Genomic DNA, 143,089 nt, shown 5'->3' on the forward strand with positions numbered 1-143,089 from the left:
TTGTTACTAATGTGGGGTTTTTGCCCTGTTTCAGAATCGGAACGACAAGGGCTTCTTTCCATGCGCTAGGGAGGTACCCCGCAGCCCATGCAGCGTTAAAAAGTGCTAGCAGGGTAACTAGAGTATCACTGGGGAGGTGTTTATTCATATCGTACATGATCCTATCCGGTCCGTGTGCAGAGCTCTGACATGCAGTCAGGGAGGCTCAACTCGGCAATGTTAAAAGGCGCGTTAAAGGGTTCCGATCGGTCTATAATTTCAAGTCTTTCGAGTCCCTTTTCTTATGGATTAAGGTGATGTTGGCGTTCTGTCTGCATTTGCGGTCGATAGCCTTGCGTTCTACTACTTGTTTTTGTTTCAGGAAAGCCTCGGAATAGTGATCAGAACTGGAAACGTGCTGGAAGTGTTCGCCAAGGGCGTCAACTTGGTCTTCGAAGTGGTTCGCTTCGCCGTTTACTAGGGGCCACAGATGAATTTCTTGTCCCTTTAGCCTTTTGAGCCCATCCGAAACTTTAGCTTCTTGAGTATGCGAATTGATACCTGAGAGAAAGCTCTGCCAGCTTGCCCGCTTTGCCTGTCGTCGCGTCCTTCTTCCCTGTGATTTAACCTGTTTAAATTCTATTAGATTTTCGGCTGTAGGACTTTCACGGAGTTTGCTCGAAGCTTTATTTTGTTTCTTCCGTGCCTCACTACAACCGTCATTCAACAGGGGGGACCCGTCTTTTGGATGAAGTGATGAAGTGTAGGATGTTTACAAGGTATTTTGTAGTTGTTTTAAAAACGGCTGTAAGAAATCTTGAGAGATGTTTTGTAGCCATCTTCAAAATTGATTGTAACAGATTAAACAGATTATTGAAGAGCGAGGTAGGACGACTTCGAGTCAGTATTTACGTAACGCAGCCCTATAATTTGTTGAGTGACAGTTCCTTTAGGGCAACAATGTGAGATACGTGCAAGCCACCTCTAATCTCTTTCAAAATTAGAGCACACTGTCTCGTGAAGACTGTCTAACATTCATTGCAACCATCAGCACCTTAAAATTGAATCAAAAAGCAGCATTTGTTCATTGGGCGAGGGAGTACCTGAAAAAATTACAGCCATGTCGCCAATATCTGTCAATTTACAGCGATAACTCTATTGTCAATGGAAGAACTGGCATAAAGGTGAGATTTGAAATAGTCTCTAGACGCTAAAATTCAGTCAGACCGTCGCAATTCAAATGGGATACTTCCTTCCACTATCAGGTGTCCAATAAATTGTTACATAGCATTCGTTATTTGGTAAGAAACGGCATACAATGCAATATGCGATGGTCTTGGAAGACCCAAGATCATTTACTTACATTGTGAAAGCCCATAGAGATTTGCAAATGTTATAATAGCAAGGACTCCAGCAACACTATAACGCAAGTATTTATTGAATGGAGGGTTAGCATACACACGAATTTAGGAACACGAAATCTCCTTCCACTATAGCAGTTTTATAATGGAATGGAGTGTCTCCTGTTCCCTGCTAATGAACAAATCGATGGGAATGCTCCTAATCATCGCAACATTAAAAAAAAAGCTTGGCTATACCATACCGCACCAATGCCTATCGCCTATTTTTTACAACCCACCATAGCATCAGTGAAATATTGGCAAGGTCACAAAAGTGATAACACCTGTTAGAGCCGCGCTTAACATTGAGCATGAATAATCGTCATAATTAAACGCTCAAGTGATCAATGATCTCAACTAATTGTTTTTAAGTAATTCAACCAATGAAACCCCAGTACAAAAGAAACTTGTTGCCAGAGTCCCTATTAGCGTTTTGCTTTGTGGGTGTGTGTTATCACACATTGGCCACTTCACGATTCACTGAGCTGGCTTAGAGAGTTACACAGGCTGATGCAATCGTAGACAACCCAGCCTGTTCCTAATGAAGGTTGCGCTGATATTTGGCCCCTGTAGTTATAAAGTAAGAGAAACCATATTAATAAATATAGGTTACAGGGAAACTTCGTTATAACGAAACGGTAGTGAAGGATTGTATATAACAAAGGGCAATCCCCTTTCAATACTCCGTAGATGTCCACGTTTTTAAATCCTTGTTTCAACAAGCTAAAATTATTCTGCCAATAGCCTTGCGAAACTTGATTAGTATCCGAAATACAAACTTGATTTGTCTGCGAAACAAGAAATGGGCGTCCCTTGAAGGCTCGATACATCACTTCCCGTGCGATTGATAACACATACGGTGCCGATGTGCAATACGTGTGGGTAATTGCGTTGAATGCGTACTTCTATCCACTGCACGCAGCTGTCCATAAGGAGAGGCTCATTATCGTCATCGCAATTTTTCTCACTGTGTTACTGCGCAGGTTGCTGCAGCTAGGCGTGTCCTCGGAGACTGCATGGTGCAATCTCAGAGGCAACGCCTTCCGTGTGTACCAGGTGCTGATGGAACATGACCAACATTCTTGGCGTCTCAGTGTGCAACCTATTCATCTACGTCACCGTTTCATCAGTTTCGCGATGCTAGAGACCAGCCAAATGAAAGCGGAAACGAAAGATCATCACATTGAAACAGAAGGCAGCTATCGTAAACACAATCTTGTCAGATGCTAATACGCCGTGTGCTGAGGATGCCGAAGTTTATTTTGCTCTTTGATTAAAATTTAGCGATCACGTGGCCCCGTGGCGGTTCTGCAGGCCACAAGGTTGTTTTATTTATGCAAGTTCTAATTTGTGCGCGATTTTGCGCACAATAAGCAATGAAGAGAGGTAATGGACATTGTAAAGTTATTTCGGCTCCCCCTTTAACTTTGTTATAAATAGATTTATTTACATATCACTGATGAGAGCTGGTATTCATTTCCCCGGAAGCTTTGTTCGCAAACAGTAACTGTTAGAAATCCGGCCGTTATCTTGCGCATGTAGACGAAATAATGCGATCGCTGTGATTTGTTCTTTTCTGTAGTCTCGTTAGCAAGCACCCGAGATATTGCCTGAAATTCTCTGCTATAAAATTGTGGAATGGTTTATTCAACACTATTAATTTTCATTCTTTCGGGCATTTCGTCATGCCCTTAAATTTTATTATATGTATAACTAAGTTTACGTCATTCATTACACTACATTTGATAAGAAGCCAACAGACACTGACACCGACGACAACGTAGAGGAAATTCATCGTCATCAACATCATCATCAGCCTGGTTACACCCACTGCAGGGCAAAGGACTCTCCCATACTTCTACAACTACCCCGGTCGTGTGCTAAGTGTGGTCATGTTGTCCCTGCAAACTTCTTAATCTCATCCGCCCACCAAACTTTCTGCCGCCCCCTGCTACGCTTGCCTTCTCTTGGAATCAAGTCCGTAACCCTTAATGAACATAGGTTATCTTCCCTCCTTATTACATGTCCTGCCCATGCCCATTTCTTTTTCTTGATTTCAACTAAGATGTCATTAACTCGCGTTTGTTCCCTCACCCAATCTGCTCTTTTCTTATGTAAAGTTACACACATCATTCTTCTTTCCATAGCTTGTTGCGTCGTCCTCAATTTAAGTAGAACCCCTTTCGTAAGCCTCCAGGTTTCCGGCGCGTATGCGAGTACTGGTAAGACACAGCTGTAATACACTTTTCTTTTGAGGGATAACGACAACCTGCTGTTCATGAACTGAGAATGCCTGCCAAACGCACCGCACGCCATTCTTATTCTTCTGATTATTTCATTCTCATGATCCGGATCCGCACTCACTATCTGCGCTAAGTAGATGTATTCCCTTACCACTTCTTGTGCCTCACTACCTATCGTAAACTGCTGTTTTCTTCCGAAACTGTTAAAAATTACTTTAGTTATCTGCAGGTTAATCTTTAGGCCCACCCTCCTGCTTTGCCTGTCCAGGTCAGTGAGCCTGCATTGCAATTCGTCCCCTGAGTTACTAAGCAAAACAATATCATCAGCGAATCGCAAGTTTCTAAGGTATTCGCCATGAACTCTTATCCCCGTTTCTTCCCAATGCAAGTCTCAGAATACCTCCTGTAAACACACTGTGAATAGTATTGGAGAAATCGTATCTCCCTGCCTGATGCCCTTCTTTATTGTGATTTTGTTGCTTTCTTTATGGAGGACTACGCTGGCTGTAGAGCCGCTATAGATATCTTTCAATATTTTTACATACGGCTCGTCTACACCCTGATTCCGTAATGCCTGCATGACTGCCGAGCTTTCGACTGAATTAAACGCTTTCTCGTAATCAATAAAAGCTGTATATAGGGGTTGGTTATATTTCGCACATTACTCTACCACCTGATTGATAGTGCGAATATTGTCTATTGTTGAGTAGCCTTTCCGAAATCCTGCCTGGTCCTTTGGTTGACAGAAGTCTCAGGTGTTCCTCATTCTATTGGCGATTACCTTAGTAACTACTTTGTAGGCAACGAACAGCACGCTGATCGGTCTATATTTTTCAAGTCTTTGGCGTCCCCTTTCTGATGGATTAAGATTATCTTGGCGTTCTTTCAAGACATCGGTACGCTCGAGGTCATGAGGCATTGCGTATACAGGGTGGCCAGTTTTCCAAGAACAATCTGCCCACCATCCTTCAATAAATCTGCAGTTACCTGATCCTCCCCAGCTGTCCTCCCCCTTCGCATAGCTTCCAAGGCTTTACTTACATCTTCCGGCGTTATTTGTGGGATGTCCAATTCTTCTAGACTACTCTCTCTTCCATTAGCGTCGTGGGTGCCACTGGTGTTGTATAAGTCTCTATAGAACTCCTCAGCCACTTACGGTACCTCCTCCATATTATTAATGATATTGCCGGCTTTGTCTCTTAACCCATACATCTCAATCTTGCCTATGCCTAATTTATTCTTCACTGCTTTTAGGCTGCCTTCGTTCCTGAGAGCATGTTCAATTGTATCCATATTATACTTCCTTACGTCAGTTGTCTTACGCTTGTTGATTAACCTGGAAAGATCTGCCAATTCTATTCTAGCTGTAGGGTTAGAGGCTTTCATACATTGGCGTTTCCTAATCAAATCTTTCGTCTCCTCTGATAGCTTACTGGTATCCTGTCTAATAGAGTTACCACCGACTTCTATTGCACACTCACTCCTTAATGATGCCCATAAGATTGTCGTTCATTAGTGTCCAACACTATGGTCCTCTTCCTGAGTTAAAGCCGAATACCTGTTCTCCAGCTTGATCCGGAATTCCTCTACTTTCCCTCTTACCGCTAACTCATTGATCGGCGTTTTATGAGTCTGTTTATTCCGTTCCCTCCTTCAGTCTAGACTAATTCAAGTTGTCGCCATCCTGTCGTCACTGCAGCGCACCTTGCTGAGCACGTCCACATTTTGTATGATGCCAGCGTTAGCGCAGTGTATGAAGTCTATTTGATTTTTAGCCTCACTATTCGGGCTCCTCCCTGTCCACTTTCGGCTATCCCGCTAGCGGGAGAAGGTATTCATTATCCGCATATTATTCCGTTCTCCAAACTCTACTAATAACTCTCCCCTGCTATTCCTACAACCTATGCCATATTCCCTCACTAACCTGCCTACCCTGACATTGAAGTCGCCCATCAGTATAGTGTATTTTGTTTTGACATTACCCATCGCCGATTCCAGGTCTTCATAGAAGCTTCCGACTTCCTGGTCATCATGACGGGATGTAGGGGCGTAGACCTGTACGACCTTCAATTTTTACCTCTTATTAAGTTTCAGAACAAAAGCTGCCACCCTCTCGTTAATGCTATAGAATTCCTGTATGTTACCAGCTATATCCTTATTATTCATGAACTCGGGAAATAAAGAAACGATAAATTGTTGGAAATGAAAGTGGATAAAAAAACAGGTTGCCGCAGGTGGGGAACGATCCCACTAGCTTCGCACGGTCGTGGGATCGTTCTTCAACTGCGGCAAGTTGTGTTTTCATCCACTTTCACTTCCATTAAATTATCGTTTCGTTATTTCATTTATTAGGCACATGTAATTTCCCCTACGGTATCCTTGATGTCAATGTTTGGAGGCTTCTTACGATATGACTAATAAAAATCGGGTCGCTCGGTTAGCCCCCTTTCTTCTCGTTTTTTTAGGCTACATTTGCCGTTTGTATGTATTGAAAATTTTCTTTATGCACTATAGGCTTGTATACAGACAATTTGTTTTAAATTATTTAATTTTTCTTTGCTGTCTTTTTCACGATTGTGTTTGTTTCTGTTACTTAAGTTGCTCGTTTTTATTACATTCTCCATTATTATTGTTAACCGAGGTTCCCGTAGCAGTCTCTGACTTTGAGACGCTCGCATTTATATTTTCTCTTATCCATTCATTGTATGTAAAGAATAATAAAACGAATGATAAACTGGAAAAAGCCAGATTCTTTCTTGACCATAACCAAAGCTTTTTCCAAAAAAAGGTCAATGTCATGGGGAGACTGCCACATCCGACGCAAGTGCGTGGCAAGTGACATTTTTGTTTTGGCATCACACACATGCTGCTTCAAGCACTTTTCGAGAATGCATCTTTCACTGATGTAAACGTAGTCGCAGTTCGCGTAGGGAAAACCTATACGACGCCGAAAAACCATTCTACAGGGTATCCTTCAGATGTACACATTCATATGCAACGTGTAGGCAAGGATATGTATGACACCGCGTTAACTTCATGGGTTCTGAGATCACCTGCCAAGGCGTAATTTTCGGGAAATATTGAATGACCGCGTTAACGCAAGGACGCGCGGACAAGCGAGGTCACTGGCCTGCCTGAACGATGTTCTACGCAACAACCGAAACATTCAGGGTAACTGCACTCAAAATGTTCGCCGCATGCTCTAATTGTCCTGATTAAGTCCAATTTCCGGGCTGATTGTAAGATTTTTGTTTTAATTCTGACGACCACATCTCTGTCATTGAAATGCACAATTACGTCCGCGTGAGCATAACCTGAAATTTTTATTCATTGCATGGAATACCGTTCAGGCCAGCCGCATCGCAGGATTTGCGCCCTTGAGCTTGCGCCATTTCCCTACGTCGCTTGAGTCAGCGAGGCAATGGCACATGTTCTGACACCCAATGAAGTTGACGTAGCCCACGTTTCGGCCCAGTAGTTTTGCCCACGTTGTGGACCAGAACTGGTAGACGTGAAGATACGAAAGAAGTTATGTTTCCAAGCGTTGTACACAGAATGCCCTGCGCGAACCGTGACAAACTTTACATTGGCGAAAGCAGTAATTTTGAAAGCGCTTGAAGCAACAAATGGATGCTGTCAACGAGCAGAATTAGAAATGAATCATCAGTGAAAAAGAACACAGTTTCCAATGCATTTTCGGAGCATGTGGCAGTCTGAATATGCCATTGACCAAGACAAGGCTTCCATAATTGCAAAGTAAACCGTATTTGAAGACAGTATCTCAACCTTTTGCTATCCAGACTACAGGAAAAACGCTGAATCGCGACGATTGCATTTTTCCGCCTGCACGCAGAATGCCATGATTTCGAGCTATTCGTGTTGTGAGCAAGACTTCCGCATGGAAGCCCAGACATCTAAACACCTTTTGTTTAGCGTCGTATCTTTTTTCTTGCAACATGAACTCCATAATCAGGACAAATATAAGCCAGATGTAGCATTGAATTTCAATTGAAAATTGAAAACGACAAAATAGAATTAATAATTATTCTTGTCATTTAGTTAGTAAGATAGGTAGATTTGCCTCAAACGTAGCTCAGCAGGAAAAAAACAATTCTGCCTCAACAAGTAGTTGTCGTACTAGTTTTCAACAGCTTCGCTGGACATTCACTTTAGCAGACTCGGAGTGGCAAGTCATTTTTTTTAATGTAAATGTTCCACTACGACTATTTGCGGAAGTCTGCGCTTTGTTTAATGACATTCCCTGTACTAGCAACTAAAAACACCGAGAGAGAGAGAAAGAGAGAGAGAGAAAAGAAAGCAGGGCCATAAACCTGTCAAGACGCCGGCTAGATAACCTCCGTGAGGGAAGGGAAATTGGGGAATAGAATGAAGGAAGAGAGAGAGGAATCTGGCGAACGTGAGCGCTTGCATGGACAGCACTGTGCAGTCAAATGAGCTCGCACAAGACAGTAGTTCTCAGAAAGCACGACAGTGCATTCCCTGCCTTTTGAGCTGACGATCGGCGGGGACGATGTTTCATTGTACTTTCACTCAGTGGAAGGTCATCTAGTCTCCTCAATTGCGCGGGGGTCTTTTTCGAGTAATTACATACGTGGGTGTGTGCGTGTATGTAAGTATGTTTTTGCGCTCCAGATTGCTATACCGTAGCGTTGGATATAGATTGTCTGCGTGCTTCAAATTGAGGAGAGTGGCACAATAGGTGATCAATGTTTGCCTATATTTGTTAATATATGTCAGTGTGTGCGTATGCCGTAGGTAGCCGCAGATATCACATGCAGGACTGCCAGCCATTCACATTAGGGGTGAATAACCATTCGTCAAGGTAACTCTCAACCATAACCGACGCAGAAAAGACGCCTCGAGTTGGTGCAGTTCAGTCGGATGTCCGAGTTGCAGCGAAGGCTTGTGCAGTCTGGTGTGCGGTATTGATTTTGAACTAATGATAGTGTGCGTGCCAGAATGCTAAGCTGTCCCACAGCATCTGTCCTTGACCGACCAAAATGACCTGAATGACAGCCTGAATAAGATTTTGCATTGGTGGAAACAATGTGGGATGACACCAAAAGTATAAAAAAGTGTTTTTCTTCGCATATCTCGTAAAGAAACATCGCACTCCCTTTCGTTTCATAGACCCCCCCGCCTCCCGCCCTCGCTAAAAAAACTTACGAACTACAAGTATTTAGGTGTCACCTGCCTAGCAGCCCATCTATGACATTCTTGCTAAGAATATAATGCTTCTGTGCTTCGTTAACGGTGTTCTGTAAAATACAAATTTAAGAAACTTCAACATCTGGAAAACTCCAAGCTTATAATTGTTTAAATCGACTAAGTTCGAATACGAATTCATTGCCTTGGAAATCTACACTCAATGCAACATAAACAGCCTTGAATGAATTCAAAAGTGCGGTTTGTGTACAAATTTTCGGTCTTCCGCTCTTCAACTCAGTTAAATCTAATGATATGATGTTAATAAATTACACAGAAAAACAGCAATTCCAGTTTGTCGAGGTGGATGACCAGTGCAGCTGTTTAGCACACAGCACGGGTAACAAAAAAAATGTGAAGAAAAGTACGAATTGATTCACCGTGATTTTTGTGTACATTCGCGTGGACGACGGTACCGCCGCCTTGAGGAGCCGGAGGAAACTAGAGACGCGCGATGTTTTGACGGGCCTGCCACCACGGGAGAGCGGAACAAAAGGAAAGTAGATACGCTGGCGCTTGGAACGCCGACAATGAGAGGGCGGTGCGAACGTAGACATAGCCGACGCGGGTCCAAGTGCACATCTGTTCGTATCAGCTTAATATGTGATGCGGGTGCTATTTGGACCAAGATAATAAACCCATGTTTGCAAGTTGGTGGAGCGCTCCTCGCCTTTTTTGTTGAGCATTTGTGGCCTCTACCTTACGGGGGTATACGGCATTGCGTTTTTTTTCTTGCTTACGGGGGTATGTGGCATTGAAGTTTTGCTTGCTTACGGGTGTTTGAGCCATTGCCGATGAAGATAGATCCTGGTTTTTGAGCTTGTTATTTATTGAAATCTACGCCGTTCTGTACAATGCATGCATGATTCCAATGAATGTTTGCACTCTTCGTTTCATTTTGATGTGTGCTTGTAGCCTCCGAATTACGAGGGGGATGAACCACTGCATTTTTAGTTGCTTAGGGAGGTATGAACCGTTGCTGCTGATAATTTTTTTGACGTACGCGAAAAATACATGCAACCCTAGCCATTACAGCGCCGCTGTAATACGGCTGGAATTTCTTTCCCACCTACTGAATAACAAACTGGTACTCAACGACTCCAAGTATATAAGTCCACTTGGAAGTGACGCTTTGGCTCACTGTGTTTAGGAACCAGGTAGGGGCTAACGATTTCATGAGGAAACAGTACAAGAAGTCTGGTGACCGTGGGCGTATGTGCTTACTTTATTTACAGCTAAGCGATGACTATTTCAATTACAGTGGACTCCGCATGAACGGAACTCCCTTAAATGGAAATGTCAGGTAAACGGGATAATGGTACGAACTTTTGTTTAGTATAGCTATAGGGACAATGGTAATTTAAACGGAACGCTTTGCAAACCTAAGGTAAACTGAATAGCAACCGAAAGTGCACGCACTTCAACGGCCGTCACATTTCATACGCGACACATGTAGGTCGAGGAACATGTCAATTGGTGATGCCAAAGAGTGAATACAATCGAATGTCTCGGCCATCTGCGGTGTCGTGGCAATAGCGGCTGCTCTGCGGAGTTCATGTCGGCGACTTTTCGCGTTCCTTCGTACATTGTGATGGCGACAGTCAAAAAGCCAGAGCGCGGGAAGAAATGCTTTGTGCGAACGAAGCTGAGCTATTACAAGCAGAGAAAAATAACGTATGGTATCCCCCCCCCCCCCTCATAGTGCAAAGAAACACTCAATATTTGTGAAATAAAACAATTTTTCGTGATTTTTGCGTCCTTCGCATTAGCGCAACTTTAGATAAACGAAACAATGTTTTCTGTCTTTGTGTTTTTCTGTGGAGTCTAGTGTACTCTGTGTCTGTGTTTCATAGTTTTTAATGTCGTTTGTGATTAAGCGAAATTTCGGCTGTTACGTATTATCAATCGTTTTATTCTTTCATTGCACGGATCGTTCCGCGTCGAGAGTGATTGCGTTTATTTCATGTGAAGACACTAAAGCCAGTAAAGGTAACGTCGTTCTTATTTATTTTTTTTACTTTGACTTTTATTCTGAGGACACAGTGACCCTATTCAATTTTTCTTTTGTTCTCGCTACCCGTGGGTTGCCAGAGCCAGCCAGAGCGCATGCGCTTTTCTCGTGTTCCTCGACCACGGCGTGGCGCACTTCGGTCCGCGTTCCTTTTTTTCTGACCGAGTAGATTTTCGCCTCGCACAGTTTTGGACGCTTCCTGGCTAGCAGACGAGAAAAGGAAACAATACATGGTCGCTCGCCGCCATTACTGCGGGGACTCGACGGATTGCAGCGCGTTCGCTTGAGCGGGACCTCTGCGGAAAATTTTGTCTCGCCGGTGTGGGATACCCAGCAGTATCCTTCTCGCTCTCTGTGGACTAAGCGTCTCACGATTTCTTCGATATTCCTTCGGTAGCCACATTAGGTGCCCAAAGTAGGCATTCCATTGTGGCCAAGATGCTTTAATTCGCTTTTTTTTTCATTTCCGTGCCTCCGCCCCACAAAACAACGAAAGAGGTTGCTGCGGTGCAGTAAACTGTCGCATGGTGAAAGTTCGACTTTGTTACTTTTGTTAACCCTTTGAGACGCCGTCTACACAATTCTGCACACCGGGATAGTGCATCAATAGCAAAAGCACTGATGACAGTAAAGATATTTAAGATGTGTTTCATACATCTTGAAACATTTGTTATTGCAACTGTGCTGCAATTTTAAATAACCTGCAGAATATTTTAGAAAATGAGTGGGAAGCTAGACGGCTGGGTGTTCTTGCTCTGTGTCAGTATTTTGCATGTAGGGGGATCACTTCTTTCATTGTTTTCCCCAATGTCATACACCAGGCATAATTTTCAGGTGGCTGGATAAGTACCTTCAAAACACGAAATAGTATATGTTCCCATATTTGATGTTCCTGTAGTGAGTTTTCGCATGGAGCCGAAATTTCGCAAACTTGACGAAACGGGCTAAACAATTGAAAATTCTTATTCTTTTCTGCAACTGTACACTTTCTATGATTCTGAAGATGCAAAAGATGTCGTGAAAGGAGGTCTTCAATCAACGGAATAAAATGGCGTCTTAAAGGGTTAAAGTAATGGGCCACGGGAGGCTTCAGTTGGCGGACGCTCTCACATTATTGCAATAGCAATTATATGGACACTCCAGGCGCATTGCTGCCGTCGCTATCATGTTCCGTATAAAATACAACGGTGATAAAATCGTCACCGCGCGCCACATTCTGAATGTGCCAGTGAAGGGGGAAGGGGGGTGATGGGTGAGCAGACGATGGTGGCTCAGTCTTGTGTGCACAAAGAGAAAAGCGGAGAAGAAGCGCGCCGCCTCCTGTCGCGCGCAATACATCAGGGGGAGTGGAGGAAGGGGGGGGGGGGCGCTGTGGTCTGTGGTTGCGCAAGACGTTTATATACCTTGTTTGACGCACTATATACAGTGACTTTTTTTAGATACGTAGAGTTATTGGAGGCATATGTATATTTAAATATCTGGCGAGGTTATGTGTATACGTGCAATGAACTTTGTTTCCAGTTACACGTTTTTGCCCTTTATCAAGCTGTATCTTCGAATTAGTATATTTCATTCCATCTTCGCATTTATTATGTACGAAGGCGAGTCAAATGAAAGTGAGCCAACCAACCCCGCGCAATAAAGCTTCGGTTCATAATGTGTGAGCCATGCGCGGAGCACAGAGGTATCTCTCATTTACAAAAGTAATACGCAGGTGTGAGGATAATCATGCACTGGGTCGAAAATTGTTGCGTGACATGATGGAGACTCTGAAAATTGAATAGCGTGGTGTCGTGAGGCTTTTCAGAGCTCAAGGTGTCTCCTAAAAACAAATTAGTGGCTTTTGAGCCACCTTGTACTTTGAACATTACATTTCACTGGCCACCGTGAAATGTTGGAGCAAATGGTTCAAAGAATGACGCGAAAGAGTTAACGACGATCCAAGGCCTGGCCAAAGCCACCATGCAATCACCCCAACAGAACTGCAAAGGCTGTTGAGCTGATTAGACAAGAACGGAAGATAAGCATCGATGAACTGGCAGAGTTTGTGAACATCAGCCACGCTGTGGTTCAAACTATAATTCATGAACTTCTCGGTTATCGGATCTTGTGTGCGCAATCGTTGCCCAAGATTAAGTATCATCGCCAGAAGACGGAGAGTTACGGCGCTGCCTTGACTCATGTGATCCGGTACCACGATGAGGGTGACGACTTCCTGTGTGCAGTTGTGACCGGGGACGAATCATGGTGCCACTACTACGAGCTTGATACGCGGCGGCAAAGCTTACAGTGGAAATATTCGAATTCACAACCCCCAAAGACAGCAAAGGCCGTCATTTCTGCCGGAAAGGTGCTGTCTTGCTTTAGATCATAAGCGGCCATTACTGAATGAATTTGCTTTACCTGGAGAGATTATCAATCGTTTCCGATATTGTGAAACGTCGGATCGGCTGCGTGTCGAAATCGAGAACAAACGAGGTGGAAAATCGAAAATGAAAATGCCCATGTCTACGTCGCTTATACGCCTAACGCAAAACTAGCAAACTTCAAATGGGAAACCCTGCAGCATCCGCCGTAAAGCCCAGACCTGTCACCTTGCTATTTCCACATCTTGCAGCATGTGAAAAAACAGCTCAAAGGAAGCAGATTTGTGTCGGGCGATGACGTGAAACAGTCAGTTAGACTTTTTGAAGCAGCAACCTTGGGAGTTTTGTGAGACCAGAATCACGCGACTGATTAGTCAGTGGGACGAATGCCTAAATGCTCATGGAGTCTACTTTTAAATAAAGTACCCCGTTTGTCATATATTTGTATTGCCTCACTTTCATTTGACTCGCCCTCGAATATATTGCAGAAATCCTGCTTTCTATATCTGCTGTCTGTTGCGACTACAATTTCAGTGCAATTACTCACAATACATGACCGGTGACAGCTGCTCCTGCGCAGCACGTTGTAACAAAGTATAGCGTTATTGAGATTTTTCCCTGTTAGTTACATATGCAGAAAAAAGAAAACAAGGTTCGTGAATGAAAGTTTCATTAAATTATTTGTCCTAAACTTGTTCATTTGATGGCCGTTACATTTTTCATATCAGCGGCATGCACTGCTTTGCTGGTTTCAAACTCATATAGTTCTATAGTTCGTGCGATATTTTCTTTACTTCTTAAGTAGACAGACAACATGGAAGCATTTATATCACTTATTTCGGACACAATTTTTGAAACATACCAGTATATTATGTTATGGAAAAATACATATTTTACTTGTCTTGACATTGCATAGCGTTCAACAATTCGTTTGCAGTATCTTTGACAATGGGAATGCAGTTATTATTATTGTATTTGATCTCTCGACAAATTCTATAAGGAGGCCGGGCTGCAACGAGAGCCCCCCCTCCGCCACTCCCGGAACGATATTTTCGGCTACGCGAGTGATCACCACTGTTGAAGTTCCCCAAGCAGATCATCTCCTTCATATAGGCAATACAAAAGAACTCCAGTTTTAATGCATATGACTTATTTTGCAATTTCACTAAAAAAATACCGCATTCTGCGAAAGACCCACTATGTGGATTTACATTTGAAATCGTTTCGGCGCAACGAATCTCCACGATCATGGAAGCCGAAATGTCACTTATTATTTAGAGCGGACCTCGATTCGTACTGCTAATTTACAGGGGCCTTCCACAACTTATGAATATGCTTTGTTGCTGCTGGAACTTCTCGGCAGATGCCGCTGATGCAAGCCTGTACGGAAGAAAAAAAGAAAATGGACATTAGTTGTTATGCAAGTACTCTGGTATAATTAAATCACGACAGCAGAGGTTGCACATATAGCTCTAATGCACATGAGCAGTGTGGCCCCGGTTGCTGACTGCTAATATTGGTGGGATACTATTGCCCCTGAGTTAACGTTCGCTGCGTTCCATATTTACCAACTGTGAATCATGAAGCCAAATCAAGCCAAATCATGGGGTGCAACGCTCTGAAGCAGCACATGGCGTTCGAGGCAGGCAACAGTGGGAGGGTGCGGAATAATTGCGGTCCGGCTTAAAGCGCAGAAGATTTCCATACGATGCACTTATAATTCACAAGTACACAAGGCTGTGTTTCTGCAACTCGGTTGGCAGGTGGGAGTCTGGGATCTACATGATGAGCTCGACGACGAGGTTGCAAAGGTCGCAAAGTAGGAATAATCGAACACCCCTCTGAAAGCTGGCGCTGAAGCCTGGTTTTCCGCTTCATTTTACGATCCCGCTTCCCTCACAGGACAATTATTGTCCTGTGAATGGCCACCCTGAGCACGAAAAAAATATTCTCGACTTACTTTGCAATAATATTCAATGTGTCACTCATTAAAACAAGCGCAAAAAATGAATGACTCGCGTAGCTACTTTCTAAATAAACAGAAATGTGTTGTCAATGCACTGACGATAATTAGCGAGAGTTTAGGAATAGGTGGAAATGAAACGGCGACTGAGTTTTTCTGCAATCGTTGTTTCTCATTGAAAACAAGCGTATTTTTTATGAACAAGGAAAACTTGTGGTCACGCTGAGATTTCAAAGGGCTGCAATGACTAAAGAGCAGAAATGTCAGCTCTTCTAATCGGGCTACAGAAAGTCCACCTGAAATCAAGTGAATACAAAAGGGTTTTTGACGTTGCTTTGCAAATTCTACCGTTAGACGTTGTATGAGTGGGACCAATTCGAAGAACATGGCCATTGCATGTGAATTACTAGCTAAGCAAATTCGACATACAGTGATACAAAAGTGTGCAACACGCCAGTTCTATTTCGACAACAACTATATGAACACTCCAGGCGCGTGCGCACCGGGGGCGCCGCCATGTTGTCGCGTAGTCGACGGTCCTAGAGCGTCTCACGCGTCGAGTGTTTGACCCCGTTCGAGCGTCTCCGGAAAGCGCGTTTGCGTGCGAAAACGAGGAGACCCAGTGGTCGCATCCTCAAGCTACGCGGAACCGATTCTGCTGTGGAGCCACAGGACGGCATTCTGTTCGCAACGGTGGCACGCATGTGCATTCTACGCGCAAACCCTACGCCATTCCTGTTGTGCAGCTGCGTGCATACTACACCGTGGTGGTACAGAGGGGCCTGAGCCGAACGGACACTAGACTTGAAGCTGCAAACGCTGAAGGTTTTCCTTGTTCCTCATCTCGTACAGAGTTCAGGTGCCATGCCTGCATCGCCGTGGTGTGAGATGTCTAGTAGCTTGAAGTGCGTTGTTTCTGCTGAGCAGCAGAGGTTGCGTCTCGTACTGTGCCGCACCAGCGTGCCGTCGACGCCAAGTCTTCGACGTTGCCGGCATACGTGACTCTTGAGGCTAATACGACAAGAAGCCTCTACCTCGAATTGCAGCGCACTCGAATGACAACAGTATTAGGTCACTCGCAATGCTGTCCAGTGCATACACCTTAGGTCTTCACGAGAACACCGGAGTAGCTTGCAGATGCCAAAAGCACGATGCGAATGCCGATCGAAAGTGGTCACCTTTGAAGGAGATGAGGCCGACATTTCCCACTTGGTTGAAGCTTTTTTTTTCACTCATCCAGTAAGATTCGTGAAAATGTAGACCTTGCAGCCATATTTTATTAGGCTATAGTAGCTACAGATATACAAACTGGACCGATCTATCAACAGATGTCTACTTGTTGAGAAGGAAATCTACCTTGTTAGTAGTAAGTGGTCATTGAATGAAGATCTCAACATGGGCAAAATGTGGTGGACTGATTTAGAGGCACGCCGATCAAGAGCCGAGAGAGAGAGAGAGAGAGAAAATGATAAGTGAAAAGTAGGGAAGGTAATCAGGACTGAGCCCTGTTGGCTGCCCTACACTGATGGACTGATGGACTGATGGTGCACGGAGCCAAACATTTCATTAAGGTAATATGATAGATACATTGTGTTATGGTATATGAATTGCGAAGTCGATATATACAGATCAACTTTAATCTAAGCGGACAGATTTGTATATGAGCCCGGAACCATAAGAAAATGAACAATTTGTGATTCTTGCCGCCGTTACGTGTTTCCTTCATTAGGAAAAAGATCGGTAGTGTATCGATCCTTTGGAGATGATTGATGACGTTTATTCGATTACCACTCTTCCTTACGATAGATGTGTAATTATTGATGATATGTTATGATAACCCTTATGAAGGTAGAGACCGAATTGTGTGCTATGTTCATGTGGAGAGCGCTTATTACGTACTCGAGTTGAGAGGGGGAAGGGGGCTTGCGTCACCTGGTTGCTACACAAAGTTTGCCATATGCAATGATGCACATAATATGGATGCCTTATGCATATATACATTTTAGGACGAAATTTCCATCGGTTTGGCAGCACTGGTACACGGCAATGCATTGACTTCTCGTCCAACGTAGGCAGCGGCGAGTAGAGCGTAAAGGATAGAAAAGAACGATGCATATATGAGGAACCTATATTGTCGGATTTCATGGACAAAAATGTGATCCGGTGCTCGGCCGGACCTAAGCGAAGGCACAATGTCCAGGGAGCCCAGCTTGACGTGAAATGCCTTTGTTATAGCGTTTATCGCCTTACGTACGTTAACCGCAGACACATTGCGGAACGTTACGTTGCGCGTCCTTTCAAGACCCTTACTTTACCGCACGGGAACGCAAACGTAAGGATGGCGTTGTAAAACAGAATTCCGTCTGGTGCCTCGTCCCAAGTGTATGCAAGCCAAGACAATCCATTAGAAACCATCCTGTTGCTATGCGGACGTGTCTCGCTGGCCTACGGGTGCAGGGAACGCTAAGCGATCTCGGTAATTTGACGCGCTGCAGGCGCGCACACAACGTGAGTTTCGAGAAAGCGAAAGCGCAATTCAACGGGAGTGACAGCGTAGCCATCACGAGAATTCACGCTGAAGAGCGGTTCATGGATGCCGCCATGTTCCACAACGCTATTTCTTTACGTCTGTAAACATTACGAACGTCAAATTCGCCAAATAACATACGCTGTCATAGCGTACGGAAACCGGAGAAACCCAATAAAATTCCGAGCATGCGAGTGAGGACGACGCTGTTTCTTTACCTACGTAATACATTAACGTTTGGTTGCAAACGCTATTTTAAAGCTGTCTAATAACGCGCTTGGAAGTGCCCGCTGAATGACATCGGCATGTCCAGCTCCCGAGAGTTGCAGCAGCCAACTCTTGGTCTAATTTATCAATTACATGGGCACGAATTACTGCACAGTTTCCTTAGTGGTCACATGGTTGATGCAAACGGTGGTCATGGCAACGTCTTCGCCGTTACATGGTACGTGGTTCATGCATATGTCTTCGACATTCCTGTGCGTAAGCTTATCGTCGGCTTGGATCTGTCGGCATAGCGTGACGCCTCCGATCGCAAAATGTCGCCTCAGAGAGTTCGTGAACGGATAAGCACCAGCGCACATTGACTTGAGCACACCATGATCGTGTGCAGCGTGTGTTTCGAGTGTCGATTGGTTTCGTCAACGAGGTGGTGGTAGGCGCACATTTCCCCTGTCGCCAATCTATACTTGGCACAGCTCTGGGTCGGCAGTACCGACAAGATTGAAGTGGATGAAAGATAAATTTTGTACCAAGAAACTGCTGCTGGTTTTCTTGGGGCAATTTATATGAAACGTTGAATTTTATGCTGTTTTCCTTGAAAACTTTAAAAATTATTCATTTTAAAATGCTTACATTAAAAAATGCATACACATGTTATAAGACGCATTTGAAAATGCATATTATTTTGAATGCTTTATTGTAGAGTACTTATTTGTTCTGCCTTTCAATAAAAAATTAAGCTGTGAGTAAGCGCTTCGTCTTGTTATTCCTTCGTGTACAGACTATCGTTGCGCTTAAAACGTTTTCGACATCTCTGTGACTCACGCGACCGTGGGTAAACTGGCTTCAGAGTCGGAAATGTTTACTGTTCCACTGTGTCAGAGATCGGCCCAATTTAACGGTCGAGAAATCTACCGAACGATGCACAGAACACGGGACAGAGGACATAGAACGCAGTGATAATATATGCTACGCGGATGTGGAAAACATGAACATATGAAGGCAGCACGCCGTGCGGTTGCGAAGAGGACACCGACTCTTGGCAAATACTCGTGAGTGGGTATGCGCGAAAGGGCCCTCATCATCATCATCGACACCGATTTGTGAGCGTCGACAGTGGCGAGCGTGGCCCGTGGCGTGAGCAGTACGCAAGGTTGGGCGTTCGAAGGCAAAGAGCTTCCTTGTTGGGCGTCGGGTCCATAGGAGCTATCGCCGCCCGCGTCACTAAGGCTGCACCCGAAGAAACGCTGTCACCAGCTGAGAGGCTACCTCGCCCAGTTATTCCGCTGGGCAACTGGTCCAGGAGGGCTGGCGGTCCAGATCCTGGCTGAACGAGCGTTCGGGTGAGCGGCCACAGGGCTACCCCACCAGCTGTGGACGTCACCCGGTGGCTGCTGCTGTGTGCTCCCGTGCGCAAATCCCACCGGCGGGAAACCGGGCACGTGGAGGCTTCGGCACATAGACTATGGCGCAGGGCCAACTGAGCTCTACGAGGCGGTCCGACCCTGAAGTCCGACACTGCTGTCCGACACCGGTTGCACGACGTCTCCGACATGGCGACATGTGCTTCCGCATGAACTGTAGGCAGATTACGGTTGCCTGATCCACATATATAGCTGCATGTCTTCTAGAATGTATTTTGGGGAACTATCGCGCGTGTGTGCCGTTTCAATGTGTTAAGTACGTCCAATACAAGTCTGATGTGTGTTTGTGCTTCTGCGTGCTGCTTCTGTCTCTTTCTGGAGTGATCCTGCACCCAATAACATCACAAACGTTTGGAGCTAATAGATGATTTACGCTCTTGAAGGCATATATTTCTCATAGTGAGGAGTGCTTCAAGTAAGACTTGGTGCTTCATTGCAAATTTGCTCAATAGATGTAGTCCTTAAGGGTTAGTACGGGAGCCTATACATGAGTGGAACGGTTACTGGAGGGGCTATTCGACAAGCCAGTTGCAGCAGCACCCACCCGCAGTCAGTAGCAGCAGCCGGGGCCAATGTCCGGAAGGATTCGCAAAGAAAGATCCACTTTCAATAGCGCCGTGCTTATGGTTGCGTGGCGACGCCATTCTGAGGCTGAGCAAAGGACTATGAGTACAGTCATCGGGTGCGGCGACTGCATTCCAGTGGTCTTGTGATGACGTACGAAGTAGGGTACTACGGAACGGTTCTGGGGTGCACGTTAGAAAAGCCCACGTAGCAAAGATTATTGGTAGCGCCTAAAGCGACTCTGTTGCTTTAAACCGTTAGAATTCACAATTTAAATCTTATTAAAAACCGTAAATGAAAAACTGACCATTTTTTAGGCCGATATTGGTAGCATGAGAGCGATAGCAAGCGTGAGCGCTGCGCTTGGTATCATCAGACGGCGTTGTAGCTAGATGTGGAAGCCACATGTTGGCGGGATACAGCACAAAAGGCTGCTGGGTTGAAGAAACAGCGCCCTTGAAGCTAATACGGGTCTGGGAATTCTAGTGCCATGAGTACCAGCAGTGGCATTGAGGTGTCGCATCTCGAAGCTACACGAGATGAGAACAAAGACCAAACGCGCAATGTAATATCACAGCAGTAAGGTGCACTGGCGCCAGTACCGGATAGATTTCCTCACTTCCAGTTCTAGCCACGTTTCTCGAAATCGAAAAATTGAGCGATTTAATAAGAAATACATTTTAGGCGAATTAAATATTGTATTTGCAGTTTAGGCGCGATGCAATTGCCAACATTCCCGATAGACCATGGTACCTAGTCATAGCACCTTTAGCGCTTGGATAATGTGGCATTTATCCAGCCTACCGAAGCATCCGTAAGGACCACCACACCATCGGCGAAGAAGACGCCGACGGCAAACACTCCCCTTGAGCATCGATATATTTGCTGCCGCAATAATGTGCAAACACGTTCTAGAGCTTCCATAACTTTACCGTTGGAAAATCTCCGTGCAAGTTTATGAAAACCAAGGTGAGAACATCCGAAAAAGAATTCGCAAATTACAAACTCACCTGCGGTATTTCTGCAGCCATCCCGCAAAAGATGTAATCTGGAGCAGGAAATATATTATAGGACTTGACGTCATCGCTGTCTGTGGTCGCACACACTAATATACATTTCTCTATATTGAAGTCTTCGCTATAATTCTGGAAATAACATGATGCACAACATATGTATAGAAGCAGAAGCTTGATTCTGTGCAATAGAAAAATATTTTTGCATTGTATTTTCGGAGTTTGTGTTTGAATTGGGGAAACAGCACATGCAGAACAAAGTAATGTTCCACCACTGAAATAATAAGGAAATCGTGCGTTATCTAAGTATTAGTGATTGCACGTGTACCTGTTTGTCGGGTGACCGTGTTTCACAAATGTTATTGCACAGCGCAGGACGCACGTGCATGTATCGGAAGTGCCTCGAACGTTATCGATCGTTCTATCCACTGTCTGTTGTCAGCGTACCTTTGTAGTCCGATTTCATCGCGCGACGCGAATAGTGTAGCACTTAGAGGAAGACAGGCGGGCACAGGGGTGAATCTCCGCATGGCTGCCATTGGCTGTTTTCCAGCAGACGCTCTTTTGACGCTAGCGCTAAGGTCCCCTTCAGTTACGGCCCTAACAGCAGGGCAACGCAGAAACAAAATGGCGGCGCACACGATTGTTTACGTTGTCATGGCCACAGGAACAACAGCCGCGCGGCGCCTCCTCTCCCAAACGCTTTCCTTTTTGTTTTTATTATACCGACCGGCTCCGCTCCCTGTGCCCCATGGCGCGCGCACCGCTTACTTTTTAACGCGACAGTGTTAAGGAGTTCGTATCGCCGAAAAGCTGGCGTCGTCGGCGGCGTTGACCGTGAGCGAAAAACCCCGGAAGGCAATTCATAACTAAAAACAAGTTGCAAGATGGGCTGGGTGGGAATCGAACCAGAGTCTCCGGAGTGTGAGACGGAGACGCTACCACTCAGCTATGAGTTCGTTTCTTCAAAGCGGGACAAAAGCGTCTCTAGTGAATGCGGTGCTGCCTTAGAAACGTGCCGTAGAAAGTTATACTGCGGTGTATATCGGTAATTGTGAGCACGTAAATTACAGAAGTAGCACTTAAGAGGAAGCTTTAGCTCAGGCCCAACTCCGACGCGGCCTATACAAATACATGTAAAACGCAAAAACGTTTTTTGTGAGATAACCCCTGGACCAATTTTAATGAAATTTGTTGAATTTGAGAGAGAAAGATAAATTTGTGAAGAAGAAGACGCGCCTCGCGGCACAGCCGCATCGCCAACGCGCGGCTCGTCTCGGCTCGCGCTGTTGATTGCTGGCGTCCGTTTGGACAGTGCTTCGGGCTGCCTCGCCGTTCCCGGTTGCGGTGCCTTTGCATTAGGAGCCGCCAATAAACCTTTTCTCAATAGGTGGAGGTGCTGGGGCTCAAACCCCGTCGCTTGAAACCCTGGAGCTGAGATCAAGAACACTACCGCCCGCCATGACCGACAGCTCATCCCAAACGGCACCGACGCCACAGTCCGTCACCTGCACCGGCGTCCCACCACAACGGGACCCCAAGATCTTCAGCGGTGCAGACGACGAAGACGTAGAAGACCGGTTGGCGTCATATGAACGGGTGAGCGCACACAAGTGGGATGATCCAGCCAAGTTAACCCACGTCATCTTTTATCTGGCTGGTGTTGCCCAACTGTGGTTTCACAACCACGAAAGTGACGTACCCACATGGTCAGTCTTCAAGACAACCGGTACGGAAGTGTTCGGCCGACCCGTTGTTCGCAAGATGTGTGCCGAACAACGCTTGCGCGCCCGACCACAGCAGACGGCAAAAACGTTTACAAGCTACGTAGACGACGTCGTGGACCTTTGTAAACGAGTCAACGCCGCAATGCCCGAGCTGAGCGAAAAAAAAAGCGAAAAAAAATACTGAAAGGCATCGATGCCTAGCCAGGAATCCTAGCCTAGCCAGGAATCCTAGCCAGGAATCCGCGCACTGTGTCTGAAGTTGTCAGCCTATGCCAAAGTTACGATGAGTTAAGGAAGCAACGCGCTTCGACTCGGCGTCCTCTGGGAAGCGATGACTTGTTGGCGATAGTGACTGTTGGAGGCGGAATTTCGATTTAGGGCTTGAATTTTGTTAGAAAGATTCTCAAAAATTCGAAGGATACGAAAAAATAGAAGCACGAAGTTTACAAATTCATAGCTCTGCATCAAGAACACACTTCGCGATTCTGTAAACGGCAACCATTAGATCATTCAAAGCGGACAAGTTCAATATGTAATTTTGCACCTTACGTAAATTTTTTACGTTGGGTACAATGGTTCTGCAAAAGCTCTATTTCCATATCACTAATTTTTTTTTTATTTTCATGTGTAACATTGAAATTTTGTCCGCTTTAGATGTACTATCAGATGCAATTCACAGAATCGTATTACCCTTTTTCGTTGTTGAGCTACAAAGTTGTAAACTTGATAGTTTCGTTTACTGAAAATTTTCCGTTTTTGCCAATTTTTAATAAAAAATTGACGACCTAACTCAAAAATTCGAAACCAAGAATCACTAGATTTTAAGTTTTTCTTTGAAATGCAACTAGCCTCGTCAAATTTGGTGCAGTGGTTGGCGAGCAAAACGTATCCTACTTTTACATGTATTTGGATAGGAGCGCCCGAGCTAAAGCTTCCTCTTAAACGAGTCGCGAAGTATGTTTCCGCAACATTTCATCTGCGCTTGGCGCACACGCAGAGCCATCTTGCGGCAAACACAGAAAACCCCCTCCTCACAATGTACGGCGCTGCCCCGACAGGTGGCGCGCCACTCGCCTGCTTCTTCCTTTCGTCTCGATTGGGCGCATTGGGGCCGTGCGGGGACCCGTGCGAGGATGCCCCAAAGTTGTGCTGTGGACTTAGAAGTGTTGTATATGAAAACTATGTCTTCGTGAGACTCGAGAGCATGCCGAGCGAATGAGTGTGCGGTGTGAACGGGGTGCGATAAAGCTATCGCGTTCCACTCTTGAAGGCGAAGCTTAAGCGTCCTCCAATTTTTTTTACCTGTACGCGGTGCGTTTTGTCCTATTGCGCGCGCGCGTGCTACGGCGCACGACGCGCCAGCTCGCAAGCAATGCGCGCGCTATGCCACGCGTTGCCATTCCTTGCGAGCTGGCACGTGGTTCACCATAGGCTATGCGTTGGCATGCACGCAGTCTTGCCCATACTTATACTAGCATGCACCGGGACATAAAAAAATTCCATCCAACACAACAGATCTTTGGTCTCGCTTTGCTGCCTTCTTTCCGACAACAAAGATTTTCCTTATAACGTGGTGGTGATACACGCTCAAAAAATGGGCAAAAGTAAAAGGTGCATGACATATACAAGAGTACTAAACACGAAGGCTCACCAGACGGTGAAATAACAAAAAAGCGCGAGAAAACGCGAAGGCCGTTTCATCTACACACACATATATAAAAAGAGAGTTTTATACAACGCCCTCAAGACCAAAATATAGACGAGCTTCTGATATATGCACTAAGATATTGTACAAAACTGGATGACATATATGACATACTCATGATAGCTATAGAAAGGGGAAACTGACTGGTAATGCCAAAACAATGACAAGCAAAATACCTAAAAGATAGAATAAAATGCTAACATTCTTTGGTTGACAGCCACACCAAAAAAGAAGGAGCTTACTTATAAACCTGCACGAAAGTATATGAAATGCGTGACATGTTCATTACTACTGAACAAACTGAAAAAGACATGCCAGAACAAAAATAACACTGTACTAAAAACAGAAATACACATAACCACATTATTTTGCACTTGGCCACAACTTGAGTAACGGTGGCAAGGGTAACAGAAGATAGTCGGCTTTTGCAGCAGCACATAGAAAACATTCGCAAAAGGCCTATTCCTCAAGCAAAGACCAGGTAAAATAGGCCAGCAACACGACTTTTCTTTCGCCCCGAATGCAATGCTTAGCAGCAAAATTACGTCACTAAAAGCAATAAGTCGTACCTACTGGACACTGCTTTGTATAATAAACACGAACTGCAAAAATCTGCATGTAGGACACTTGCAATGGTTTCCGGAAGACAAAAGAAGCGTGTCATGCCTACACATGAAGGTTATTCGCGCGGTTTTCCAATCAGCGATTACTGAGATAATACACAAACACGAACAGTTATTTTTCAGCCGTTGGTACGTTTGTAAAACGTGACACACAAAAAAAGTACTGAGGGCAGTATGGAAAGCTGGGCAAATTGCGGAGTGAGACTTGGCACAGAAAAACACAAGTCGTACACCAGGTGGCAATGAGGAGGCACATCTATTTGTCAGCTTTCTCTACCGGCAAGAGGGCAGTGTAGCACAATCAAGGCGCAACGACGTTCGGACGCTCATGGAGCACACACATGGACAGGGCTGTGTTCGTGTACATGCGCCTTCTGATGTCCTTGGGTCTGCGCCCTCACCTGTTTTCTTTAGGCACCCAGAAGAATCTTGCAGGGACTGTTTGTGGGGTATTCGTGCACCACAGCACGAAGCACGAGCGGTAGGACTCGTGAAACGGATGAAACATCGCGGAGCACAAGCACATAGCTACCGAGTATCGCGAAACTGACGAAACTATCCACCCCGGTCAACGCACAGCAGCGCACGCTTCCCGATAACAGCAGATAACGAAACATGAAGCGTCATGCAGCGGGCTAAGCTGGCGCCGGGCCGACGGGACCGCACGGTGCGCGCGCGCGGTAACAGTAGAAAGTTGCGAGGGAGCTACAGGGAGGGCGAGGGGAGAGGAGTTGGGGGGAAAGGCACGGCAGCCTGGATCGGCACGCGTGCGCGCGATGATCGACGAGGCCATGCAAGGGAAACGGATTTTTGGCTTCGCCCTCTTCATAGATGGCGCCAATTACTTCTGCCACCGAAGCCGGGCAGTTTCCCACTGCGGACGCGGGTCCCAGTGATTTCTCTGGAACATTCGACGACTGATGTATAAAAGCCGACGTGCTTGACCTGCTGATCAGATTTTCGATGGTCGCCGACTGTGTTCGCCGCTTACGTTGAGCACTGAGTGAAGCCTGTTTTTTTCTGGGCACAGGTTCGCACAATAAAGTTAGTTTCGTCATTGACAGTTTTGTTGCTGTGTCCTGAACCGTCACTACCACGTGACATCTGGTGGAAGTGCTTAGCGTTCATGTACCGGATACCCCCACAAAGCTGTGACCCAAGCACGAACGCGGAAGACAACACCAGCGTCAACAAGAACCAGCGCGGTAGCCGCAGGCTGTAAGGATTGCCCCCGGAGCACGAGCTTTTGCCTGAGACGAGCAGGAAGATTCTCACCAAGTCAACCCCAATGGTAGCCCCAGCGTCCCCCATCATGCTGCAGCAGCCCAGGGAGCCTCCGACGTTACGCAGAACAACGTTCGTACGCCGAGATCAAGCGTCAAGCCGAGAACAAGCCCTAGCGCTATTAGAAACCAGGGTGCAGCTGGCTAATGCGATTCTTGCGATCTTCACGGAGGAAATGAGCCGTCTACTAAGCTACGCCGACCGGGAAATATCTAAAGAGAAGAAAGTCCGCTCACTCATACGTGGTGTGAAGAAGGAGCTTTTCGCCGGAATGGTACGAAACCCACCGAAGACCATCGACGAGTTTCTTCGCGAGGCCACCAGCATCGAGAAGACGCTCGAGATGCGCAACCGGCCATTCAACCGCCGCACGAACTCTACAAACTACGCCGGAGTTCAATCACTGGCCACCGCCGATCTGCGTGAGGCTATCAGAGCGGTCGTACGGGAGCAGCTGCAGAAGTTCTACCCAACTTCGCAGTCTCAAGGGGATTCAATCGCCGAAATCGCCAAAGAAGAGGTTCAGCGATTGCTTGGCGTCCCTGAGGTGCAACCACAATCATCGCAATCCGAGCAGGAAGCGATGACCTACGTCGCCGTCGCCCGCCGTCAAGGCCTCCCTCCGCGACAGCGACAGGGCCCTGTAACGCCGCCATTCCGTCGTTCACCGTCGCCGCCGCCAGCACAACCACCCGTCGCCCAGCACAGCTACCCGAGGAAGACAGACGTCTGGCGCGCTCCTGCTATCACTGCGCAGAAGCCGGCCATGTGTACCGCCGATGCCCATACCGCGACTTGCGACTGCGAGGGTTCGCCGTTAACGCGCCGCGACCATAGCTTGTCGAACGACCTGGCGATATCGCCGACTACTTCGCCGCCACTCAGTGGAGCCCGTGACGACCATCCCGTTCGCCGTCACCAGGCCCCTACCTGTCGCCACAGCGCCGACCATACACTGGCCCAGTCCGGGGTCAGTCTGCGAACCCATATCCGGAAAACTAAAAGCAGCAACCGGTCTAGGCGCGGTTGCTGTTCTTCGAACCGATGAAGATCCTCCGCCGCGGACGAAGACGCCGAAGAGACCGGAAAACTAAAAGCAGCAACCGGTCTAGGCGCGGTTGCTGTTCTTCGAACCGATGAAGATCCTCCGCCGCGGACGAAGACGCCGAAGAGACGATCTCGACGACATAAGGAAGTCGACCACAGCCACCCGAAGTGAACGGACGTGCCGTCGGCGCTCTCCGGACCCCGAAATCTGCCCGGAGAGAACGTACGTGCCGTCGGCGCGTACTCCGAACCGATCCGACGTGAGCTTTGCCCGTCGCCCCTTGCCCGGGCCTCCCGAGGCGCGAGCTTTGCCCGTCGCCCCCCGCCCAGGCCTCCCGAGGTGCCGTGCGCTGTGTGTGCCAGTCACCACGGAATACGCACGAATCCCCTCCGTTTGCGCCCGACAACTCCGCCTCCCCAGCTCCGGAGAGACGCTCAGCCGTGGAGCTAAGCCTCACTCGGACTCCGCCATTCCGCCAGCGACGCCAGCCGTTAACATGGAAGTAACGGTTGAAGGACACACCGTAACCGCACAAGAGCTCCAGTCAGACGATTGGACACCAGTTATATATAAAGCCTATGCCTCCCGACCGGCCAATTCACCGAAACCACCTCAACGCTCAGACAACGCTACCTCCGAGGCAGCAAACCCGAACGCCAGGAACGCGGCGCCCGACGCAGCAGCCGCAACTAGCAGCGGCAAGACGCCGGTCCGCCTACCACCTGCAACCAAGGAGGCTCGCCTCACAGTGCAACGCAGCAAGCAACTGCCGCCACTTCCACCCAACGCTATTAGAGTGGTCGTTCGCCCACGAGGTGAAGTGCGACTGCTAGACATCCCAACACCTCGACTCAGTAAGGCAGTGCAGACCCAGCTCCAAATCACTCTACCGGACGACTTTTGCCTTCGCATCCACCCGACCAACAATACTTTCACCATGGCAACAACACATTTCCCAACAGCCGAGACTCTGAAGACGCTGACCTCCCTCACCATTGGAGACCGAACCTACCCATGCGCAGCTTACGTGGCACCCCCACCGGGGGCTACCAGAGGAGTCATCACAAACGCCTATGACGACGAGACCCCAATGCAACTCTACCAAGACCTGGTCAGAAGAAATCCAGAGCACACCATATTAGCAGCCCGACGCATGGGAAAGACGCACTCCATCCTAATCACCTTCGACGCAAGCGCAGTCCCGAACTCCATCAAATACATGGGAGCCATCCACCGCTGCACCCAATACCGCGGCAGTCCGGAAGCCTGCACAAATTGCAGACAACCGGGTCACCGTCATGACGTATGCCCAAGCCCCAAGACCAATATTTGCCCCCGCTGTGGGATACAACATCCGCAACAAGAACCTCCTTGCACGCCTAATTGCATTCTGTGCGGGGGCCCTCACCTTACCGGCACGGGATCCTGCAAGGGACGAAACCTTCACCAGACACGGAAACAGCCGAGCCACCCACAAACGCGGCATCAAGAATTGATCACATCCGGGGACAATTTTCCCCAGTTGTCGCCCAGTCAACACCAGCAAGCCTGGACAGCGCCGTTGAAGCAAGCCTGGGACACTCCCCTCTCTTCTCACAAGCACATGCCATTCATGACAGCGACTCCCAATCTACAACACGCCCTAGCAAAATCCCAGGAGGAGGCGGCGGCGGCCAAAGCAGAAGCTACAGCAGCCCGGAAAGAAGCCGCCGCCCTTCATCAACATATCGCCAAACTGGAAACCCAGATAAGTGCTCTTGCCTCTGGATCTCCCATTCCACCTGCCCCCGCTCCTGCCGCAACCCAGCCTCCCACCCCCAACCCACCCACCGCCCATACCTTACCCAGTCACTCCAACCCTACTTCCTCTCCTGATTTGCTAGCAATGGAAGCTGACACCGAACCCTCCGCAAATTCAACTCCATGCACAGCACCCACTCCCTCCACCGCTACCTCACGAGACGACATTCCAGCCCTGCTTGAGTCCTTCGCTGCTCGCTTTGAGGCAAAATTGCAGGCCGCTATTACTCACATCAACCAGGAATGTGCAACCCTCAAAAACGCGGTAATCCACATAACACAAGACAATACTGCTTTTAACCAACGATTAGACGTGCTAACCCAAGGCTTCTCTGACCGATGTAGCGATCTTGAGTCCCAGCTCAATTCTTACTCAACCGCCCTTCCGAAGCGGGACCCCACCCCAAATAGACGCAAGAAGGCTAAAGCAACGGAGGGAAACGACAACCCTATGCCTGTCATAGCTCACGACTCCCACCCCCCCGTTATTCCTTCCCCTGCTATCGATTCTCATGATGGCAGCTCCAAACCATAATCTTACACTCTGGCAGTGGAACTGCCGGGGCTTTCGCCAGAAGCGTCATGTGGTCCACCAACTGCTGTCCTGCGCAACGGGGCCCGACATCCTTGCCCTGCAGGAACCCTCCAACCCACTTACCCTCCCTGGCTATACTCCTATTTTGCCCACATCCCCCCTACCCTCCCGGGTAGCGTTTCTAGTTAGTCGCTCAATCACCACCATCTCCCATACCCTACTGATTCAAGACGTTGATCACCTTCTAATTGAGCTTGTGCCGCAACACGCTCGAGCGAACAGTCTCTTCATCCTAAATGTATATAGCCACCCAAAGTGCCTACAAAGCAACTTCGAACGCCTCTTTATACTTGCGAAGCGCATAGCAAACAAGTGCCCCTTACTCGTTGTAGGAGACTTTAATGCCCCGCATACGGCTTGGGGTTACCCACATGACACACCGAAAGGCCGTCGTGTCTGGTTAGCAGCGCAACAAGCCGGTCTCTCTCTACTCACCGACCCTACCTCTCCTACACGCACGGGAACCAGCGTCTGTAGAGACACTACACCAGACCTTACGTTCGCACATCGCCTCCCTCACGCCACATGGTGCAACACGCAAGAGAATTTGGGTAGTGACCATTGCATCATCGAAATTCTCTTAAACATTCAACTACCCCGCAGACCTCCCAGAGGCTCCACTTTCACGAAGTGGGACTCTTTCCGATCATGTAGAGCAGCCCGCACCTCCGCCCCCATCAAGGACATCACCGAATGGTGCAAACAACTACAAAATGATGTCTGACTCGTAACTCGTCCCCTATGGGAGGACTACCCCAGCGACACAGTTGACTCCCACCTCCTACATTTATGGGAAGCTAAAGCAAGCCTAGAACGACGCTGGCAAAGGCAGCGTTGGAACCGGACACTTAGACGCCGCCTCGCCCGTCTCAATAAAGAGATAGAGACACACGCAGCGACTCTTTCACGACAAAACTGGGAGTCACTGTGCAACAAGCTAGATGGCAATATGAGTTTACCTCAGACCTGGAACCTCTTTAGACACCTAATAGACCCCACCCAGTCTAAGACTACACAAAGACACAACCTCACCAAACTCATACATACTTCCGATACACCTCCATTGGAACTCCTTCAAGAACTTCGAAATCTGTACTTCCCCACACACCCTCCTTTAACACACCCTGACTATGCAGGCCCCCCTAACGACTTCCTCGACCAACCCATTACAGAAGCAGAAGTTCAGGCTGAACTCCAGAGACTTAACACGTGCTCAACCCCCGGTCCGGACGGGGTACATAACAAGGCACTCCGGAATCTCGACGCCGAATCCATTACGGCCCTTACCGAATACTTTAACGGGTGCTGGCAAAAGGGCACCCTCCCATCGCAATGGAAAGAGGCCAAAGTCGTCTTCATACCTAAACCCGGGAAACCTCTGCTCACCTCTAACCTCAGACCCATCTCTCTGACATCTTCGGTGGGCAAACTGATGGAACACGTACTCCAGACCAGGCTCTGCCGTTACCTAGAAAGCAATGATCTGATGCCCACCTGCATGTTTGGATTTCGTCCTGGACTTTCCACACAGGACGTCTTCCTACAGCTAAAACATCACATTCTAGATTCTCAAACCAACGACACCAAAGCTATTCTAGGTGTGGATCTTACTAAGGCATTTGACAACGTTACACACTCAGCTATCCTACAAAACCTTACAACCTTGGGAGTCGGAGCCAGGATGTACAACTACATCCGAGACTTCCTCAGCCACCGCACAGCCACACTTACTTTCGGTGACCACAGCCTCCCAGGTATCACACTCGGGGCACGAGGTACGCCCCAGGGAGCCGTCCTTTCCCCTATATTATTCAATATAGCACTCCTTCACCTACCCCAACAACTAGCTGAAATCCCCGACATCCATTTTAGCCTCTACGCCGACGACATCACTGTCTGGACAAACCGAGGCAGTAACGCCGAAATAGAACAACACCTACAATTGGCACTAACCACCATCGACACATATGTACGAGAGCGTGGCCTGACCTGCTCTCCCTCAAAATCGGAGCTCTTTCTATACCGCCACAAGCAACACGATTCAGTCGTTCCTCCCATCACGCTTACGCTAGGTACTCACCCCATCCCACTAGTATCAAAAATCCGAGTGCTAGGTCTAGTTATCCACTCTCATGGCGCGCACGGAGAAGTCATAAAAACTCTCCAAACACACGCTCAACAGACCACCCGACTGATTCGCCGCATAGCGAACCGCCGGGCTGGCTTACGTGAGGAAAACACGCTTCGCCTCACCCAGGCTTACATAATAAGCCGCACCGCATATGCCCTTCCTTACCTACCCCTTCGACAGAAGGAGAGAGATCGAGTAAACGCGCTCCTACGGAGTTGCACGAAAGCAGCTCTACGCCTTCCTCCCAGCACATCCAATGACCGACTCCTCAAACTCGGTGTCCACAACAGCTTTGAGGAACTCAGAGAAGCCACCTTTACGGCACAAATATCCCGTCTGTCTAACTCAGAGCCTGGCCGCACTCTGTTATCCCAATTAAGCCTAACCCCAATTACACACCCTACAGAGAGGGTCCCCCTTTCTCCTATCCTCCACTCTAACCTCAACATACCCCCTGTCCCCAAGAACATGAACCCTGAGCGAGACGGGAACCGCCGAACAGCAAGGGCTCGGGCCCTCCACAAACAGTATGGCGAGGACCATGAGGTGGTCTACGTGGACGCAGCGGAATACACGTCAGGCTCCCGTATGGCCCTGGCGGTAGCCGACAATCGAGCAAAGCTTCTAGCCTCCAGTTCAATCATCACCAATTCCACCACAGAGGCAGAAGAGGCAGCCATCGCGCTTGCTCTCATCTCTTCATCTGCCACCAAAATTATCACTGATTCCAAATCCGCCATTCTCAACTATGCCAATGGCTACATATCCCGCACCGCTGCGCGCTTACTACGCTTCTGGCAGCCCCGGCGCCGCATAACCCTAATCTGGACGCCAGCACATGCTGGCCTCCCCGGCAACGAGGAGGCTCACTCCTTCGCCCGAGGTCTCACATTCCGGGCAGTGGGAGCCGGGCCCCCTCTACAGGCCGGGGAGTGCCTGCTCTCCTTCCGTGATATTCTCTCGTACTACCGGGACAAACGAAGGGAATACACACCCCCAGCCCCATCCCTCACCATAGAGCAGGCCGCACACTGGCGTCGACTACAAACTCGGACTGCTCCATACCCTATACTACTACATGCCAGATACCCAGACCAATTCCCCTCAACATGCAAACTTTGCGGCAAACCAGGAGACTTCCTGCACACCCTCCTCACATGCCCCACCTTCCCTCATCCCCCATCGCCTGCCGTGGCGGTGTCTTACTGGGAGACTCTTCTGACCTGCACTTCCGCTCAAGACCAGTGCCGGATCATCTCCAGTGCAATAAGAAGGATTGCGCTTCAAGAACTCTCCTTCGCTTTGTAAGGGTGCCCCCTTATAGTAAGGGAGCACTCAAGTGCCATGTAGGGGGCTTCGCCCCCACCATTCATATCATTGGCAATAAATGTTTCTACCACCACCACCACCGACGACATAACAACGACATGCCGCCGTCCCGAGGAAGTCTGGAAGCGAAGAATACGCCGGCGAAAGACGAGCTGACGACGCCACGTGCCAGCCACAGTTCAACGCGACGCAGCCGTGATCCGACGCCAAGACCTAACAGTAACGCAAGACGAAAAACCACCGACCTCGGCGTGCTTCTCGACGGCTACGCAGTCACAGCCTTAGTGGACACAGGAGCCGATTACTCCGTCATGAGTGGACACATCACCGCCCAGTTGAACGAAGTTAAGATTGCATGGGAAGGCCCTCAAATTTGCAGCGCTGGAGGACACCTCATTACGCCGACTGGAATCTGCACGGCAAGAGTTACCGTTCATGACTGGACTTACCCTGCCACCTTCGTTATCTTCCGACAGAATTCAGGAGACGTCATTCTCAGCATGGACTTGCTGAACCAAGACGGCGCAGTCATCGACATGAAGTCGAAAGCAATAACCCTGTCGGAAGATAAAGCGTTACCGCCGGAGAGCTCTCGTAGTCACCACAACTTGAGTGTGCGCGAAGATTAAGTGAGCATCCCACCGCGCTATAGCACTCTTTCTGTCGGCACCGAAACACCGCTGACGTAGAAGGCGTCATCGAGGGTGGCCAACGTCTGCTACTCGAACGTGAAATTTGTGTTGCAAGAGGTATCGCTAGACTAGACGGAGGAAAAACGAAGGTGTTGCTGACAAACTTGAGCCAGGAGTTCAAGCACGTCAACAAAGGCACGTCAATCGCGTACATCGAGGAGATTAAGGAAACCAGCAATACGTTTGTCCTCTTGGATTCTGCTGCATCTACCTTGACGACCATAGTTCCCGAACCAGACTTCGACATAGATCCAAGTCGCCCTATGAGTAAGCAACAACAGCTCAGAAGCCTTCTCCGACGATGCAAAGAGTGTTTTTCGACGTCATCGAGGATACAACAAACACAACTAGCAAAGCATCGCATAATAACTGACGAGTGCGCTCGACCACTCCGCCAGAGCTCTTACCGAGTTTCGACGCGAGAACGTGATGCTATTAGGCAACAAGTCGACGAAATGCTGCGCGACGACATCATCCAGCCGTCGAAAAACCCGTAGACATCTGCTGTAGTCTTGGTGGAGAAAAAGGACGGAACCTTACGTTTCTGCGTTGATTATCGTCGTTTGAACGAAATCAAGAAGGACGTATACCCCCTCCGACGGATGGACGACGCATTGGATAGGCTTTGCAACGCTAAATACTTCTCGTCGATGCACCTCAAGTCTGGCTATTGGCAAATAGAAGTCGACGAAAGAGATCGCCAACAGACCGCCTTCACCATGCCAGACGGCCTCTACGAGTTCAAGGTTATGCCATTTGGACTGTGCTCAGCACCTGCTACGTTCCAGCGTGTGATGGGCACGATTTTGGCAGGATTGACGTGGCAGACCCTTCTCGTTTACTTGGATGACGTCGTTGTCTTCGCCGGAAATTTCGACGATCACCGTAGGTGACTTGCGACAGTATTAGAGAACATCAAGGCAACAGGGCTCATTCTGAAGCCGGAAAAGTGCCGCTACGCTTGCCATGAGCTTCTGTACCTAGGCCACGTAATCAGCAAATTTGGTGTCTGCCCCGACCCACAAAAGACAGCTGCCATCGCAAAGTTCCCGCAGCCCATTGACAAGAAGGCAGTGCGCAGATCCCTTGGCATGTGCGCCTACTACAGGTGCTTTGTCACGGACTTTTTACGCATCGCTGAGCCGCTGACACATGTAACCAAATGTGATGTCGAGTTCAAGTGCGAAACACCGAAGGACAACGCATTTCAAGTACTCAAAAGACGCATGCAGTCGCCGGAAGTACTTGCGCACTTCGACGAGGACGCCGATACCGAAATCCACACTGACGCCAGTAGCCTAGGCCTCGGTGCCATCCTAGTCCAGAGCAAAAAACGGACATGAACTGGTGATAGCTTACGCTAGCTGGTCGCTGTCGAAAGCAGAAGGCAATAATTCTGCCACTGAGAAGGAATGCCTCGCCAGCATTTGGGCTACAGAAAAATTCCGCCCTTACCTATATGGCAGGCCATTCAAAGTCGTCAGTGACTATCAGGCCTTGTGTTGGCTAGCTAATTTAAAGGACCCTTCAGGACGGCTGGCGCGGTGGAGCCTCAGACTGCAAGACTATGGCATCACTGTAATCTACAAGTCCGTACGAAAACCCTCTGATGCCGATTGCCTATCACGCGACCCCATTGACCCGCCACCACAAGACGACCAGGATGACGACGCCTTCCTTGGAATAGTAAGCGCGGCAGACTTCGTTGAACAGCAACGAACAGACGCGGAGCTAAAAAGCCTCATCGAGTATTTAGACTGTAATATCGACGTTGTCCCTAGGTAGTTTAAGCACGGATTGTCTGCGTTCACGCTTCAAAACAACCTACGCGTGAAGAACTTCTCGCCAGTCCGCGTCTAGTAGATTCTTGTTGTTCCGTCGGCGCTGCGTCCAGTATTACTGCCCACCCTACATGACGATTCGACCGCTGGGCACCTCGGTTTCTCCCGGACGCTATCGAGGATACAAGAAAGGTATTACTGGCCGCGCCTAACCACCGGCATCACCCGTTACGTCAAGACATGCCTAGACTGTCAGCGACGCGAGACACCACCGACAAGGCCAGCGGGACTCCTGCAGCCGATCAAGCCTCCTTACCGACCTTTTCAGCACATTGGCGTGGACTTGTTTGGACCATTTCCGACGTCAACATCCGGAAATAAGTCCATAGTCGTGGGGACAGACTACCTCATCGGCTTCGCTGAAATTAAAGCTCTGCTGAAAGGTAGTGCAGCCGAAGTGGCAAAATCTTCCGTCGAGAGCATCCTGCTGCGACATGGTGCCGCAGAAATCCTTATTATCGACAGGGGAACGGACTTTACTGCAGAGCTAACCCAAGCTATTCTGCAATACAGCCAGACAAGCCACAGGTGGACAACTGCCTACCACCCGCAGACGAATGGTCTCACGGAGCGCCTGAACAAGAGTCTCGTCCACTTGCTAGTATTGTACGTCGATGTCGAGCTCAACACGTGGGACGCGGTCCTGACGTGCGTAACCTTTGCTTACTACACGGTGGTGCAAGAAACTACACAGATCACGCCGTTGAAGCCGGTTTATGGCAGGAATCCAACGACTGCTCTCGATGCCATGCTGCCACGCGTTACCGACGAAGAGAATCTTGACGTCGCCACCTACCTCCAGCGCCGAAGAAGCCCGACAGCTCGCCCGCCTGCGGATCAAGAACCAGCAGAAGACCGACAGCCGACAGTAAAACCTTCGACGACGCTACGTCGACTACCAGCCCGGCGACTGTGTTTGGGTTTGGACCCCTATACGGCGACGAGGACTTAGTGAGAAACTATTGCGTCGCTATTTCGTACCGTGGAAGATCATCCGACGTATTGGCGCACTGGACTGTGAGGTCGTGCCAGACGACATTTCGCTATCACAGCGGCGCAGCTCACGACCTGAAATAGTCCACGTTGTGCGAATCAAGCCGTACTAACAGCGCTAATGAACTTTGGGACTTCGCGTAACTGACCTTTGGACTTCGTTTCTTTTTGTTGTTTTGTTACTTTTGTTTAATAAGTATTCCTCTGTGTTTCGCTCTCTTAAGTCCGTAGTATCGCTACGATGCTTTTTAAGAGGGGGGGAGGGGGTAATGAAACGTGTACCTGTTTATCTTTATCGGGTGACAATATTTCACAAATGTTATCGCACAGCACAGGGCGCGCCTGCATGTGTCGGAAGTTTCTCGAAAGTTATCGATGGTTCTATCCGCTGGCTGTTGTCACCGTACTTTGTGCAATCTGATTTCATCGCGCGACGCGAATGGTATAGAACTTTGTGGAAGACACGCGGGTCCCAGCGATTACTCTGGAACATTCGGCGACTGATGTATAAAAGCCGATGCTCTTGACCTGCTGATCAGATTTTCCACAATCGCCGACTGCGTTCACCGATTTCGTTGAGCATTGAGCGTAGCCTGTTTTTTTTTTCTGGAAAAAGGTTCGCCCAATAAAGTTTGTTTCGCCATTCACAGTTTTGTTGCTGTGTCCTCAACCGTCACTACCACGTGACACTATTTTTTTGTTGACTATGCAAGTCGGGATGTCATTAGGCTTTTACATAAAAACTAAATTCTTACCGCTACAAATTCTATGGCTTTGGCTTCCATATATTTCTTCCTGCAGTACTTTTCAGGATCATCCAATGGTTTTCGTAAACGTGTTTCCGTAAGAGGAAGCATTGCCCGTGAATCAGAGTCCAATAAACACTGGCCCCGTTCACTCCTGCAACAACAGTTATTTATTTCAAATAACCATTATTGAAGCATTAAACAGTGAGTATTCCTAACGTGAAAACCAAATATAACTATTAGATTTGTAAATAAGTAGGTTTCGGTTCACGAGAGCTGCCCGAACAGTGAAAGCAATCCCCCAATCTGTACGACATTTACTGCGTAAAGCCGATAGGGAAGGGTGAGAAGCCAAGTAAAATGTAGGTAAGCGATTCGAAACTTACATGATCTATAGTAAACAGAAACAAAAAACTTTGAGTCGCCTCGATAAGCTAGCTGCCCCTAGCAAACAAGAACCGAAAGAGTTAGCATTGTTATTGTGTTGCTTGCCTATGTCATTGCGCGCTTTCCAATAGTGTTGGCGCTTCGACTAGTTAGTACTTACATATAACACTATAAAGAGGGACACGTCTCTCCAAGTCCTCGTTTATTTTAGACAACGGCGTCTAGCAAAATTGTTTCGAAGCGCTCGTGGGTTTGTGCACGCCATTGAGCGCTTCAGTCATTTCGGAGCATCACCTACAACGCAAAAACCTATTTCGTACAAATTGTTAAGCAGAGAAAATGAAGGGAAATCGATTACATACAGGTGCCTTCACAGGCGTACGCACCGCATCGCTCCAAAGCCAACAGTCCGTGGACGATACCACTGCGATCTTCACGAACATGGCAGGCACACTCTCAGTCCATAACTTAAGTATTCAGTAGCACTACCCTCCTGGCGAGAGGCACCACTTTGGAGCGTCTCAGGTGCAGGCTGGCGAGGTTTTAACCCTGATATAAATGTTGCCTTTTTGTTAGAAGACACACATTTTTATAAAAAGGCTCTGAGTGTGGCGAACGCGGCGTTGTTGCATAGAAGATTTAGGTAAGACGCTACACTCTGCCGCATACTGAAGTCAGTTTGATAACGCTAAATAAAACGAAGTTTGTCAACAACCTTTTTATTAGAGAATTGCAAGAAGTTGTTTGTATGTTAAATCTGGAGGCCATCGCATTTTATTGCACTCGTTTTATTGCACCCGTTTTATTTATTGCATCCGTTTTATTGACCCAACCAAAACTTGTCCGTTTTACGTACGTCACGCAATCATCATCACACAAACTCGAGAAATGGCAATACTATGACTACCCAATTCACCTTAGCTGATTCCTTTGAAAAGACCTCAATTAAGGCATGCTGAAATTCGGCGTCATCTTTGCCTTTATGTACTTTCAACTCGCTTGGAACAGGAAAGGGGTAATTGGAGATCGCCGGGACAGGCCTTCGTCCTGCAGTGGACATGAAGTAGGTTGATGATGATGCTTAATATAGTATGAAATTATTCGTCAGAGGAGGCATCGCACATTAGTTGTAAAGCTCCACATTACACTGCAATGTCGCATTGCTTGAAGCGCGTCTACGAAGACTACGAATGATTAAAAAATGAAAGTCAAGTAAATGACGCGCACCGCTTTCTCGTTTTGTAAGTGCTGTATACATATAGTAGCAGCGCTGCAAGAAAATGTAGTGAATATGGATCAACTAGTCGTAATCACAATCTGGCTGAAGTATACTGTTTTGTGTTGTTTGTACTGCAGTGTTCTGCGTTCAAACGAACCGAAAGTTGGTCGAGTTGTTGCGTATTGATGGCTGGAATGTTGAAATATCCAAGAAAGAAGGCTGACAGAGCGGCAGAGAAACGAGCAAGACAGGCGCTGCATAGCGGTGCTGTGATTACGAAGTTATAGAAAGCTCAGATAAAGCGCCATGAAATGATGCGACAAACGTGTTATAATGGGTAATATGTTGATCTTAGCTTTCCTTAATAGGTGTTTAAAAAGTCTGGTCATAGTGCGCACAATAATAGGCACAATAACTGGCGCAAGAACTGCCGCATCTCCTTTTGTTGCTCTGATTGGCACTTTCAGAGCAAGGAAGACACATTACATCCGGTGCATGCCGACGTGATATTATGACAACGTGTGGGTTTCGCAAATAGACAAATGATACAATTGCGCCCCGCATCCTATAAATTTAAGTTATTATTGAAAATGCACCCGTTTTGAAGAATTTCGCAATTACGAAGATGTATAAGTCGAGTCTACGATCCACGAATCAACAGAAACGTTAACTAACCGAAGCATAAGAGAGCGATTCTTCTCTGAACACTTAGTTTCGTTGATTGCTCTTCAAGTCGGCCTCGCCTTTCGTTTGCGAACAGGCACCAGTGACCCCCGGCGCCGACACTGCTTGCATCTCTGTGGACTTCTGTGCTAGCTTGGTGTTAAAAACGATACAGAATCAGTTGAGCTTGAAGGCGTCATTTTAGCTCGCAAAAGATGTGCTGATTTCGTTCCCACACAAAGGAAACGTTGTCGCTTGTGAGACGATTGAATGGTTCAGCGATTTTTTAACCGTAGTATAGAAAAAGATGGTAGTACGCACAAAATTCCAGAAATCTTTGGACATCACGCTTGTTCGTTGTAGTTAGGAAGGCAGCAATACCTTGCTTTTTTAAAAGCTCCAAGCAAACTTCATTGTGGCTTACGACATGACCAAGAAATATCAGCCCTTCGTAGCCGAAGTTGCATTTATGAGCCTTGAAGGGCAGGCCAGTCTTTTGGAGGGTGTGAACCACTGCACGAAGGCAGTGGAAATGCTGCTAAAATCTTACCGAGAAAACACGAGCGTCATCTAAATAAACAAGACATAACTGGCTATTAGGGCCTGAAGAAACCATGTGCGTCATTCTTTGAAAAGGCGCTGAAGCAGAGCATGTCCAAAAGGATGAATTGTACGAAAAGGAAGGAATTTACGATTGAAAGAGCGTCAGGAGTAATAAACGCTGTTTTTTTTCCAGATCATGCCTGTTGGCTTAGATTCGCCGATAAGCGCTGCGCTGATCCACGGAGGAAAAGTATCTGGACTGTCGAAAACGGTCACACGAGTTGCCGGTCAGAGGAAGAAGAGATATACATCTTTATTTTGTGATGTTAAGCTTGCCATGATCGTCGAAAAATGCAGTATGCCATTCTTGTGTTACACTGACACCACGGATAAGGCTAATGGGCTTGTTATCAGTTGAATCATGTCCTCAGCAAGCATTTGTTGAACGTTTTCGCGAATGGCGTGTTCTCCGCGAGACACACGGTAGGCGTGCTTTCGTATGGGTGTGGGTTCGGTTATAATTGTGAGCTGCACGACGGGTGTCTACTTGATCTTGGACGTCGTGGCAAAGTCTTCACTAAACGAAAACAGAAAAATAGTGAAGGATTTCTTGCTGCGGAGTCAAAAGCTTGGGATTCACATCGGCATGAATTGTAGACGGCTGGTCGTGGTGCAGGGCCGTGGAAAATTCCGTGAGTGAGAAGCTGACACGGGCGGCACAAATTTCTTTCACGTAAGCGAAAAAGCCTTTCTCGTAAAGTGCTGGTACCCGTGACTAAAACTTGTCACCAGAATTTGAGCGAGCCATTTGATCAGTTGTAGGAGGCTGCGGGTGACGCAGACTTAACAAGACAGAAGGGCCGACACATTGCTCTAACACTTCCAATAACCATTCGTCGCCGTCGCTCGCCCGGGTAACCAGCACGCTAGAGCTGGGTGGTGTTGGCAAGGAATCATTGCACATACGAACACCCTCCTTAGGGTGGGGGGGCATTTTGAACTCATGTGAATTTAAGCTGCATGAATCAGTAGCTAGCGATGATTCACAATGGCGATACGTTGCCTAAGAAAGTTCATTCCTAAGTTGCCTGGAACAGTCCCTCAGCATGAGAAAATATCCAGTGAAAGTGAAGCCACAGATCTTAGCACACCTGCCAAGCGACGGCTCAAGATGACCATCTCAAGTACCGCATTAGTGAACATTCCGCAGCCACGTCAGCTTTTGAAGTGTAGCCATTACTGCAGCTCTAATAGCGTAGTAGGCGCCGATATCAACGATATCAACAGTTGTCGACGGATTCAATGATACCGCCGGAAATAACTGCGTCATTATCAGAAGATGGCGCTGCGGGTAAATTGTCGTCGCTAGCATGTGGTATCGGAGGATGTAGTCGAGAAACTCAACAGCGGCATCACTCCTGGAAGTTGCTGTTCTCAGTTTCTTGATAAGGGCTTGGAGATTTGTTGCGAACCGCATCATATAACGTAAGGTATGACCTGTCGACGTGATAGGCGTCATTGTGCATGAGGAGGCAACTGTTGGGCTGTCAGGTACTGCTCAATCTCGCGTGGGCCGATGCGTTTCCCAAGCTTAATGCGTGGGCGACGCACCTCTGATATAGTATACACTGGCGGTACAGATGATCAGCATCACCACATTAGTAAAATGTGGCTTCTCGAGAGCCCTCTTACTCACAAAGTGCCATTCCCACTGTTGTCAAATAAGTGTTCTTTCACAAAAATATGTTTCACATGTTCAAGACGTTCCTTTTTTTATTCAGTTGAAAGCACATGCAGGCCACATCCCCATTACAAAAAAGCTGCCGGATGACACTTAAGCAGGAGGCACACGGTATGTTTCGGCGTCCGATCCAACGTGCGGCATACGACAATTCTGGGCACGGGGTACGTGCATTCGTATGAGCAAGTGGCACATAAGCTCCGCCCAGATCCAGCAGCGCTTGTCCACTCGGAAGACTTGATATCCTCGTCGGAAAATACAAACTAAAGAATTTTGCACAATGATGTTTCGCTTTACGCGAACAATGTCTATAAAATTGTGCCTTTGCGAACGACAAAAATTGGAGGACGCTTCAGCTTCGCCTTCAAAAGTGGAACGCGATAACGTTATCGCACCCCGTTCGCACCGCCCACTCAAACGATCTACGCGAGCCAAACGTCGCGATCGGCACGGACAGCCGGGGCGCGACGCGCCATGAAGGCGGACGCGATCATGGGGCGAGTGGTGCGCCATGTGTCGGGGCAGCACCGTACGTTGCGAGGAGGGGGTCTTCTGTGTTTGCCACAAGATGGCTCTGCGTGTGCGCAGAGCGCAGAAAAAATCTAGCGGAAACGTACTTCGCTACTTGTTTAATTGCGACTTTTGTAATTTACATGTTCATAATTAACAATATACAAAGGAGTATAAGTTACTACGGCACGTTTCTAAAGCAACACCGCAACCACTAGAGGCGCTTTTGTGCCGCTTTGAACCATCGAACTCATGGCTGAGTGGTAGCGTCTCCGTCTCACACTCCGGAGACCCTGGTTCGATTCTCACCCGGCCGATCTTGCAAGTTGCTTTTTACTAATGAATTACCTTCCGGCCTTTTTCGCTCACGGCCAACGCCACCGACGACACCGGCTTTTCTGCGTCACGAGCTCCTTAACGCTGTCGCGTTGAAACACTTCAGCACGGCGCACCGTTCACTGCCGACTCCGTTGACAGAGAGCGAAAGGGACGATAGGCCTATCTCGGTGCACGCCGTGGCCGGCGGCGCCGGCAATCCGGCCCGAGCTCGTCGAAGAGCGCCTATTTTGCCGACAGGATTAATGCTGTACACCTATGTCGTCGGTGCTTAAATACGATTGCTTTAATCGACACCGTCAATGCGAAGGGCAAATCTGCAAGCCAGCAAGCGTCTCGTTCAGACAGTCGACGTGTGCTGTCTATACGAGAAATGACCTCCTGTCGAGGCTCCCGATCTTGCCAGTAGCTATAATAGTGTATTAGGCGCTGCCTTGCAGAATAGGAACAGGTTCAAGAGAATTTTACTGAATTGGTAACTATTTCGCGTCAGAAACGAATTGTAGTCGACAAGAAAGACAAAAAATTGGAGGATGTTTAAGCTTCTCCTTTAAGAGTTAAGCGCGATAGCAATCAAAGGTGCCTGAAGGTTCTCACGCTGCCCGGCAATGCAAATTATGTGACCTTAATGTTAATCGGGAAACGACGGCGGCGAGAGATATGCACAAAGGCGAGCTTTGTGGTAGAAATGCAGCCTCTTGCGTGGGCCGATCTCCGAGGTAGTGCACAACTGCGCCATCAAATTACATCATTTTCAGGTTTCTGTTATTGTTTCGCGGTCTGAGAAGATTTAACAAAAAAGGCGTACACTGTTGGTGTTTTGATTTATGAAACTTGTTTGTGCGTCATCATCATCACCATCATCATCATCAGCCAGTTTACGCCCGCTGCAGGGCAAAGGCCTCTCCTATACTTCTCCAACTACACCGCTCATGTACTGATTGTGGCCATGTTGTCCCTGCAAACTTCTTAACCTCATCCACCCATCTAACTTTCTGCCGCCCCCTGCTACGCTTCCCTTCGCTTGGGAACCAGTCCGTAATCCTTAATGACCATCAGTTATCTTCCCTCCTCATTACAGGTCCTGCCCATGCCCCCCCCCCCATTTCTTTCTCTTGATTTCAACTAAGATGTCATTAACTCGCGTTTGTTCCCTCACCCAATCTGCTCTGTTCATATCCCTAAACGTTACACCCATCATTCTGCTTTCCATAGCTCGCTGCGTCGTCCTCAATTTAAGTAGAACCCTTTTCGTAAGCCTCCAGGTTTGGTTGTTTGTGGGTAGTCAGTCTCAAAATTCCGAGAAATCACGTTTTCAAGGGTATCAGACAAAGTATGTGCAGCTTTAGTGACAGAATGGTGTGGCAATCTAACTCGTATATACCGCATGTCATGTAGGAAAGCGTGGCAAGTATATATACCTAAATATATATGGGAATTATTGCTGACGGGGTCGCCGTCGCCGGATGCCGTCGCCGGATTTTCTGCGACACTCAGACATTTAGAGAAATCGGCGAGAACCCGGCCCGGCGGCGCCGCTTCTGTGGTGCGAACGTCAGAGAAGGCCACGTGTCAACCGCGCTATCATTGTCTCCGGCCAAACGACGGTGCGGTTGTCGGATGCGTCGAATAGTGAAAACCTCCCCGCTATATCGCACGCCAGGCATCCGATCCGACGATTCGGCACTGCAAAACGCCTCCCTTCAGGCTACGGTTCCGGCGCGTCGGGTGCCGTATCGTAGGCCGAATCGGACCGTGTGTCTGAAGCTTTCACATCGTTACCGTGGCTGGTGATGGATCGGTAGGCGTCAGCGACAAGAATGGCGAATAGGCTGTTTCGAGCTTCCGGCGAACGATGCGACCAACGTTGTCGCAGGTGTTAAGTGGATGGGAATTTTCCTCAGGTTTCTTCGTCGCTGCGGTATTTGGCAGATGGCGATGCGGTGCGTGACGTGGCAAAGGTTAGCGTGTTTTAAATGCTAGCATTCTTTTACGCTGGCGTCAACAGTAGAGACGTAAATAGTAGAACGGAAGTTTGAAGGCCTATACATACTCTATATAGTGTTGATTTACAGAGACGAGGCCGAAAACTAGAACGTTGAAGGGTTCCTGCGCGATCCCTATCAGTGTGTGAGCCCTTTCTGGTTTAGGCATAATGTCGTAAGCCGTGCGGCAGAGTCATGACTCCTTGTGTGTATGAAACGTAGAGCTCTGTAGGTGTTTGAACGTTGGTCGCAAAGGGGGGGGGGGGGGGGCGGGGCTTTTCTTGCTGCCACCTTGCGGCGAAAGAGTTCGTCAATAAATTCAGGCAGCTTTTTTTTCGTTAGGGAAGTTCTACCTCGCTAATTCATTTTTCCGTTTATAAATGTACACGCATGAGGAGCTGCGCAGGCAAAATCTGCCGTTGGCGACCATATTCATTGGACCTCTCCTGTTGGTAATGTTGACGTTTTCACAAATATTGACCCACCGGACTGCCTCAGTGGCTGTGGTATTGTGGTGTTAAGCCCGAGTTCGCGGCTGCCTCATTTCGAGGGGCAGGAAATGGAAAAACAGCCTTGCCCCGTTCATTGTGGGCGCGCCAAAGATCCCGTGGTGGTTAAAATTATTCCCAAGTCCGCATTTACTGCGTGCCCCATAATCAAATCGTTCTTTTGGCACGTAAAACCCCAGTATTCATTTGAAATCATGAAAGTTGAAGCATTCGTCGACGTCAGCATAGGGATCGTCACAATGGGTAATTGGAATGATTGGAGCAATCTCATAAGTCGTAGCGATTTACGAAGACGTCCCCTGTTTGAGAGCCAGCGCCGCGTCATGAGCCCAGATGCACCTCTTCGTCTTCCTTGCTGTCGATCTCTTGCTGTGCCGGTCCTCCTTGCAGGGGCCATGGCACCAAATTTGCGGTCATCAATTAGAGATTACATATTATGCCTTTAGCATTTCCCGAGAAGCGTCCCGCGTAGGAAGGGGACGAGGGACGTCGAGGTGTAGGCGAACGGAATTGACGGTGTTGCGGCGAGGGCGAGCGGCTAGTGGTGTTTGCCCGAGACTGAAGGCCGGCATGGCATGGTTCAGAGAGGTGCGACAGCGGTCTCGGGTCTCGGTGGAAGCGGGGATCAGCATATGGTCGAGCCGAGGAGTACCAGCGGCTACTACAGCAGTGGCGGGAGATGTGACCGACCCGGGAGCAAGTAAAGCAAATTGGCCTGTGATCCGGTGTTCGCCACTCAGAGGGGTTCCGATATTGATTCGGGAACGACAGTCGAGGGGCAGCAGAGGCATTGACAGGAGCGGTAGGGGTGGGACGTGGGCGGACGGCAGACTGGATGCCCATGTTTGCAATTTCTTGGCAAACAACAGCTTTAATATGCGAAATGGTCATGTTGTCATGCGTATGAGGGCAGTGAGAACTTGGAGCCATAGCCTCAAATTCGCAAAGGATGACCTGCATCAAGCTTGGCGTTGTAGGCAGATGTGACGCCTCAGGGTCGTTGTGTGACGCCGCAGCGTGTTGCAGGAAGAAGTAGCAGCCGTATTTGGAAGTCGGTCGAAGCGTTGTACGATGCGTTTGCTCTTCGCTTGCTCAAAATTCCGGCATACCTTAATGATAGACTCTACGGCTGAGCAGTTCCTGCCCAGCAGGAGGTTAAACGCATCGTCCGCAATGCCCTTCAAGATATGTCCGACCTTATCGCCCTCCAGCATGTCTGCGTCCGCTTTACGGCAGAGAGCCAGAACGTCTTGAATATACGCGACGTACGATTCAGTTGATGTCTGGGCTTAAACGCTAGCTCGTGCTTGGCCTCCATTTGACGTCCCACAGGTCCTCCAAAAAGACTGCGTAGCTTTTCCTTGCAGAAGTCCCAGCTTCCAATGTCGGCTTCATGTGTCTCGAACCGTACCTTCGCGGTTCCTCCTAAGTAAAATATCACGTTGGCCAGCAAAAGTGTGGCATCCCACTTGTGGTGCTTACCGACGCGCTCATAGGACGTCATCCAGTCTTCGACGTCGATCTTGCCAGTGCCGATGAAGATTCCCGGGTTACGTAGCTGGGTTAGCACTACTTCCGCTGGTGTCTGAGCGGCGGAGGAAGCGTCAGTAGCCATACCAGCGGAACCGATGTGACGCCGGCTGCGAAGATCCGGGGCCGGCTTGTGGCGAGAGTACTCCGCACGTCCACCAAAATGTCACTGGGAGAACGTATATCAATTTACAATATATACAGTTACAAGGGTGCAGCTCGTGACCAGGGTAACACCATCAACTGATCTTCGATACACTTCAATTTCCTCTTCATCTGCCAACATCATTGTGTCCACAGCGGCACAAACTCGTACGTAACAATATAAAGAAATGTCGCTTTGGAGCCAATCAATCAACGATGCTCGCACATGTGGTTTTACCCGACGCTCCGAAGCTTCGCGCTGTGACCGATTTCCCGAAACCCACGTCCCTGAAGGAACTTTTAAGCTTCATTGGACTCTGCTCATACTTTCGTCGTTTCATCAAGAATCTTGCCAGTATTACTGCTGCGTTGACCCAACTCCAGCGAGACGACACTGGCCTTTCTACCTGGTCCCCAGCTTGCGACCATACCTTTACGACATTAGGCCGTCTGCTCACATTGCCACCCATACTGCTCCATTTTGATCCCATGGCTTCCACAGAAGTCCACACGGACGCCAGCTGTGAAGGACTTGCTGCTGTGCTGGCTCAGCGCAAAAGTGGGTACGGCGAATACGTAGTAGCTTACGCGACCAGGGCACTAACCAAGGCCGATTCTAATTACTCCGTCAAAGAAAAGGAGTGCTTAGCTATCATTTCGGTCCTTGGAAAATTTCGACCCTACCTGTACGGCCGTCCCTTCGATTTCGTTAGCGACCATCACGCCCTATGCTGGCTGTCGACTTTGAAAGACCCATCAGGCCGCCTTGCCCACTGGGCCCTCCGGTCACAGGACCTCGACATGCGCGTTGTCTGTCGGCCTGGCCGTAAACCCACTGACGCGGACGCTCTCTCTCGCTCGCCCACATCGAATGACACGACTTACCTTTCTGTTATGGGATTCAGTTTTTTCGTCACCAGTGCTCGTTGAAATGGCTGCAGAGCAGCGCAAAGATCCTTTGATTGCGGCTGTTGGTCGACTGCCCTTCTGACTCGCCAGCGACTCGCCCTTTCCGTGCTGTCCGCCGTCCAGCTCCTCACTTTGCGGTACGGGATGAACTGCTCGATCGCCGCAACTACACTTTGAATGGTCGCAAGTGGTTGTTCGCCATCCCTCTCCACATCCGCGCAGATGTATGCTCCGCTTTCCAAGCAGACTCACAAAGCGCCCACGCTGGCCTCTTTAAAGCTTACACCAGGCTCCGCTTGCGCTTTTATTGGCCTGGGATGTACACTTTTCATCAGAAGTACATACGCTTATGTTCAGCATGCGAACACCCCAAGTCTCTTGCTCGCCGTCCTTGTGGTCCCTTGGGGCCAGTTTCGTGCCCTCTAGACCATTCGACTGCATTGGCATCGACCTCTACCACCCTCTACCTCATACACCTACTGGGAATCGCTGGATTGTTGCCGTAGATCGCCTACGCCTTATGCAGAAACAGCTACCTTACCAATCACCAGGGCCTGCTACGTTGCCTCCTTTATCTTTCAACACTTTGTACTTCACTATGGTGCGCCCCGGGAGCTACTGAGTGACAGAGGACGTGCTTACCTTCCCGAGGTAGTTAACGCACTCCTTACAGCCATGCCGCGGTCCATCCCACCACTACCACCAGTCACCCGAAGACTAACGGCACGACTAAGCGATGAAATTGTATCTTGGGCAACAAGCTATGTACATTGCGTCCGACCACACCAAGTGGGACCTCCTTTTACCATATGTGACCTACGTCTACAACGCGGCCCCACAGGCCACGACGGGCTTTTCCCCATTCTTCCTCGTATATGACTGTGAGTCTTCGTGTGCACTCTACACGTTTGTCCTTTACCGACCTGACACGTCCGAGTGCACACCGCTGTCGCAAACTTCCGGATACACCAAAAAATTCCGCCAGCTAGCCCGCTCTTTTAGGACTGACTACCAATGGCAGGGAAAGTTTCGTCGCGATGATGACCGACCTACCAGCGGATATCAGCCGGACACTTCAGCCTGGCTCTAGATACCTTCGACCACTCCCTGTCTTTCCTCTAAACTCCTCGCCAAGTACCACGGTCTCTACCGCGTCGTGTCACAGACATCCCATGTCAATTACCTCGTCCAGCCACCCAAGCCGTTCGCTGACTTAAGGCGGCGCAGACGCGAGACCGTCCATGTACAGCGACTCAAACCATACTCTCTTCTCCGTCTTCTCCTCCCATTGATTCACCAGGATGGCAGTCTCTTCTCCGGTGCGCAGTTGGAGCAAAGAAGACAGGCCTGTACTTCAGGCGCATCGTCAACGCTTCGCCCGAGGACAGAGTTCGTGCATTAGGTGCTTGACGATGCATCAACAGACCTTTCTGTGCATCGATCTGGCTTGTTAATAAACCGAGGTACGGAAGTATATTGTGTCTCGCATCATCAGCTCATACTGAAATGCGAATAAGAACGAACGCCTGTTTTGCGTAATGGCAGTCCTAAACTAACATTAGAACAGAAAAGTGCGAAGTCTAATATATACAACAATATTTTCCCCTCTGTCTTCACAAAAGGTAGCGTAAAAATCCCGCAACTTACACCCCCTGATATTACGGGAATCAACCCAATAGATGTAAGTGACGAAGGAATATTAGGTCTTTTGTTCGAACTAGGCCTAAAAAAACCTTTGCACCAGACGACCTCCTCAATCCCTTTCTAAAGCGATACGCAAAATGGTGAAGCTAATGCCTTGGCTCGGTATTCTGCAAATCGTTCGTAGTATCAAAACTTCCAGACGATTGGCAAAGGCTAAAATACCCCCGATCCCCAAAGCAGGAAATAGCGATGACCCTTCAAACTTCAGACCAATTCGTTAGCCAGCACGTCGTGCAAAACATATTGGAACATATAATCTTAAATACTCAATCGCTTTCTTGGAGAGGATCGGCATTTTGTCATATAGCTAGCACGAGTTCCGTAGCAGATTACCAACTATAAGGCAACTAACAGAGGTTGTTCATGATTTAACACGCTCTACTAAAAACTGCGCGCAAACAGGTATTATACTGCTAGATTTTCTAAAGCCCTTGGTTCCGTATGTCACAACAAATTATTTGCAAAGATCCGAAATATCATTGGAAATAGATTAGTAACTTTTTAACTGACCATTCCCAATATGTCCTCTTTGAGCACGTACCATCAGGAACCCTCCCTGTCACGTCAGGTGTACCATAAGGTTCCGTTCTGGTTCCTTTGTTATTTCTTTTTTTATTAGCGATATAACAGACAATATCTCTTGCAATATTGGGCTCTTCGCCTATGACTACATTATTTACAAAGAAATTAACAGTAATTAAGATCACCCTGCACTAACTGATTCCTTAAGCCATCTCTCGAACTAGTGCGACACGTGGCTAATGTCGATTAACCCCCTCCCAAATACAGTACATACGGCCATAAGGCGAAAGAAAGAAGCTATCAAATATGATTACAGCATTAAAGGCACTAGGCTTCAGAAAGTGCATGAACAAAAATATTTAAGTGTCACGATTGCTTGAAACCTCAGATGGGATGCGCACATTTCTGATATTTTATTTCAGTTGCTCTGCTCAAGCTGTTTCATCTTCGCAGCTGCCTCTGGATGGCCCCTCAGTCTACCAAGCTTTTAGACTATACTAACAATCTACGACCGGTATTAGAATGCGCTAACATAACATGGTTTCCTTATACAGTCACTTACATTAAACAACTAAAAAATGTTCAGCGGAAGGCTGCAAGATTCATCTGCAACAAATATAAGCGCACTCATTTTAACCAACAAATATTTTACCCACTCTGACCTCTAAACACTGCCGATTAGAGCAAAACAAGCGCACCTGAAATTTATTTTTCAGCTACTTCACAACTATTATAACATTGACACATCCTTGTACATTCGTCCATCAGAATTCACACACGCTGAAATAGTACTCTTTACCACAATGACACTTTCAAGCACTCTTTTTTTTTGCATTTGCTGTCACGGAATAGAGTTGTTTAGATACCTCGGTTACTAATGGGAATTTGTTATCGCACGTTGCCTAAAAAATAGAAAATATGATTTGTTTATGCAGTAACGCTCTCAGCCCCAGAGGCATTTCACGATCATCGGATGCGCGGTAGCGGCCTAATGGTCACTACGGAATGTTTTTAGGTTTGCTGTTGGCATGTATGTGACTCTGTTTCATGTATAATTTCTGTTATCTTTTGCTGTTGGTTACTTTGTGTCATCTGAGGTTAAAAATGTATGCTTTGTATATTACTTCTACTACGAGTGTGTATAAGTTATAAGCGTTAGAAGTTTGTTCGTACAATTTCAGCTCGGTATTCATTCATAATTATCATTAAGGAAACTTATTTTGTGTACCTTTAGCCCTTATACGTTTGTGATGACTGTCACTGCATTCGATGCCTGTTTCTGTTTTGCTGTGTGGTGCTGATGCATTATTGTATACCTGCATGTACAATCTGTACGCCCACCCGCTATGGTCTCGGATAGAGACTGGCAGTAATCAAAGGTAAATAAATAAATAAATAAGTAAATAAGCGCGACGTATAATGAATATGTTGCCGGTTTCAAATAAATTACTCAATTTTTTGTTTTGGTGCCTGAATTAGGCCACTGTTGCAAATGCAGTTTTACCGAATGAACGCACTGGATCAGCTTCTGAGGTGCTCGCGCTTGAAATGATGCCGCTAGTACATACAAGTCATTTACGTCTCATTATGGAGCCATATTGGAAAATGTTTCCTATTAGTAGCCGTTGAAGACAAAACGAGCTTACCGCGCAAACGCCAGCACTTGGTTTTGAGTGCACGCTGAAAGAGACGGCATTGCTCCAGACGGGACGGTTGCCATAATGTATTCTGCGCTCTCTGGGCAATCTTTGGCTCCAGGGCTGCCGGTTAGGTATTCAGGCGCCGCAAGACCATCATGCTCTGCTCCTAAACTGAAAGATAGGCAGGAGTTGCGTACGTCATTATCTAAAGTGAAGATGAGCTGAATAAGTTCTGGACGTGCTTTAAAATTATTCAGTTTGGTAATATAGGCGGGTACCATCACATGACCGACCACTGGACCTCAATGGTATTCTGACCTCTTTTGACAAACTGGGTATATAAACTAGCTCTGAAAAATGTCGTTTTCTGTAACAAAAAATAATCAATGCTTGAAGTTATTTGATTAGTTGTTCTTATACAACGAACTGGGTTCGGCGAGTAGGAGTGACGTTTAGAAGCAGTTCTTGCTAGGCTAGCTATATTTCCTAACATTGGCAAACTGCTCTTTCGTACAAGAAATTGAGATGCGGTTCCGCGAATAAAATATCTGAATTATGACTTTTTGATCGCACCGAAAGCTGACCACAGCTGCACCGATGGGACGCCTCCAGCAGCGTAAACATTACGACACTGAAAAAGTTGAAGGACTGTTTCCGCTGAATTTATGCTCATAATTCACAGTCGCCTATTTTGTGATTGTTCCGTCAGGGCATCTGGCTTGGTTACTTCACCATAGCCTCGTTTACATGAATGCACCAGTTGCGTACAGCATTTCCAAGCGCGTCACGGTAATACAGTGCGACAACGTTTTCATGTGGCACATTCACCTTCGTCCGTAAACAGCCGGAACCTGCTTCCGGCGAGTGCGCTTCGCTGGTGTGTTGGAGAGAACGCACGCCTGAATCCGTCTCACGTTTACTCTCTCTCTCTCTCTCTCTCTCTCTCTCTCTCTCTCTCTCTCTCTCTCTCTCAATGTCAGCCTTTGCGTGCACTGCGTGAGTCGGTTGACCTGTGTCGAGCTGCGCTCTCCTGGCGCAATAATGAAATTCACCTCCCTATCACATTACCGGCATATACACGAAGGCGATGCTCTAGAAATGCGATTGGGTGTGCCACTTGATCATGACCAAGATCATCATTAACATCGTCAGCCTAATTTTATCGCTACTGCTGGACGCAGACTTCGCCCCGTGATCTCAGATTACCCCTGTCTTGCGCTCTAGATGATTACAAGATATGCCTGCAAATTTCCTGATTTCATGGCCATTCATGGCCATTTACCTCTCCTCATTGACTGCGTTTCCCTATATTGGCCCCCATTCTGCAATTCTAATGTTCCACCGGTTAACTTCTCTAGGCATTACTTGGCCTGCCCAGCTCCATTGTTTCCTCTCGACGTGAAGTAGGATATTGGCTACCTCCGTTTCATCTCTATTCCACACCACCATCTTCTTGTCTCTTACCATTACGCTTAACATTTTATCGCGATATCAATTATATTGGCACTCCAGGCACATTTTTGCCGTCGTAGTCGCCGTGATGTTCCATGCTAAGTATAAGGGTTATAATAACACCGTCGTCACGCGTCGTATGCCGTATGTGCGAGTGATAGCACGGGAGGGAAACCGACTATCGCGGTTCAATCTGGCGCGCGCGAACGAAGAAAGCGGTAGCAAACGCGTCGTTTTCCGTCGTGCGAAATACCGAGGGGTGGGGGGAGGGGATGCGAGGTAGGGGTGATGGGGGCGGCGTTTTGTTCCGCCAGCATCTGCCCATCTAGCAACTGGGTGCGAGGGGAACTGACGATCCGGGCTCGCTCAATATTGCGCGCCATAAATGGCGGCAAGCGGGAACGCAGCGTGGAAAGGAGGGGGCATGCTTTGATTCCGCCAAAAAATGCGTATTTTGCACGGTCGCGCACGGTATCTTGAAAGCAAGTGATCTGCAGACGACTCATACCTTTGTGCGCGCTGTGTTCTCGCCGCTCTCGCCTTGAGGCGATAGACCGCACGATGGTCACCGCTCGCTGCTGCTGCCGCGCTTGCTTACACCAGCGTTTCGACAGCGAGTGTCCGCACTCATCGAGTGTGATGTGTTCATGTTGGCTCGTGCGCGCTGACACCATGCTTGTTAATTCAGTTAGCAAGCGAATGTTTCCAAGTTGATACGGCCGATAAAACTACTATTCTTACTCCGTATTGCTGTGAACTAATTTGCTATCGCAACCGACGCTTCGCCTTGCGGGCGAAAGGGCAACTTTGTTTCGCTCCATCGCTCCTTGCGTGGTCTCAAACTAATTTGAGATGACAAAAAAAAAAGAAACTACTGTCAAGTAAGGAGCAAGCTATCGGTGGAGTGCAGCAGAGTCACAAGTTCAGGAATTATTTACGGACTTCGCTATCTATTTATTTACAACGTGTTTGACAGCATTTTACAGTCATTTTCTATTGTTTTGAAGCGCTGAGAAAAAGATTTGCGGCACACCAAATTGAGATGTGGTAAAATTGTGGGCATGTTGATGGTAATGTGCGCTGATTACGACGAAGGCGCCACTTAAAACGACGGACGAAGGAAGGCTACACGGCACAGCCCCGTAGGCGCACTAGCAACTGAACGTTTTATTTCTTGTCGCAGGAATAAAAAGCTGCTGGCACGAGTCAGAACATCAAGAAAGAACAGTGCCGAATTCTGCATCACGCAACGAAAGCTCGATACAGAACAGCTTCTCATGCGCCGATCCCAAGATACGCTAGTTTCTTTGTCGATAGAGAAACTGAGGGTCCACTGATACATTCTCTGTTTCTCGCATCCTCTGTCGACAAAGGAACTGGCGCATCTTGGGAGCGGCTCATGCGAAGCTGTTCTGTATCGCGTTTTCGTTGCGTGATGCAGAATTCGGCACTGTTCTTTCTTGATGTTTTGACTCTTGGCAGCAGCTATTTTTTCCTGCGACAAGAAAGAAAACGTTCCGTTGTTAGTGGACCTACGGGGTTGTACCGCCTCGTTTTCCTTCATCTGTAGTTTTATTTGGTGCCTTCGTCGTAATTATGTATAACCAACTCGCCCACGAACCAGCACGTGTTCAATGTGTGATGAAACAATAAGGTTGCAGGTTTAAACCCAGACGTAATCGGGAAGTTGGAAAATAATTACTGAACCCTAGCTTTTCCTCGATATTCATGCATTATCAGAGGTTCTCATTATGTTTCCCACCCAACCTCGATAAACTAATCAAGGCACTTTTTATATATTTGATTAAATAGAGGCAGACCAGGGGGTAATCTTGGTTAAGTGTAATGTTTTTGAATTATGTGCAGCTTCTAAAAATTATGCGTGTAAGTGCTTCGGAATAATATACGCTCATTTACTAACAGTGCAGAATTCCGCCAGCTACCCGGGAGAATTATATATGCAACCAAAGTCAAATTTAGTGAAAATTGGGAGATCATTATGCCAACTGAGCATCTGCAGTTTATGTGCAGGTGAACTACAGCCTTCACAGATAAGATTCCTTAGCAAATGCTCTGAAGCTTTAACATTCCTTCTCAGCTATGTTTCCCAGTGTCCTGAGAGGACTCGACATCACACCGATCGTACAGCTGGCAAAATTAGGGGGAATGCTGGCATGTTACCGGGTAGTGTATCACATAACTTTAGAATTTCTGGCTTCATTGAAGGCTTTGCAATTATTACAGAGTCATTTGATAAAGCTTTTTGATAATTTTTACACATTACACAAGGTTCGCGTCATGTGTCTGCGGTGTCCTATGTGAACAAAGCATTTTTTAAAATATTTTCCCAAAGTAAGGGGTACAAAATAAGGTGATGTCTACGCACCGTTCAAAGTGTGGGGGTTAGGGACGGTCTTCGCAATAAATTACGGATGCACCCCTTCGGGAGTGTCATTGGTGTGTTCTACGAACGGCGCCGAATTTCGGCGCTGAATTTGAAGGATACAGCGTTGAAAACAGGGCGGTGACAAAAGGAGGCAATCACGACGCTGCTGATGATTTTAATGCTCTTTGTTTCAGTTTCAGTAACGTACTAACCAGCCTAATTTAACACTTTACCCACTGCCCCTGATAAAAGAATGAACGACATTCAAATGAAATTTAGAGAAAATTCGGATATCTTTTGGTAAAGAATCACGTAAAAGTAAGCGCGTACGGATTGATTAGATTCTTTGTGAGTATTTCCCCCATCAAGTTCAGGAAAGAGTTATATGCGCTCTAGGTTATCAACTGGCGAGTCACATGCCGGAAGAGTTTTTAAAGTGCGTGGTTTTGGTTTGATTACAGGCAAGAGAAGTCTTTAATGCAAATGCTCAAATGGATGTAAATTGGGACGTGATTCTTGAAGTTTAACAAGTCTGCTGTCAGTTATTGAGTGGCCTTGACTTTCTGTATTTGTAATGGTTTCTATTCGACTTGTTTATATCATGCTGTGTATCGCATCCCCCACATGGGTCTTATGGCCTGTAGTATTCCCAAACCGAAGAGGTATCACCTGATGAAAACAGTGAACGTTTTCACCATCTAAGAGCTGACATGCATAGGTGGCGTTCTCCCGTTTGTTAGAGCGCGTATCTGAAAAGAGCTAGCCCGTACAGCTATTCGTCACCGTAAGGTATCTTGCTGATGCATCCTCTGGAATATTGATGCAATTGACTGAAGGCACACGTACAGACACGGATTGAGTTACGCGGGCTGTGATTTATTATTTCCAATGAATTCGGATAGCCACGCGCTGTCTCTCGGTTTTGTTAAGGATTGAATGTTCGGAAAGTTTGATTGAGCATATTTTCATAACTCACTAACAATCACGAGAGTGTGTGCTGTCGCTAGGAATGAGCGAGATCGTCCAAAATGCTGGCTGACAACATTGGTCAATTGCACACGTCCTGAAAACTGCCGTAAAACAGCGTAGGCTCACAATCTGCATATATAACCTGGGCCCGCACTTACAAAACATTCTTAAGCAAGAATTGTTCGTAAGAGAAAATTCTAGTCACTCCTGATGCTGCACATATTAGCAATGGTGGCGAGCCAATGGCGAAGAGCACATACGAACAAAACAGCACAGTAAGGAAATATAATTCCGCGTTGAGACGCTGCTAGCAGCCTATTATAGCGGTGTTAAGATATAGGCCATGACTATGCCCCCACAGATCTCTCCTATGGTGTCACTTGCCATGTAAACTGACGGGTTGGAATGCAAGAACGCTCCTTTATCGTGTATTTGGTGCATATTAAGGAACGCTAACTGGTCAAAACTATTCCCGAGTCCCCCACGACGGCGTGCCTCATAATGAAATTGTTGTTTCAGCGCACGAAATCTCAGCATTGTTGGGGCCATTCGATCAACGTATTTCTGGCTCCGCAGGAGAGCGCATACAACCCCGTGACCGCGTACGCCACGTGTCATGTTTTCACCTCACAGTTTTCATATTACGTCATCTGCAAGTGTGGAAGTTACGCCATGGCGCCGAGTGCCATTGTCGTACGTACGTCTACTTTTGTGACTCTACTAAAAGTGATATCAGTCCGCGTGTGATATCACGCCGCAATAGTGAAACAACTTCCCAGCAAAAATGACGTAGTAATATCTGAAATAATGTGCCTAACATCGGTTTTCGGAAATTGTACGTCCTCAATATTTCTCCTCAAGCGAATTTGTACATTTTACTCAATGCTTAAGATAATGCATGAAGACAAGCCGCGGATTGCGTTTCTTATTGAATCGTCGTATTGTTATGTGATGTCGTCTCCAATGCACGGAATCTGTGCATTGTGCCAGCGCTATTGAACCTCCATAGACGCATTACCTAGCGCATCGCAGGGTTCCTCTAAATACCGCTATAATTTTGGGTACAAGATAGGCCATTATAGGGTTAAATTCTTCTGCACAAACAATCGTTCACCTCTCAATTCTTCAGTAACTGGCAACGCAATAAGCAACATTCTGGAAACACAGAACTCGTCGGCCATCTTCTTCGAGTAACAGCTGCGAAGCACCTGTATGTTGAGCGTTCTGTGGTGGGGCTCGGCGACCATCACCGAGTGCGTCTTCAGGAGTGTACGATGCTACAGTCGTCGTCATCGTTACGCGAACAATGCAAACCGAACTTCTCAGTGCGCCCACAAATGAGCGAGGCCACGCCGGCTGCTTAATGCACCGTTGGATGACTGGCCGGAGGGCATTCTCAAGAGGCGTACTGCTTTGTAACCCAAACCTTCGCCAATGTCTTTTCGTGGTGACGTGTGCTTCGAACCTGAGTCCCTAGGTACCCTAAAGAATTACTACTCTGCTCTAGAATTTTCGGCTGAAGCCTCTAAGAGAACCTTGTATTGCATTAGAAACCCCCCTTCCACCAAACCTGTTGCGTCCACAAAAAAAAATAAAGAAAGAAAGAAAGCGAAGTTGCTTTAGTACTACTGCCCGTCAGGGCTGATAAAACTAAATGCCGGCGACAAATAAGCAAATTGGTTCATCTGTTTGCGATGGATTCTCGGTTCGAACGCCTGAAATGAAATCGACCGAATCAGGTCGCACAAGCACTTCGGGTGAAAACGGAGGGCAAACACGATATCCAACACGAGGGTCAAAAGTTGATTGGTTTTGCGTGCACTTTTCTGGCATTCGCCACCACAAATATAAAGTTGTCCCATGCTAGTGTGATGCGCGTATTCTCTCTCGCTCGTAGTATCTGCAGTGCATCATTCTCGCAGTTCTTTTGTGCTTCAGGCGCGTGTAACTATTAGGAGCTTCAATAGCGTGTGCAACTCTGCCAGCGCGCAGCATGGCACACCCTATAGAGCGGCGTCTCAATACCACAACGAAAAGTGGTCCAACACACGGTAATTAAATGCCAAATAGAACTATTGAAACAGCGAGCATGGTAAACTGGAAATTAGATCACGCGGACGTTCACTATGGCGTTGAGCTGTTGTGTCAAATGTACAGAGCAATGTGCACAGAGGTCGAACCCACTCTTCCGATTGTTTCTCCTATGACAAAACCTGACTTAATTTGCTTTGCGGAACTGTGTGAATTTTTGATTGAATAAATGATCGAAAATTTTCTGTGTAGGCGGTTATGCTAAGGTATCAAAGTGCTTTTTTTTCAGCGTGTATGAAAAATCTAGGGACAAAGTGCGGCCTCTGCGGAAGTTTGATTCATTTTTACTTCGACTCAAAAGAATTGCGAGCGAATACGCGTACCGCCGCAACCCAGAAGGTTTCTTTTTTTCGTTGAAAAGTAATTTTTTCAGCCGCTATAATGCTTAAAGCGCTTAAACACCTCTAATTGCGTGCTACATAATATAGCAGTGCCGTCACATAAACATCAAACAAGAACAGTAGCGCCCCTATACTCTAAACATACTATCGCGTTCCCAAACAATTTTTCGTACGGAAGCAAGCTTTGTTCTTGACCACAATCATACGTCCTATCTTGGAATATGCGAAGGTGGCATGGTTTCCCTTTGGTAAAATCAAATTACTCTTGAGGCTGTCCACCGAACAACCACGCGTTTTATCTGTAAGAGATATAGGCGCACCGACTCGCCTACTCAGATGCTATCAGACATCGGCCTTCGTACACTAAGCAGTCGGGCGATGCCGTACCGAGTCAAATTTGTTATCTCATTCTGCATAATAATGTTCAAGTGGATTCTAACACCTACATTTTCTATAACACATCCAGAGAAACCCGTCATAATCGTCACGTTACACTCCATGAATATTCTTGGAGCTGTTCGCGACTGGAATGCTTTAGCCAAGGTGGAAGCCGCACAGCCCACTGTTGACAAACTTGTTGAACATGCTGGCCAAACAGTGGTCATCTACTAAACATCACATGCAATTGAAATGAGGTGATTGTGCGTGATGTTTTCGCCATACTCTTTGCTGTTAACATAGGTCCGTTATCCTTAACACTTACTAGGTACCCTTTTGTATCCTTATGTAAATGCCTGTACTACAACGTCTACAGACCCTTCTAACCCACTGCTATAAATATACCTGGTGGGATTGACAGAATCACGAAATAAAAAATCAAGCTGGCATGGTGAAAAAAGGTATGTTAGTTTTTTAAGGGAGGGGGGTGGCGGAGTTATAGAGCTCGCCAAAACACACAGGCACTAAGGAACAATTTCGAAAACGTCGCCTTTGTTGGTCACTGTTTAGCATTCGGATTTCATTTTATTCCCCAATTTTGTTACGCCTATTGCTAAAAAAGAAAGTTCAGCTTGTTGACGGCATTTCCAGAACCTCTTGCTTTGCATGGAGCAGCGAAAAGTGGTGGGGGAAAACCGCAGCACAAGAATAAATGCAGCAGCTATGCATGCGGCTTTGCTGTCAAGCGTGGAGTTTCGTTTTGCCATGTCTTTGGCAAGATTTCGGATGGCACCCTGCTGCAAATCGATAGGTGACGCTTGATATTTTGCATATGCGCTATGCAAATCACTGCTGTAATTTCGGTGATGAAAGGACGGAAATCTCTGGCGAACACGAAGAGTACACGAAGCAATAATGACTTGCGAGAGTGCTGAGAACCAAGGCATTTAGTGTCGCTTCCCATATGAAAATTTGTTCCTGTTTAGCGCTATAAGACTGATTTGGCCTTACCCTTATCTGACACATGTCATCTCTCGCTTTAGGATCCCACCAAGAATGCCCTACGAAGTATTCTTAACCTGTGAACCGTCTATACGCAGTTCTCGAAGGACGTTCCCTAGATTGCTGAGCCTCCGACATCCATTGCGAAATCACACACCAAAATTGTAGCTGTTCCATTTAAGACGCGCAGAAGAACAAGAAACGTCTCACTGCTCTCTTACAGATGAAGTACCTCGTGGGCAGCTCCGTTCCAACCATCCCCTGATCGGTCATCGTATACTAGTGCACCGCAGGAACTGGTGCAGGCTGCACCCACGTATGCGATTCCTTCAGCATCAAAAGGAAGAAAAAAAGGAACAACCAATGAAATTATACTTTTGCATTAAAATGCGTCAGTAGATTATTCGAAAAAATAAATAAAACACTTCAAAAATATAGAGGTCTAGAGAATGAGAGCCTTCCCTGAAGTTTCATTACGTCCATTTAGAGTAGAACCACATTACGAACCCTAATGCTAAAAAGAACTGATCTGTAAAATTTTATATTGAGAACCGTTTATTCTATTGCAATGGGAATTACATGGACACACCAGGCGCATTTTCACCGTAGTCGTGGTGTCCCACTCAATGAGCAGCCAGCCTGTCATGAGAGTACAATGGCCGCATTACGCGCGTCGTTTTGCCGCAGCATAATGTTGCAGATCATGGGCCCTAGCACGCGCCATAGTAGGAGAGAGCGCATCTCCGACTCTAGCACGGCCGTCACTCCGCATGCCTGGCCGCGCGTCATGTGTTAGAGCTCAATTCCGGTGGGTACCAGGGCGAACAATAAAATTCAAACAGCGCTAGATGACAGGACCAGAAAGAGGAGGAGACAAACACGGCGCTGATCTTACAACTGATTTATTTGCAGTAAGAAGTCAACATTTATACGTACAAAACTGGGCACGCATGCACCCGGTCATACGTCGATGATCAGATACAAACTCCGGACAGCCAACATACGCACGCGTTGTACCTGCCTTGCAATCTACCCTTTATGCAGCAATGCCATTTCTTTCGCTGACAAGATTAAAGATGTTTTGCTAACGCAACTATTAGATTTTCTGATGATATGAAATGCTTCAGCGACTTCTCTGGTAGTCTTGTCACTATGAAAAAATAACAATTGTGTATCGTCAAAGAAAGGTAGGCATTTACAAATACTGCGATGCTTTGCCAGGTTAGTGTCTTTTTTATCCAATGAATTGGCATGCTCCATTAACCTAATATTGATGCAACGGCCTGTCTGGCCTATGTAAGTTTGACCACAAGATAAAGGAATTTGGTAGACAGCGCCCTTCTTGCAACTGATGTACTTATTGACATGATTTACCTTGCATGCAGCATTCCGTTTAAAGCCTTCCTGCTTCCTCTGAACTGCTGCCCCTAATTTACCCAGCTTCATCGGAGCAGAAAAAAGGACCCTCACACCATACTTGGCCCCTACCCTCTTAAAACTATGTTAAAACGCGTCCTCATTATATGATCGTACACGGCGACTTGGTGCCTATGAGTTACGCCTACAAGAATATTGCTATTCTGTCATCTACAGGTGTGGCAGTCTCCACAAGGACACTGGTTGCTTGTCTCGTTACCCTCTCAACAAACCTGACGTCGCCGACCGTAGAACTGCCAATTGAACTTTCTCAGAGTCTGTCTTCACGAACATCGCCCACAAGGAAAACTGGGACGCACCGCTGCGAACACTCATCGAGCGTCTGCACCCTTCAACTATCGAGCCTTCTGTTCTGCGACACGTCCCCCAAAGCAGCATTTAGTACTGCCGGAACTATCACCACAACGTTCCTGATCTTCTCGTGCCGAGGCACATACGCCAGACTGTGCTGTTCGAGCTCCGTGACGCGCCCACCACAGGGCGCCTTGGGGCTTCGCATACGTATGACCGGGTCCGCCGTCGTTTCTACTGGCCCGATCTCTGTAGCTCCGTCATTACGTTGCTGCATGATTACTGCAGCGTAGGAAAACATCCAAGGTGCTACCAGTCGGTATCTACAGCCAATTAGCCTATCTGCGAAACCGTTCTTTCGTGTTGGATTATACCTCCGCGGCCTCTTTTCCACATGATCTTTTGGGTACAAATGAGTAGCCGTTCCAAGTGATTACGCCACACGGCACTACAGGCTCTCGCTAGCAGTTGTGCCGCCGATGCTGCAGATTTTTTTCTTGCCTGACATTATATTTCTTCTTAGAGTATCACGAAAGCTGCTTAATGGCTGTGGTCGTAACTTTTTTTTCCGAAGTTATCGGCGACACTGCACTGCTGCTCCCCTGAGAAGAAGCAGACTACTACATACCATCCCCAAACCATTGGTCTGACAGAACAGTTAGACTGCACCCTCAAAGATATGCTGTCCATGTACACTTCCAGACCACTACGACTGGAATATTTCCCTTCCTTACGCCACAGTTGCGTATAATTCTTCTCGTCACGACGCTACCAGATTTTATCAGTTTCAGTTATTGGCAGTGATTCGACCTGTTCCCCCGTGACACTGCACTTTCATCTTACTGTCACCTCAACAATCAAGTATGGGCGTGACCCTGTCGCTCCTTCAGACCCTGATCGCCTGCTCACCCATACCGATGGCCTGGCAAACGCTTCATAAGCGTCTATACAACGTCCGCCCCCGGGACACGTAGTTTTCCCCTTGTGTGTTCGTGTCACGGTGGTCACCTTATCGTCCTGCGGGAGTTTTAACAGGCGCTTTTTTTTTCCGACACATGATGTTCTACTGCCGGCTGCGCCAGGTGGCGCCAGTGACGCAAGATTGCCCCCTTCGGTTCATTCTCGCCATTTAGTCAGGCGTCCAGTGAAGTTGTCAGTAGGTTAAATGCTACTATACTTCTTCTGAGCTTGGCCTTTTGTTGCTACGGGACGGCATGTCTGAAGTCGACGACCACGATTGTATTGCGATAGCAGTTATATGGACACTCCAGGCTCATTCTTGCCCTCGTCGTCGCCCTAATGTTCCCTATGAAGTCCCAGGACGACAACACGGTTGCCGCGCGTCGTATGCGGTATGCGCAAGGGAAATCACGCGAGGGAAGCCGACAATTGCGGCTCAATCTGACGTGCACCCGCCGTGGTTGCTCATTGGCTTGGTTGTTGGGCTGCTGAGCACGAGTTCGCGGGATCGAATCCCGGCCACGGCGGCCGCATTTCGATGGGGGAGAAATGCGAAAACACACGTGTACTTAGATTTAGGTGCACCTAAAAGAACCGCAGGTGGTCGAAATTTCCGGAGTCCTCCACTACGGCGTGCCTCATAATCAGAAAGTGGTTTTGGCACGTAAAACTCCATAATTTAATTTAATCTGACGCGCGCGAAGGAGAAAGCGGAGAGCAAACAACCGTGGGGGGGATGGCAGGGAAAAAACGGGGGCGGTGTTGTGCTGCGGCAACAACTGCGCATAGCGCAACCGGGCGCAAGGACAGCTGACGATCGCGGCTCAATCTCGCGTGCCATATATGAAGGAAAGCGGAGTGGCAGCACAGTAGAGAGGGGGGAGGGGGGCGGGGCGGCTTCGGCTCGGCCATCGAGTACGTACTTTGCACGGCCGCGCGCCGTCGCACGCGCCGCATCTAGAAAGGGATCCGAAGATGGCTCATACATTTGTGTGCGCTGTGTCCACGCCGCTCTTGCGTTGAAGCGATAGACCGCACGAAGGACACTTCACTCGCCGCTGCTGCCGCGCTTGCTCACGTCAGCGCCCAGTGCTTTGCAGCGAGTGTCCGCGCTCGTTGACGGTGATGTACTCATTCTTGCTTGTGCGTGCTGATACCATGCTTGTTAATTCAATTAGTAAGCGAATGTTAACAACCTTACACAGCCAGTAGTACTACTATCCTTACTTCGTATAGCTGTCTACTAACTTACTACCGCAACTTATGCTTCGCCTTTCGGGCGAAACTGCGAATCTTTAAGCTAGCGCGCACTGTTGCCATTCGACGAACTGTAGCGAAACCGCTTCTAAACACAATTGTATATAGCTTCTCGTCTACGTCTTTCCACCTAACGATAGGGTAATTACTTAAAAAAATTGGAGCAATAGAAGTAGGGGTTTGCTTGATATTACCGACCAGTGTGATGAATACAAGAACAATGTAAAAAAGCCCAGCAGTATTAAAAGTTTTCTTTTTTTTTTTGCTGAGACGCGCGCATTGCTTACCTTTCAATGTTTCGTGACTGGAAGCCAAGAGTGTCTGCCGTGCGAATTTTCTGCTGGAAAAGAAGCAATTTACCAAGATGTTTCTGTTCATTATGCGAAAAAATTAGCTTCATGCGAGCAGAATTTGTTTGGATACTTTCCGCGCGTTTTTCCTAGATTGTACGTAACGGCTAATGTTTTTGAGGCTAGCAGTGCTAAGACTTGATATAAAGGTCATGAAGACGATCATAGTGCTTATCTATGACCTGTTAAGTATTTTAATGGTTCTATAGCTATAATTTCGTAGGATTATATGGCCTGTTTCGCGTTCATAGGATCCTCTGGCCTAAAGATACAGCTAAATTATGGGATTTTACGTCCCGAAACCACGATCTGATTGTGAAGCACGTCCTAGTGGGGCACGCCGGATTTAGTTTTACCAGTTGCGGTTCATTAACGAGCATCTAAATCTAAGTAAAGGGCTGTTTTACATTTCGCCTCCATAGAAACGAGGCCACTGTGACCGGCATTTCATCCCGCAACCTCGTGCTTAGCATCGCTACAACATAGACACTAAGCAACCACGGTGGATTGATTCCATGGCCTGTTGCGTTTTCACCTTCTCAAGATTCTTTCTTGCTTACATTACAGAAAAGCCTCAATACCATGTGGCCAGCTAAATACGCTTCTGAATATCTAATGTGCTGGCAAATAAAGTTTGCTAAAATCTGCATTTGCCGAGGCAATTTAAGGAAAGAAAAAAATTCACCGGCGATTACGATAGTCCATAATGCGAAACTTGAGTAGAGCTGTATACGTGTTCTCAATTCGCGAAACATTGGCTGGCACGGACAGTGTCTCGTGTGGTACATTGCAAATGCAGCAAATTGTGGCACGACAGCCAGGCTAATCGGGAGATCGAGAGAGGCAAAGCGCGGGTGACGCGTGGGCGCGATTCACAGCAGCCGCCGCAGACAAACCTCTGCTCATGCAGCGCTTTCTATCCATATATGGTATCGGTGGACGCGTTCACCGCATGCCATCGGTGAGCAGACGACGGTGCGCTACTCTGGCGCCACCTCGTACAGGTCGTCGCTGCAGAGCCCGTCTTACGCTGCAATACGCTTTTCTTTTTACGCTTTTGATATGGGACCACCTGGATGGGTGCAGAGTTGGTGACACTCCGTGCTGCACTTCGTTTCATTAATCAGGAGTCATCGCAACAATGACCAATTCTTACGTATTTCATGGCAGCCCTTCACTGTACACAAAGGCCAATACGCCACGGAACTAACGAACGAATGGCCTCAGAAATTAGACAGATTCATCGCAGCCGTGACAAGGGACGCAACGTAATCTTTCAATGATTTCCATGGCATTGCAAGATCAACGGGAATGACCACGCAGACGAAGCCGCCCCATCTGCGAACAAAAATGGTAAAATTGTCTTGCTTCCGCGTTCGCTAACAGACGATGTGCCTGGCCTGCGATGGAGGCCCCGTGAATGTGCTTTGCCCCTGTGGGACACAAACCGTTACACCATGTGTGTTTGCGTTCGTTGTCCTCGCATATAAAGATGCATCTACTGCCTGTGTTATCCCGATGTGAACAGACCTTGCTGTACCGTCTGTGGCTAGGCGTTGCATTTACCAACTCTTATGCCTTCCTTATTAGAACGGCCAACAGCCCTACATGCAACACATGCAGCCGTGAAAAGACGCTCACAGACACTTAACACTTATCATTAATTGGGCGAGTTCGTACTGGTTGAACATCTTGAAGGAGCAGCACAAGACGACGAAGACAAAAGGCAGGACACACAAGACAGCGCTGTGATATATGTTATGACATAAAATGATATACGCTATGATGTGAAATCAGAAGTGTTAAACTCTGTATCACCGAGGACAATGATGAGCTCAAATTTTCTAGCAGCTATGCTCTATCTGTTAGTAGTTTTTCTCGAGATTCTCTCTACATAGCTTCGACCTTTGATGAATGCAAAGGAAATTTATACCGACATAGTCTGGCATTTGCTTTGGCTCCATTGTTGCTCAAGTAGTAAATAAGATTTGCCTAGGCAGGCTTTATAGAAATATAAGAAGTAACCTAGATGACCGAACAATCAAAGTGCTAAGATATTTTGATGATTTTCTGGTCTTTTTGAAGAATTCTAATTTCCAACATATGGTTCATGATGTAGTTCAGGTATTCCGCAAATGTGGGTCAGGGTTAGATTTCACGCATGAAGTGCCAGATATAAACGACCTACAATTTTTAGATACGGGGCCTAAACTAAATGATAAGTATGTGTCCTGGATGTATTTTTCAAAGTCAGTAAAACCAATTTAAATTTAACTCCGCTTATTGGAATGTGGTAAAAACATGGCACTGCCTTTTCGGTTCAATCTTCCGCAGTTTCGAAAACGTGTTTTCACCAGACTTCTGAGAGTTGTTTTTTAAACAAGTGGAGCGTTTGAGCGCGGCAGGTTTTCGGGAGGATGCCGTGCGCATGACCGTGCAGAAGCTTGTTAAGCCTGTAAAATTAGGAGCGCCCGCAAGAATGAATAATCCACAGCCTGCCGACAAAAAGAAAAATGTAGTTGTAATTCAATATGTGCACAGAGTACCACACATCCTCAGGAATGTAGCAGGCAGGTTTGAAGTAAGGGTCCTTTTTTCTGCCCCTAACAAGATGACCAAAATTTTCGGGAAGATTCATAGGAAGATGGCACAGACTGCCTACACACATGTTGGGATAGGCTGCACTGTTAAGCACACGTCCCCGCCTGTGAACTGTAGAATGGGAGTTGTTTACGAGGTTCCACTTTCCTGCGCTCACGTCTATATGGGCCAAACAGGCCGACGCCGGAACATGAGATTGTCAGAGCATAGGCGCTAGCTAACGGGTAATCGCTACTCGCATGTCGCGCGGCATTGCTCTGAACATGGGTGCACTCCAATATATAAAGACACGACAATACTTTCCGCGCATAGCAATCAGACTATGGGGGAGATTATTGAGGCCTATTATATCAGCAAAAAAGGATCGCGTTGTGTAAGCATGGCATCATTAAATTTGCTTGACAGTGCATTTGAATTTTAAACTGTCTCATAGCGTAACATTAGATTACACGGTTTTGCATTTTTGCCAGTGCACTGATAATGACGTCATCGATGGGAGCGCATGCGGGTATGGGCTCTAGTGCATAAGTTCGTGTATGCCTTCTAATAATGCTAGTTGTGAGTTTCCCGTCTTTTGTCTTCGTAGTCTTGCGCTGCCCCTTCAAGATCTTATGTGAGCTGACCACGCTCTTGGTTTTGCTTGTCTATGGGCCTTCTGATGAAAGTTTTGTGCCTACGGGCAGCTTACTGAGGTAACCATGACTGTGAATTTGCCAGCTGTTTAATAAGACGTTTTACCTGAACGAGAACTGGGAAAAGGCTTTTTGCACTCCTTATGTACATGTTGTTTGTACGAAAATGTTAAGTAATATTTAAAAATGACCATTTGGAAATATAAGGATGGTTCCTTCGGAGACATGCCGTCAATGGTAGCGACCTCGAGGTGACGGGTCATATGTGGCAGTTAATCTCTAATTAAAAAAGCATTATTAACTTTTAAACTTCTCGTTTCGGCGGGCTCATTCTAACTGGTAAATTGATGCAAAGTGATGTTTACAATGGAATACCAACTAGCCCGTACCCAAACCCTGTGTCCCTGTACAAGCTGTATCAACCTTTGGATCTGAAGAAAGCGGAATAACCCGTGTAACTGTGGCACGGCGAATTTTAGGTTTGAGAGAGCGCGAAACAGAAATTTGGAGGCTGCAGTAAGCGCAAAACCACGGCTCTCGAGGTGAGGTTCCGGTTACGTCATCCAGCAGCCCACAGCCAGGGTGCTGCGACTCCGTGCTCCTCCATGTTTCAGCGTATTGGCTACCGAGTCTAAATGAACGGGCCAGCCTCGCTATCGACTTGGCCATACCTACAAAGTTTTTCGTATAACAAGCGTGTCTCGGACAAGATTGGTAACAAAACAGTCATTTAGTTTGTTACGGTGTTGTCCGTTAAAACAGCAGACCAGCGTATACATACCAATATGAAGAAGACTTACTTGGTCAAATATATTCCCACGTCTACTGAAGAAAATATGTGCTTGTTTACTTTGATGAAATGGTTCAAAGCGGAAGGCGTGCGAGCCACAAGGAGCTCCTTGTCATCGGGGCATCTTTCTGCTATTATTTCAGTGTCGTTCTGTAATAGAAATATTTACCCTATTGTATAAAAGCAAGTCTGCAAGAATATATGCGTAATGCATTTGGTTATATGACAATATTGAAGTATGCCGGCTCTGCGATTGGAAGATAGTAAGAAGGTCCGAATAGAAGCTTCTTGAATAAAATTCGTCAGTTAGTTTCTTAGCATAGTCTTTCATATAAGTGCTCTTGTGATATTTTCTGGGGAGGGCGAATATCTGAACGAAAAACGAATTTTCGTGTTCCATCTCCGCCTTGGCATGAGCGCGTGACTTCCTTCTCGGCCTGAAGTGTAACTTTAAACTGAAAACCGCTACTCTTAAATCAATGAGGTGCATGCTTTATCTATACTAAGAGAACTTGCGCAATCAACCACTCAATTTAGGACAAGCTAATGCACCTACTTTCGTTTCTTCTGTGTCGAGTTCTTGTTACATGGGTGTAATTTTGGCTATTCGGGCTAGATCGGAGTTTTCACTAGCCTCATCGATGACAAACGTAGCGACGTGACTTCACTCTAAATTATTCGCGCTTATTTGGTGTGTTACTTTAAATTTACCTGTCGTATTTCTTTCCATGAGTATAGCACATTTGGTGTTTTGTTGAACACTGACGACATATTCCTGGAGAAGAAATCGCAGTATCCGCCGAAAAGGTGATATGTTGAGTTTGATAATTCACACTGCGAATATAAATGCCAGCTTTACTTTGTGTATCTTCAATCATCATCATCATCATCGTCATCATCATCGTCGTCATCATCAGCCTGGTTGCGCCCATTGCAGGGTAAAGGCCGCTCCCATAGTTCTCCAACTACCCCGGTCATGTACTAATTGTGGCCATGTTGTCCCTGCAAACTTCTTAATCTCATCCGCCCACCTAACTTTCTGTCGCCCCTGCCACGCTTCTCTTCTCTTGGAATCCAGTCCGTAACTCTTTATAACCATTGGTTATCTTCCCTCCTCATTACATGTCCCGCCCATGCCCCCCCCCCATTCCTTTTTCTTCATTTCAACTAAGATGTCATTAACTCGCGTTTGTTCACTCACCGAATCTGCTCTTTTCTTATCCCTTAGCGTTACACCTATCGTCTTCTTTCCATAGCTCGTTGCGTCGTCCTCAGTTTAAGTAGAACCCTTTTCGTAAGCCTCCAGGTATCTGCCCCGTACGTGAGTACTGGTAATACACAGTTTCTTCCAAGTATCTGGCTAATATTGTCGCTAGTATCCCGATAAAACTAATACTGTTTCGACAGAGTCAGGATGCTGCGAGCGATCAGGCAAAGTGCCAAGCAGCTTGTATTCTCCACTGGATAAGCGGATGTATCCATATCCATAAGTTAAACCATAAGCATATCAATAGGCTAAATCATAAAGCATAAGCATAAGCTAAACCGTAAGCATAACCATAGGCTAAATAATAAAGCATAACCATAAGCTAATCCATAAGCATCACCGAACCTTTTCGCTTCGAGATATCCAGGCTTAACGTTAGCTAAGCCCCAGCCAATTTTTTAAACAATAATGCTTAATAGAGATTGAGTTGTATACTTTTAGTATGGTAGTCCTAAAGAGGAAGTTTTGTTTCGGACAACTCGGATTTCTCCATCCAAGGAAACATAAAAAAGCAGCAATAATTTGAAGAGAGAACCGCTTATCCAATTAAAGTAACATTTCTGCATTCGAGCAAGAAAGATAATTTTTTGCGACTGTAGCAACCAAAACTTTCAGTTTAGACTTTATGGCTTCTATAAAGGAGGCCGGATATTGGTATGTTTAGGCAAGATTGAAGCCGTGCATGAAGTTTACACATTCATAACTCTACACAAAAAAGAGGTAGCGCTTTTTCTTGAACTGTAACATTAAAGAGTGGAGAGCGGACAACTTTTCTATATTAGTTTACAACTGACGCGAAAATGTTACACAACTTGTTAGAATATTCAAGGAGTCCTACTCACAAATTAATGGTATATTTCGGACCAATGTATAATAGTTCAATTATGCCTGCTTTAAATATATTAATAGGCGCAGTTGGTCGAATTGTGAAATCACTATTGATTGAAAAGTCACATTACTTCGAACATAGTGTGCATGTTTTAAATTTCTAATACTTTTTGTGAAAATGAATGGCCTCAACAAACAATCCGCTTCCTGTATTACATTACTTCGAACATAGTGTGTATGTTTTAAATTTCTGATACTTTTTGTGAAAATGAATGGCCTCAACAAAAAATCCGCTTCCTGTATTCGTGATACTTTACTTTTTTCGAATGCGAGAAACATCTATAAGTTGAGTCGACCGGCTGTAGATAAACACGACTGATCCGGTCCCAGGAATTCAGGTAGAAGCTCACGAACTCAAGCTCCTTTTTAACCGACGCTGTGGTAGGCAGAGAGAACGACGAATAAAATCTATTTATATCTGACACTCGCAGTAACACAGACAACAGCCCATTGTCACCAAGGCTAGTGCACCATAGTGTGTGCACCATAGTGCACACACTATGAATAAAACACAATAAATTACCAGCAAAGCGTTTCCTGCGTAGCTCACAAGATACATTTAGACACGCGACTTCTGAAATCAGATGTGTATGAACTGCAACTGCTTAAAAGTGCAGATTGCAGGCACTTCATTATCGTCAAAACAAAGCACGTGCAAAAAGTGTAAGACGCATGAGAAGCCTAGAAGTTTAGGCTATGCATAAACGACGTTATTCGTACAAGAATAAGGAACTGCGTGCTCGGAGCCCCGAGCCATTTGACGCAGTCCGCGAACACAAGACATTTAACAAAAAAGAAAATAGGTGCAAAAATCTGTATGTGAAAAGCGGCTTTAGTGGCCTTCGATTCTAGATGGACGCGAGAGCGCCAGGACGTGTCGAGGCGTGTATACGATATCTAAAGGATTTGAATCTCCAGCGGCAGCGGCGTAAACCGGTCGATAGTTATTGCAATATCAGTTAGTTACCGCAACTTTTCAACAACACGTTACATCTTTGTGAAATGCGGAAAGACTAGGAATGTTAAGTTGCACAATGGAAATCACATGCAATCTGGCGTGGTTTTCAAAGAGTCATGTACCAACAACCGCACAAGACAGTCGACCTTAATCGGATACCCTATGCAGGCAGCGTGGTCTTACGAATACTCGTGGAGGCTTTCCACATTGTATGCCCACCTTTGAATATGTTGCCCAAATGGTACCAATATTGTGCTATAGAGATTAGCGTTATTGTTACTTTCAAATCACGCTCTGGAAGTGAATAGGACTAAGGCCAGTGAATCAGAATTTTTAGGTTGCCAAGGAACAAGATATTTATATTACGCTGCAGTTAGTGAAGCACTACACGCGAGTTCTGAGTAACATTTTTATGCTGCCACATATAAGAAAACTATTCTTGTTGCCGAATCCCGCGCAGTGGATTCTGGGATCAATCTAGCGATGCCAATTGGAAGCTCACCGATAAGACAACCACACCGATAACCACGAGCTTGAGGTCCAAGCGATCCGTGTCGGTTCTTGCGTAGATTTGGTTCACCTTGGTAAAAAGAGGAAGCAAAGAAATACTGTTCATATGTAATCAACAAACAGAGGCAGAAGGCAGGAGAAACAAAGAAGATACACTAGGGGCTCTCTATTACGGCTAAAATTGTTGAAAATCACAGATAGCAGTGCACTGGACAAATGTATTGTTGGGAACCGAGAGATTGCAGCGGAGCGCAAATACCAGAGGACCAGCGTAGCAGGCACTTAGAATGGATTAGCGCGTGCCGTGCTTGCGCCGCGAGCACGCGCCGCCCAATTTTATTGTCATCTTTTGCCATGCTGACCGAGGGCGCCGACATTTGGCGTCCGCGCGTAACGGCGTCGGTGGGCGCTGCGTATGACGATGCGCTGCGCGGCCCCGATGCTGGGATGGCAGGTGTCGCATAAAGAGATTGGATCCCCGCACGCAGGAAGGTAGCCCCAATGAAGGGGAGAGGTGCAGCCGTTGACATTTCACACCAGAGTGAGAGGCTGCCACAAACGGCTGAGGAACGGAGGGAACGGTGTCTCAGGGTCTTCCACCTGCGCCCGATCTAGACGTTCCCAGCCCACAGTTCACGTAGAAGTGCCGAGGGAGGTGATGCGGGAGAGTGCACCAGCTGTCTCGTTTTCAGTGTCTTTAATCTACGGGATGTCCCTCGTAAACTCCGATATATGACGAAGTTCACGTACATGGAAGAGGTTTACGGAAGACGCACGCCAGAGGTTTATGATCCATGCGAACATAAAATGGCTGGCCCTCCATGAAGTGTCGAAAGTTCTGGACAGTGGACTCCTCGGGCCCTGATGGTATTTAAATGAATAAATATAAAAAATAAATTAGAAGAAGTGAATCGGCGACGGCTTGTTCTGCAGCCCTGAAAGCAGCTTGAGCTTCGGGAGATCAGGAAAACGCCGATGAGAAGCGTTTGGTCGTGCGAAGAAGGTCAGTCAATGGCTGCAGAAACTCACTGTAGTGCGGAATAAAACGTCGGGGGAAACATTAGGCCCAGCAATTCACTCAGCTGGCATAGGGTAGTCGGTGCTGGGAAGTCTTGCACGGCCTGAACGTGGGAGGGCAATGGACGAATTCCCAGCACCAAGGTATGGTGACCTTAGAACTCGAGGTCGGAAGAACCAAAGGCGCATTTCTGGGGGTTGGCAACCAGGCCAAATTGCTAAAGGCGTCGAAAGAGTTTGAGGAGCTCACGCTTATTATGTTGTCGAATGGGACTCACGACGATGATGTCGTCAATGTATTCAAATACAACCGGGAGTTCGAACGCTACTTCGACAATGAATATTTGGAACGTTTCAGCTGCGTTATGTTGCCCAAAGGGCATGCGCACATACTTAAAGAGGCCGAAGGGTGTAGTAATGGCGGTCTTCGGGATAACGGCAGGCACAACGGGAATATTGTGATAGGCCTCGACAAGGATCACTTTACTAAAGACTTTGCATCCTTCCAGGTGGCCTGTCAAATCTTGAATGTGTGGAAAGGGCTATCGTGAACCGTGTGAGCGTTCAGCTCCCGGCAGTAGCCGCGCGGACGCCAGTCACCCGGTTCTTTCTTGGGCACCAGATGGAGTGGCAAGGCCCAACTGCTGGATGAAGTGCGAGTAATGGACAACTGGAGCATGTGTTCGAATTGCTGTTTAGCAGTGGCCAGATCTTCATCGAAGAGGCGCACGCGGACAAGCTGCGACGGGTAGACCATGCCTGACAATGTGGTGGATTACTCCGTGCTTTGGTGGGTGATTTAGGTTGCTGGGTCTCGTCACCCCAGGAAAATATTCGAAGATGCGAGCTTACGGTCATGCAGGTATCAGCGTGCGGATGCCAGTGGGACCGACAGCTGACCGATCTCCTGGGATGGAGTGTCGCATCTTGTAGACAATCAGGCGACGGCAGCGGCTGACGTCGAGGTCAAAATGAGTCAGAAAGTCAGAGCGGAAGATAGTGTGATTCACATCGGTTACAATGAAGACCCACCGGAACGTACGCCACTGGCCAAGGTCGAGAATGACGAACCGTAGATCGTACGTGTCGATGGAGGTAGAGTTTGCCACGCAGACCGCAGGAGCCTGGAAGGTACTTCACTTAGAAGCGCGGTGACGCTTGGAGTACGGCAATACCCTGACCTCGGCACCAGTGTCGATATGACAGCGCAGGCCGGAACTGCAATCCATGACGATGAAAAGGCGGCCAGGTTGTAAGGCGAGATCACATGCCGCCGTCAGTGATCTCGCATTGCATTTCCCGACCACTGGCATGGGAACTTGCGCTGACGGGCGCGGTGCTAGAAAGTGCGATGGCACCAGTAAATAACCGAACTTCAAGGACTGCGCGAGCGCCCTTGGTGCTGGTACGGGCCATCCTTCAAAGAGGCAGCGACGACAACGCCACCGCGTGAGGAAGTTCAGGAGGCAAGTTGGCAAGTAAGTAGCGATATCTAGAAGTATCTGAGGTTATGTGGTGTAGATCGAAGGAGGCTTGACCTGGGTGAACCAAACCTGTGGGTCCTAGCACCAGAACGTGGACAGGCGAAGCTGTAGAGCTCCGACATTCTGTAGGCGTGAGGTAGCATCAGGCACAAGATTTCCTCAGGGCGGTAGGTTGCTGGTGTTGATCGTTTCGTAATCCGGAGCCACCAACAGCGTGAACCGAGAGGTTGCGGTGGAGCTCCAGGACCAGAGTACCAGCGTAGCAGGCTCTTAGAACGGAATACCGCGCACTGTGCTTGCGCCGCGAGCACACGTCGCCCAACTTTATTGTCGTCATCTTTTGTCATTCCGACAGAAGGCGTCGACCTTTAGCGTCCACGCTAAAGCAAAGTGCAAACAGCTAACATGCTAAGCAACAACAGCTAACAAGCATTTGCAACGTCTGGCTAATATCTATGGACAGCGAAGGGGAAGAGAAATGCAGCCATCATGAAGCACAGAGCGCTATGGGGTGCTATGGTTCCAGGACTTACTTTTGGAAATGCGGTTGCTTGCTTTAAATCAGAGGTACAATCAGGACTCGATGGGAACCAAAGGTCAGTGGGACGCATCGCCGTAGGCGCTCACAGGAAGACTACAAATGAAACAATATGGTGTGATATGGGCTGGACTAGTCTTGAAGTCAGGGAAGCTCGCAGTAAAATTGATTATGAAGAACGACTGAGGAATATATGGAAGAAAGTACTGATTCACAGTGGAGGAAAAGAACTACAAAGCTTACCGGCAAGTATGCGGCCTGTAGGGTGGGCAACACAGCAACAAAGAACGTCAAGGGGAAAGTCAGAGAGGCTGAAATAATCTCATGGGTGGCGGCAATGGAAAAAAAACCTGCCATGAGTAACTACTTAAGAGGAAAAAACGAAATTAGGAAAGAAGCAGTTTATGATAACTCAAAGGGAAGCTCATTACTTTTCGAAGTGAGATCGGGATGCCTTAGAACACGCACCTATAAATCGAGATATAAAAAGAAAGAAGAAGCATGTGCGTGCTGCGATAAAGCTAGGGAAACGATGGATCATGCTTTATTACAATGTGAAGACGTCTGCCCAGCGGTTGATTTAGGCACCACTGGTCTCCTTGAAGCCCTTGGGTTCAGCGAGAGCAGTGTAAAAGTAAACATGTCCGCAATAGATATTAGTAAGAGGCCATTGGAAGATTGGTGGAAGGAAAGTAGGGAAACGACAAAAAACGGAGACCTACAAAAGCAAAGTTCGCAATAAGGGATCAGAAAGTTAGGTTGTGGGAGTTCATAGAGTTTCTTTCCTTTTTTTTCTTTTTTAACCTAGGTAGGGCATTAAACAGTATAATAGCAAGAGCTTGGTGGCGCAACCGACCGCCCCGTTCAAAAGGGGACTCTCATAACATTCATCTATCCATCCATCCGCGAGTAGCGGCGTCGGTGGGTGCTACAGTATAATAGCGCGATAATTTTTTTTACATACCCTCGTACATATAACACAACTACATTTGAGAAATGCGAGACAACTTTGGTTCTGAAGAACGGTTCCGCACCAAGAAACATTGCTGGATGGAGAGGAGTGTGCTGTTGGTAAGCTGCAGGGAAGTGCTTTCTCCACCCAGTTTCTACTTCCTGGCATTCCATCAAGGCACGAAGTACGGTAAGCCGCTCGCCGCATCCGCCACTAAAGGGAGGTTCACCGCCAATCAAAGGGCAAGAATGGGTCCCGTATGTATGTCCTGTTCTCAATTGACAAGACATCAGTTCGTGGCGCTTTTGCTATTGGTGGTCAATTACCTAACCAAGGCTTGATTAAATGAAGCTTATTAAAGGTGTTTTTATCCCAAAGGCTTTGTCAAATATGTCAGAGCCTTTTTCGTAAAGATGGCTTCAAATTGGTCGCTGCAATAGCTACAGAAGATTCACTTACTTTCGTTGTTGTGGACGCAGCAATTCTGTCTGCGAACGTACTACCCGCAATGCCTCTATGACCGGACATCCCGCATAAAATGACATGGTGGTTTGATGCATACGTAGTGCACAGAAGTGCGAACAGATAATTGGCTACAGGATTTTTACGTCCACGCCGATATTAAAACTTGGACAACGTAATTGCGTTTTTTTTAATTTTTACTTTCTTGATGTACCTTACATCCGAGAATAGCGCACATGCCTCAGCCGTAAAGATACTTCTTTCCGGATTCAGAACATCAGACTCCGAGTAGGATGGACCTACTGCGGGCATCGCATACTGCGGGCAGACCTGAGAGCATCTGATCGTGATACGGCAGTGAGGCACTCCGGGCCAGAGTATTTTGCCTGTAATTGAAGAAAGTGCAAATTAATGCGTTCCTGTGGAGCGTTCCTGGTGATCTTATGAGTGGTGCCGCGAAGTGGTAGCTGCCCTAGCCACGGTTTATTCAGCCCAGCTAGTCATGGTGCAGCGGGATCTCCGGAGTGGCTGACATCGCGGGCGCTCAAGTTGAGTGCGCTAGCGTGCTCTATTCTCGCGCTACCTGCACGTGAGTACCTCTTCTTCGCCTACTTTGGAGGCAATAGCCGCGCCTCTACAAGGCCCCCTCCTAGTGCGAAGCGCGATTGAAATCCAATGGTAAAGTGTGCAGATGGTGTCGTGGTTGGCAGTGTAGGGCTCACGCAATCCGAGAGAAATGCACCAGGCAGCACCGGCCGCTTAGGTTGTGTGCGGGGTGCAGCCACAGTGATGCCCTAGTACGAAATCGCGACCTGCTGCAGGTTCTCGTAGATGCCCGGACCTGTGAAAGTCGGAGCTCCAAATGTAGGCCATATGGCAGCCCGGGCCTGGCGTGCACATTACGCAAGTGACTCATGTTGGTGACGTAGACGTCATTCTCGAGCTGAAGTAGCCAGATGGCAGAGCTGCTCCTGCAAAACTTCGGTAGGCCATGCATCCGCGGAACGTGCCAGCACAGAATATCGGAAGACTCGCCTGCTGCTGCTTGCGGTAAAATCTCGAATGCCGATAGCATCATGGTTGCGGTGGTCGCTTTAATGCACTGCGACGGTTGTGCATGTGGCGTCTCCATGCCTGCGAGAGTGAAATTTGCGCCTAGTGGAGCCGGTGAGAGAGCCTCTATATCAGGTGATGAGTGAAGTGCCACCAAACGGAAGGCGGACAGCTTGCGGGAAGGTCCAAGGAAGGAGAGCAGCGGGCCGTAGAATAACCGAAAACGCTTACGTCTGGCCCAGTGAATGCCTTGGAAAATGTCGCGCAGATGCCTATTAGCTGGGGAAGAGGATAAATAACCGAGCAGAGGTGTGATGCTGAGGCCAGTCAGTAGTGACGATCGGGACGGGTGAACGCGAGTGACATTGGACGACAAGACGCGGAATGCGGCGATGGTCAAAAAGGCGGGAGCGGTAGTGACTGAGCGCTCGAAGTGACAGTGAGCGACATTGTAGAAGTCGGGGCCGGGGGTGGCAACCGGAACCTGGATCGCAGCCGGTGCCTGGAACCTTGTTGGGAAGGAAGTGGCAGTCCAGCAAGATTAACCACATGCCCGGCAAGTTGATGTGGAATTCCGGGACATCCTACAACCGTGGGAAATCTACCGAATCGCATGAGGCCACGTCACCCACCTTGGTAGAGTCGGTGCGCGGATGCTGGCATTGCTGGGCTGGGTCGTACGGTGTCGCCAAGATGTGGGTTGACGGTGGCATGACTTGCCTTGGTCGTCCGACTCACCAGCGTGTGGATGGTGGCGCGGAGAGGCTGCCGCCGTAGCCACAGTTTATTTAGGCCAGCAAGCCGTGGTGCAGCGGGATCTCGGGAGCGGCCGACGCCGCGGTCGCCCAGGTCGAGCACGCTAGCGTGTACTATTCTCGCGCTACTTGCACGCGATCGCTTCTTCCTCTTCGCCTGCTTCGGAGGCGATAGTCGCGCCACTACAATCTCAATAAATGATGTGTCACGTTCTATAAGCTGCCACTGCCACGGGGGTAACACCTTTGCTGGAGGCATCAGAAGATGTTCAAGGAGAGGTACCCCAATTCTTTGCTGAGACTCCACACACGCCACAAGAAAGGGTCGATTGCAAAAAAATGTGGCGCACGCCACATCAATTACATTAGAGTGAGAAGGATGTTCTGGATTCGAGTGTACTTTCAAAAAGTATGTGAAACTAGTGTATAAACTTTGCAGTTGGACTGACCACTCATTGAATTCTACACAGAGACTTTGTACAGGGTTTGTTCCGAAGGCTTCTGTGGCCAGTCGGACGCCTTGATGGTGCAAAGGATCGACTGCTTTTAGGCTACTTAATTTTCCAGACTTGTAAACTGGGGCACCGTAGTCTAAGCGGTAGCGTAGAAGGCTCGTGAATTTGTTAGAGACGCTTCATATCACTGCCCCATGTTATGTGTGCTACAATATTCAGTAGGCTCATTTGTAAGCGTCGAGTGCTACTATGTGAACGGCTTCAACCTCCGATTTTCAGCTTGCTCTATGGTCACGCATTGCATACAACTGGAGGTGGAGTGCTGCAGCACGATGCGATATCATGGACGGGATATCGCAACTGATTCGACGGTTGTGATTTGCAGCGATGCACTCAGCACATTAGCGCAAGCTCTTGGGCCAGTTAAGCCTCCGTCCGTGTCCAGCCTATGTTCTTTGTGCGCGCGTCCTTTGTGTTTCGCTGGTACCTCCTTTTTTCATGTTCATCGCATTCCATAGTCGAGTCACCTAGGGAATCTGATTGATAAAGAATCTGATATGGAATAGGAGTCACGACTATATGGTGACAGGAAGCTTACCATTATCATTGAAAAGGAAGGTGTACAATCAGTGCATTTTAACAGTGCTGACATATGGGGCAGAGACTTGGAGACTGAGAAAGAAGCTTAGGAACAATTTAAGGAGCGCGCAATGAGAGATGGAACGAAGAATGCCAGGCATATAAGAGACCGAAAGAGATCGGTTTGGATCAGAGAGCGTACGGGGTTAGGCGATATTCTAATTGACATTAAGAGAAAAAAATGGAGGCGGGCAGGTCATGTAATGCGCAGGTTAGATAACCGTTCGGCCAGAAGGTTTACAGAATGGGTACCAAGAGAAGGGAAGGACAGTCTAGGACGGCAGAAGACTAGGTGGGACGATGAAATTAGGAAATTCGCGGGTGCTAGTTGTAATTGGTTGGCACAGGACAGGGGTAATTGGAGATCGCGAGAAGAGGCCTTCGTCCTGCAGTGGACATAAAATAGGGTGACGGTGATGAGGAGGAGTCACGATGGTACTAAAAGCGGAGGCCTTTCGTGCAGGACGCTGATGTGTCCGGATGTGAACCCAGGCGTTTAACATGCTCCTGTGTAGAGTGGGCTTCTCCAACTAGAGCCATGTAACTAATCTAAAATAAACCCTTCTACCTTTATTCCTACTACCGGACGTACTCGTCGATGGCCTTGGTGGGTTCCTGGCCTAAATTCCACCGCGAGCCGCAACAAACTGGCTCGCAGCGGTGAGATCAAGAAAGTAGTTCTCACCAGCTGGAATCAGTGGACTTGTGAATGTGGCTCCGAGCGACACAAACATCGCAAGATTGAGGAAAGCTACAAGCGGAAGAGCAACTTTTGCGGATCCAGGATCAGCAGACCTCCTCTTCATGGCTTAGGGAGGCACAACCGTCGCAGTAATGGTGTGGAGTCTTGGACGGCCTGAGGAAACTTCAAGGAAGGGCAGCAGAAGGCAGTTTCACGATCTGGGATTGGCGGACCTGTGAACATGGCTCCGGGAGACACGACCTTCACAATCTTGACGTTGGGTAAGTGCTTCAGGAACTACGTTTTGCCAGACGAACAGAACAGGGTTCTATCGCGCATTTAGCCGCGATTTAGCCAGAGGTGAGCACCAGATGTAGATGTTGCAACGAACCGGGCGCGCTGGTCCGTGGCTCCCAAGACACCGACCCGCGCGCAGGCGCGCGCAAATGGCGGACGCCGCGGCCGGTCTATGAATTGTAGAAACGCTGGAACAGGGGTTTCTTTGAGTTTTCGCGTAGTAGAATTATGTTTTTCTCGTATAGGCAAATTACAATCCGAGTGCTACCATTTCTGTAGGTTGTGTAATTTGTAGTTTACGATTTTGTCGTGTATTTTAGCTTGAGAAGTTAAATTAGCTCAGTAAATTCCTTGCGCCACATGGAGGGCCTGGGTGTGCGTTGTTCGAAAACTGGGTTTTCTGCGACACGGGAGTCTAACCGCTATCACGTTAAAATCCAAGGGCGATAACGCCGTCTCCGTGGACCCTACGCTGTACGTGCGAGTAACGCGTGCGAGGATTGCCGACGATGGTGGCTCAATCTCGCGAGCGCGAAAGAGAGGGGAGCGGGGAAGAAACATGCCGTATTCCGTCGCGCGCGAGGCGCCCAACGTTCCCAGGCGCTGGGGTGCGGGGTAAGGTGGCGTTTGACCCCGGCTCCAACTTACTGCAGCTGCGCATGTGGCGGCTCCACGAAGTCGCGCGGCAGTATCTTGAGCGCGATCTGCGTTAGGGGCAAAGTTTAGGTGCGTCGACGGGTCGAACGGCTCGATGCTTGGTGCGTGCTGTGTGTTCACGGTGCTCAGCTAGCGTTGAAATGATTGACAGCACGAAGATCAGTTCGCTCGCTGCTGCTGCCGCGCTTGCTCACGCCAGCGTTTCGACAGCGTGTCCGCGGTTATCGAGTATGGCGTGCTCATGTTTACTGTGCACGCTGACAATATGTTTGTTAGTTTAGTTAGCAAGCAAATCTTTGATATGAACGATAAAAGTACTGCGTTTACTTCATGTGGCCGACTGATAATTTGCTATTGCAATCGATGCTTCGCCTTTCGGGCGAAACTCTGAATTTTTTAAAAAGTAGGTAAGACATTAAGCAAGATAATAAAAAAAGCTTGGTGCCACAATTAATCGCCCCGTTCAAAGCAACGATCCATCTATTCATCCTGCCAGATTCCATTGCACGACGTATGGGCAACTATAACAGATTCGCTACCATGCGTACGCATACGTTGAATGTTGGTTGCTATCGCGTCCTTTTCAGTGGCAGCATAGCAAGACGTGATTTAGACGCTATTGCAATTGAGACTGCAGCAAACTGAAGGCGAAAGCGCCTTCAGTTTGCTGCCCTTTTCGAAGTACTGGCGGCTTTTTCAGCGACTTGGTGTGCATGAACATGCCCTATAAGTACTGAAATCACACCTGCGTAGTCAGGTAATCATATCATAATTCGCACCTAAGAAAACACTCTTACTGAGAGCTTCTACGAAGAATATCACGTAATATCAATTGCGTAAGATGTTCCAAAATTATTGCAGGTGGTTCTGGGTTACGTGAGACAGCCGGTAGATCAGATATACGGCGTTCAAAGTTATGATTTATATATTCCCAAAGTTCGAGGGGAGGATACTTGTTTCTGTGTATATTTCTACTTTGAAAGTCACTTCTTTATTCAGTGAATTATATTGCGGGGCGATATTTCCAGTTACTGCCATTCCTGAATATTTTTGTTGACCTTGAACAATGCTGTATGGCTAAATGTTGTGGTGTTCAACAAAATATTTGCCTCAAATACACAAGCTAAATACGATTAGCAATCGTTTCATCATAGGTGTATATTTGTTCTTTATATGCTTTATATGACGTGATGAACATAATGATTCTATGCCAATGCAATCTGTGAATCCCAAGCCCTATGGAAACATTAGCAGACACATGCATGTGCAGTCTCCCTGCCAAGCGGAATGCCGAATGATACCACGAAATGACATATTGTAATCGCTGTACTCCACTTGAAACTGCGTATGAACTGCCACTATCCCTATGTTCTTGGCTGCAACTTCATTACACGGCTCTACATCAAGCGGTCACGCTGTTATGAGTGAGGTGTCTGTTGGAGTTGGTGCACGATGTCTATAACATATTTACGGCTGCATGCCCGTTGTGTTACCTCAAGCCATCAATAGTGGGGGACTGGCCCAGAATGAGAACGTACTATTTTCTCATTCGCGAAGCCGAAGTTTTCAGTTCGGGCACATACCAAATGATCCAAATTGTCCATTGGGTCAGACAGCAACCAGAAGGCAGGACAAAGGTCAGCACACACCGAATGGCGGAAGCTAGTAAAGAACTTCCGTCAGTGGGTACGTGAAAGAGGTTAGATTCATACTGCGAGGTTGGTAAAATTCCAAAACATAATCCTAATCGCTTTCATAACAAACTCTTCGAGAACCCGTCTAACTATAGCGAGATGCCAAATGGCAATGAATATGCAGGGTTAAAGAAAATGCTTTGACAGTGCAGCGCAATTTCAACGACAGTTTTTTTTTCTAGAATTATAGCGGAACATAACTTCCTACGATTTACCAGATAGAAAAGGCCCCGTGTTAACATCACTGAATTTGCGCAGCTCGTCCACAAGGGTAGGCGCAGCGCGAATACTGCAAAAACCTGTACCAGCCTTTCCCTTAAGATTGCTTGGGAGACCCACACCTCGCAAGGGTAATTCCGTAGCAGGTCATGTAAGTACTAGATGAAAAAAACTTGGCGGAGTCGGTGGGAATTCATGCTTAAAATGTAACAGCGCTAAACAGGCAAGGAGATAGGCAAAGAAGTACAAGACACTGGCGCTAACTCACAACTGAAGTTTTCAACTGAAGCAAGCTCTCAGTGGCCTGCCGAGCAGCGTCTTAAGCTGCTGGTGAAATTGCTTTGGTAAAACGAAACTTGCTTTGCAGACTACATTGCTGGACTAGTTGCTGTATATTCATCGATGTTTGTGGCGCAGAGCGCAAGCCGAGGAAGAAACGGACAGAGTGAGTGTCTAAGGAAGCGCGCTGCTTCTGTCAGTGTTTTCGTGCAGTTAGTTATTGTTCAATAAACAATAACAAGATGTTTCATTTGATATGTTCATATCAGATAATATTCCTAAATATTACAACATCTTGTATATTGTGATTATCTTGCTTATTATAAATTATTTGAAAGTGTACTCTCAAAAAAGGAACCTTTATCACAAAAATGATGCCGACATTCAGCCCGTCGTGGCACGAAGGGCGATCAAGTAAACAAGGATACTAAAATTAAAACACACAAAAGAAGGAATACGATAGTGCAACTTACTACTGCGAAGAAGACTCGCAAGTATTGGAAAAGTTCCTTAAGCTGATGGTCGTTCTCCTCTCTGAACGAATCAGCATATTCGGCGCTTATAACAGCAACTGCATCTGCAGTGACCTTAACTGGTTCTGAAATATAACGTAGGTATAAAATACTTTCAATCGTTTTATCGCCTAACTACAATAATATAGGATGTTTTCTGATTCCATACAGATTTTATGATTAAACAAATAGACTGCCAATTCACTAGTGTGAAAGGGGTGCAAACGAAGCTCAGGATCCACGGATTTTCGTTGTCGTAACGCCTCAGCATCGCGCTTCCTCACGGCGAGGTCGGCAAGTCGACGATGAGCCCTTTCTCGAGCGAGTTCCTTGCGGCGTTCATCAAACGCCGCCTGTCCTTCGGCCGAACGCACGATGTGCGGCCCGTTACCGCTGCCGTTCCTTCAACGCATCCCGCTTTTCGGCAGAACGAACCAAACGCCGCCTCCCGATCTGACTGCCGGGCGTGAACTGGCTGGGAACGGTGGGAAAGGAACACGATATCACACCCTTTCCCTCCTCTGGAGGGAGGGGACGCCTCTGACGTGCTCGCGAGTTGCACTGCGTCTACATCTTTGTGCATATAAAACCCATATAAAGGTTGCGTATGATGAACCGACAGTGGGAGAAGAAGCAACGCCGGACTGCATGACTTCATTGGATGCTTAGACGTTTTCGCCTGACTTTTGAATGTATTTTCAATCGCCTTTAATTTCTGTCACTCTTTGTTTTTCTTATTTTGTTGAATAATCTGCTCCCGTGTAATGAAGTAAAGAAAACGGCAATGGCTGAGTCGGTTGGCGAGGTCTTTGTGCCTCTGGACGGCGTGTGGTACGGACGCAGAATTGAGGGCCCCTGGAGAGCTGCGAAAGCGGCCGATGTTCGGCATGGTGCCCCGTGCTCTGCATTGTCCAAAGATCATCTTGACGTCTTGCCTCTGTTACCAACAGGTGAAGGACAAAGGCGCGCAGTTGTATTGTACTGCGACGTCACTGGACGCCTGTATAGAATCGACGACTTTCGGAAGCCCTTAAAGGATGCTGGAGTAATTCAACAGGTAGGTGGCATTGCGGTATACCAAATGTCGCGCGTGTGGCTGCCGAACATGACGACAGATGAGGCAAGGCAGACACCGGACCGCTGTTAGTTAAGAACCGGCCATGCCTCACCATTGATCCTGCGCGGTAATAGCTCGAAATTAGGCTACACTGGGTCGCGTTCTACGTCACTTCTGAGATCATTGTACGAGCCTTCCGAGACTATGGCGAGGTAAAGGAAGGCGTAAGATGACGAGCATTGTCATCGGTGGAAGATCGAAGACTTTGAGGGTGCCGAGTCAACGACTCGTCTAATACGTAGTTTGCTGCGCGAGGGCGTCACACCGGACCGCATTCCCCATCAAATGCACCTAGGTAGCGGCACTGCGCTCGTGGTTGTGCCTGCACGTGCCCCGCGATGCCTTCGTTGTCACAATACTGGACATATTTGACGTGAATACCGAGTGCCCAGGTGCACAGCCTGCCGAGCATTCGGACATTAACAGGCTAATTGTACTCACCCGTACGGCAGAGTTGCTAGCGCAGGCGAAGAAGCGGACCGGAGCGAGATGCTTATGAACGAAGAGGAATCGGAGAGCGTGGTGGGAATTGTGCCGTCCAGTAGGGACGCGGCCGCAGTGGCGGCGTCCACCAGCAATGCAGGCTCGTAAGAAAACAGGGCTGCAGACAAACGGGCAAGAGACGCAACTGTGGCAGACGCTTTGACAGTAAAGCACGAAGAGGAAGAAGGTTCGGCAGAGCACACTTCTGAAGCACACTTTTTAGGGAAGCAGCTGCCAACAATGTGCCTGGGACTGGTGAGAAAACAGATGAACTCAAGACCGCAGTAAGCCAGGCCGTTGCGAAACTCGCAGGCAGCGATTCTACGGACAAGGCTGAAATGAATGCCGAGGCAACACCTGTGAAGCGGCGACTCAACAAAGCAGGCGTGGCATCCCAAGACACGCGGCTGCGAGCAAGAGGGAGGCGTGGGAACTAGCTTGAAAAGAAAAGGCCTTGTGTGGCCAGCTTCGACTAGACTGTGGGAGGCTATAAGGCAAGGTCCATGAGGGGAGCGCCGTAGGCATGGTCTGGTGTCACTCGCCAATACAGAGTCCTTAGAGAGGTCGATAAATGTTGCAACACTCAACGTCCGGGGGCTTAGTGTCAAGAGGCGGCAAAATGAACTTTAGCGCCTCGTAACGGAGCAGGCTTTGATATTGACGCCATTCAGGAAACCAAAGTAAAAAGAGAGGACCAGACAGAGCGTACGGTGCGTCCAATCGCGAGACACTATGACGTAACGATGCGGCGGGGGTGTCTTCGGGGTGCATTTTGTTAATTCGGCAGCGCCTTGGTGATGTAGTGCAGTCGGCGTCTACCTGTGAGTAAGGCCGTTTCATTGTATCTGACTTCGCCCTGTTATCAGAAAATTGGCGAGTTATTTGTCTTTATGCACCAGCGACGCCGGAAGAGCAAAGAGATTTTTTAGAGAAATTAAGACGTACTTGAAATGTGGGCGTAGTTTAATCCTGGCGGGAGATTTCAATTGTTTCTGTGCGGAACGTGACAAAACCAGTGGGAAACAACACAGTGATGCGAGTGCTGCTGTTTGGAAAGATATGATTGCAGAATTTCATCTAGAAGGCGTGGGTGAATGTCGTTGCGGCGGAAAAGCGGTCATCTTTATCCACTTTCAGGATACGAGCCATGCTCTGCTTAACAAAGTGCACATGTCGGCTGAACTAATTCATTCGTGTCGCGATTATCGAGTCACACCTGTTGCGTTTAGTGATCATTGTTTGGTTTCTCTCTGTGTTGAAAAAAACAGAAGCAATAACGAATAATTTTCTTGGGTTCTCTGGAAATTTTTGCAAAATTGTTGAATAATGACGAGTTTGGTAAGCAGTTCCTGAAGGCTATATAAAGACTATACAACAACTAGAAACATAGATAGCAGGGACATAAATGGGAAGTTTGTAAGCAAACAAATAAATTGAAAGCACTTGAAAGGGCCAGTGTTTTAGAACCCGCGAAAGAAGAACTCGAGTTCCGCCTTAGGTGGAATCTGAAGCAGTTATTGGAAGCGGGAAGTATAGAACCCGTTTACTTCTAAGAAGTCATGAAAAGCACAAAGCAAAAACTTAAGCTGATGTAGCATGAGCGATACAAGGGAGCATTGATTGGAGCCAGAGCTGAGAAATTGTACAGAGCAGAAATGCCAACAAAACGTGCCTTGAGGGTCGAAAAGAAATATGCTTCCCAATATGCAAATACAGATATAGAACATAATGTGTCAAGAAAGCGATTCGACGCTTTGATGAGATCAAGCTGCACTTGCCCCTTGCACGCTGTGAAGTTACAAGATTTTTAAGCAATCTGTACATCGTCCACGCAGACGGAATTGAGGTAATGGTATTAGAAGTTAGATCAAATTAACGATAAAAGGTGTGCAACTCAGCACGCCTCCTTTAGGTACCCCAGTTTCCTGCATGAATGTACACGACAGTGCTTTACCTATTGTTGACCCGGAATGTACGGTTGTAGTATGTACAAACGTACATTATGGCTTGATGTAATGTTTAGCGTATTGCCATGGATGCCCGTTACCAACAGGCATCTCATCAGGAATGTTCGCTTCGATGCATACGAGATAGTCGCTTGTTGACTGCTGCTCTCTAAAGCAGCACTGATATGGATCAAGAATTTTGTTTCACTCAAGGAAGTCTAAAAGGAGACTGTTTATCAATATTTCTAAGAGTTTGCAAATGCAACTCTGAGCGTGGTTGGCCGGTAAGTTGTTACTAATGTGGGGCGTTTACCTTGTTTCAACATTGCAACGGTAAGGAATACCTTCAATGCAGATGGAGAGTACCCGGCAGCTCATAGCATTAAAAACGGCGAGTAGCGTCATTTGAGTGTGAATGCGGAGGTTCTTAATCATGTAAATCCTGTCGTACATGATTCTGTCAGGTCTGGGTGCAGAGCTCTGATATCCAATCAAGGAAGCTTTCAACTCAGCGATGCTAAAAGGGAGGTTACAGGATTCGTTCAGTTTGCATTTGCTGTCGATTGCTTTGCGTTCTGCTATTTCTGTACGCTTTAGAAATGTCGCACAATAATGACTGGAACGAAATACGCGCTCTAAATATTCGACAAGGGCGTCAGCTCGCTCTTCCAAGCTATTCGCTTCGTCATTCACTGGGGGCAACGGATGCCTTTCTTGTCCCTTTAGCCATTTCAGCTCGTTCCATTCTTTTGCCTCATGAGTATACGAATTCATAGCAGAAAGAAACCTCTCCCAGCTTGTCCTTATTGCCCGTCATCCCGTCCCTCTTCCGTGGCCTAAATGCCTAAATTCGACAATATATTGATGCAGTTTGCCCCAGGCTTTATTTTGTCTCCTGCGCACCTGTCTCCAGTCATCATTCGACCAGGGTAGCCGATTTTTGCATCAAGTACCATTTGTCTGAAGAACGAACTCATCATCTCCGTCAATGATAAATACGGTAAAACGCGACACAACTTCATCTGTACTGAAACTACTCATGAAACCTCGTTATAAATAAGTGCATTGTTTAAACAGTTTGCAAACAACCGAGACTTGTTCCTAGCGAGCGATAGAAGGAAGAAAGTCATGATGCGTTTTCAAATGAATCTTTGGTTACATTTCATTCTAAGTGAAGGAAAAGAGCAGCGAGAACGATTCGGCAGGTCTAGTTATGAAAGTAAATTATGGTAAAGATTATAATAGATTGGCTCCTTATTTCGAAGAGGCAAGCACTAGAGGTTACAAGGATGTTTTCAAGGAATCGATCTCTCGCGTTCCATCGCGAGTTTCCCCACATCGTCTTGTAGACATTAACATCACCATCCAGTATGTAAAGGTCCGGAAGCTGATCAATGAGCTTATAGAGCTCGGCTTTTCCGACATGACAATTTGGGGGTATCTGTATAGACAATAAAGTGACGAATTTTATTCAAAAAGAACTAGCCGAACTGACACTCCTTCAAGAGGCGTCTGAAGGGCCACATGTTGACGAGGTACAGACTCGTGTGCGATTATTGCTACGCTGCCGGAAGCGTTAGCCTTGTCATGGCCTTTTCCATAAGGAGGTGCATTGACGTAGAAAGTCGGTATTTGTAGATTTCAGATATCCGTCTTGAATACTCAACTTTGGAATATGTTTGTGTAGAGGTTCTCTAATATCGTCGACGTTATGAAGTATTCCTTTTACATTGCGTTGCAGTATTTTTGTCTCATAATAAGAGAAGTGTTTGTGTTCTTTATTGAAGAAACGAAGATTAGCTCACGAAGCGCTTTCAAGCGCTATGATGCGAGCTGATTTTTTTAGCAGTCGAGAAGATCTGACCGCTCCATGGGCGCTGACTGCACTGCCTAGATGGGATTAGGGTCCAGCGCCTCTTGTGAGGCGCTGGACACACGCTCTTGCGAGCGATATGTTCGCTTTGTGTCTCGCATCGAGAGACGACACACTGGAGCCCACCAGCCCAGAGATCGATGGTGCCTTCTTCGCGGATAGCGAAGCAACGTTTGCTGACGTAGTCAAGAGGACTGGTGGCCAAGCCGCAGCCACAATCTTTGTGGGCCGGACAGATGCCGGAGTCTGCTGCAACGTTGCCCCCTTGCGTTCCGCGTGAGCGTACCTGGCGGCACGAAAAAAGAAACACGTTTTCGCGCTTCTTGAAACTAGTTTTCATTTATTTTCATTGTGATTACCTCTTTTCTTTTTTTACACGTGGGGCAAGTACGAGAGTATGCAGCGTGTACAGCGTCGTAGTTGTGACAGTGGAGCGTACCACTACAGTTGTCACAGGCGTGTTAGTGTTCAGCCCATTTTTTCACAGTCCAGTCAGCCTCGTCAGCTTTGCGAACCATGGCCATCTCTGACACTTGAAACATCTTCGGAGATTTGGAACGTAAGGTCTGACTTGAAGTTTAGTGTATTCTGCTTCTATAGTTTCCAGTAGCGCACCCTATGCAAAAGCGAGGATCGGATGCTTAGCTACACGGCCACACAGCTACACGTTCGACGGTCCAACCCCCGTGTGCTCGGGTATATGGTGCCTCAACGTACCAAATGCCTGCAGTCGCATACGGCCCTGCGGGGGATTTTGAATGCAGAGCACTCAAGTCGCTCGGCTGTATTTGGCGAATGACAGCTGGCCAAACTCCATCAGGTAATTGGGGATATGATCATTCCCATGCGTCTCCATGTCTAAAAAACGCTTAAAACGAATAGCCAAGCGACTTGAGAAAAACGTCGGAGCAGGTGCCGCACGATTACCCTTGTAGAAAGGTAGGGCTCCCATCAGTAAGCAAGGATAGTTCATGATAGGACACAGATGAAGCCAGTCGCCGGCCCGTTGCTATAATTTTGAAGCTTCCGCAAATAACGTGGTGGCGGTTAGAGTCTCCAATGATAGTCCATGGACAAGGGGTTGCTGTTATGGTCTCTTCTAGTCTCTTGTAGTCAAATAGGGTTGAGGAGGATAAGTAGGTACCTGCTAGTGTAAAGTCTAGCTTTTTCTTCTTAACAGTCAGGCAAACCTACTGGTTCTGACCATGAGGTGGCACAGGCTGAACGACGTAGGTAAGCTGCCGACGAATAAACGCAACGGCCTTGATACTTTCGGTGTAGGTTTAGGGCATAATGACTGATTCGTAGTCTGTTAGCCGGATTGTTTGATACTTTTGGTTCACAGATACGATAATTTGGAAATGACTAGAGCATAGATGTTGATCAAGATCAGGTATCCGAGATTTAGGTACTCTGGAATTTCACTGAATGATCGATGCTTCTGTGAGCTTGTTCCGGAACGATTGTCAGCCACGAATCTAGTCGAGGGCTGCCAAGACTGGGCCCAGCGCGTCGAGCACTTGACGAGACATCAAGCGGTTAGAGTTGCAAAACTTGTCCGGAGTTCTTTGACGTTCACTAGGGACCACAGCATCGGAATGAGCTTCCTGCCAACCTTGTAACTTCATGAAACTGAGTATTCGTAGAAGTAGACATCAGGCGGGGAGGCTCCTTGGCAGGCTGTGTGCACGGAAGCGCCGGCCAGTCATTCGAGACGTTAGACTTCTCTGTCTCTTTCCTCTTCGTACTTGCAGGTTTGCTTGCGCTCGAAGGTGATGAGATGGGTGCAATCTGCATATGAACAGAACCCCGTTTTTTGCGATTGAGCCAGAGATTACACCGGTGTTGTGTAATTTCAGTAGCTTCTCTGTGGGATGGGTTGTCTCTAATCATTTGTTTGCGAATAGCAATTTCTCTCTTGATTTTGGCGCAGTCTAGGGATTAGACGTCATGGGATCCATCAGAGTTACTGCACCTTAGATTTGTTGCTCGGCAAGCGTTCACGGTATGCGACTCAGGGCAGCGAGAAAAACCCTACTCTTTGTACAGATGCCCTTGACGTGGCCACTTTTCATGCCGTTATGAAACCGAAGTGGCTTGGGCATGAACGGCCGAAAAGCATGTCGGAAGTAACCAAATTTGTGATTCGAAGGGCTGGAATCGCCCTCGAATATCAACTTAATGCAGCGGGTGTTACCAAGGCGAAGCATATGCATGATGATAACTGTTTCGGTCGCTGGTTTGATGAGAATTGGCAGGTCCTAGTTCGTTCTGACCAAATCAATGTCGTAATTGACGCCGAACACACGCACTTCAAGTGCACCACGAGGCGGCGTTCTTGCGCTGTTACTATTTCTAATATACAATAAAGATTTACCAAATAAAAGATGCTCGCATGTGCGCATTTTTGGAGACGACTGCGTACCTTATCCTTCCCTTAATGATGCCGATGATCCTGTAATCCTCCATTAGGGCCTAGAACTTACTTCTCCTTGGTGTGTGTGACACTTTTCTTGTCAAGTTTAACGTTTCTAAATCGCACTCAAAGTGTTCGGGTAGTCCCTTACAATACAGACTGTTGCTTACTATATGGTAATACTATATTACTGTATCTGAGCGCATTTCTTATCCTGTATTTTTTCGCATATGTCTTCACATATGTATTCTAATTATTGAATATGTTATAATCTCTGATTGTACTCAACCCACTTGCACAATGCCTCTAGGGCTAAATAAGATCATGAGAAGCCAACAAACAGACACCAAGAACCACATAGGGGAAATTACTTGTACTTACTAATTGATCTAAAGAAATGATAAATTAATGGCGATGAAATTGGATGAAAAAACAACTTGACGCAGGTGGGGAACGATCGCACGTCTTCGAATTACGCGTGCGATGCTCTAACAGTAAGTAAGGCGTCACTAAGGTATCGGTAAATAAAAAAATAAAAAGTAATATATTGCAAATTGAAAACAACTAAGGAGCTAGGCTAAAAATTCGCATTTGCGAGTATCGTAATTGCTAGTCAATTTTTTTCAGGTAGGCGACATCAGCGCTCCAGGAGACGTAACGATCTATTATGACTCCTAGAAAGCGGCGCATCTTCTCGCAGGTGACTGGCTCTTCGTTAAGACTCACAGGATATGCTACGATTGCATTGAGCGCGAAAGCGACCGTAGAGCAGGTCTCGGAGAACAGCTCGAGACCCGTGCTCGGGGTCTCGAGCTCGAACCTAACACATGCTGGGTGTTTCAGCGAACACTTTCGAAAATGTTTTTCGGTTTCCTGTGACAGGTAGCCCAATTCTAGTCTACGAACTTGTCTACTCAAAGAGGCGAACATTATTTGCACAAAAATTGAAATGCATATTCAAATAAGTAATAAAATTCACGAATTAGTTATTCATTGATTATCTTATGGCACATATTGCAATCTGCAAATTCTAGCTGGGGAGATCGCAATGCGGATCCCACTTGGAACAAATTTTCAGGATGACAGCAGATCGAGAGATTATTTCCCGAACTTTGCCGCGAAATGCATGGGCGTTCCAGCTGGTTTTGTGCTTAAATGTCTGAAACGATGTTTTGTTAAGAAAGTAGGTGGAACGACTGTGCAATCTTACCGCATGTTGGACGGCACTAATCTCCTATGTCGTGCCGTCCAGACAATTATATTCAAGTGGATATGCCTTGGAGTCTCACCCGCTACAATTTGCATATTGCAATATGAGACATAAATAGGGAAAACCTAATTGGGGATTTTAGATAATTAGTCAATTATACATATAAATCTTTTGGTGCAAGTAATGACCGCCTCTTCGTGTAGACAAATTCGTGGACTAGAATTGTGCTACCTGCCACAGTAAATCTAAAAAAAAATATTTGTGAAAGTGTTCGCTGAAACACCCTGTGTATCGTCTGCTTAGATCGACACATCAGCAGATAACCAAGTCGACTAGCACGAGGTTAAGCACAATTTACTATGTTGTGAAGTTAGACCATCCACTGTTTATCCTGAATATTAATCAAAAAAAAAAAAAGTCGGAGGTCTGCGTGGCAGATGCAGCGCAGGCCTCCGAGAGGGTGTTTGCGGTGAAGCCTCTGCGCGTCCTTTTCACGAGACCGATCTGAACTGTCCGCCCGGCGTCCACAACGAGCTGCGGCATGTCCTGCTCTCTGCACAGCGGTCTGCTGAGCCCGATGTTGCCTGGTTACAGCAGCGTGCGTCGCTCTACGAATTGATTCTTCCGGTTCGTACCTTGGGAGGAGGTGCCATAACGTGTACCTAAGGGCAAACACAGGTATGCAGACTACTTGGCACATATGTCACATGCTTTAAACCGTGGCCCGGCACGTTGCTGTACCGTGCCATGGTACAGCAATGGATGCTATCATGATAATGATAGCATCCCCTCCGAAACGGGATCATTCGAAATAGTCACCTAGCCTGCTACATCCAGGGTCAGCTACATGCAGCATGCAACTGCTATATGCAACTGCTAAATGTGTTTTATTAACAAAATACAATAGTGTTCTATTAACGCTATTGTACCGAGGAGACTTGAATAAAGGGTGAACACATTGAACAAAACCAATGCCTCCTTTACTAGATGCCTGCGGCGTCACTAGTCTTCCCATTGGAGCGGAAGTTCTCGTAGTTCAGGGTAGTCGCGGAGAGACGGCGCTCGCAGCCGACCCACTTCCTGTTGCGGAGGAAGTGATGATTACTAGGCTGGCGCGCGCTCGACCAATCACTTGACGGGAAATTGTGGGTCCCGCCTCCGGGATCGCAACAGACGCCGCTAAAATCTCGGAGGCTGGCCTACGTGATTTAGGTCTGCAGCGGCCACCGCAGCTAGCGCTCGCCGCCGACCCGGGTTGACCCGGGTGGGGAAGAGTAAAGAGAAGAGGGGCAGGAACCAGCTGCTCGGCTCACGCGTCAGGCACCTAGTAACGGAGGCATTGACAAATCTATAAAGTGTTTTTTTTTTGTTTCACAGCCATGCTCACTGGGCTATAAGCACACCCGTAGGCGGTAGTGTGGAAAAGAAACATATATAAAAGAGACACTCAACGTTTTGACATACCGGACCCACTCGCAGAGCGTCCCTTCACTCGGATGTTTGATTTTTCTTGAAAATGCTGCCGGGTTAGCCTCCTGACGCCATATTCTGGAAAAATGAAAACGTGTCGTGCCTGTGTGTCGTGTCGGAGCAATCAGGACACTACTAAGTTTTTGGAAAACATGAGATATTCGTAATGCCGCCTGCTCTGGGAATCCTAGTCGCATCCGCCCCCTTTCCTTTGTCAAAGTCTGGCACTCGTAACTTCTTTCCCGCAGTTTAATTTCGACGAACGCTTCTGCATTTAGTTGCGCGCCAGCAACAAGAAAAGCACTTTTCTCTGCGAAGAAAGGATATTTCTAGTCTCATTTAAGAAATGTGCGTTGCCCTTGGCGTCATATTCATTCATATCCGACAACATAAAATAATTACCCAGAATAGCTATGTCATAATGCGCACGACCGAGTTAACAGACGGAGACGTTCTTGCAGAATTGGCTATTATCTAATAAGAACTGCGCACCATTCTCACAACTGACGAAGTTACTCATTCTGTTGAAGAGAGAGCGCTTAATAATTGTAGTAATCAAGCACAACAGACATGCAGAACTGTTTTTATGGATCACAGCGGCCTCACTTCTTCCATTTTATCTGGTTGTCGGAATAAAACGACAAGGACTGAGGTGAAGCATCTCGTATACAATCGTAGGCATGCGCACACCCATGCACTACTATGTACTAGCAACTAGCACAGTTATACACATTGAAACACACAATATTGACACGTGTACTTGTTTATCTTCTTCGGGTGACCACTTGTCACCGCCTAACAGGTGTTATCGCGCAGCGCAGGACGCGCCAGCATGTATTACAAGTTTCTGAAATGTTATGGATGGTTCCATCCGCTGTTTGAGGGTCACCGAACTTTGTGTAATCTGATTGCATGTATGCGCGACGCGAATAGTGTAGAACTTTGTGGAAGCCACGCAGGTCCCAGCGATTACTCTGGAACATTCAAGGACTGATGTACGAAAGCCGACATGCTTAACCTGGGGCGCGATCGGAGATATTTTGTTCGATACGCGTTCCGTTCTGTTGCTGCAAGGTCACTACGTGGCAGTATGCAAAATTTGTGACAACGGGGCGGTGAGAGCAGCCAATCAGGAAGCGGTGACCTACCAGGAAGTTTACTTCCGTCGTTTGTCGTCTGCTTTCAGACACTATACTACAAAACGATGTTTCTCGTCTTCCAAATGAATGAAATCTTTATCTAAAAACATGAATTTTCTTTTTCTCAAGCCCAAACATGTTTTCAAATAGTAGTACGTGTGCCTACTGCAATTCATAAGTATTAGTTTCTTTGCGTCGTCCCTAGGTGATGTCGCGCACAGCGAGAATAAAAAGAAAAAGAAACGACCGAAGAGTGGCGCACTTTTTAAGAGACAGTGACAACATTCCAGTGGCTCGCTGGTACCGATGATGGTGTCGATTTCGCTGTACAACCAACGAATTATTTGTTTCGAGAAACAAAAACGACGCTAGAATTCACTTTCTTCAAACGCGTTTCGCACCGCCACCCGCTCTCCTCCTTTCTCCAGAAACGCCAGCGCAACAACCTAAGTTCCCAACGCAAGCGCCATTTTCTCGAATTAAACTATGGATTGGATCCAAACGTGCCATGCCGCAGCCGCCAGTTGGATCCAATCCAATCCACCAGACACGCCATGCGAAGCCGTATGCTCGCTCCAAACTTCCCAGCTCCCGTCGGGTTCGGGGCCTAGCAGACGAAATGCTCGGTGGGAGGATGATTGACAGGAGCGTGTCGTCATTTTGAAGTCACCAAAAACGTGGCCGCGCCCCGCGGCTGGTGACGTCGGCGCGGAGTAGGCCAATCGCGCGCGCCGGCAACCGAACGAACGCGCCGAACAACCATCTCCGATCGCACCCCTGTGATGCGATTGGAGATGGTTGTTCGGCGCGTTCGTTCTTAACGCTTAACGCGACTGTTGCAGTTATATTCTGGGCACATCACTGCGCACGTAACATTGATTGAGTCGACTATTGTTTTGCAGACGGGTAGCTTGAAATGCATCGCTAACCCCGCTGTAAAAGGATTCTTGCGCCTGATAAGCGGTATACATGTGCACTAATAGAACCATAATCTGTCTGTATTTATCTCTGCCGCACCAACACTCACTCAGCAATCTCCGATGACCCTGTCTTCCGATAGGTGCTTCCATGTTGAGGCTATAAATTTCATAATTTAATCACCCTACTACATTTTTTTTGGTCATCCTCGACTGAGCTTCCCTTTCTCTTGGCACCAATCCTGTAATTATAACGAACCACAGGTTAAGTGCCTTACACAATAGATGCCCCGCCCAGCTTCATTTTTTCGCTCTCAATGTAGAGTAGAATATATTATCAGGAACAAATAAGGTACGATTCGCAGAAAGGAATAAGCTGAAAATATTGAACACTTTTTTCAGGAAACGTAGCAACGGAAAATGGACCTGGAAAAGCCCTAATGGTGAAACAAGAAATAAAATTGATTTCATAATTTCTGCCGATCCCAGCATAGTGCAGGATAATATGTAGGGTAAAATGTAGTGATCATAGGTTAGTGAGGGCCAGGATCCACCTCAATTCAAAGATAGAAAGAGTAAAATTGTTCAAGAAAAAACAGGTCAACTAAGAGGCAGTAAGGATGAAGGCAGACAAATTTAGGCTGGTACTTGCAAACAAATACGCAGCCTTAGAACAGTGATATGATGATGACATAGAGGTAATAAATGAAACCGTAACGAGGCTGGCTTCAGACGCAGCAATTGAAGTGGGAGGCAAGGCATCAAGGCAACCAGTAGGCAAGCTCTCCTAAGTAACAAAGGACCTAATAGAGAAACGACAAAGAAGGAAGGTGCCCAACTCAAGAGATAAGATAGAATTCGCGGAACTGTCGCAACTAATCAAGGCGAAAATAAGGGATATTGGAAACTATAGCGTGAGAAAGACTGAAGAGGCCGTAAAAGATGGACGTAGCCTGAAATCAGTGAGAAATAAACTTGGCATAGGACAAACCAAGATGTATGCACTAAAATATAAGCAGGATAATATCGTCAGCAATCTCGAATATATAGTAAAAGCAGCGGACGAATTCTATACTTACCTTTATAATACTAAGACTACTCAGGAGCACTCTATTCAAAACAGTAAAGAACAGTCTACAGAAACTCCTCCTGTAACTAGAGATGAGGTCACAAAGCCTCTGCAAGACATGAAACGGGGAAAAGTGGCGGGAGAGGATGAAACAACTGTCGATTTAAACAAAGCTGGAGGAGACATAATGCTAGGAAAACTGGCGGCCTTCTATACGAAGTGTCTATTGACTGAAAGGGTCCCAGAAAGCTGGAAGAATGCAAAAATTATACTAATCCAAAAAAGGGCGACGTTAATCAACTAAATAAGTATAGGCCCATTAGCTTACTCCCAATATTATATAAAATATTTACCAAAATTATCTCCAATAGAATAACGACAACACTGGACGTTAGTCAACCAAGGGAGCAGGCTGGCTTCAGGAAAGGTTACTGTACAATGGACCACATCCATGTCATTAACTAGGTTATCGAGAAATCCGCAAAGTGCAATAAACCTCTGTATATAGGTTTCATACATTACGAAAAAGCATTTGATTCAGTAGACACACCAGCAGTCATAGATGCATTGCGCAATCAAGGAGCACGGACGGCTTACTTAAATACCCTGGAAAATATCTACAGAGATTCCACAGCCACCTTAATTCTACAGAAGAAAAGTGGGAAGATACCTATAAAGAAAGGGGTCAGACAAGGAGACACAATCTCTCCAATGCTATTCACTGCGTGTTAAGAAGTATTCAGGCTATTAAACTGGGAAGGCTTAGGAGTAAAGATCGACGGCGAATACCTCAACAACCTTTGGTTTGCCGATGACATTGTTCTATTCAGCAATAATGCAGACGAGTTACAACAAATGATTGAGGACCTCAACATGGAGAGTGTAAGAGTGGGGCTGAAGATTAAAATGCAGAAGACAAGGATAATGATAAATAACCTGGCAAGAGCACAAGAGTTCAAAATCGCAAGTCAGCTTCTAGAGTCTGTGGAGGCTTATGTTTACTTAGGTCAACTAATCACAGGGAACCCGGACCATGAGAAGAAAATGCACAGAAGAATAAAAATGGGTTGGATCGCATACGGCAAACATCGTGAGCTCCTGAATGGGAGCTTGCCGTTATCATTGAAAAGGAAAGTATACAATCAGTGCACCTTACCGGTGCTGACATACGGCGCCGAGACTTACAGGCTGACAAAGAAGCTTGAGAACAAGTTAAGGACCGCGGAAAGAGCGATGAAACGTAGAATGCTAGGCGTAACCATAAGAGACAGAAAGAGAGCAGTAATGGATCAGAGAGCAAACGGGTATAGATGATTTTCTAATAGACATTAAGAGAAAAAAACTAGTGCTGGGCAGGTCATGTAATGCGCAGACTAGATAATCGTTGGACCATTAGGGTGAGAGAATGGGTACCAAGAGAAAGGAAGCGCAGTAGAGAACGGCAAAAGACTAGGTGGTGCAACGAAATGAGGAAATTTGCGGGTGCTGGTTGGAATCGGTTGGTGCAGGACAGGGGTAATTGGAGATCGCAGGGATGCTGCGCTTCGTCCTGCAGTGGACATGAATAGGCTGATGATGAGATGATGATGATGATGAATTATTTGGGAACTTTGTTCTGTTGGTGAAAGCTCAACACATTCTAAAGCTCTTAAATATTGCAAAATCGGCGAAATTCACCGATGACTGCGATACTCCTTAACGCGAAATTTGAGCGCTGCTCTACACGTGTTTTTTTTAGCATGTTATTAATTGGATTTTGATTTTATAGGTACATAGTTTATATCAGCAAGAGAACGTTGTGATTAGCGCGCGTTGTTTCCACACAGACGACGCGCTACTATGGCGCCAAATCATCGCCACCGTCGCCCGTCTTGCGCGGCACAGCGCCCTTCTCACTCTTTCGTTCCACCAAGGACTAGAGCGGCCCTTCGTCGCGGCGAAGTCAGGCCAACAGTGTCAGCGGCAATAACACCCAAGGGAGCGTACTATCGTGCCTTACGCGTAGCCGCTCGCCATCGGCCCTTGCAGGAGAAGTGATCCCCGGAACACACGCTGGTAGCACAAACTAAGGGCGTGGTGGAATAGCGTGTCACTCTCCACCTCACGCTACTCTGGCCCCTCCCTCGGAAGCGCTGGTGAGATCGCCAATGCGGCTGCGGCGGCCGTGGCCCCGGCAACTCAGCGCATGCGCAGGCCATCTTTCCAGCGCTGCTTCTCCAACTCATGCTTTCACCATAGCGCCCTCCTCCACTCTCCTCCTCGCAAGCTCTTGTTTGCCGCTACGCTCCGCGTTCGCTTTCCTCTTCTGCTGTGCTCGTTCGCTCGGTTACGCCGCCGAGGCATGACGCCGACGCTCAACGCAGGAATGGCAGGGTAAGTGCTGTGCTATAAAACGGCAGGTCTTTGCTTCTCGCATTTTCGTTTATAGAGGCTGTATGAACATTGGTGACCAGATTGATGCTGTTTTTATAGATTTTGCAAAGGCCTTCGGCACTGTCTCACACCCTAAACTTTTGCGCAAGCTGTTCGCTTTACTAAAAATGCACCTTTAGTTGGCTGGATATCGGACTTTGTTTCCCAGCGTTCGCAATATGTATGTTTCAACTCTACTAACTCACCCTTGATGCCTGTTTCATGAGGGGTTCCCCGAGGCTGAGTACTGCGTCCTCTTTCGTTTCTGCATTATATTAATGATCTCCCCCTACAAACCTCAATTTAAACAAGCCTTTTTGCAGATGATTGCGTTTTATATCCTTCCATTGAATCTCCTACTGAACATGTTGACCTTAACAATTATTTTGCTGACTTCTTTAACTGGTCAAAGCATGACAAACGATTACCAACTTTTCCTAATCTGTCTACATGTCCTTTACACGACGTTCATCCCCTTCCTTCTTTGCATATGCCTTTAACAATGTTACTTTAAATAGGGTCTTCGAATTCAAATATTTAGGTATCCTACTAACACACGATTTGTCATGGTCGAAACACATTGATATCACCTGTAACAAGGCCTTTAAAAGACCAGATTACTTACATCATACGCTGCGTCTTGATCCTCAAGAAACTAAACTTCTTACATATAAAACTCTCATTCGCCCCATCCTCGAGTATCGCTGCGTTGTATGGAACCCATACAAGCGCTGTGACGTCAAAAAACTAGAATCAGTGGGGAAAAAAGGCAGTGCGTTTTGTTCGGAGGAGATATGACGAGGAATTTTCGCCGTCTAACTCTCTTCCCCAACTTGGTCTCACTCCTCTTGCAGCTCATCGCAAAGCTGAATGCCTAAATTTCCATCACATGTTAATCGATTCTCCTCGCCTCTCCTCTCTAGACAACTGCTTGAATTTTTCCAAACCTTCATGTGCAAGCAGTCACCATGCTCTAAATATCTCAACCTATTTTGCCCGCACTTATTTCTTTAAAAAGAGTTTTTTCCCATCAACAATTGAAGGCTGGAATTCATTACCGGGTAACATCCATTCACTGCCACTGAAACAATTCACGCAAGCTTGTTTATAAATGTTGTATGTTTGTTGTTCATACCACTCCTGCAATAGTCTCATTGAGGTTGCAGTATATGTATAAATAAATAAATAAATAAATAAATAAATAAATAAATAAATAAACTCGAACCTAAACCAACACTTTCAGTCAGTTGTACTTAATTTACCCAAGCCATAAATTAAAAATTGTCACTGAAAATCGGAGCGAGAAGTGGCACGGTATATATTAAATGCGGCACTATATAAGCGCGCATGTAGTGTGAAACAATCTTTTATAAGCACCTCAGAAATGTCCGTCAAATTTTACTTACCGTGAGTTCTGTACGGGCTGGGAGCTGAAGATTCATTTGTTTCCGTTAAGATATGGGGAATGCAGCCGTTTGCGTTGGGCGTAGCATTATTGTAGTGCGTTATCCGCATTTTATTCCCCAAATATCCTTTCTGCAAGTCACACAGTGCGATATTTTTTTCTTCAGAACCAACGAAAGAAGTAGGGTATTTCTCTGCACCTTCAAAATTGCCATAACATTGAACTCGATAAGATATTTCGATTGTTATTTATTTCAGCGCATGACCCTGAATATGTCTTTTCTGAATAATCAATAAGCACCTGTTGGAATTAGCGCCACGCAACTTTTTCGTTCGTCTCCTTGACTGTCGGGCTGTGCTTAGTTTTTCCATAATCTACTATCTACCATCTCGCCCAAGGTAGCAACCTTCTGTATAGAAACGACAGCCTCAACCAGGAGGCGCTGCTGCGCCTAGCTAAGCACGTAACCTTTTCGAAACTCTTCGCGTCGGAGTATCGACGACACTTTAATAGAGGTATGAATCACAGGGGCAATCTAGGCGAGTTTTCGCAGTCACGGTCGTCATGATATTCCACACTAAGTCCCAGTCCGATAAGATCCCATCGCACCCGCACGCCGTATGCTGTGTGTGGGAGGGAAAGCACGCAAAAGTAAGCCGTAATGAATGACAGCGCGATGTGCACCGTCTTCACGCGCACCTATTGTGGGAAGTCATGTGATCAATCGGCTGGAAAGAGGGGAAGGAGGTGAGCGCGCGGTAATGTAATCAAGCACGCGCTAGAGGGGGGTAGGTGAGTGCGCATCTGCTCCTTTAGTCCGGCCGTGGCTGCGCGAGAGTGTACGGCGGCTGAGGTCGTGCGTGGTTCACGCACCGAGTGTAAGTATTGGGCGACCCGAAATGGGCGGGTGACTCGAGTTGTCCTGTCTTGTCGGGCGCCCAGTGTACGAGATCACGTAATCTTAAGTTTGCGAGACGCGGTCAAGCCGCAGGCGGCACAAAGCGTTTGCTCCCGGTAAGCGGCATACTTCATTACACAAGCGTTTTGATGGCGTTTGCTCCTGGTCATCCAGTGAGATCTGTTCGATAGCCTGTCCGTGCCTGACACAATACTTGTTATTGAATTAGTAAGCGAAAGATTGCAGGCATTTATGCGGCCTATATAACCCGGAACCTTGCTTCGGGTAGATGTCTAATACTTTAAGTCATTACTATTAACCCTTTACCTTAAGGACGAAACTGCTACGTTTTTAAATTTTCTATGTTAAGCACGCTAACGCCGCTTATTTGATTAACGTCATTTATCTATTTGATATGCTAATGCATACATAGGTGATCACGCTTTTTCGTGTGCTCGTATCGCTCAAAAACCTGTACGCATTATTTTCTGGAACACATTTCAAAGAATTTGTAGCCAGTAGCTGGTGACTCAATACTTCCAAGCACTTTACGCCTTCTACTACCATTCGGTGTATCTAGATGCGACGGAACTTTATTCTGTCGCTTGTTGTTGGGCGTAGCTTTTACGAACATGTAATTTTTCTGTACATGGATGACAGGAAGTGGCTCGGATAGCATTTCTGACTGGGACGGGACCACAGAACATATCCGAAACTGCTATCCTTCTTTTTAGAATAAAAAGCAAGCATCACTTGTCACTTTAAGCCTGCTGAACAGCAGAACGTCACCACAGAAGAAAAAATACTGAAGCCAAGGCCTCGACAATCATCTGTGACATGGGTCTTAAGAAAGCTGCTCCACTTGTTGAAGACGACTGACCTCTGCCGCCATCTGGGATTGGGCGTCGAACGCTCTCCTCAGTGTACGGGCGCATCACTCATTCTTCATTTCCTTCCCCGCTTTACTTTTCTTCCCACTTCCACTTACTCTGAGTAGGGTACCAAACCAGGTGGACCTGGTTGACCACCATGCATTCTTTCCTCTCCCTCTTTCTCTTGAACAAAGACAATACATTAGCGGAACTATTGTAGTTCCGCCTGTTAATACGAAGCAAACGTGCATTGTTTTGTACTTTTGACCTTGCTCCGTCGATTGGTTGAAAAGCGCTTAGTGAAACTTGATATTTAAGAAGCGTATTTATCAGAGCACTACATGACATTTGTATGGGAGCTTGTTGTGGGTTGTGAGTAGAAGCCATCACAACATTTGAACAAACTAAGCATGCCCAACAAAGTGCTTAAAGAGAAGCAACTGTGCCCAAGCTGTACGCTGGTTGTCGTGTACGCAGAGAGAGAGAGAAAAAAACCTTTATTTGACTTGTCACTGCTTCAAATAAAGGTTTCTTACGCAAACTTTTTTCTTGTATACTTCCACTGCTATTACGACATGCCGCCAAATCACAGACACCAAGACTCACGATATAGATAAAAAAAACTAGCCATTGTCTACCCCTTTCATTTGCCTCCAGTGCATATCATCGCACTTTCAGCGTTTACAAACGACGCCGCTCTGGTGTCGTTCATCAACTCGTCCGGCAGCACTCTTCATTTTGAATGTGGCTAGCACTGAGCTTGCAAAATGTACTGCTTGCAAAGTCCAAATTTTATATTAGTTTGCAAGCCGAACTGTGATGCTCTCCGGAATATTGTTGCAGTTCCGCGGTGTTGAACTGTAGTTTACCCGGTAAGTAGTTATTTAGGGAAAAATGCACTTACCACCAGCACGCCTTTATCTTGAGCAACCAGCAATACAGCAGCCATTGTTGGATCTGTGTACACTTTCCCACCAAGGTCACTCACGTTTAGCTGAAAATTGTTATAAGATAAACAAGTGCTTACAACTACTAAATGCGTGCTCTGCAGTCTGCAGGCATAACATGGCGGAATGCGCATATTCGGTGTTGCAGCTGAGTTTTCAAATACTTCGCAGCATTTTTAATAAATATGAAGCTGCTGTGACTACAAACCGGCGCAATACCTCAAACTGCCGCAAGAAAAATGAGCTGATTTGAATTTGTAAGCGCTGCAGTTAGTTTTCAGCAAATGGTTAACGCTTTCTGCCTGTGTTATAAACATTGCACGGTCATTCATGACATACTCTGAGTTATTGGCAACAATTGCTGTAGCCGTAAATAATGCAGTGAAGTCAAAATTTTTCAGTGTAGGAACATATAGTTGTATGGGTAAGAGCATTCTTCACATGTTTCATGCCATCTTCTGACCTTTAGTGACCTTCCTGTTCTTTGTAATAAATATTTTACAAATAAATCGTAACACAAAGGCAGTAGAGTGAGTGGTTCCGAAGGCGCCTTGTTTCCCTCAAACTACTATTTGCTTCCCTTTGTGTGAGCATTGCCGCTTTCCTAGCAGTTATTAGCTTACGGGATTTCGCGTGCCAGTACCACCATTTGATAATGAAGAATGCCGTAGTGGGAGACTTAGGATGAATTTGGATTGGCTGGGGTTCTTTAACGTGCACCTAAATCTTTAAGAACACGGGTGTTTTCGCATTTCGTCCCCATCGGAATGCGGCCGCCGTGGGCAGGATTCGATCCCGGGACCTCGTGCTTAGCAGCCGAACACCATAGACACTAAGCAACCACGGTGGGTCTGATACCATTATACAAGGGCAGCTGGTGAACGTTCTGCTGAATATGTTCTGAAGTATATCATTACATTTACGAGTAATTTTATTTCTGGGTTTTTCTTTCTGAGTAAATTTCTGAATAACACTTTTCTCGACAAACATCAATGGTTTACCATTCAAGCAAGATAGCGACACACAGTATTGTTTAGGACAAGCTTATTTTACAATCTAGAGCGGTCATCCTGAGGCTTCCTAGCTTCGGCTATATGCGACATAGACTGTCTCTGGCATCGGTCCACTTTGGTATGACGCTCATTTGCCAGGGTCGCATGCGTAATGGCATGACGACTACTGCAAGACGATGGCGCAGTGACAATCATAGAAAGAGAAAAAGAACGACGTCGACAGAACGAGGAAGGGGCATGTCATTGACGTCATGACGACAATGACAGGACAATTCTGAAAGGATAACGATGGCATAAGGGCGACAGCGTTACGATGACGGCATGATGGCTATCGGATGACGACGAGTGTATGACTTTGAAGGCAGGGCAAGGACTCTATGGTGACTAAGGCGCGACGACGACTGTTTGAAGACAACCGGATGACGAAGCTGGAATGAAGATTACGGAACGACCACGACGGCTTGACATTGACAGTATGACAAAGAATGCATGATGACGGTGCAATCACGATGATGGCATGACAACGGCGGCGTACTCATGATTGAACGACGACAACATGATCACAATCAAATGAAGCATTAATAACGTAGAAGAAACGACGAAGTTGGGTAAATCATAATTTTATGACGACAATAGGATGACCTTTCTGAAGTGATGATGTTGATGAGAATAGTGACGACGATACTGGGAGGACAATGGTGTGATGACAGCAGCATGACCGCTGTCGGATGACGAAGTTAGAGTGACGGTGCTGGAACTCCACGACGGCATGACACAACAGTCCGACAAAAAAACCGTGACGTCCAGTGTATCACCAGGACGCAACGACGACGATGGCATGGCAACAGTACGGGGACAACAGGATGACTGTAATGGCGTGACAGCAATTTACATGACAGCGACTTTGTGATGACGATACAACCACAATAATCGCATGACGAAGCTGATGCAAGGACAAGGGATTGTCTACGACGGCATCATGACCACGGTATAATTAAGGAATGCATAATGACTGTATGAAGACAATGGCATGACGACGGCGGCATGAGCAGAGTCGGATGAAAAGTTGGAGTGACGAGGATGCGATGAACATGACGGCTGCATGACCGGGCGTCGCTTCCCTACATGCGAATTCACCGTTTCTACCACGCAGCGATCGAATCTCTGACACGTGACTGCTTGATGGACTTTCTGACATTTCGTTAAGTGACGCTCATTACTTTTCACCACCTGTGCGAATTCCAACCCACGTGAACATTGAACTTCAAGGCTCTGTAAAAAAACGAAATGTATAATGAAAAAGAACGCGAACTTTCTTACACACGTGTTCTCTCTTCGGCGCACCAAATACAAACGCCTTCCTTCCAATTGTTCTAATATTACTGCACGTACAACGCATTTTCAACCTCCGTTTTTGAACTGTGATGACGAGTGTACACAGAAAAAATTTGTATAAACTTGCCTAACAAAACAGAGACGCATTCAGCGCCAAAGTGGAGACGCAGAAAACTGCAAAAATATTAGTATTTGCTCAATATAGCTGTCTGTACGGTGCGGCACATATGAACAGATATGTTTTCACTGAGCTATACCTGAAAGTTATGGACGGTATGTGCAGCTGACAAAGATAATGCGCATCGTCGGGAACAGTCCGAAGCTCTAATGTAAAAATGACCGGCTCATAGCTGGAAAAATCAGCACTAGGATAAAAAGAAGGGCTCATTTGAATGAAACAAGGGCATGTGCGATAATACAATTACATTGTCTAGACAAGCTTCATGAGTAAAGATGCAGCAGTTGCGAAATAAATGTGAACTTGCAACTTCTTCAAGTTTGTCTAGCAATCGCTGAATATCACACATTTTTTGTAATATGAATAATAATGACGATATTACCTTTGTTTGATGCCTCAAGTTTTCTCTATAGGAAATTACGCTCAGTGTGTTTGCAAATGAGGTCGTTTCTCTCATGGTTAGTACCAGCCGTTCGTTGATCCACAGTATCAGAAGCCCTTCAGACCCTCTTTCTTCTAACACCTTTGGAAATACGTAGTGACCTGGGTGATAAATTTCGCTTCATAAATAAAACGGTGTGTGACCACGGCGCCAGTCAAACGACAGACATTATCGCCAAATCTTGAACAGTGTAAAAGCTTTGAAAGCGGTAGGGAACCTAATGGTATTGATAAAGAAGATGTTGGAATTATAAAAAATACTCACTTGTTTCGGACATAATAACGCCATTACATATTGCAGCGATGAGCAAGAAACGATTGAAGTAACAAGGAAACATCGCTTTCGGCTATTTGAAGGAAGTCAGTGCTTCCCAGAGGCGTCGAAACACACAAGCATCATCCTATACATACTACGCTAAAGCTGTAGGGGAATGTATTGCAGACGACGGCATTGTGCGCTCACGTAGATCTGTTGCTCTTCATCAAGAGCTGACATTTTCCCGTATGACGCATTCGGCATTGGATAATTTATGGGAACGGAAGCAGATAATATTTGACTCGACGTCACAGCCTGTATAGAGGGTGTTTCGGCGAACACTTTCAAAAATGTTTAACAAATGCCTGTGGCCGATGGCACAATTCTGTTCCATGGGCTGGTTCACGCGAACTGACAGACATAACAAAAAATTGAAGTCCATAATAGACTAATTAACAAAAATTCACTAATGAAGTTTGTAGCTAAGGACCTTATGTTATTTAGAGGGTAAGACTGCAACGCATATACAATTGAATAGTATTGTGTAGGTGAAACCATTTACGAGATGTGCGCCCTCAAAGTTGCGGCAAAGCCGCACTGTCGTTCCAATTATGTTCTTAACTAAACGTCGTTGTATGCATTGAAGCACAAGAGTAACTTCAACGCCAATGCATTGCTCGGCCAAATTCGCGAATAAATGTCTGGCAACTGGTGTCATCCTGAGAATTCGTTCCAAATGGATCCGTCTTGCGGACTCCCCGGCTAGAATTTGTAAATTGCAGTAAATCCCTTAAGGTGTGTTGTTAAAAACTCAATTATTGAATTATTTGTTCATTAGCCGATTATACCTTTCGACGTTTTTGCGGAAGTAATGTCCGCCTCTTCCAGTAGACTATATCATTTACCAGAATTGTGCTGTCTTCTATGGACAAATAAAAAAATTAGTGTTTGCTTAAACACCCGGTATAGCCATTATTCGCATCTGTCTCCGCTACTACTGCTCCAGTATGATAGCTGGTAGCAGCAGTGTAATTTTACGATCAAATTGCTGGCATGCGTGCATCATGACGCTTACGCAGGAGGCCACAAACCTATCACGTTTTTTGCGCCATTTTCGGGCGTTTCTTTGACTACGCCGTCAAGAACTGGACATTGGCGGTTTCTTGGATGATGTTTATGAATGATGTTTTTGAACTTTATAACAAACATAATTCATAAGTTGCATTTGCAGTTCTGCATCCCTATTCTCTAGACATCTTTTCATTATCCTCAACAGTCACTCCTTAACGTTCCCGTCTCCCGGCTCATAGTAGAGTAGCCGCCTAGACCTTGATAGCTAAGGCCGACTTCTTTGCCCTTGTTCATATAAATTATCTTCTGCGACGAAGTTAGTTTTGTCATTGCCTTTTGTGATGCGTTTCTATTGTGGAGTAGTCTTAGTGTACCTGATGCACTTTCCGGTATCTATCTATATTTTCAAACATTTATTTACTTTTTCAAAGCATGATTACAAAAAGAAGGATATACAGAAGTGGGTCCCAAGGTCACAAGACCGTACCGGCACCCTGTGTACATAGTTATTCGATACAAATTACGAAATTATCTAAAATATATCGCATTAACCAGGTTAACAGAAAAGACTGGTAAAAAAATACAAGGTTTACATATACATAAATCTGTGCTGTGATGGCATCAATATTTGGCGACAAATACAAATTCATACTAACACTGAAAATATGCATGCAAAGTTAGCATGAACAGTGCATTGTTATCCCGTAAAATTATTACAAAGATAATTTAGAAAGAAGAAAGGAAAGAAACAAAGAAACAAGAGAACAGAATATAGTAACTAAATAACAACATAATTATTTATTTGAACGATGGGTTTTAAGTGTGTTTAATACAGCAAGAGATGATGTTTTGATGGTGTAGGGAAGTAAATTCCATATTTTATTAGCGTAGAATGATGCTGTCATTTTGCCGTAATTAGTAAGAGCTTTAGGCAACAACAAATTATATTTCTGAGCAAAACGAGTAGGGTTAATATTCTTCAATGTATCCAAGGAAATAAAATTGTGTGCGAGATATTTATTAATCAATCTGAAAAGCATAGTAATAAAGTTCAGTGCGAATAAATCAGCAGTCAGCAATTTATTCTCCATGCTTATGATATAATTATTATCTCGACTAAAGTTAGGGGCTCGCTTTTGTATGTGCTAAACAGATGTTCAGTGGCACTGATACGTGTTGCCATGAGCAGCAATCCCGTAATTAATATGACTATAAATGAATGCGCAATAAATTGAAAGGAGAGAAGGAGCAGACATCCGGGATGTCGCTTTTATGAGGGCTCGTATACGAAAGAAGTTATTTGATTAACTTCTGCGATATGTTTGTGAAATTTTAGCTGTTGATTGAGGTAGATACGAAGACATGATGCACAGTCGCTAGTAGAAATAAAATGCGAGTCAATGGGAACCTGAGGTGAAAATGATAGTCTTCTTTGAGGGGAGCGACACACCCTACATTTAGTTTTGTTCGAATTTAAAATCAAGGGATTGCTGAGACACCAAGAAACAATTTTAGCTAACGCACTCTTTAGTTCATGAGTTAACAAAGTTAAAGATATATCTAAGTTTGAGATAGTTGGGTCATCAGCATATAACATGCACTGTGAAGGTGAAGCGTGTTGGGGAGGGTCATTTGTGTAGAGAATGACTAATAAAGGTCCCAAAAGGGAGCCCTGTAGGAACCGCTGATTAGTTGTTTTAAATAAACTGTTAGTCTCCTGTTACTCAAGTAGATTCTCAAATGGATTAACGCTGGACCTGTTATTCCATCGGCTTCAATTCTTAATCTATCTATCTATCTATCTATCTATCTATCTATCTATCTATCTATCTATCTATCTATCTATCTATCTATCTATCTATCTATCTATCTATCTATCTATCTATCTATCTATCTATCTATCTATCTATCTATCTATCTATCTATCTATCTATCTATCTAATCAACGTCCGTGCTTATCTAAAACCGTTTTTCTGCCCAATGAACAAAGTTATCTACCAACTTGGACTAGCAGGTATGTGCTTGTGTACCTCATGTCATTGTAGTTCTAGATTCATCGTCCGACACTTGTCATGTAGTCCTCGCCACGCCATCGTCGTCATGGAGTCGTCTTCATATTGTCGCGACTCACAAGCAGCAGGAACAGATAAAACAGGGCAGGGCACTTTACTCATAGGCAAACTGAAAACAATTAGGCAGGGACTTTGTCTACTCTTCTCCAATGCCCGAGATCTTCGTATTTCTCTACATTCCGGATATTGGATGTGGCATTTGCCTCCCTCCAGAGAGCATTGTCCTGATGCTCAGCTAGAGGCAGGAAGATGTGTCAGACGAGGTGTGAGCACTTCAAACCGAAGAACACGGCTTCATGCGCACAATGCGCACAGTTACTGGTGGACACTGCCTCTCCCTGGAAGAAGCACGACTGTCAGATATAACTTCAAAGTTCAGAACGCTGAGGCATCGTACAACCTTGTACGGACCATAGTACCGCCTGAGTAGTTTTTCTGAAAGCCCTCGTTTACGGATGGGACTCGAAACCCACACTTTGTCACCTGGCTGATATGTCATATATCGGGGCCGTAGATTGTAACGTCGAGCGTCGTAGTCCTGTTGTCGAGTGATTCTGACGCGGGCGAGTTGTCTCGCTTCTACGGCACGTTGAGCTAAAGCTTCAGCGTCCGTGTTTGTATCACCGTAGTCATGTGGCAACATTGTATCGAGCATCGTCGTCACTTCACCGCCATGAAGAAGGCTAAATGGTGTTTTTCGCGTTATTTCCAGTGTTGTAAGCGAATGTGCTATACGTTGAAGGTCATCCCAATTTTTGTGTTCCATGTCTACGTACATACATACTTAGCATGTCCGCGGTGGTTTTGTACCAGCATTCTGTCAGGCCATTTGTTCGCGGGTGATAGGCTGTGCTCTTTCGTTGAGCCGTTCTGTCCATTCTTATCACCGTTGGCGCACCTTGCCTCACAACCACGTTTTCAATAAATAATCGCTCTGCTTCCACTGCGGTGCCGCTTAGAAGGGCCTTGGTTTCTGCATAGCGGGTGAGGTAATCGGTGGCAACTGTTACCCACGTATTGCCCCTATGGGAAGTCGGGAACGGCCCGAAAGGTCCATCACGATTTAGTCAAATCGGGTTGCGGGCACTTGTACTGGTTGCAGAAGCCGAGCTGGTTTCATATGTGGTGGTTTGCGTCGTTGACAATTGAGGCACGTGCGCTCGTAATGTTTCATAAATGTGGCAATCCTTGGCTAGTAATATTTCTCTCTGACTCGGGTGAGTGTTCGCGTGTAGCCGAAATGGACAGATGTCGGTTCATCGTGGCAGGCTTGGAAGACCTCATGACGGATAGACATTGGGACCACAAGTAGGCGGCTGCTTCCGCTTGTAGAGAAGTTCTTGCAGAGAACTTCATTAGGAGCGTCCTCGTCAAAGTGAGCCAGTACAGGAGGTGTTTGCAGGCGCTGTCGGAGATCATTAAATTCTGCTTGTTCTTCGGCACCTCATACAAAGGTAACGCCTTATTTATAATTTTTTTATATAAGTATACTCTCAGCCGGAGGGTCGTTACAGGGTGGATGCAAACAATGCAACTGAACAAGTGCACACAGCCACAAGTACAACATTTATACAAACCTAATTCAATTAACTGGAGATCAACAACCACGATAACACAATAGCCCAGCGGTCGTGTGGATTCAGGCCGGAAATACAACATTGTGACCGACCAACCATCACAAAAGTATGCTAGGTTTGAGACCAGTGAAAATGGAAAATTCCACGAAAGACATGGCAAGAAAGACTAGAGAATGACAAGAATGTCTATTCGGATAAATAACGCGACAGACAGTGTTCGAAATTGAGCAGGTTATCTGCTTGTAAGAGAACCTGAGGCAGGGCATTCCATTCTTCTATTATTCTTGGAAAGAAAGAGTACCTAAAGGAGTTAATTCGGGCCGTCATGGGTGTAACCTGATCTTTGTGAGAATTTCGCACAGCTCGCGACTTCAAGAGCTTGTGTTTAGGCAGAAGTGATTATTGCACAACAGCTATAGAAATTTCAGCCTGGCTACTTTTGTTCCGTTTGAAAGTGAAGTTATGTTTAGCTCACGGAGCATGTTAGTCAATGAATCTGTAAATTTGAATCTAGATAAAATCCACCTAGCCGTCCTTCTTTAAGCTTTTTCAATCTTATAAACTAGGTCTGTATGATGCGGATCCCATACGACGCTATTAACGCGATAGCGTTAAGGAGCTCGTGTCGCAGAAAAGCCGGTGTCGTCGGCGTCGGTGTCGGCGTCGGCGTCCGCGGCGTTGGCCGTGAGCGATAAATCACGGCAGGCACTTCATAAATAAAAAGCAACTTCCAAGATGGGCTGGGTGGGAATCGAACCAGGGTCTCTGGAGTGTGAGACGGAGACGTTACCACTGAGCCGCGAGTTCGATGCTTCAAAGCGGTACAAAAGCGCCTCTAGTGAACGCGGTGTTGCCTTAGAAACGAGCTGTTTCTCAGGCTCAGGCGTGCGTCGCTTGCTCAGGCGCACATTTCGTTGTCGCGCCGAACGCTGCGTTGCTCGACGCTCACCACGTCCGATGCGGGGCGCGTAGTCGCTGCGCCGTAGCCCAATGTCTTACACCCCTTGGCGGGTCTACGGGAACGCTGTCGCGTTCCACTCTTGAAGGCGAAGCTTAAGCGTCCTCCAATTTTCATATATTCAAGTGTCGGACGTATCAATGCTAGATAGGCCGTTAGCTTTGCTTTTGAGTAAGGAAGGTTCAGTTTTCTTCTGATAAAGCACAACTTAGTTTCGGATTTAGAACATAAGTTATTGATATGTGTATGCCAGTTTAGTTTTGATGATATTGTGACGCCTAAATATTTGAAATGGTTGATTCGTGTTAAAAACTGCCCGTTCATTTCAAAATAAAAAGAAATTACGTTTTAGGTTTTGTTTGTAATTGTAAGATATGATGTTTTCGCATGATTAATTTTAATCTTGTGTGATGTACAGCAATGAATAATAGTATTCAATGCAGAGTTTAGTGTGAACTGATTTTCTTGTTTTGGGATAACCGAGTAAATTAAGCAATCATCCGCGAATAGGTGGACTGTAACGTGGGGAGGGATGGAAACTGCAATGTCATTGATGTAGCATAAAAAATAATATGGGACCAAGCACAGATCCCTGAGGGACAGCAGAAGGTACCCCCAGGACGTCGTAATTTGAGGCATTTACCTTCACGAACTGACTTCTCTTGGTGATGTATGCTTTTCCCCGCAGCATAGTATTTCTGTTTATACCAAGGACAAACAGCTTATTAACAACCTTTCATGTCGAACACGGTCAAATGCTTTAGACATGTCCAATCAAATTGCACCCACTTGATCTCTGTCATTGATTGCCTTAGAAAAATCGCGCAGTGTTTCTTGAAGTTGCGTAACAGTAGGTAACTTCTGTCTGAAACCATGCTGGTTGGGAATTAGCTTCTTGGGGTGCTATGCAGGATGCGCCAAGTTTCTCGTTCACCCGAGTTTTACCCGAGTTTGCTCGACGGCAGTCAGTGAACGGAGATAGCGCGAAACGCGCCGAAGGCGGAGGCAAAAAAATATGTAGACAAAAAGCCGCGTATGACTACATGAGCGCACCCTGCGCGGCAGGCTGCTTCCACGTTTCAAGCGCAGAAGGCTGCACAACGAAACGCGTCAGCGCCGCGTATTGTCATCAAAGGATTATCGCAACTTAGCGATACCGTGACTGTCGCGCTGTCTGTCTGCACACTTGCCGCGAGCCGCTTGCCACGCCTTTCCCGGGCGCGTCAAGGGCGTGCCTCCTCTTTCGCGCGCTATCTTTCTTTCCTCCATCGAATGCGAACAGAGTACATGCGGCGCATTCTTGCACCTACACTTTCACTCAATCGAATACGTTAAAATACAACAAATAAAATAACGAACATTCTTATTTCTCTAAGTATCTGTTTTTCGTTTTCAACGCTAGAAATTTGTGATGACAAACGGAGATCGAGCAAATTATTAAATTTTGCACTTCTTGCCGCGAGTGGCGACAGTGAGGCGAAACCTTAGAAGCGGTACATTGAAACGTGTCGCACGCACGAGGGCGTTCATACGGTGATAAGTCGCCTAGGGGCGCTGCAGAGCTATCCTCAATAATGTCGGTCATGATCCATGGAGTGTCATTGCCACTCTTTCTCTATTAGGCGAATAGAAACGGAGCGCCGCGGTACGGCTGTTCATCGCAGGCGCTTCACTAGGCCATTAAGGCCCCCCGCTTTACCGACTAGATTCCACACAACGGCTGTCGCTGCGAAATGGCGGTATGTTATTTTAGAGTGCGTAGTGACGCAGTTCAGTGAAAATGTACCAGTTTATCTTTATGCGCGAAGCCTCTGCGATACATTGCGAAAAGTGCGTGCTTCCCCAGCGACACAATTCATCGCTTGTCATCGTTTGCCCAGTCAAGGTGCCTCTGAGCGCATGTACGCAGTATATGAGTGTGTTGTGCAGTCGAAGGTGCTTGCGGATTACCTCTGCTGGAGCCAGCAGCGATCGCAGATGGATATCGTAACGACACCGCAGCACTCGCATTTGGCAGGTGAGAGCTCTTGTGTGCAGTTATGAAATCAGATTTCGAACGGAGAGTGGTGTTGGAACTGTTGAGTGTGCAGTGCTTGTGATGAAGAAATGCCATTGCACTGGGTCTAGAAGAGCGAGCTATTCTCGGACGCTGATCGTGTTTACGACGCTGTGGCTCCGTTTAATCACCGATGACAGAGCAGCCATCTCAAACGACTGCTGCAATACGCACTCCTCAGCATCGTCGTCCCCCTCGCCGCATCGACGCCTTGTGAGCAGCTACAGTGACGTGACGATAATTATTCACTGTGCGCTACGCGCCACAATGCAGGCAATGAAACCGTGTTGTGCGGCCATCTCAGCCCGAGAAGATGTATGCATAAGCCAGCGACAGTCAACGCTTTGGTTTTGATAGTGGTGCTCAGTACATCACCGATGACAGTGCGTTGTGCGCGTTTCATGTCGGCGGTCAAGATTGTTGATGCCTCTCAGCTCGACACCGCGTCGCTGTTGCCGGAAGATAAGTTGGGCGTGGCCCAACTGTAGTGGGTGCGCGCACAAGAGTTACATGCCTCGCGCGGGGCGTGACCTCTGGTTTTGACTGACAGGCGAACTCGTGCTAAACTCGTACATCGCGAAACCCCCTCCGAGTTCAACTCGGAAACATGGCGGCGGCAGCAGCAGCCTGTTTCATTGCATCTAGCGGCAGCAAGCGTCAGTATGACCGTCCGGACCCGTTCACCTACATGACCGACGGGGAGTTTCAGCGTCATTTTCGCCTGTCCAAGACATCAGTGCGCTGGCTGTGTGACGAGCTAGGCGAAGACTCGTCTGCGGAGACAGCGTGGCGGGCTTAATTCGCTCACCGTCGTAGAGCAAGTCATCTGTGCGCTCCGTTTCTACGAGACTAGGAGTTTTCAGAGAAGCGTCGGCGCCGAGCGTTACATTGGACACCATCAAACTACTGTTAGCCACTGTGTCAGAGATGTGTCTGACGCGCTTATCGATGCGGCAGTGCGTAAGCGGTGGCTAGCTTTCCAGAATACTTCGGCTGAGCGGGCATATATAAAAGAACGCTTCCTACTTCGAGGGAACATTACGAACGTAGTCGGGTGTGTCGACGGAACGTACGTAGGAATTAAGGCGCCTTCAATGTCAGCGTTACTGTGATTAACATTGAAGCAATGTTTAGACACGCCATATTGCCAAATTTGTCACTTCTGTGTAGCCGACTTAAATTTTGTGTTAGCGACATCTCACATGCGGCTGCTTATGATACTGATTTTTTCGCTGGTTGATGACTTTTTGCCGATCGTTCTACTTGTATGTCAGGGTGCCTTCCAAATGGCTCACTTTCTTGGGAAAGAGGTTAATTAAGTATAAGTAGATAAATGGATATCACAAATTGTGTGAAGTAACCTATGAATCCTAATATCATAAAGAACTTGGGGTTCTTCATTGGTGAAGTTACTTAGTATGCACAGTGCTGAATTTTGTTCATGCGTTATCTATCGGCCGCACTATGAAACAGCGAGGCATTGCACAATTTGTTGCAGCGCGAGATGTGGGTGTTGCGCCAAGCCGGTTGTGCCTGTGCATTTGTGGCGAAATGAAAATGCATTGAGAATCTTAGTGTGTTGGCTTGCATGAAGAAAATACTTCAGATTGTTTGCTCTGTTCACCGTCGATGCATGTGCCAGAGGTTCAGTGTATCTTCTTTTTTTGGGGGGGGGGCGGCGTTATTCTGGATGGATAAATTGTATATTTTCGTCTCATAATGGGGCTCTAATTCTTAAGCAGTTGAATAATGCACATCCAATGCTCTGCAGAACTCTCTGTACGTGAAGATGTCATGAACCACCAAGGCAAAATTACATATCGGGAGAAATGGGGTGCAGATGCCAATGAAAAGTGGGTCTTTAACCCACCATAAAAATAAAAATTGCAGAGCAAATAGACCATTTATACAGCTTTAGAGCAATGATTACACAAAACGTGATATGCTCAAACGAGTAACCGCTTGCCGCAATGCCAAAGTAGGCTGAGCGACATGCAGCGTATATTGGCATTGAACATGTCTCGTAACCGTTACTTTCATTGTATGCCCTCGCTGTCGCACCTTTCCCTCCGACACTCCCTTTACTGAAACGTGGCACTGTCTTTCCATTGGTGTCATGATGATAATGGTAATGGCAGCAGCAAGGCTGGTTAATCCTTGCCCCTTTGATTCCTGTGAGTTTAGTGGTAAAGAATATGGCACGTGCATACATACACCTGTGCTGCAAAACTTAACATTTGTGATTTTTTGGAGAGGTAATTTGTGTTGGGAAATTTCAAAGATGTGCACCATTGTGGCCTAATAACTAGAGCATTGGTGATGTTGAAGACTGGGTGTATTGGTATAGTAGCTTGAAGTTTAATTGCACAACAGTTTGACGGGACACAAAGAAGAGGAATACACACAGCAGAATGCTTTGCTGTGTGTGTTAATCTCCTTTGTGTGCCGTTGAATTGTTGTGCGATCCAACTTCAAATAGAGCATTGGGCTTCCTTGGTGCAGGACCGAGGAAGTGTGAGCTATTCGACAACATGCCAGTGCGTTGCCTCACAATTATGGAAGTCGGAAGGTTTGCAAACAAAGCTTTGCCTTCAAATCCACCTGCTCATGTTATACAAGCACTGATTGAAAGAACCATCATGCAAAAATAATGGTGAAATCAATGTCCTGTGAAAAGTGTAATTTGTATATTGACGCTGTTGACATAATAGGTGCCATACCGGCCTCAAAATTGTACTGGACAGAGCAGTTTATTTAATATGTGAAGCACAACCTCCCATTACATGCTGTGCAGACAACCAAGCTCAGTTTGTTTGTTTTGACGTGCTACACAACATTCACTGTAATCTGTTTTTGATTCTAAAGAAGTGCCAAACACCACCTCTTTTTCAAGGACGTCATGGGAATATTTGGCGAGACCTTTTGCAGCCCCTCATAATGGACGTGTGGCCAGCCAGCTTTGCTTGGATGCCTTTATAGATTTATGCTCCTGATCATTGTGTGCTATCAAGTTGCAGAAGTCTATGCAACTGGTGCAAGGCATTACGTGTTTCTATAGTCGGATACAACTTTAGGAGGCTGCGGAATCTGCACTTTAAGGCAGGTGAACACAAGCCTGCACCAATGGGCACGCACTCTAGACTGACATCGTGCTGCTAGACAGACCTGCTCGTTGGAGAGGGACTATTTCTTTAGACGTGGAGGCAATCGGCTGCTGCGCTTTGGTCATCAGGGCGGGGCCTCTCCTGTCTTCTGAAGTTTTTTCCGACTGTAAAGGATGCTGCTTTTCATACAACACAAAAGGACAAAGTGTACAATTATTTGGCCTATGAAATGGATACATCAGAAGTGTGCTATGCAAGGGCTTAAGATGTGTGAAATATAGTACATGCAATTATAAGACAATGTTAAAAATATGTGGTATCGAACATGCATGTAATGGCACATTTGAATTGGGGTGTGTTGCAGTCATATGCAGTCTATAGGTGATAGCATTATTAAGCTCCTGCTGTTTCCTGTCTTCATTGTGAATTACACACACCGTTCATCTTGTGGCTAATCAACACGCACTGTATTCTTGCACATAGAAAGAAGAAACAGCACAATGACGTGTATGCTGCATTAGTGTATTTTTTATTTACATGGTCCAAGAGTGGCACAGGTTGTCTTACGTTTTTGCCTATTTTGAAGGGACACCAATGCATGTTACAAGTGTCCCAGTATGCACAGCACAATGTTTATTGCAATAATTTTATTCATGTTGTTGAAAAATAAACAAAATATTAAACTGAAAGCTCCTTTATAAGGTGCCTTCTGTGGGCTTGACAGGAGAGCAGTGAGCGCACCGATACTACTGTTGCAGAGCAGCCCTCTGGACTTCTGCCACACTCTCAAGAGCACGTGCCTGGCGCTCGCCTACTGCCACCAGGCAGTTGAGTGCCTCCAGCAGCACAATGTTTTGCTGCAAAAAAGTGTATTGGAATGAATCAGCCGCATACAAACCATTATTTACAAAGAAAAATGCTCATTGCACTATTAGTACTAAGTGCCCTTAACTGTGGAAACCTCTAGTGTAGTATGCATAATTAAACAATGCGTTGGGACAACGTTGCTTTATTTTTCATAACTGGGGCTTTCTTTTTCAGAGCCAATTGTCATGTTGATTAATGTGCCAGCAGCTAAGGTGGCCCCGCACCTTCACGAGTCTCTACTGTCAGCACCACAAACCTATTTTCATTCGCTGCAAAACAAATGCCTCACCCTACAATCCCGTCTTATACGAGCTGATTGCATCCTATGCCTGCAAACATCATATTTTTGTCCCATTACGCAATTTTCTACCATCCTCGGCTGTAGTTCTCTCTCCTTGACATCCATTCTGTCACGCTTTTGTAATCAGCTGTTATGAATTGGCAACAAGTGATCGATTACGTGCATGGCCTACTTGCCGATTCCTTTTTTTTTTCTTACTCTCAACTAGCATATCAGTTGCCACGGTTTACTACGCCACTGTCTTCCTGCCTTAATGCTATCTCCAACAATTTTTGTTACTTCGCTTTCTGCGCAGTCATTGACATCTCAAGTTTCTTTGTTGGCCTCCAGGTTTATGTCCCATATTGCATAACCGGTAGAATGCAATGATTCTAAACTTTTTTCAAGAATATCGGTAACGTGGCTATCACGATTCGGTAATGCCTTCCATGTGCTGTTCAACCCATGAAATTTTTGTATGTTTCCTGCTTTATATCAGTACCTGCTATTGATATTTCACCTGGATAAAGATACTCTTTCATAAATATTGCGGGCTTAATGTCACTCATGAATTTCTGTTATCTCACCAAGTTAGTGAAGGTTGCCTTCATCTTTTCCATATTTTCGCGGGCCCACTTGCATGTAGAAGCACGAACACTCATTGGTTCTCACTGCCTTCTTTAAACTGCTGGACATTCAGTTCGTTACTACGAAAGCGACTTAATCCGTGCACTCTTATTATGCTAAATATGAAACAGTAGAAATATACTTATCTGCAGTTTGTCGATGTCTCCTTCACTGTGTTGGTTGCGAGATCCATCGTCGGTACCACCTTCTTGTCGCATCGTAGCTATATAGGATGTCTGCCTTTTGTCCACACTATGTAATGTTCGTGACGCTCGCAGTCACGCAGAGTGGAGAACTCGGCGCACTCGCAGAAGCAGCACCGGACAAGTTTCTTCAGCTCCGCGCCGGGAACAGTAGGTGCGCGTTGCGATCTGTAAAATCGCCTAAGCTATTCCCTGTCTTTCGGGGTGCACGGAAAGATTGCTCACGGAGGAACAGAACTATACAAGAAATAGTGGTCATCGTCGAGCCTGATCACTACGTCGCGCACTGCAAGCTCGTTGTACGAGTTTGTTTACACTGGGCGCCTCCGATGCTTAGCCGCCATGCTCGCCCGGTGAATGGATGTGATGGCGCCACCACAGCGTTCCCTCGTGGTATAATGCGAAGCGTACTAAATTACAAATTAGTCTAATGCACATTCAGTGTACATGTTGTAAGCTTTCAAATGCTTCTAAACCACGTTAAAGTAACTAATAATATTGTACTAAATGCGTTTGTTTTATAACTCGCTTCTGCATGTAATGCACTCGGTGGAACGACAAACAAGTGAAAGAAGGCACGACCATGCACCGACGGTATGATCACGTGAGCCCCAGTTTGTCGACCGCCCAGAAGGCAACGCCCAAGGAATGATAGCCAGCCAGAGTGAATCTAGATAAACCAATGAAACCGGAGGCTTGTCGAAAGATAAACTGTGTCTCGGTACCATTCGTGCTTTCATCTTGGGGTGTCGCCAGAGCTCGTGAAGATCCCGAGTTTCGCCAAACTCGGCGCATCCTGCATAGCACCCCTGGTCTACTCAAGGTGTTCGGATAAGCACTTTGCCAAAATATGCTCAAGTATTTTGGAACAGGTACAAGTGAAAGAAATAGGTCTATTGTTATCACAAAATTTGATTACTACCAGATTATTGTACTGGTAATATTCTAGCCTGTAACCAATCAGTTGGCAAGCAACATTGCTCTAAAGAAGCTTTAAATATCAGAAGTAAATATTTAGACACCCATTCGACGTAGCGCTTCAGAAACTCGTTCGGAATAGAATCAGTGCCAGGTGACTTTGTTGTTTATAAATTAAGTAGGAGGGAAAATATACATTGTTCAGACAAAACATCTGGCATGTCAGATGGCAGTGCGCACCTTCCTGTACTGGATTTTGGAGGTGAAAAATTAGGGAGACTGAACACAGAAGGAAAATAAGCCTGGCATCTGTTGGCGATTTCTGATTGGTCAGCAGCAAAACAACTGTTCGTTTCAATGAACCTCATTTTCTCATAGGAGGATGAACGGTGACGCCAAAAACGCTGTGGGGAAGCTTTCACAAATTCAGTGAGCTTTTCTGAATATAATTCTTCTTTTGCTGCCACCAGCTTCTGTTTAAACATCAAAGAAAGGCGCGATATTTCATTTGCATACTTTTCGCGCTTGCGCTTTCAGCGTACTATCCTACGTTTAAGTTGGATAATCTCACGATTTACCCAGAAATTATGCTTTCTTGCTATTTTATTTTTTCTGGAAAATAATTTTGCAGGCAACAGTTTACAATGTGTTGACGTTATCCTCCACATCAAATGAATTCAAGGACGTTTCCAAATAGTCTAAGATGCTTACAACGTCAGCTTTTGAAAAATCTTTAACAAGAATAGTTCGCCTTTTGGCATGTTTCGGTGGTCTGAGCTTCTTTAAGGAAACTAAGACACATTTATGATCAGAGAGCCCTTCTTTAGCTGGCACGTCATATTCAGTTATTTTAGTGCTAAGAAAAACCAAGTCCAATATTGATTCCATGGTTATCTCTATCCTTGTTGCATGTTAACGAACCTTCTCTTGTAAGGCGCGTTGACGGTGAAGCTTTATGTGAAAAATTGGCAATCAGTCTTTGATAATACGCCCAGAGACCTAAGAAACGCCTCACTATTTTCTTGTCCGTTGGCGCTGCAAGCTCTGCAATGGCCGTGATCTTGTCAGGGGTCGGGGGGGACGCCTTGATGACACACAACATGGCCTAAGAACTGCAGTTCCTCGAAACCAAAGTGGCGCTTTTCTGCTTTCAGTGTTAGGCCGGCGGACCGTATGGTTTGTAGAACCGCCAGCAGCAGTCTGAAGTGTTCCTGGATCGCTTCTGAAAAACCTATGATGTCGTCAAGCCATACAAGGCATGTCGGCCCCATAAGCCCTGATAGAACATATCCATGATTCACTTAATAGTTGCTGGAGGTGAGCGTAAACCGAAAGTCGGGACCTTGAATTCGTAATGCCCGTCAGGCGTTACGAAAGCAGCCTGCCCTCTGTCTCCCTCGTCAATTTCTATTTACCAATAGCCACTTTTTAGGTGCATCGACGAGAAGTAGCGGACATGCATGCCTCAGCCTGTCCAGAGAATTATATACGCGGTAATGGGTATACGTCTTTCTTTGTCCCCCGGTTCAGCTTACGGTAGTGAACACAAAAACGGAGACGGCTGTCTTTCTTTTTGATCATCACTGCCGGCGATGCCCACGGGCTTTTTGATGGTTGGATAACGTCGCCGTCGAGCATTTTCGTCACGTGCACACGTGCTCTTGCATCGCTTTGCGTTCTTGTGGTGCTGCAGGGTACGGGTTTTGTCGGATTGGTCTCGCAGTCTCCTCCGTGATAATCCGTTGCTTCGTCAGTGATGTCTGACCGACTCCAAATGTCAATGAGAAGTAATTGCGAAACTGGGGCAGCAGGTACACATGGCGCTGCCTTTCCACTGGTGATAAGGTTGCGCTCACCTCAAGAACAGGTAATGGCGCCGAAGCATCTTGCTCTTCCTGTTGTTGTAATTCGGCAATCCCGTCGAGGTAAGCAACTGCTGCGCCTTTTGCATTGTGTGGTCATCCCTTGCTGAAGTTTGTGAGCAGTAGTTCTGTTTGCGCATGCATTACTTTGACGAGACTTCTCGGTTTGGCAACACCTTGAGCAAAAGCGTTGTTATCTGCTCGGCAAGATCTTCCCGATGGTACTCTGTGTCGCACCTGACGGAAACAAGACGGCAAGACAACGGTGGTATGGTCACGTCGTCTTTGATGCGCAAGGATTGCGTTGTAGTTCTGCACTTTCATCCCCAGAAAAGGTTAATATACCTTCTGGTATGTTGATGACGGCGCCTTACTCGCATACGAAGTCGATACCTTAGTATACATTTTTGCAGCAGTCAGGAAGAATAACAAAATATGCGAGGAATGACAAATTGCCTATGTTAATCATTGAACTACACTTCCCAGTCGGTGTCAGTAGCTGGCCTCTAGTACCTCTAATGTGCGACCCTGACCACTCCATTTTTACTTTGCAAAGTCTGTCCGCGAGTTTTTCACTTACGATCGAAAAGTCCGCGCCAGTGTCTACCAGTACCATCACATCGAGGCCGTCAATTGAAGCAACATCGGCGCTAACAATCTCGTCTGTCGTGAAATCATCTGGCTGTATCGGCTTCTCGTTTAACGGCAATGGGGAATCTTCGGCACTTCGACGTGTGGCAACTTTCGCCCTGAGGTCGCGGCCTTCAGTGTCCTCGGCGTGGGCTAGGAGATCGCCCTCGGGCCACGTCGGTGGAACTGCGTGTTGCAGGTGGAAAACGATGTCCCGGAGAAGGGGAGTGCGACCAGTAAGAATCGGCTCGCCTGCTCGTCGAATTGGCGGCGCTGTTCTCTCGGCTGCTGTGGGAAGCACGACGAGAAGCAGCTGATGAAAATGCTTGGTATCCTGCAGCACGGTACGGGAAATGACGGCAGATGTGGCCTGCTTCCCCAGAGTGGAAGCACAAGGGCCTATAGTCAGCCGTACGCCAAATGTTGGTTCTTCGAAGCGGTGGTCGCGTCGGTTTTTCGCTATGGCATCAACGTGATGCCGGTGCTTACTGCTGGTGATACTGCGGCGTCGGAATTGGAGGTGGCGGTCGACGGACAACATCTGCGTAGTTGGGCTGCCACGTCTGGGGACGTGGCTCGGGAGGCGAAAACGCCTGCCTTATTTCTTGGCGCACAACTTCAGCCAACGACGCAAGCGTGCATTCATTCGACGTGGCAGTGAATTTCTTTGTCTTCCTGAACAATATCGCGTATCAGCCGGTTCAAGGAACCCTCGTCTGTCACTGGCACTGCTGCCGCGCTTGCCGGTCCATTGCTGCTCAGGTGATCATACTGGCGGCTCTGTAGGTGTAGCGTGCGCTCTATGGATGTTGATTCTTTAATAAATTAATCAACACTTGGCGGCTTTCGCATAACACCGGCAAACAGCTACTCCTTTACGCCACGCATGAGGTGGCTGCGTTTTTTTGCCTCGGGCATATCGGGGTCTGCACGACGACAAAGACGACCGATGTCCTGAGCGAACATGGCAACAGTTTCATTCGGCTTTTGTATCCGTCATTCGAGAAGAGGCTGTTCGTGGTCTCGCCTTTCAGTGCTCTTGAACGTATGGAGGAAGTGGCGGCGGAACGCATCCCAGCTTGGCCAGATTTCCTCGCGATTTACGAACCATGTGCGCGCTCCGTCTTCAAGAGAGAAATATACATGGGATAGCTTCTGTCCAGCATGCCACTCATTATACTTGGCGAGGCGCTCGTACTTCTCGAGCCAGTCTTCTGCATCCTCGTAGGCGTTGCCATGGAAGCTCACGGGAGATCGAGGAGTCAAAAGAGACAGCTCTGCAGGGCCTGGGTCTGCCATGCCTTGGGCACTCGTGGTAACAGGCAGACTCCTGGTAGGCGACTGAATTCTGGGCTTAGGCCTAGTAGGCGCCGGCTGGCGCATTGAACGGGTGTTACAACGCGCGGAAAACTTCCTGGGCTTGATGTGGGGCTGTTGACAGGCGTCCCAATTACACAGTACTTCTACCAGTGTCGCGATTCCCAAGTAGCAGGAACTGATAAAACAGGGCAGGACACTAATTATAGGCAAACTGGGAACGATTAGGAAGGGACCTCGTCTTCTCTTGTTGTTGTCCTGAGTGGCCGTGGCACATACTCACAGTGGAGGATTGGCCATGAATCGTGTGGTTAAATTAGGTGCATAACAATAATAATAATAACAAGAGAGTTAACAATTTGAGCATTGGAGTTTAAATGTAAATGTTTTTTGTTTGGAGAAAAAGAAATAATCAGAAGAAAACCCGGTATAAAAAAGAGAAAAATATAATTATAAAAAATTAATAATAGACATGAAATAAAGAAAGCTATGGTGGGCAGGGAGAACAATCAGTCTAACATGGAAATCGATTGGTTTCAATGAGGTAATTTTGGATTGCCAAGCGAACACTTCTGTGACTGAACCCATTAATGGAGGCTGCGAAAGATAGGATCACAGGCACTAATAAATTTAGACCAATAGTGCGAAGCGGGATTTCGAGTACTTGTTTTCTTATAATAGAACAACGCCTGCAAGACAACAAGAAATGGTCTATGGTCTCCGCTTCGCCACAGAATGAGCATAATGGTGAGGGGACCAGACGAGAGCTGTGGAGATAGAAGTTCAATGCAGGTAACGGCAGCGCAGCATCGTGATGGACACTTCAATTTTCCGTGTTGGGCAAAAATCTCAGTGCCAAGAGTACAACAGATGTCGGTAATCCACAGAGTTGGCAATTGCGGAGCCTGATACTGCCTGCATAATGACACTCCTGCGAAATTTAGCAGCAGTAGCATGAGCAGTCAAAGGGAAGTAAGGCAGAATCGGGCCACTTATCGATGCCTTGGCTAGAGAGTCTGCCATTTCATTTATAATTAGTCCTTTATGACCAGGCACCCAAATCAAACGCACGCTTCTCAAGTACCCAGGTACCAATGATTTAAAAGTCTTCATCACGCGAGAATCACGAGAAGCAGTAAGGGATAAGTAGAATGATAACGAATCAGTGACTATCACGGTGACGTAATTGATGGTCCTAATTTGCGTAATGCTAGCACCTAATGCTAGCACCTAACGTAATGCTAATTCGGCTAAAAAGATCGGTAGGAAATCTGGCAGTCGAAGAGAAAATGTCTAATCAAGAATCGTGGAAAATATTCCTACACCTGACTTTTCTTCACACTGTGAAGCATCTGTCCTAATTACAATGTTTGTTTGAAGGTTCTTCAGATGATCTTGTAATATACCGTCTATAATATGGTGTGGAAGTAATTTTGCATTATTAGGAAAAATGTCATCGAATTGAATATCCGTCGCGACAGCTCTGTCGTGAATAGGAAGTACATAGCATATGCGCACGCCCAAAGAGTCAAGTAATTTTTGCGCCTATAGAATTGGCGGAGTATGTAGTCGCGGCCAGTTGACACCGAAGAACCACCCAGGTTGTGAAATAAAGGTTGTTTGGGGATGTCGCAGCAGTGATTCATAAATCCTTAAAGACGTCTGCTCTTTCGAAAGCCGGAACCTGCACGAAAGAGGAGGAACGCGGAATTCTAGATAAAGAACAGAATTTGCAACAAATTTAGGAAGACCTAAACACAGACATAATGCTTCTCTTTCTTAGAGGATCAGAGGACGGGACATGTAGGCTGGAGCTCCAGAGAAGAGCACGCAACCAAATTCTAATACAGGGCGAACGTACATGCGATATATTCTCTCATTAGGAGTGTATCTCTTCTCAATCCTATTCGACGACTGCTCAGCCTGCGCAATATGCCAATTGAATGGGTACCTTTTCCAGTCACATGATCTATGTGTTGGCGCCAGTTGAGAGAGGCGTTATAAATAATTCCGAGGCATTTAACAGATTCTACCTGTGGTTTGTCTTGAAGGTGGCAAGACAATGAGATGTGCACTATGTCACGTATCAGAAAAACGAAAACAGCACATTTGATGGCATTGAGTATCGAGTGATTACCATTTAACCACCTCTCCAGAGCACAAAATAAGTTTGCAGTCGTTGGTATAGCGTGTGGATGTCGTTTGCAGATGCGAAAAACGCAATATCGTTCATTAACATAAGTAGTTACTTCTTGATGACAAGGTAGTGTGCTCATGAGAATATTGAAAAGCACCGGGGAAAAGTCTGAGCCTTGCGGTACGCCTCTCGTTTGCTTCTGCTTAGAAGAAGAAAAGCCGCTTTCGTAGCAATGGAATTCTTTTTCAGCTAAGAATGACTGAATCCACGCTACTATATACCCAGGAACACCCCAGGATGTTAACCGATTGATCAGTACATTGTGTTCCGCAGTGTCGTATGCTTTACCGATATCGAGCGTCACTAAGGCAGCGTGTTGCTTATGACGTCGAGCGAGCTGCAGTCAGCTTTCTAAGTCGACGTGGCTATGCCAGATGGAGCAGCCGGCTCTGAAACCAATCTGACAAGGACTAAGATTCGATTTATCAAAAATAAATTTCATGATGCGAAGGTAAAGAAGCCTCTCAATGAATTTTACTACGTTTGATGTAAGCGCAATGCGCCTAATGTTCTCCAATACATACCTTCCTTCTTGTTTCTTAAGTATCAATATTACTTTGGCGAGCTTCCATTGCACCCGAATACAAGCATATTTAATTGAATAATTCACTAGGTGTAAAATAACGTTAGGCGATTCCTGTAACAATATTTTTAACATTGCATTTGTGACTCCGTCAGGGCCAGGGGCTGGATTGGGCAGGCATAGTGCCGTCTCATTTAGTTCAGGTAAGGAAATTGCAGTAAAGCCATCCGAAGAATCTAATGTAGAATGAATAGCCGGAAGCTGGGCCGTAAATCGATTTTCTAAGCCTTTGGCAATCTCTTCTAGGGAGGCGCTCAATTCTTGCGGGGTCAAAACAACTGAGTCTAATGGTAAGGGTGTTGGTAGCAGCTTCCTAGCACGGAGAAATGCAAATAAAGCACGCTTATTTTTTTACTTTGGTAGACAATTGTAATGCCTAATATCGTATTCGTCTTTGGCTCGATTAACAGTAAACTTAAATACACCAGCGTAAAACTGATAATTTTTTCAATTTGTCGGGCATTGATTATGCAGAAGCATTTTCCAAGCGGCTTTTCTTTTTCTATGGTTCCCTGTACACTCATTATTACAGCAATGACAAGCGGTGCCTTTAGCCGAAGGGATGGAAAATTCAGCTTGCTTCCGGAAATCCTCTAGAATTGAGCAAATGGTTGAAGCGATTTCCTCATCTTTGGCATTGGCATGCTTCGAAACGGCTGAGCGCAAGAAACTCCTAAATTTTGTATGTACTCCGAAATTCAGACAACAAATGCATGTGCACTATGGAATGACTTCGCGAATTTACCTCACATGCTCTGGCGATGTCCCGCGTTACGCGGCGATGAAAGCAACACTTCTTCCAGCTGGGATGCGGTCCTACACAGTCCCAACCTCGAAGAGCAGTTATGGGCTGTCCAACGGGCCCGCGACGCGGTGGAGAGGCTCGGCCTCTCTCTCCCGACGTGGGAGTGGCCCGCTGCGCGCTAGTGCGCGCCCTAAAGGACCCTAATAAAGTTTTTCATCCATCCATCTATCCATCCACAAATGTGCATGCCTAGTATCCTAAAGATGTTATTGGACAAATGATTTCAAATGACACAGGAAGATGATCGCTGTTGGTTGCTGAATCAACCGCCACCCGCGACAAAACCTTGATGTCAGCGCTAGAATATGTTAAATCTAACACCGAACGAAAGGGACCTCTACCAAACGTTACTTGTCCTGTGTTCTGACATGAAAGGTGACTATTAATAGTCTACTCGCATAGTGGCTTACTACACAAATCGGTTTTTAGCCCCCACGAGCGTGATGCGAATTAAAATCCCCTACAAGCAAAATTTCTTTTCTACAGGCAGCCACAGCCCTATCAAGTTGACGTGTACTTTGCAGACCGGTGGGGAAATAAGCATTTATAATTGAAAATGGATGGTACCCTGGGAGACATAAATCTGTGGCCAAAATTTCCCAGTCGGAATCCATGATTCGGAAAGAAGTTTTTGACTTGTGACAAATTTTACTGGAAACAAGTATCTCTAATCCTCCATCTCGCGAGTGTCGATTTAATCGGAAAGGCTGAAAACCTTTTAAATTAGCATTTTTCTCTGGTTAAAGCCAAGTTTCTTGAAGAAGCAAGATATCTGCATTGAATTGATAGATAGGCAAGATAAATCTGCTAAAGCTGAAAATATAGAGCGACAGTTCCACTACAGTACTTTCAACTGTCCAATGTTGTTGAACGCACAGCAGCGACAACTGTCGCCTTCAGCATACTTTCTGTAATCATAGGAGACGGTTGACTTTTTTTATTTTGGTTTCATAGTTTTGGAAATTGGGGATCCCATACTTTTGGGAACTCTAGTGTCAAGTTTCATATCTGTAAGCACAGATATGGATGCAACCACAGACAATTCAGCTTGTCCCTAGTGAAGCTTGACCTCATATTTGGCCCCTGTAATTAGAAGGAAAGAGAAAACATCAATAAATTTATTTTACAGTAAAACTTTGTCATAACGAAATGGTAGCGAATTCTTCGACGTAACGAATGGAAATCACCCTTGAAATCCCCGTAGGTATCCACGTTTTTAAAACGTTGTTTCAAGGAACTAAAATTATCCGGCCAATAGATTTTCCAAACTTGATTCGTCTCCGAAATACAAACTTGATCTGTCTGCGACAAAAGAAATGCCCGACCCTTGCAGGCTTGATATATCGCTTTCCGCGGGTTTGATGACACATATGGTGCCGATGTTCCGAACTTTTGGGTATTTGCGTTGAATGTGCCACCGAACACTGGTCCTTCTCACGATTGCACGCAGCTGAGCATAAGCAGAGGCTCGTTATCGCCATCGCAATTTTTCTCACTGCGTTGCCGCGCAGGTTGCTGCAGCTAGGTGTGGCCTCGGAGCTTGCGCGTTGCAATATCAGACGTCATGCCTTCCTGTGTTTCAAACGTGCTGATGTAACACGACGAACAGAGTTGGCGTCGCAGCGTGCAACCTATTCAACCGCGTCGCAATTTCGCCGGTTTCGCGATGCTAGAGATGAGCCAAAGATGATAACATTGAGACAGAAGCCAGCTATAGGAAACGCAATCGTGTCAGATGCTAAGTCGCGCGTTGGGGGCGCCGAATTTTCTGTAGCTCTTTTATAAAAATTTCAGTGAGCACGTGGTCACATAGCGGTTGTGCTGGCCACAAGGTGGTCTTCTTCTATGCAAGTTCAAATTAGGGCGCGACATTGTGCATATATTGCAATAATCAGTAATGAACATACTGAAGTAATTTCGGCTCCCCTTTAACTTCGTTATAAAGAGATTTTATTGCATATGAGTGGTGAGAGCTGCCACTCATTTGCATGGAAGCCTTGTTTGCAAACAGTAACTGCAAGAAATCCGACGTAGTTATCTTGCGTTTGCAGACGGAATAATGACATCGCTGCGATTAAGCCTTTTCTGTAGTTTGGATAGCAAGCACCCGCCATTCTTCCTGAAATCCAGATTCTTTCATGGCGATAATGAAAGCTACGTCCAGAAAAGGTCAGTGCCACGGATGGAGACTGCCACATCCTCCGCCAGTACGTCGCAAGCGACATTTTTCGTTTTCGCCTCTGACACATGCAGCTTCAAGCACTTTTCTAAATTGAATATTTCGTTGATGTAAACGTAGTCATAGTTTGCGCAGGGTATCCCTATACCACGCCGAAAAATCATTCTACAGCGTGTCCTTCACATATACGTGTTCATGGTGCAACGTGTAGGCAAGAACATACATGCACCGCGTTAACTTCATAGGTTTTCAGAACACGTGGAAGGCGTTAATAACCCAAGGACGCGCGGCAGCGAGGTCACTGGCCTGCCCGAACGATGTTCTACGCAACGAATGAAAATTGCAGGGTAACCGCACTCAGAATGTTCACGACGTACTCTATGCATGCTGATTAAAGCAAATTTACGGGCTGATTGTAAGATTTTTGCTGTAATTCTGACAACCAGATCTGTGACAGTGACCTGCAAACATTACTACCGAGTGAGCATAACCCGAAATTTTCATTCATTCTATGGAATACCGATGAGGCGTGCCACATCGCAGGACTTGCGCCCTTGAGGTCGTGCCACTCCCCTATGCCCCCTGAGTGGGCGAGGCCTTGGTACATGTACTGAAAGCCTATGATGTCACTGTAGCCAAGGTTTCGGCTCAGTAGTTGCAGCATGAACTGGTAGATGTGCAGACGATGCAGAAGAAGAGACAGAACATCTTGCATGAATCGCAAGTTGTTTTAGACCGGTGAAAGCAATAATCTTGAAAGCGCTTGAAGCAACAAGCATATGATGCCAAAGAGAATAATTATAAATTATTCCTAAGTTAAAAAGAATAATTATATATTATTCCTAAGTTAAGAAGATGCAGCTGAGCAGTAACAGCACATTCTTTTAAATTGGGACTAAACGTGGACAAGGGTAACGGGCCAGACAGATTACTGCATTGAGCCATTACCTTATTAAGCTGCTTGCTGTGTGCAGTGGTAGGAATAGGCAGGAGCTTTGTAGCTGATTTTGTAGCAGCCAACAATGATAATTTTAAAGTTAAATTTAAAGATTCTTAAAGTTGTAATTGAATGTTTGAAGATAAAGTTATCGGCAGTACAGTATTGGTGCACATGAAAAATGGTTCTGGAGTACCGGCCCGCACCATTGCTATTATTCTCGGGGAAGATAGTCCGCGCACGCGACATCTCGCGATCAAATTACAGCGATCACGTGACCACACTCAGTCACCCAGTGCACTGGAAAAAGAAAAAAGAACGGCGCGTCCGAAGCGGCAAAGTGAGCCACATAAAGGCACAAAAAACTCACGGCAATATAGTGGAATGCTTACAACCAAATAAACAATTTTACTTTCGTCCTAAAGTCCTGCAGCTAATGAAATGGCGGAGCTACAAGTCCGCTGCGTTATCATTACACACGGATAAGTGCAACACAGCAAAGCAGCTGCTAACAAGCCAGGGAGTAAGTTTCAGTTTGCTTAGTGCACGATGACACAACTGCCGTACCGAACGCGTGAAGTGCGCGTAGTCATTTCAGGAATAGCTCTCCCACCAAGATCACGTCGCCGGTACGAAGTACGAATGCAGGACACGCCAGAAACGCATAATGGACCGAGCACGCCCCTACTAGGCCCGGCAGAACTGCATCCTAAACTACGCACAACCCGTTATTATGGCACGCAGAGCTTAATGGCGGAGCGCTCATATGCGCGACGTGGAGGTCCCTTCTCCCATGATGCGCGAACACGTACTGTATTGGATTAGCTCAGTGACTCTTCAGCCCATTTAAGCTTATGAAGAGCAGATGTCTCGGCACTCTTGACATTATGTGATAGCGACCACCACCTGGCGCCGACCACAACTCATCTTCACCATCGCCTCAGAGATTGCGCGGCGCGGCTCATCCTGGAGCAGCTTTACTGGAATGTAGCAGATTTAAGCGACTGTAGCAGCAATGCTACGACTACATGTGTGTTTATCCGTGTTTTTTTATTTTGACCAAGTATTTCTCTAGTGTTGTTTTATCTTTACCACACCGGACACCTACTACACTGACACTGTTTACTACTACTACAGACACTGTATAGTAGGCATTGATATTTGACGTCGCGGGATCCATAGGCAAACCACAAAACTTTATCTCAATTCCCTTTCACCCGTGCAATGAGTAGGCCGCGTGCGTTGAGGACTGCACAAGAACAGCGCGCCTACGAAGAACACTCCTGAACAGAAGCGGGAATGTGCGCTGCGACGGCGGGCGGCACGTAAAACGGAAGAATATCGTGCCGCAAACGCCAGGCGTATTCACCTTTGGTTCGATCACCCCTACCAACTCCACTCCCATCGCAATTGTGGGAGATTTAAGCATAGACGTGTCTCGGCCAGACAGAATGTGGCTCGTGGCGTTTCTCTTGAAAGCCACGGACTTCGTACGGCAGTGGTAGGCACTACTCGCTAGCGAGGATCAGGGGAGCCGATTGGCCCTCCTGGACCAAGCTCAGCGAGCCGCAAGAGCCAATGGAGCCCTGGACTGAGGGCCCCACCCAGACCTGCCATAACTCCGATTAACTGATCAATAAAGCTTTTTCTCTCTTCCCCCCTCTCTCTCTCTTGGCATTAAATGTTACACAAACAGCTGTGCCCACGACGTATTATCGAGGGTGTATTTACCTCAGATTGGCCAAAAGCCTTTGTAGTGTCGTCACAGAGCCGCTGGCCGCGTATGTGTGTGTATGTAAACATAGAAATCGCAAAGGGATAGTCAACTCGGTCACCAAATGATAAACCCAAAAAAGCAAACGAAAGAAGGTTAAAAATGAAAGAAGTATTGAGTATGAAATGAAATAAAACAACAAAGAAATCGTGAAAAAGCGGAATTCATTGTGGTAGGTGTCTTTTATTTTCAATAAACATATTTATTATCAACATATCTATCACCATACATACAGCTCCGCTGGTCATCCACTTTCACATGCTCTGAATATTTTTACCGAACGTTTTCTAGAAGTCTTAGCAAGATGTAAACTGAAAACAGTTTAACAAGACGTGTTCAAGGCGTCTTTTGTAGCACATCCTTTAGACGTTCCCAAAAATACGCTTTTAGCCATCTTGAATAGTTGTAGACGTTTTAGTGCATTTTGGTAGGTGCAAGACGGCTACAAAGCGTCTTGTGCTCAGTGTGTATGTCGGCGGCTTGCAACCAGCGTTGTTGGTCCACAGCCTCTCGAGCTTGGACCGGTACTGCCCATTTCCTCTTAACAGCGCCTTTAGCTGCTTCGATAGCACTAAGGGCCCCGTACCGCAGAAACTCCGGCGTCGATGGCGGCGCCGGCGTCCATGGCCGAGAAAACGATACCGAACTATGCACCCCGAACCACTCACGCAGGCCCTCCGCGTGGTTCAGATGCGTTACTGAACTAATTGAATTTCTCTAAGTAAAATGCATAAAAACATTCCTATAGTATGACACACAAGCCACCTACAGACATGATAGCGTCAGATTGTAATTTGAATATACGACAAAACATAATTCTGTTACGCAGAAACTTAGACACAAGTCCCTTTTCCAGCTGTCCTTTGAGGCCTGTCTTAGTGGGAGTGGCGCGACCTGCTCTGTTCCTAGCAACACGATGAACAACAACGACAACAACAACAAAAACCAGAAAGCTCGCCTTCGTGCATAGCATTTGCCACAAGCGGCTCCAGGAAAACGTTACGGTTGCATAAGCTACAGTTGCGTGAAAGTGTGAAAACCGACAGGGATCTTTGAATGCCAATGCGTTCCACTCTTTAAGGCGAAGCTTAAGCATCCTTCAATTCTTGTGCTACGAACAGTAAAACAAAAGCCTGCAAAATGTAGCCAAAATGTCTCACTACAGAGAAGTAATTTGCCCAGGTGGATATAATTCGGAAGAAAACAAATAAAATATTTGTGCAAATAAAGCAATTGCAATTATGAATTTATTTGTTTCGTTGCTAAGTTTAGGGCACGTTTACACTAGAAAGTTAAGGGGAATCATCACAAAAGTCTACTTCCGTGCTTCTGCCGTTCAAAGTACCCATGCTGACGTACTTATAAAAAATAATCAGGCTCCAAATTATTGCTTCAAATTATACCCGATTGCCCACACACCATGAAGCACTGCTTGCGGGGCAACATCCCGGTGACGTAGGGGGGGGGGGGCGAGTAAAATGAAGCTTCGACATCCCGCGTAGTAAAATGGTCTGCCTCATCCCTGCCGCTGATGTCTCTACGCCTTGGATCAGCAGTTGCGCAATGCGCCAATCGGCCTCGAATTGTGGGAAAAGGGAAACGCGACGACAGATTAATTTCACGCAACCATTCTAGGTCAGATGGAACTTGGATGACCAGCCGCGCTTCGCGGGGCTGTGGGTGTAACAAGGTTTACATAATGAATCATTTTGCGCCAGTTATTATGCCAGTAGCAATTACATGGACACAACAGGCGAATTTCCGCCGTTGCCGTGATGTTCCCTATAACGTCAAAGCAGGGCGCGGAAACTTTCTATACGTCACTTGGGACACTCGGTCCCATGCCGGTACGCGGCGCTGGGGCCGCTTCCACCACTGGCGGTTGCCGGATTTCTAACTCGAAATAATTCACAAACAAAACAATGCCTCCATGACGTCACTGATGAGGTCAGAAGGTAGACGGAGAGCGTGTGCAGCAGGGAGGAGGAGGCTTGTCCCACGTCGCATGCAAGCGGGCTGGGTTCGGGCTCTCTCGCAGGTCCCCTGGCCGTGCGGCGACAATGGCCAATTCGCGAAGCAGAGACCGCTGAAGCGTGCCGTGTTTACAAAGCGCTTTTTTCGGCCGCGTCTTCCTTGGAACCTTCTATTGATTGTTTAAAGCAATAAGACGACGCTCGTACGCACCAGTGCCGACTACCAATATTCCAACTACCAACTAACAATATAGCTACCCATATTTGCAGGTCATATATTACACTTCGTCATTTCGTGAAAGTAGTCGCTTTGAATTTCCTAACTGGTGGTTAAGTTTAGGCCTACAGTTGAACGAGCCCACAGACATAGTTGGGGGTTAGGATGAAGAAAATAACTTCCTGGCCCCATCAATCAATAATTTCGTTCGTGTGTTCTGAAGTGGAGCAACTAAAGTTGGGGGATTTCTCAGGCCGCCAAAACTCAACACAAGTAAAAGTTGAACATTTTTGTTTTTATTCGCATATTTCGTACTGAAAAATAAAGTCAGCTCCATGCAGTGCGAAGGCGTCAACCTAGAGAATCAATTTTCATTACCAACTGAAATTTGTAGATAATGAGCGAGCATAAATTCCAGAAGATTCAAACCAATGCGAAAATTAATAATCATGGGCTGGTCACACGGAACTTGACTATCACGTATGTTATGACAGCGACACATTTTACGCCTTACAAAAAGAAGATAGAGCACAATACGTGTATTTCATTGACAGTATGAGTAGTAAGGACACAAAGAATTTTAAACTGGCTACATGCATCTGCATGAACTGGAAGTAGCCTATAATTTCTCTCATTATTGAAACTACATGTCCAATGAGGGAGCATATTTCTATAGCGCTTACAAGCGCATATCATCTGTCTGTCATCATACTTTGCGTCATATCCATATATACAGAAAAGCACGACGAGTATTAGGACACTAGTTTGATACAACAGGAACGCAAGGAACCAACCATACATAAGAAACTTGAATAGCACTCTTCATAGCAAGCGCGATCACCAGTTCCTACTTAATTAGCATTAAATAGTCTGTACTTGCATTACTGGTATTAGTAAATACATTTTAAACAAACAACATTGCACTTCATCTACAGTAATCCAGTTCCCAGTTTATAGTAATACCATTTTATAGTAGTTTTAGTTTACCCCAGTTTATGGCAATGACATATTATAGTAATATAGTAAAAATATACAATAATATAGTAATCTCTAGTATTCCCGTAATCCCAGTTTTTAAAGAAAGGTAGTAAGTCTTGTTGCAAAAATTACCGCCCTATTTCAATCACATGCGTCAGTTCCAAAACAATAAAACATGCCATTTTTTCTAGTTTAACAAATTTACGATCGTCCATCAACTTCTTTTCATCCGCACCAACACGATTTTCGTAAAGATCGTTCCGGCGCGACGCAGCTCACTTTATTCTTGCAAAACATTCACTCATCCCTTGATGGTAACATACCTGTCTATGCATTTCGACTTGACTTCGAAAAGGCGTTCGATACAGTACCACATGCTCTTTAACTACTCAAAATCTCACGGTTAAATCAGCGCAAATCAATTCTCAATAGGATTCAAGCATTCTTAACAGACCGTCATCAGTTCGTTTATGTTAACAGATATCCATCATCATTCTAACAAGTCTTATACGGTGTACACCAGGGCGCCGTCCTCGGGCCACTTCTGTTTTTAGTATACATTAACGACTTCCCCCTTCATGTGTCATCTTAAATTCGCCCCTTCGCCGATGATTGTGTTCTGCAGCGCCCTATAACAGACTCGTCCGATATTTCTATCTTCCAGAACGGTCTTCATCACATAGAAGCGTGGTGTAAAACTTGGTTATTGCCCCTCAACGTTAATATAACTGTAGTAATTTTATTTCACCGTCGTCGCAACTTTCCAACTCCTGAATACATCATTAACAATTGTCCCTTAATTCCCGGTGACTCGTTCAAATGCCTCGGCGTTCAGATCTTCGAATACCTAACTTGGACCAATCATGTTAATCAAGTTGCTGATTCTGCAAACCGTATGTTGGGCTACATCCGTCGCAATTTCTCCCTTTCAGCTTCCTCTGTTAAGCTCTTGGCGTACAACACACTAGTCTGTTCGAAACTAGATTATGCTAATACAATGTATGACCCTTTCCAAATAAACCTAGTTAAAACACTCGAAGCAGTCCAGAAGCAAGCGGCTAGATTCATCTTGTGTTATTATTCGTACCAACTCTGGCATCACAGCACTAAAATCACAACTTGATCTAGCTGCCCTGGCTGATCGCCGCGCAAGTTCTCGACCAAATTCTTATCACAAGTTCTTTCACTGTTTGACGCCTAAATATAAATTCGTCGTTCCCGTCCACCGCATGTCAAGAAACACCCATCCAAACACCGTGCTCCCTCCACGTGCCCACACCTCAACATTTCACAAACGATTTTTTGCTCGCGTTGCGGAGGACTGGAATCGCCTTCCCGGCTATATCGTTACGATTGATAGTCGGCGTTCGTGTTGTCAACTTCTCTACTCTTGTGTCCTGTCTGCACGCCTCACCTCTTTCTTGCATAACGATCACCGAGCCGGCAGAATTCAAATATGCCGTTGAATAAATCACCCAGATTCACGTTAACCCATACGATTATCGTCTATACTGCTACGCATCGTTATTATTTTATTTATCACGCCTGTATTCACTAACTGACTTGTGTTCATCTGACATGTATTCACCAATTGTTACCGTAAATATGTTATATCCCCTGTACACCCCCCCCCCGTGTAATGTGCTTGAGGTGTAATAAATAAATACTACTGCTACTACTACTACTACTACTACTACTATATAATAATAATAATAATAATAATAATAATAATAATAATAATAATAATAATAATAATAATAATAATAATAATAATAATACAGGCGCTCAAACATTTACACACACCAAAGCAAGGTAAATGAGCAATAAAAACAGACATTCGCTCAAGCTCTTGAGAACAAATATTTTATCGACGCCAGATGGGCTGCCGTCATGACGAATGGCTCGAGCGACACTGCTCCTATATGTCCGTCCACTCAGGCTTGTACAGAACTGGCTTACTCATGCAAAATGAATACCTGCTCAGAGAATCAAGTAAAATACTTGCGCTTACCTGCTGTCATTGGGAAATCTGAAAAGCTTCGCAGAACTGCAATTGCCGGTGTTAGAGCACCACAGAGCCACGCAACACACGTGATACCCCGATCTAGCCACCTCCGTCTTATGCTTCGTTGACTTGGAGGGGTATTCTGTAAGAGTCCACCTAGTGGACTGCCCATTTAAGCCGCGGCTGATTGGATGCAACTGTACGAGCGAGGAGGAGACGAGTGGCCCTAGCCAATCAGGAATGGCCGAAATGGACGGTCCACTCGGTGGACTCTTACAGAGTACCTCCCATGGTCTCCTGCATCTTCCGTTCATTGCACGTCTGATCAAGCTTCTCTGTCTTGTCTTTCCCACGTTCATGCTTGCGACGACAACTGAAGCAGATGGCCAAGCGCGATCGGATTTATGATATCGCCGAGCGAGTGGCAAGGACCTTCTACGTTGCCTTCTCGCCGCATCAAGCAGGGAGGGTGTGCGCCTTCTACGCACGCGCGCAAGCAGGAGGGGCAGTGGCATGGAGGAAGGAAACAGAGAGGCCATAGCCCCTCCGCGCGCTAGGAGAAATGTGTGGAGGAAATGACGTAATAGGTTCTCCTTTTTTTTGCTGTTTTTTTTTATTTCTTTGCTGCAGCCGCCAGGCCTTTCGGGCCACAATAGAGGCTTTGTTATGGTCTGTGCGCTCACACCTGTTGCTCCGTAGGTTTCTTACCGTGGCAAAGGCGCCGTGGAGGGTAGGTTTGCGTTGGTCTCCGTGTTTTGTTTCGCTGCGTTATCTGGACCGTGCTCTACCGGATGTTGCTGTGGCCAGGTGGGACAGGAGGAACTAATGTTCGTGAAATGAAGGCCCATGCAACGCTAAACGTAATGTACCGCGCTGCGGCAATGGCAACGGACGAAGGTATATCCGCGGGAAATTTTGCCCTCATTGGCGGAATCATGCTAACGTTCCATCGAATGCCGAAACAGATGCGTTTCAGAATATGTACAATTAATGCCTTGTAGGTCAGTGAGTCCTGCTTTTGACAGCGCATATATATGGTACATTTGCAGCACGTAGAACGTACGTTATGAATGTATAGTTAGTGTTCAGTAACAACTTGCTTTTCTGCACAATAAAACACATCTTGCTTAAATGTTGCTTGTGCCTCGCAGTGCTCGCGACAGTACTAAGTCTTTTATGCAGAGCGCGTTCGAGGTTCATGTACACCTGCACAGGTGTACCTCAATACACGAACGTTACGCAGAATATGTGCATTTTGCTGCCCTTGGCACCGTGCGCCTGCCAGCTAACGCTTCATCCAGCAAGATGAAAAAGAAGCGGCTGCTTTGACTTAAGGAACAAATCCTCCCTACCGCAGGCGTATCTTATCTGTGCGCGCGAGAAGCCCACTGAAGTGAAGGTTAGCGGATGCGCTGCAAGAGTCGACAAGGCTCTACAGAACGTACGCCTGCGAACACATCAAACGGCTGTTCCATGGTCGCACGTAGGGCCGTTCTACGCGCCTACTGTTCTGCACCGAGCGTCGGCTATCGCAAAACTGTGGTTCCGTGATGCTTCACTTATCGTGGTAAGAAGGCACCTCAGACTGCAGTCAATGAATCTAAACGCGGAGCCAGAAATGACAATCTGCCTCCTCGCCGGCGCGCTGTCGTAGTGATGCGTGGCCACCCAAATTTTGTTCAACAAAGCACGACGATTCCTGAAGCGAGAATGTGTTTGTGCCCGTAAACTCCAAATGAATCGCAAATGGGTCGGTGTGTCGCATGTGTCTCCAGTGCGTTCGTGCAGTGCAGTGACATTGCGTACTATTTTTTTCGTATCGCCAGACGTCTAGCATGCAAGTCCGTATGAGGGCCCCAGGAAGTCCAAGCACAGGAAAGCAAGTAGAAGGCAGCGATAGATAACCTTTTTTTTTTTTTAAAAGAACACGCAAGAACTGGGCAGTGGCCGGTACTTGCGGCTGATGAGAACAGTTCCGTTCGCTGGCCTTATAAGGCATGTTTGTTTTCATAAAAGCCGGTAAAAAGCAGCCGATTCGACCTCACGGCCCAATCTGCGAAGTCCATTATGAACTTCTTTTAACATGACTTGGGCAACGGCAATGCAATGAGACATCGTGATTGTTTGCTATTGCTGCGGAGCGCCCGCGTCCGAGCATCCCGGCTTCGCGCATCGCGGTGTGGTTTCTTTGGAAATGTAATCAAGAGAGGAGAGCTGGCCCGATTGGCGGAGCAACGCCATGAGCAATGCCAACTCCTGGCTTCCCTTTAGCTTCACAAAGACTGACGTCAGGGCCTCCCCTGAGTTTCCTTCCACCATGGGCAGTGGCGAGTTGTGCAGCCTGCTGGGAAGGGGGGAGGGGTCAAGTGTGATTGCGGCTCCACTTCTACCCAATTGCAGCGGCTGAGGGGGCCGGCGCGCGTCCTTTCCGGGAGGCAATCTGCGCTGGGGCCAAAGGCTAGCCGACCTGAAATAGCCGATGCGTTCGTGTGCACTGTGTTCTCGCGCGCCTCGCTCGCATTTAGGCGAAAGGTGGCACGAGGGGTAATTTGCTCGCCGCTGCGGCCGCTGCTCATTGCGCCAGCGTTCTGACAGCGCGTACCCGCGGTCATTGAGTATGATGTCTTCGCGTTTCCCTGTGCGCGCGTGACAAGAGTGCCTATCAGTTTAGTTAGTAACCGAATCTTTACAGCAGGTTATGGAACTAAACAAAAAAGAACGACTAGGCTTACTTCTTATACATGTCTAATAATTTGCTATCGCACTCAAGGCTTTGCCTGTCGGGCGAAACCGTCATTTTTGCGGTCTATATGGCCACATTAACATGTGGTATTCGAATGCCACATTTATGGCGAGTTTCTTCGCTTTCGAATATAGGCTTGTGCCATAATATTTTGAACTGAGAAATTAATTGTTGCATTTATTTTATTATTATAACAATTGCGTTGGTTTGCCTTGCAATTATTCTCCGCCTTGCAGGGTTTTTACCAGTATTTACATATTTAGAGTAAGTTTTGTAGGTTTTTTTATATGGTGTTGAACGTGCAAATAGACTCTTGACCAATTGTTTCAAAAATACGAAATGCATTTATCGTTGCGCATGAACGTCACAAAAAGAATGTTATGCAAGATGTTCCAAGAAATACCCTCACCAGAAACGCACGATGAGAAATAAAATTGAGCTTCCGCATGTTTAATACAAGTATTCTTGTGTCATACATATTATTTGACAGTGGCATAAGCTTTCATCCAGTTCTACCGAGTAGCTTTGCTCCTGCAGTGGAATATCTTGTTTTGGCCGGTATATTCGGTCTGCAAGTAATCCTGGAGTATTCGTATGTGAGCGAGGCGATTGAAGGCGCCGTCGGAGAGGCCGAACTTTGTGCATCCAGTTGGCGAAGCATCAAAATCGATGTCGTAAGCTGCCAAGCTGTAGGGCATATTTACGAAGAGGTACTTGGCGTCACAGACCTGCATGAACGCACAGTTCAAGAACTGATTAAAAGGTGCATATTTTACGAGACTGGAATGCAGCATATTTAGAGGTAATTTTAGCGTTCCTTAGTAAAGTTATGGAACGCAATATCCTATCAAAAAAGCAGTAAAACCAATGCGCTGTATGCAATTTTCCCACATCTCATTTAATAAGCTTTGCCTTCTCATACCTTATATGAGGCATGTGTCATATAAACGCGAGGCAATCCCATATAAAGATCACTATGCTGCTGCGTATAGCGAATGTCTGCGATGAATAAATCAAATAATGGGGACCTTGTAGAACAACACGTGGGTTCTAATATGTGTTGCTTTTTCCGTAAGATATATGGGAGCACATCGTCACGTAGTAGTGCCAGTGAAAAAAAAATAAACACGGCACAGGAACTGTCAACAACTTAACTATTTATTGAGTGAACCTGTGCCCAAAAAAGCAAGTTACACTGAATGCGCAATGATCGCGGTGAACACAGCCGGCGACCATCGAAAATCTGATCTGCCTTTTAAGCGCGTCGGCTTTTATAAACGAGTCACCCAAGTTTCCAGAGTAGTCGCTGGTGCCTGCGTGTCTTTCATAAAGCATTACTCAATTCGCGTCATACATGCGATCAGATTACACAAGTTTCCGCGACAATAGACGCCTAAAATCATCGATAACATTCCAAAATGTTCCAATCATGCCGGCGCATCTTGCGCTGAGCGATAACCTTAAGTTGTTAGTGGCTGAGATGCAGTCCCCGAGAAAAGGATATATAAATGCACGTGTCACTTCCCCCCCCCCTCTTAGCATCTTCCCGATGGTACAAACACGAACGCAAGTAACTAAAGCACATGCAGTGAAGAAAAAGACCAAAAAAACAACAAACGAAAATATCCTAGAGTTAGCATTGATAGAAGGACTTAAGGCACACAACATAGGCAATTTTAGGCTGTAAACCTGTGAACATCTTGAAGGGGC

At 46.6% G+C, this 143,089-nt stretch overlaps 1 protein-coding gene and 1 long non-coding RNA gene across 2 annotated transcripts; both read right to left on the minus strand.

Annotated features, from left to right (window-relative positions):
* Positions 1–14,270: 14,270 nt before the first annotated feature.
* Positions 14,271–96,773, minus strand: LOC142563374 (venom metalloproteinase antarease-like TpachMP_B). The gene is made up of 11 exons (XM_075673934.1): positions 96,731–96,773; positions 94,559–94,642; positions 84,011–84,135; positions 72,347–72,424; positions 68,742–68,881; positions 64,646–64,698; positions 60,635–60,740; positions 51,801–51,965; positions 37,462–37,606; positions 20,936–21,070; positions 14,271–14,605 (listed from the first exon to the last, which is right to left on the minus strand). Exons 1-11 carry the CDS (start codon positions 96,771–96,773, stop codon positions 14,525–14,527), a joined length of 1,155 nt encoding a protein of 384 aa, XP_075530049.1. The 3' UTR covers positions 14,271–14,524.
* A 4,740-nt stretch (positions 96,774–101,513) lies between these two features.
* LOC142564932 (uncharacterized) lies at positions 101,514–107,617 on the minus strand. Its single transcript, XR_012824715.1, has 4 exons — positions 107,456–107,617; positions 107,132–107,292; positions 104,181–104,270; positions 101,514–101,637 (listed from the first exon to the last, which is right to left on the minus strand). It is a non-coding gene; the product is annotated as an uncharacterized LOC142564932 (long non-coding RNA).
* Between the last annotated feature and the right edge of the window lie 35,472 nt (positions 107,618–143,089).

This window comes from Dermacentor variabilis, chromosome 11 (assembly GCF_050947875.1).
Source record: "Dermacentor variabilis isolate Ectoservices chromosome 11, ASM5094787v1, whole genome shotgun sequence".
Classification (NCBI taxonomy): domain Eukaryota; kingdom Metazoa; phylum Arthropoda; class Arachnida; order Ixodida; family Ixodidae; genus Dermacentor; species Dermacentor variabilis.

Excerpts from the sequence above, each read along its gene's own strand:
- LOC142563374 (XM_075673934.1), bottom strand. The coding sequence starts at position 96,773 with ATGGAAGCACCTATCGGAAGACAGGGTCATCGGAGATTGCTGA. Across the intron at positions 94,643-96,730 it reads GGGTCATCGGAGATTGCTGA|AATATGGCGTCAGGAGGCTA; the intron begins GTGAGTGTTGGT and ends TCATTTTTCCAG. Across the intron at positions 68,882-72,346 it reads TCGGTGTGGTTGTCTTATCG|AACGACACTGAAATAATAGC; the intron begins GTGAGCTTCCAA and ends TTTCTATTACAG.